Source organism: Pelophylax lessonae (genome assembly GCF_965119305.1).
Source record: "Pelophylax lessonae genome assembly, chromosome: 4".
Classification (NCBI taxonomy): domain Eukaryota; kingdom Metazoa; phylum Chordata; class Amphibia; order Anura; family Ranidae; genus Pelophylax; species Pelophylax lessonae.
The window spans coordinates 178,787,984-178,932,162 of NC_138771.1; the positions used below are offsets into that span (position 1 = coordinate 178,787,984).

Consider the following 144,179-nt stretch of genomic DNA (forward strand, 5'->3'; position numbering starts at 1 on the left):
CCCCCCAGGCGCTATATTTAAATAAATGTTTCATTTTTATTGTTTTACTTTAAGCATTACTAAATTACTGCTCATTTAATAATTATATTTTTTATATACTTTTTTCATTGATACATTTCCCCCAGAGCAGTACCCAGAACCCCATAGCAACCGTATGCCCAATTACTTGCATATAAGCCTTCAAAATGGGCACTTTTGATTTTTCCAGTTTGGGTCCCATAAAATTCAATGGGGTTCATTGTTTGGTTCCAAACTTTCACGATGTTCGAAAGTTCTGGTGCGAGCCGAACCGGGGGAGTGTTCAGTCCATCTCTCTCCCCTAGACAGTAATGAGCATTCAACCTATTTAACCCAAGGAGGGACTTCTGTTTGCAGTATTTACATATGATAACTACATGCATTGGTGCATTGAGGAACCACTTATTCTGAATGGCACCCCAACAAACTTTGCAAACAGACATGAATTGCAGTGTAGTGCATTGTGTGGCAATGCACTAATGTGTGTTGTGGTGAACTGCCAGAAATGGTACAGGCATCTCTTTTGGATTGTTAGGTAGCTCGTTCACATAAATGAGCTGCCCTAATGCAACACACATTAACAAATGCCAATGGAGTGAATGGGACCTCAAACCTCCTATACTGTTTACTGTTACCAAAAAAGTTTTTCTTTAAAGACATCAGCTATAGCATTGTATGTCTTGTGGTGCATTTAGCCTACAGTGTAATATTTGCAGTATCTCTTGCACATACAGTACAAAACCAGCAAAGTCACCTATATAGTGATCAATTTAGTAAAAAAATTCTAGTTGTCAGAATCCCAATGATTCAAATATCAGGCTTTGCCACACAAGAACACTTACCGTTGGCACAGTGATTATTGTAGGCCTAGGAATGTGAGTGTGGATGGAGACAAAGTCAGTTTCCGGTTTAGATCCTAAGGTATCATTGCTATCTGACAATTTGGATTGGCCGGACAATGGAGCTCTAATGCTGCCATTTTTTATGCCATTTCTTTCTGAAAAACAACAGCCAATAATGTCCCCCTCTGGGATAGGATCTGCCCTTGTGCTGTGCCCACATGATACAGGTCCACATGGCTGCTTGAGAATAACAGAAGAAGCATCAGACCTGTGTGCATCAAGTGTGTTGGTGCCAGGTTGCTCAAATGGCACAGTCTCCCTTTCATGCCCAAAGCAGGTAAGAAGCCCTGAACATGGAAAAGCATGCATTTTGTTTGCAGGATACCGTATCTTCACCTAAGGTTCTCTGGACGTTTTGCAGCACACTGAACACCTGATGGAAGTAACAGGTGTCACCATTGCATCCTCTGCTTCAAACAACAAAACCTCTTTTTTCTTTGCTTACATCCAAAAATTCCAATCCCAAAAGTCAAGGAAGAATTTTGAAAAAAGACCATGAAGTATTGATATCCTGAGCCAGATCTAGTGACTTTCTATAATCCCCCGGGATCCTGAGACATAAAGTTTCTTTGTTATCCTTCATTCATTTGCGCCAACCAAAAGACTTTAAACAGTGAAACCAGTGAGGTAACCAAACAGAAATATACTGAACATTCCCTTCATCGTGCTCCAAGCTTTTAGCAGCTAGTAAAACATCCAGCAAAACAGTTCCACTGCTATCTAAAATTACAATTGTAGCTCAGGAAAAACATGCCTGCGTTGCATATGGAGTTACCTCGCTCCAGTAGGAATAGGCACTGTAGCCTGATCGTTCAAGCCATACTAGTATCCAAGCATGTATCAGTGACATCATAACAAAAGAATAACCTTCTCCTGTTTCTTCCTTTAAATATTTATGAAGAAAAATATATTTAAAATGATGTTGGTAATGAAGATCAAGATTGCACGTTTAAGATCTGTCATGGTCTTTAATAATTAACCCCTTAACTGCAGGGCATGCATCAGGTTGCAGTGCATAGTGCTCTGTGTATCAGTAAAAGTATTGGTGTTTTGAAGTGATATGAACTTTCACTGAATCAGAAAATGTACTTCATAGTCCTCTTTCTATACAGAAATGCATTAATTATTATCAATAATTTTAAGGCTTAAATAAATGTCTTAAAGCTGAAGTTTAATTTGCTTATATGTTGCTTTCCCTGGTTCTTCCTTCCTCCTCCTCCTCAGTAATGCTAATAGCAAAAAAAAAAAAAACTTTTTGATTTCATGATATATCATATTTTAAACCTGGTGATGTAAACCGTATCCTTAAAAAAAAAAAAGCAAGACAATGGCATTATGTGCTAGCATGCATTGCATACAGCACAATATGAAAACTCTTACCTTAGAACAAAGCCCTCCAGCGGCATGCTGTCACCACTGACGGGGCTTCCATCTTCAACCAGTCTTCCTTCCGTGTTCCGTCTGATTGGCCGAACCGCAATGACATCACTCTCACACATGCCCGCAGGAGTCACAGCTGCGGCACACAGCTCTGAAGGGACAGCACGGGTATGCTGTCCCTTCAGAGCGCATACGCCGGTGATGTCACCAGCTACATGCAGCGTGAATATCTCCTAAACAGTGCAAGTTTAGGAGATATTCACTGTGAGCTGTATTATAGGCTTACTTGTAGGTACAAATCAAGAAGAAGACTTTACTACCACTTTAATTTAGATTTTCCAATTCAATCCCATGTCGTAGGAGTGGTATGGGTATTAACCACACATTTATATTTCTACACAGCATTGTGTTGATTTATACTTGGTGAATAACTTAATAAATCAAAGATTGCTAATCTATTATTTGCTATTCACTATTAATTTCTAATAATTAATTTCCCACATTCCAAATAATAATTGTTGTATTGTGTATTATTATTATTATTTTTATATATAATTGCAATTTACATATATAAACATCCTAACGGGAAGTAGTTAAACCACTGGCACAGTTTATCAGCTAGCGATAGGCTTTCATGTGAAAAAGATCACTTTCACAGTGCTGGAAGACACCCGTCCCCCACCCACGGCCACTGCACATGGTGGTTTTCCTGTTCTTCTGGGGAGCCCTGAGCCATGACAAGTGGTCAGGATTGCTTCCCGCAGGGGAGATGGAGGAACACCCATTGCTCGATCTTTTCTGTAACGAAAAATGTCGAAAGTGACCCTGATGTCTCCATAAAGCATACCTGCCCAAAGCTATGACAAGTGGTCTTGTTTGCCCCCTGAAAAAGTTGAGTGGAGGGCTAAAAACTAAAATGAAAAACAACAGTTTAAAAAAGTATTAACGCTACAAAAACAAGTACTCACATACTGTACAACTGACCTCAAACCATTAAAGTTTCCGGGTAAAATGATTAGTTTGGCTTGCCTGGTATTTTAAAAAGATTTTGCAAATATTTGATAACCAATTACCTGAGTAAAATCTCATCTTGCTCACCACTGTAAAATGTTCATGTAGTCATAAGTTACGGTACATCTGACCATTTTAAAAGAAATGTATTATTTGCATAAAGTAGGCATCGGTAGCTGGGGGTTTACTCTGCCCCAGGCCCATTCAAACAGGGGACCAGCAAAAGGTCATGCCAATGGAGACTAGAAAAGAGAGATGTCAGAACAATTTTGCTGTAGAATATAGAAAAGTGAGTTCCCATGTGATTTAGACATGTATAGCCAACAGCAGCTTGGATTCTTGGAGAATTAACTGTGTCAACAAATAAAATTGCAGGTATCGAGCTTTGTCTTTTTAGAAATTAGAATGTAGTCATCTGTTCAGGTTAGTCTGCAGCAGTGAAAAAAGATTTACACTGTCAAGCTTTACATCGATTCCATACATACAAAAATAACATCATAGTCATATTAATGCTGGGATTTGTCCAAAATAAAATGTTATTCCATTAAACATTGCAAGTTGCCTAGTTAAGTTTACAGATGAGAGATTTATTTAGGTATTTTGATCCAGTTTTCCCAACAAATCATTAACCTTTGATATTTTATCTGCATATAAATGAAGGAAATCTATTGTGTTTTTATAATGTCTGTTGGTCTCAAGCCAATAATAGAGCATCATCAGATATCCTGTCCTGTCCGAAGCATTTCACTTCCCAGGCCTTCTATCATGCTGATTTATCACAACAGGAAGGTCACACTGTTCCATTATCATAATATATTTCACATTGCTACAGGATTGTCATGTATGTATTTTATAATTTAAACTACTACTTATACATCAACTACATTTGTGTGATTATAAAACAAATCTCATTTGTAAATTGTTTAAAGATGGTCTCTTGTTTGTCAACTTGTCTATCTTTGCATCTGGCTCTGCACCAAGTGACTTTATTTTCTATGCCCCACATCTGGTCACACATATGACTAATCCAGGAGCCTATGGTCCATTTTTTTATACATATATTTATATATGTTATGTATTTATTTACAGTATATACACTGCTCAAAAAAATTAAAGAACACTTTAAAGACACATCAGATCGCAATGGGGAAAAATATCATGCTGGATATTTACACTTATATGGATTGGGTAATGTGTTAGAAAGGGAAGGATGCCACATTTTTTAATGGAAATGAAAATTATCAACCTACAGAGGGCTGAATTCAAAGACACCCTGAAAATCAAGGTGAAAAAATAATGCAGCAGGCTATTCAATTTTACTGAAATTTCATTGCAGCAACTCAAAATGGTACTCAGTAGTTTGTATGACCCCCACATGCTTGTATGCATGCCTGACAATCTGGGGGCATGCTCATTTTGAAACAATGGTGTCCTGGGGTATTTCCTCCCAGATCTAGACCAGGGCATCACTGAACTCCTGAACAGACTGAGGTGCAACCTGGTGGTGTCATATAGACCAAAACATAATGTCCCAGAGATGTTCTATTGGATTTAGGTTAGGCAAGCGTGAGGGCCACTCAATGGTATCAATTTCTTCATCCTCCAGGAACTGGCTGCATACTATCGTCACATGAGGCCGGGCATTGTCGTGCACCAAGAGAAACCAGGACCCACTGCACCAGCATGGGGTCTGACAATGGGTCCAAAGATTTCATCCTAACACCTAATGGCAGGTGCTATTTGTCTAGCCTGTTGAGGTCTGTGCATCCCTCCATGGATATGCCTTCTCAGACCATCACTGACCCACTACCAAATCGGTCATGCTGAACAATGTTACAGGCACTATAACTTTCTCCACGGCTTCTCCAGACCTTTTCACATCTGTCACATGTGCTCAGGGTGAACCTGCTCTCATCTGTGAAAAGCACAGGGCGCCAGTGGCAGACCTTCTAATTCTGTTGTTCAATGGCAAATGCCAATCAAGATCCACAGTGTTGGGCAGTGAGCACAGGGTCCACTAGAGGATGTTGGACCCTCAGGCCACCCTCATGAAGTGTGTTTCTGATTGTTTGGTCAGTGATATTCACACCAGTGGCCTGCTGGAGGTCATTTTGTAGGGCTCTTGCAGTGCTTATCCTTTTCCTCCTTGCCCAAAGGAGCAGATACTGGTCCTAATGATGGGTTAAGGACCTTCTTTGACCGTGTCCAGCTCTCCTAGAATAACTGTCTGTCTCCTGGAATCTCCTCCATGCTCTTGAGACTGTGGTAGGAGACACAGCAAGCCTTCTGGCAATGGCATGTATTCATGTACCATCCTGGAGGAGTTGGACTGCCTGTGCAACCTCTATAGGGTCCAGTTATCGTCTCATGCTACCGGTAGTAACACTGACCCTAGCCAAATGCAAAACTAGTGGAAAAACAGTCAGAAAAGATGAGTAGGGGAAAAAAATGTCAGTGGCCTCCACCTGTAAAACCATTCTGTTTTGGAGGTCGTCTCATTGTTGCCCATCTAGTGCCCCTGTTGTTATTTTCATTAACAACAAAGTAGCTGAAACTGATCAACAAATCCCTCTTCTACTTAACTGACCAGAGCAATATCAAAGGACTTTATTTGACTTGATGCTATACTCGGATTAAAAAGTGTTCCTTTAATTTTTTTAAATATATTTGTAGCTCGATGGGAGGCAGTTTGGTTCAAGGTGAATAAAGGGAGAAAATTAAATCTGCCAGTGGATCACCAATCCACAATTAAATTCATTTGTAACAGCTATACATGTGTTATTTATGAGGAGATTTCACTGGACTGCTTAGTTTATCAAATAAATAAATTATGCTTCTGAATTGCAGAGAGTCTTCTGATTCTCCCCCCCCCCCCCACCACCCCTTCCCCTTTTCCCCAACAGTTCCTTTACCCCAGTTCTAGTGCTGAATTTACCCAAAAGTGTCCAATGGTCGGACATGGAAAGAAAATGAACCTACTGACCAGTGGCAACCCGTCCATTAGGGGCGCAGGGGCACCGCCCCCCCTTCCATGCATCCGGCCTCCTAATCTACATGCAGGGCGCCGGATGCATGGATTCCAATGGGTTTTTTTTTAAGCATGTGATTAGAGCCAGGGGCTCTAATAGGCTTAAAAAAAATGTTGGGCTTGGGGCGCAGAACACTACGCCCTGAGCCCACCCAGTTGTATGACAATGAATATTCGGTATTATCACACTGATTCTCCTCCCAGCCAATCAGGAAGTGGGTTGTGAGACCCCTTTCCTGATTAGCTGAAAAGAGAAGTGATTTTACTGGCTATTGGCCAGGAAGAGGGAGGAGAGTTCACGGCCGGCCGGAGGAGAAGCTCAGCCATCCAGGAAGGAGGAGGTAAGAATGCTGGCTGTCCGGCAGGGACGGGGAGGGTGGATTTGCCTGCCAGCTGGCCATCCCGCGGGGGGGGGGGGTGGGTGGGTTTTGCCTCCCCCCCAAATTATCATGCACCAGCCACCACTGCTACTGACTTGGCATTTCTTTAACTTGATGCCTTCATCATTACTGACTTCTAAATCCCTTAAATTGAATACAAGTTGCTATCACCTCACCAATAGTGGCCACTGTAAATTGTAAACCATTGCCTTGTCTTTTTTTATATATCCCACTGTCTATGAACACCTTTATTTCTGAACCACCATAACTTAGCTGCTGTAAGCTGTAAACTTACATCTAAAGTTTTCTCTGCCAACAATTTACTGCTGACTCTGATTCATAGCAATACATTTTATACTGTGAATTTTTAAAACACAAGTTTATTTAGTCTGTACACACAGCTAAAATATATCCAAAAGAAACGACTTGAAGGGGAAAGTTTGTTTTGCTGTGTACATTAGGCGTAGATGAGCTCTATTCTGCAGCCATGACTCTCACGTACATGCGTGGGAGTGACGTCATCGCAGCTCAGGCATTCAGATGGCCGGAGCCCGCAAAACCTGGAAGGACGACTAGGTGAATATAGAAGCCCTGACAGGGGTGACAGCGCTACGCTGGAGGGCTTCGTTTTCAGGTAAATCTCTCATAGTGCTAGTACATGGTGCATACTTGCAAGGGGAATATTTTTATTGTCTTTTTTGTAAAGTTTACTTCTGCTTTAAGGCTGCCAAAATAAGATGATGAATAGAGAAAAAGAAGAGGTTTGGTAGCTAATGAAGGATATTACAAGGAAGCAGAAAGAAATGGTTTGATAAAAAAGAGATCACAAAGCCGATAAGTAGTGGAATTGTGCAAGAGGGGCGGGGTAGGAGTCCTTAAAGCAGAAGTTTCCCTTTTGGGTGGAGTTCCGCTTTAAGTGTCAGGGTCGATCTGCTATCACATGTTCTGCAATAACTGTGAAACTGCAGAAAAAAAACAAGCCAATTGTGTGACCAACAATGACATTTTTGTTTGTGTGGAGAATTCCCACAGGTGCCCGAGTTACAAGGAAGCAATATTTTAGAGTTTTAGGCAGTTTAGAAATCTTATTTGGCCTGCTGAACAGTAAGGAGGGGTTATTTTTAAGATCTATAAAATACATATTGGCTTTTATAGCAATTATGTATGTGAGGCTGGCCATACATCATACATTTTTTTTGTACAATTTTCCTTTAGATTTACCAAAATCATATAATATGAGGCCAAACCTAAACACATTCAATTGGTATGCAATCAGGCAGGCCCTTGCACTACATTAGTGAAGATACTGTAAATCCTAAGGAAATTGAATAAGAAAATTGTATAATATATGACCAGCTTTATAACAGCATTTTCATAAATGTACTTTCCCTTTAAATGAAACCAGTCAGCAGTGTAACAACACATTACAGAAGATAAAAAAATGTCTTCAAAGATAATACAGCATTTTAGCTCACTTGCTTAGAATCATTAGCGTCAATCTGCTCATTAACTGGATCTGTCCACCCATGAAATACTACACATTACAGTGCATTTTGCAGATGAAAACAGACCTTTCCCAGTTGGAATAAAATACTGAAATACAGACTGTTGCTTTCTATTAGAATTAAGTCCCAGAAACTGTGCTTAAGCATGCAGTATAATTTATTCCTGGGACAACCTCAGCAGAAATGAATGCCTAGCAGACAGCAGAAAATGGGAATTAGACATGAATCATACCCAGGGCTTACATTATCATAGTAGTCAGTAACCCTGAAAAAGCTACATGCACATAGTTGCATTTACCCATGCGGTGTAAACACACTGCATATTTCTGGTGCCCAGAACGTCCCGGTGCTGCATATAGCTGCCCATATACATGCACAGGTGAATGGGTGTAAGCCGCTGTACACAGCCATGCTCTGCTATTAGCATAAAGTAGCACGTACACAGGGATGCAATGTCCCAAACGCAGGTGATGTGCATTTAGGACATTACATAGGTGTGCATGCACTACTTTAAAGCGGTAGTATGCCCCACTTTTTAATTTTTACCTACAGGTAAGCCTATTATAAGGCTTACCTGTAGGTAAAATGAATATCTCCTAAACCTGCACGGTTTAGGAAATATTCACCCTGCAAGCGGCGAGCGGCGCCCATGCTCTGAAGGTCCAGCGTATCTTGCCGAACCTTCAGAGCTCCTTGCCGGAAAGTGAACTCCCGCGGTTCTGGCCACTCAGAGCGCTGGACCCCGCCATACCCGGAAGAGACGCCGAGAGAACATGTCAGCTCCCTCAGCGGTGTCCGGGCGACCGTGTGGGGGCTTCGTTCTGAGGTAAGTATTTCATAATATGCTAGTATGCAATGCCATTGCCCTGCAGGTTTTTTTTTCTATACAGTGGATACAATTACTTTAACCACTTCAATACCGTGCACTTTCACCCCCTTCCTGCCAGGCCAAGTTTTAGCTTTCAGCACTTTCATGCCATGCTGTACACAAACAAAATTTTTATCATTGTTTTGAGACAGATAGAGCTTTCTTTTGATGGTATTTAATCATCAATGTTTTTTTATTTTTTATTTATTACTAAAAAAAAAGATTGAACATTTTGAAAAAAAAAAGTTTTTCTTAGTTTCCGTTTTAAAATTTTGTAAAAAAGTAATTTTCCTCCTTCACTGATGTGCGCTGATGAGGCCGCACTGACATACACTGATAGGTTGCACTAATATGCAGCACTGATGGCCACTGATAGGCATCACTGATATGCAGCACTCATAGGCAGCACTGATGAGGAGGCACTGATGGGCACTGACCGGCATCACTCATGGGCAGTGACAGGCATCACTGATGGGCACCTGAAGGGCAGCACTAATAGGGCTGCTCTGATAATCTATGCAGATGTTCCCACTGAGGAATACTGTTTATAGGCTGTCAGTGTGAGGAGAGGAATGCCGATAACCGGTGTAACGTTAGAAAACCCTACCTCATGAGAATTCCATACACTCGTCACTTCCTGTTTACATACATCATTGAACAGCTGAGCAGCATAGCAGTGCGCATGCCCACAGCTCCGGAAGGTAGGGAATTCTGACGGGGTAGTGTTATGCAACGTTACACCGCATCAGCTGTTGCCGCGGTAACATTAAAACAGCTCTGCTGCAACATGAAATCATCTCCGCTCCTACCCCTGTCACTTCCCTGATCTCGGCTACTAAATGTAAAAGCGGCGGGTGTATGAAAATATAAATCACAGAGATCTCGGCTCTGTGATTTATATTTTCATAGACCCGCCGCCGCTTTTACATTTAGTAGCCGAGTTCAGGGAAGTGACAGGGGTAGGAGCGGAGATGATTTCATGTTGCAGCGGCAACAGCTGATGCGGTGTAACGTTTCAAAACACTACCCATGAAAATTCCCTACCCTCCGGAGCTCTGAGCATGCGCACAAGTAAGCTGCTCAGCTGTTCAATGACGTAGGTGCACCGGAAGTGACGAGGGTAGGGAATTTTCACAGGTATGGTTTTTTCACGGAACACCGGCATTTCCTATTTACACTGTGATCAGCTGTGATTGGACACAGCTGATCACATGGTAAAGAGCCTAGGTCATAGGCTCTTTACCGTGATCGGTGATGCGCTGTGTCCAAGGGACATGTCGCACCATCAATTGCGGCACTGCACACCCCCGCCCGTTCTGAAGGACATCATATCACATGAAGTCAGAAAGGTAAAGCCACTGCCCAGCTATCATTCTGCTATAGGCCAGGCGGGAATATGTTAAGCTGATAGTGGAGCATGACTGCATACAGCTGCCTTCACCCATCCATGTCTATGGGAAGGTGTACACAGCTCCAGGACATCCTGGGCAACAGAAATACGCAACATATTCAATGTCATCATATCATTGGTAGAATAACCGGCATACCTTTACATGTTCATGCTGCAAGTCTGTCTTTATCTTACTTTAAAGCAATATCTTAAGGAAATAATATATTACACATACTGTAATTCTAAGCATATACAGTTTTGTGTAAAACGAAGTTCATCCCATGGAGACTGTCAACTTTTTCAACATATTTGAACAGGCAAAACTTGGATCTTTATTCAACAAATGAATAATAAATAAATTGAAGCAGAAAATGGGAATTAGACATGAATCATACCCAGGGAACAACACAAGAAAAATTAGCCTTTGAAAAAAAAAAAAAAGGAATGGATATAAAGGTGTATTGAAGAAAAAGTATGTACGCCCTTGGCATCAAACGCTGATATTGCCCCCTTTAGCAGAAATTACTTCTTGTAGGAATTTTGTATAGCTGCCCACCAGTCTATGACATTGATTCAGTGACATTTGTGACCGATCTTTACTAAGTTGTAGATACTTAATCACAGATACATTATACTATGCTAAATCAGTCTGGGTATTTGTTGTTCAAATGCATCTCGTAAACAAGTTTGGAAAAAAAAAACCGTTAGAACTCTGTGCAGGCTGCCAGCCCATTACCTTTTCTCCTTTAGCTGCAAGGGGTTGCAAGAGGTTTGTGGGTTTCCATGCAGAAACTGTCAAAATCCCCCTACAAATTTCAATAGGAATCATATCAGAGCGTTAACTAGGGCAGTGCAAAACCCTTTATTTCTTCTTTCTGAGACATTCCTTAGTGAATTTGCCAGTGTTCTTTGGATCATAATTGTGTTGACTCATTTTTGGTAAAATCTCAACTTTTGAACAGATGACCTCACATTCTTATCAGGCACACTGTGATATTATACAGAATATATAGTTGTATTGATTGCTTTATTTCTGTGAGCCCTAAAGCAGCAAAGCAACTCCAAACTTTAACATTTCCACCACTATGCTTCACAGTTGTTTTGAGTTTTTTTCTCCTGAAATACTGTACCATATTCAGTTTGCAGCAAACTTGTCTATTTGTTACTGTAATTAAACAACCCTATCTTTGGTCAGTCTTCAGCACATTGTTGCAGAAGGCCTGATTTTTGCCTTTATGTTTAATGGCAAACTGTAATCTTGCTCTAATGTTCTTTTTGGGCATGGCAAATTTTTTTTTTCTAACACAACTCTGCAGGTTGAATAGGAGCAATCTTTTTCTGATTGTAGATGCATGCACTTTGGCCCCAACTGTTGCAGGAATTTCCTGAACAATTGTAAGGATTTTTGGATACTTCTTTTGGGAGCAAAAGGTCAGCTCTTGGGTTAAATTTTCTGGGCCAGCCAGTCCTGGTCAAATTAGCAGTTGTTCGAAATCTATGCCACCTGTAGGTTATCTTCCTTACACTGGAATGATTGATTTAAAAGAGATATACAGTATAGGGTTTTTTTAGGAAACATACTTACCTTGGTGGATGCAGCTTTGGTGCTGAGAACCACTTCTAACACTGGGAACCAAGCGATCAAACACAGCTGATGGAACGTCAGTCAGCAGCTCTCCCCACACTCACTGGAGCGCTGGACTGTAGAGGGGGCGGGAGGCTGAGCTGGGTGATTGTCCAGGTATGTGGGCAGATCCAAACTTCATTATCACCATCTTGCCCAAGCCTGAACCAGCCTGTAATGTCACCTGACAGCGGGCTTCAGCCCGCTGACTGCTAAAAACAGTTCACAGGAGTGCAGAACGAATGGCACTCCTGTGATCCACAGAAGAAGTACAGCCAAGCGAGTTTTGGCTGTACTTCTCCTTTGAAGTCTTTTTACAATCTTTTTAAATTTCTTTCCAGACTCATAGGAACCTACAACTTTCCTTCTGAGGGGGTTAGAGAGCTCTATTGATCTTGACATGATGACACCTCACATGCCAATTGGAATAAGAGAGCTCCAGACCCTAGATGCCTGAGGGTATAATAAGACAGATTTGTCTGCATACCCTCTAAGGAGGTTATAATCAATGGCACCTAACCTGGAACACCAGATTCTAATTTCATGAATCTGAAGTGGTGGTAACTGTAGGGGTGTACTTACTTTTCTATATGACAAAACTGCATTTTTTGCCTGCTCAGATACTGTATGTTCAGAAGGTAAATTATTTCCAATAATCATATTCACTACTTCAAATGACTTTAGATACTAATGCCATCGTGCTGAAATTATTCCCCAACAGCCACCAACCTGATTCAATCTTTAGGGCTGGTTTGAATTGAATTAATGACTAAGGCAAAGTAACTTAATTTCTTTGTAAGAACACGTTGACAGCCATATAATGTTCATTATTGTAATTCAATACCTACTTAGGAAGCCTCCTAAGTAACTTACAATGGCATCAGTTCTGCTGAGATCACACATGTTCCCACACATTCAAATAGAATTTCTGATACTGATATTTAAGGATGATGATGATGATGATGATGATGATGATGATGATGATGATACTTATTATTATAAAAGGTCAATATTAATGATATGAAGTACACATATAATTGTCAGTGTGTTATTTCTGGTACCTTTTATTAACTATCATTTTTTTTTTAACATTGATTTATCCAAAGTTCATTAAATGTATAATTTACCTTTACATATTAAAATGGGAAGAAAATGTAATTGTGTTGCCCAAGGCAACCAAGATTTCAGCTGTCGTTTCTTGTGAAGGTTAGAATATGAAATCCTAAAGCACCTCCATTTTCCATTCCTCTGTTAAACAGCAGCTCCACCTTTAAATAATGTAGACGATTTCACAGATCTGTCCTTTGAGTTTGTGCAGTATATTTTGGAGCTAGTTCCTTAATAAGCTGAACATAATCTGTTTTCTCTATGCAGGCTATGCATGTCTCTCCCCAGTTATCCAATATCTTCTTCAACTCTGCAACCCTCAATTTAGCCAAGTCCACAGAATTTAGATCAATCTTCTTCTCTGTGTCACAAAACACATGCACAAAGAAAATACATATGAGAAAGAGGTACACAGCTATATAAGTCCAATATATTTAATTGAGCATTAAAAAAAAAAAACCTCTTTTGATTGGTCTCAAGATAGGTAGCTGTACTACAGTTATTACATAGTATATGCAAAAGGTTTAGGCAGGTGTGAAGAAATGTTGTAAGAATGCTTTCAAAAACATATATTTTAACTGTATATTTTTTTGAAAATTTACAAAATGCAGTAAGCAAACCGAAGAAAAATTAAATACATTTTTGGTGTGACTACCCTTTGGCTTCAAACCAGCATCAATTCTTACAGATGCACAAGGTCAGGGATTTTGTAGAATTGTAATCAGGTGTATGATTAACAAATTATACCAAACAAGTGCTAACGCTCATCAATTTCATATGTAGGGCCCCTTTCACACTTGCGGACTGTTCAGATCCGCCTGTCAATTTTTCAGGCGGATCGGAACAGATGCCCCAGGTATCTCTACGGAGAAATGTCCACTGACATCCGATCCAATTCTGTCTGTCAAATCTGGACGGATGGAAACCCTATTTTCCATCCGTCTGACAGATCGGATCGGATTAGAACAGACAGGCGGTCCATTGTCATCCGATTCCCCCATAGATGACAGTGGGGATCTGACACCTCTGTCTCCGCCCACAAAGCAGAGACGGAGCTGTCATCCACCTGCTCAGCGGGGATTGGCGGATCGATCTCCGCTGAGAAAAACAGAGTCTGTCAGTGGAACGGAAATGTGTGAAAGGGGTCTTAGTCATTAACTGAAACAGAAACAGCTGTGTAGGAGGCTTAAAACTGGGTGAGGAAGAACCAAAATCTGCTACAAGGGGGAGGTTGTAGAAGACCGTTTTTTGCAAAGGTCACACACCATGGTAGGACTGAGCACAGCAACAAGACACAATATAGTTATACTGAATCATCAAGGTCTCTCCCAGGAATAGGTTTCAAAGCAGACTGTGGTTTTAAGATGTGCAGTTCAAGCTCTTTTGAAGAAGCACAAAGAAAGTGGCAACGTTGAGGACCATACACTCAGTGGTAGGCCAAGGAAACCTAATGCAGCAGATGAAAGACACATCATGCTTACTTCCCTTCAACATCAGAAGATGCCCAACAGTGCCATCAGCACAGAACTGGAAGAAACAACCAGTAGGACCCAGGTACACCCATCTAAGTCAGTCCACAGAAATCAGGCCAGAAATGGTCTTCATGGAAGAATTACGGCCATACCTTCGATGTGGAAACAAGGCTAAGTGAATCAACTATGAATGCAAAAATAGGAAATCTAGATCCACTGCTTATATGTTTTAAACAGACGGAAAAAATATGGAGTAAGCTGCCTTACTATTACAAAAACTGTCACTAATGCTGGGGGTTATTATTATTACTAGGGATGATCGAACGGTTCGGGTCGACCATCGGTTCGGCGCGAACATTGGGTGTTCGAGGTTCGGCCGAATTTAGAACTTTTTGCCCAAAAAGTTCGGAATTCGGCAACCAGAACCGACCAAACTGCAATGCTTCAGGAAATGGGCTTTAAAAGCCCGTGATTGGACCAGAACCATTAGTAAAAGCCAATTGAGGGGGCAGAAGAATGCTAGGAATGTGATTGGAGTGACTAGGGGGTCCCTAGACCAATCATTAGTGAATACGCCCCCCAGTATATAAGATAGCCCCTGCCATATTCCTAGCATTGTTATACAGGACATGGAAGAGAATGGAAGCAGTTCTGTTAATTTTACTTAAAAAGTGTCATTTAGCTATTTTTAGTGTGCGGAAAGGGATATCTAGTGTAGTTAGAGTGCTCCTTTTACACTTTAGTTAGCTTCAAAAATTTAGTTTCTGTAGGGAAAGTGTTAAGTGTAAGGGGACCGTAGTGTAGTGTAGGGTTAACTGACAGTGACTGCTATGGAAGGGTGACAAAACCCTTCCATAGCAGGGTGACCGCTATAGAGAAATGATCATTTCTCTGAGTTGCTTCGGCACAGGCATATGGCTTCTCACCAACCAAGCATTTTTTATGCTGCAGGGGTTGCCACTGCCAGTGCTTTTTTGAGGACATGTTTGATGTCAGACATGACATCTGAACATGTGTATAGGGGGTATATATACACATATATGTCTGTATATATACCCCTAGACATATATAGGTGTGATAGTAGCAGAAATATATGCTTGCGCTAATGAAATCATTTACAGTAATATATTTCTGCTACTATCACACCTATATATGGCTAGGTGTCTATATACATATAATGAGTTTGTATATATACCCCCTATACACATGTTCAGATGTTTTGCCTGCCTCAAAAGAACCCAAAAAAATGCCAAAAAAACGCTAGCGTCAAAAAAAAAATGCCCAGGTGTGTTTTTTCTGGCATTTTTTGGGGGTTTTTGGAGGCAGGCAAAACATCAGAACTTGTGCACAGTACCACTATACACAAGTTCAGATGTTTTTCCTGACTGCAAAGAACCCAAAAAAATGCCTGCTATTAAACCGGCAAGGTGTGAAAACCGAGAAGCCATACTCCTGTGCTGAAAGTGTTCTAATACAAACGATCTTTTTTTTTTATGGTTCTGGACATGCTACAGAGCTGAAACTTCACATGTACACTCAAAATAAAAAAATCTCTTTTTTTTTTATTTTTTTTTTTTTCAATAATTGGCTTTTTTATCAAAAATGACAATTTTAAAGAACTTTTTTTGTGTGATTTTGTGTCTGGGGGGTCTAAAAGGTGTACCTGTGAAGTTTCAGCTCTGTAACATGTCCAGAACCAGAAAAAAAAGATCATATAGGTGTAAAAGGAGGGTCCCACATCCCTGTTCTACTGAAAAATTATCTTTTTTTTTTCATGGTTCTGGACATGCTACAGAGCTGAAACTTCACATGTACACTTTTTAGACCCCCAGATACTAAATCCAAACTCAAAATCAAAAAATCTCTCTCTTTTTTTTTTAATTTTTTCAATAATTGGCTTTTTTATCAAAAATGACAATTTTTAAGAACTTTTTTTGTGTGATTAGTAGTTAATGGGGCATGACCCAGAACCCTAGGCACTTTTTAGGGGCATTTATTGGGTTTTAGGGCTTAAAAATTGTGTTTTTTGATTACCGAAGTTCGGGTCCCATTGATTTCAATGGGGTTCTGAAATCCGGGCCGAACTTTCGGGAAGTTCGGATGTTCTGGCCGAACCGAACTTTTCAAAACTTCGATCATCCTTAATTAAAACTACAATCCATACGGGGGGGGGGTCATTATTGTGTAAACTGGCATCAATGCTGGAAATTTTAATTGTAGAAACTAGCACTGATGCAGCCGGGAAGGGGGGGGGGGTATTATTGTTGCTACTAACATCAATGCTGGGGTTTACTTTTGTGTACATTTTTTGCATACTTTTTTTAGCATAAAATTACATTAATTTATTTTATATCACTTTTACATTTCTTAATATTTTTGTTATAGTATATAATACAGACTTGTAGATCAGTTTTAAACAGACGGAAAAAATATGGAGTAAGCTGCCTTACTATTACAAAAACTGTCACTAATGCTGGGGGTTATTATTATTACTAGGGATGATCGAACTGTTCGGGTCGACCATCGGTTCGGCGCGAACATTGGGTGTTCGAGGTTCGGCCGAATTTAGAACTTTTTGCCCAAAAAGTTCGGAATTCGGCAACCAGAACCGACCAAACTGCAATGCTTCAGGAAATGGGCTTTAAAAGCCCGTAATTGGACCAGAACCATTAGTAAAAGCCAATTGAGGGGGCAGAAGAATGCTAGGAATGTGATTGGAGTGACTAGGGGGTCCCTAGACCAATCATTAGTGAATACGCCCCCCAGTATATAAGATAGCCCCTGCCATATTCCTAGCATTGTTATACAGGACATGGAAGAGAATGGAAGCAGTTCTGTTAATTTTACTTAAAAAGTGTCATTTAGCTATTTTTAGTGTGCGGAAAGGGATATCTAGTGTAGTTAGAGTGCTCCTTTTACACTTTAGTTAGCTTCAAAAATTTAGTTTCTGTAGGGAAAGTGTTAAGTGTAAGGGGACCGTAGTGTAGTGTAGGGTTAACTGACAGTGACTGCTATGGAAGGGTGACAAAACCCTTCCATAGCAGGGTGACCGCTATAGAGAAATGATCATTTCTCTGAGTTGCTTCGGCACAGGCATATGGCTTCTCACCAACCAAGCATTTTTTATGCTGCAGGGGTTGCCACTGCCAGTGCTTTTTTGAGGACATGTTTGATGTCAGACATGACATCTGAACATGTGTATAGGGGGTATATATACACATATATGTCTGTATATATACCCCTAGACATATATAGGTGTGATAGTAGCAGAAATATATGCTTGCGCTAATGAAATCATTTACAGTAATATATTTCTGCTACTATCACACCTATATATGGCTAGGTGTCTATATACATATAATGAGTTTGTATATATACCCCCTATACACATGTTCAGATGTTTTGCCTGCCTCAAAAGAACCCAAAAAAATGCCAAAAAAACGCTAGCGTCAAAAAAAAAATGCCCAGGTGTGTTTTTTCTGGCATTTTTTGGGGGTTTTTGGAGGCAGGCAAAACATCAGAACTTGTGCACAGTACCACTATACACAAGTTCAGATGTTTTTCCTGACTGCAAAGAACCCAAAAAAATGCCTGCTATTAAACCGGCAAGGTGTGAAAACCGAGAAGCCATACTCCTGTGCTGAAAGTGTTCTAATACAAACAATCTTTTTTTTTATGGTTCTGGACATGCTACAGAGCTGAAACTTCAATTAAAAACTTTAATTTTTTCAATAATTGGCTTTTTTATCAAAAATGACAATTTTTAAGAACTTTTTTTGTGTGATTAGTAGTTAATGGGGCATGACCCAGAACCCTAGGCACTTTTTAGGGGCATTTATTGGGTTTTAGGGCTTAAAAATTGTGTTTTTTGATTACCGAAGTTCGGGTCCCATTGATTTCAATGGGGTTCTGAAATCCGGGCCGAACTTTCGGGAAGTTCGGATGTTCTGGCCGAACCGAACTTTTCAAAACTTCGATCATCCTTAATTAAAACTACAATCCATACGGGGGGGGGGGTCATTATTGTGTAAACTGGCATCAATGCTGGAAATTTTAATTGTAGAAACTAGCACTGATGCAGCCGGGAAGGGGGGGGGGGGGGTATTATTGTTGCTACTAACATCAATGCTGGGGTTTACTTTTGTGTACATTTTTTGCATACTTTTTTTAGCATAAAATTACATTAATTTATTTTATATCACTTTTACATTTCTTAATATTTTTGTTATAGTATATAATACAGACTTGTAGATCAGTTGCTAGAGTATGCTTAGTATGCTTGTGGGACCTCTCTGCCTCTGCCTAAAGCAGACCTTGCACCAAAAATGTAAGGTCTTGTTTTTTTATCGTGCCCCCCCCCCCCCCATGCCAAAAAGCTTAATTTTTTTTTTTAAATGTAGGGAAAAGCATTTATGACATCAGGCTGTTCTTTATTATCCTGGTCACACAGTAGGCAATGTTATTGCTTTCAACTACAGTAATCTGTCACATAAAATGTATTTTTTTTTTGTTTTGGTTAAACTTACCAAAAATAGGAAGAAACTAAATGAAATATGCCTGTTCACTGGCAGGGCAGTACATTTTTGGCCACACTCAACATGATGTAGTGTGTTTTACGTGCTGCTATTTTCTTCTCCCACTGCTCCATTCTGTTCCACCCACAATAAAATTGGCCATGGTCCACATAGGTTGTCCCCGGATTTTAGTTTGAAAATCTGGTCACCTACATCTAAGGAGTGACCTTATGATATGACATAACAGGTACAATAACGTTTTTACTTATCCAATACATACCATATTTCAGCTCGCAGATCTGAATGTCTATCTTCCTCAGTCTCTCACAGATTTTGGATACTGGTACATGAGCACTCATAGGACGAGTAACTTCACTTAGAATTTTTGTAGCTGCATCACTTGTGGCTCCTAAATAGTAACACTAATAAAAACAAGGTTTTATATTAATCTTGTGAGATGTCAATATTGACATACGTAAACACAGTAAAACTCATTTGTTTTTTTAACAGGAAAACTAGTACGTTTAAAGGGCATGCTGTTGTAAGTAAGGGAAGCATGTAAAGAAAGTCAGCATTTTAAATTGGTTGTAAACCTCAGACATGGGTATATGTAAGGGATTTCAAATACTTTAAACACTATTTTGCCTAACACAGTGAGTTAAATGTATATTTGAAGGAAAGCTTAATTTCTGTCAACAACAACAAAAACCTATTGAGTATATATAATTGCTACACAAGCCAGATTACCTGTTTCAATCTCCAGTCAGCTACAATATCTAAGGGTCCTTTCACACGGCCGCTCTGTGTGAAAGGTCCGCTGCGGGACTTTTTTTTTTTTTTCCACGGAGCGGATGACATTTCTGTCATCCGCTCCGTGTGCCCGCATATCATCCTATCCGTTTGCGGATGATATGCGGACATAATGTAAGTATATGGCACTGCGGATGTCAGCGGATGACACCGCTGACAAACGATTTTCCTTCCTTTCCGTTTTTTACACGGAAGAAAAAATGGGGTTCTGTTCCATTCGTAAAAACGGAACAGAACTGAAAGGAGGAAAATCGGATGTCAGCGCCGCGGATGGTATTCCGCTGACATCCGCAGTGCCATTCACTTACATTATGTCCGCAAATCATCCGCAAACGGATGGGATGATTTGCGGACACACGGAGCGGCCGTGTGAAAGGACCCTAAAATTGCCAAATATTTAACTTTTTTCTTACTGAAACCATGAAATCAAAGTTATTTTCCCAGACATATGCACAGTGATAGGCCAACAGTGAGGTTTGGGAAAGGGGGCAAAACCTGACACAAAGCGGCTATTATTTGCATGTTGCAGATTTTTGTTCTTGGGGTCCCCATAAAGAAAAGGAATCTTGCTTTGAGATGACCGTATTCATCATAGGAGGTCATAAGAGGTGTCAAGCTCAGTGACCGAGGCATCAGACTGACAAATAGCAGAAGCATGTATGGTGACTGTGAGCAGAAAAGATCAACATCGGAACCACATGGCACCACATTGTCACAGTTGGTATGACTTTAAATTGTTATACTGTTTCCTCAAACTTCATTCAAAAAGGAATGTGGATACAGATCTCCTGAAATTCATGGCCTACAAAAAAAATATTAAACACTTTAAAATAATGGTTGAAACTGGCATTTACTGTAGGTTGTTGGAGCATGAGTCTACTAATCTTAGCTTACCTTTTCCTCCATATAAAGTGTCCTATCATTTGAATAATTTTGTAAATGTCCTGAATGAGTTTAGATGTATAGGTCTTCTATTAAGAAAAACAAATGGAGGAAGGTGATCATTTTGATCAAAGAAATTCTGCCAAGATAGGAAAGTATAACTTTGGACCATGTTATGAATTCTTTTTGCATGTGCTTAAATGCAGGGGATATGTTTTAGGCATAAAGACAGTTTGTGTTCTTAGGGATTATAACTTTAAAATATTTTATAATTATTTCATTTTTGACATTTGACATTATTTCTCTCACTTGCAGGCAAACTTCAGCCCTGGCCTCTATTCAGCCACATTCCTGACCTGGAACAATCATGGACTCACCTTCTTTAAACAACTAATGAACTCAAAAATTCCCAAAAATGTTATCTTTTCCAGAGCTAACACAAAAGATTTGAGCTATTTCCCAAAACATCTACACATTCCTTCAAGCTAAATCAAACATCACGCGATTCATTTCAAAACTTTCACACGACACGCTATGAACACCTAATGTCTCACAGAAAGCAGTCTCGTAACATTAATATTAATAATTAATAATATTTATAATATTAATATTTCTCATAGATAACCCAGATCATTCCAAATGCACCAACATCTTGTCAAAATGGCTAACATACTCTTCGTTGTTACGACTAATAGGCAAAAAAGGCTAGGGAAGCTGGGCACTGCAATGGGGAACATGTGAAATAAATCATTAGGTGAAAGAAAAAAATTTCATAATAATCCATCATTCACCAGCCCCTTGACCATGTCCCTTATGACAAAACGCACCAGGAGGAACCTAGCACAGATGCCATCGTGTCACTTGGCTGAATGGTGCAGGTTTACATGCTTTTCTCCATCATTGTGCTTGAGGTATTGTTAAGTTATTATACTATAGATTTCCTTTCTTTTTTTCTTTCTAATGGATATTATCTGACCAAATATGGCTGAGGCTTTTATTGCATTGATGCATCTGGAGATATCTCCGAGTACCCTGGAAATATTTTAAGTGCAATTAGACCTTCAAAGTTTAGGGGTCTATTTATCTGGTAAGCGGCTGTTTTGTGGTGGTGAAATACTGAAGCTTGCTACTTAGGTGCACTCACAGATTATTATGGACATTTTGTCACATCACTTAATGATGCGTTTCACAAAATTTGATTTGCATTTGTGAATGATTTGTTGTTTCTGATTTTCATTGTTCTCAAAGTGGTTATTTATGCACTATTGATACACTAGTGTTTCACTTATCATGAGGTATTTATTGATTTACTAAAGGGACAGTGCAACTTTTGTTGCCTTTATGTTTTGTCAGTAATTTGTATTTAAATATTGTGTGAGTGCAGCTGTCTAACGTTCTACACTTGATAATTGCACTAAGTGACAATTTTTGATGATCTTTTATTGGGGAGCATGTACCAATACAGCGGGAAGAAGGAGTATTTCCATGCAGTTTGAGGGCAACAATTAAACAGTGAAAATACACAAAAATTTTATTTTTTTTTAAAAAACATGCTCAATGGATGCCTTAAAGCTGAAGGTTAATCAACTTATATTTGCCTTCTTTGGTTCATCCCACCCTCTTTCAATAAAACACATGACATTTTTAAATAAAACCTTTCCATTTTTAATACATGCATTATTTTGGACCCAGTGATGTCATCACTTGGCTTCTGCACTTCTCTATACAATGTAGCCAAATCATGGCTGGTGGGAGAGACTTTATACAGCTTCCTGAACACAGCAGACTGACTAGATAACAGCCACATTTCATGCTGAGCATTGATGATTGAATGAACTAATCCAATGAATGACAAGGACCAACTAAGGACAGTAAGGCTGGGGAGGAGGGAGTTAAAGGAGACATAGCTTCTTTTTGGTTATGCTTCTCTTCTGGGTCACAAGAGTGCACTTATTTCTGCACTCCTGTGACCAGGATTCAGCTGACAGCAGGGTAAAGCCTGCTGTCGGCTGATGACACAGAGCCAGTCCCAACTCTGCAAGAATCCCAACTTTAATGCTGAGAGCCTTAGCCAGCTGCCCCTGCCTTTGTTTTCTATGGCTGTCCCTGATCTCACTGCTACAAAACTGTAAAGCTACTAGCCAATTTCTATCAAGCTTTCATTTGGCATTAAAGTGGTTGTAAACCTGGAAAGTCAAAGGCTCAGTTCACATGTAGGCGTTTTGGGGCGTTTTTGGGGAGTTTTTCTGCTCTAGGATCAGCTCTCAAAACGCCCAACAAGACAAATCCTATTCATTTCAATGGCCCCTGTTCACATCTGAGCGTTTTGACGCTGTGAGCAAAATGCCCAACGCTCAAAAAAGTACATGAGATTCTTTTTGGGCAGATTACAGGCGTTTTCCATTGGTCTCTATTCAATCTAAAAACGCCTGCACAAAAAACGCCTGTAAAAACGCCTGTAAATCGCGGTAAAAATCTTGGTAAAAATCGCGGTAAAATGGCGGTAAAAAAACACGCGAAAACGCTACGCTCAGGTGTGAATGTAGCCAAATACAAATAGAACACTAAAATCTAATAAAGAACGAGGGCACAATTACTTTGTGCATAGTATGGCAGGTAGAAGAACAGCCTGTCATCTGTAATTCTCCCCCATCTCCTGATTAAAAAAACCCGACACCATGGAAAAAATGGTGGCGCCAAACCCCTTCTTCCATGATTGACAGCCTGTGTAATGAGACACATGCCTGAGCCTGTGTGAAGAGGGCATGTCTGCTGCTGCTCTGTACGTCACTGTGAGATGTGACTGAGATCGGAGCCGAGTTTACTTTATTTTTCCTCTCTCCTCAACTCTGGAGATCCAGGTGAAAAGCTCACTGAGTCAGCAGAGCATACAGATAGAGAGACATCAGAGAGGGTGAGACATCAGCGAGAGACATGAGAGAGAGTAAGAAAGACATCAGAGAATACACAGAGAGAGTAATTCAGAGGGAGAGATATCAGAAAGAGAGAGAGACATGAGAGAGAGAGAGGGTGAGAGAGACACATCAGAGAATATACAAAGAGAGAGAGATCAGAGAGAGAGAGAGACATCAGAGAGAGAGAAAGTGAGAGAGACACATCAGAGAATACAGAAAGAGAGACATCAAAGAATACACGCAGAGAGAGAGACACATTAGAGAATACAGAGAGAGACTCTGTAATTAGTTTGGGGGGGATAGTGTGATGTTATATCCCCACCCCCCAAACATTGGTGCTTTGCCATGCCCACAGATCAGCAGATTTCTGAGTGCTACAACTGAATGAAGATGAGAGGTACACACAATGTAAATTAGGTAAACTGTGCAAAAGAATGGTGTTTTGGGTGTACAACCACTTTAAGAGACCACAGCTGATATAGCAGCATTAAACTAACCAGCAACGGAACATTTTTAATGAGTTAGAACTGAATGAAATTTGCTAGAGAAAAAGAATATAGGCAGGTGTAGCAGCCCTGCTCTGGCCTGGCTAGATGTAGTGTACTATGGCTGAGCAGAGATTTATTTGTAATTGAATTATAAATATTTTTCCAACCCAGCCAATCCCTGGGAAGCTAGCTCTGAAGGTATGGCTGGGGAGAGGGTAAATATTAGTAAGGATTTGGCCAGAGTCTCTATCTTCATAAATGCTTCCTCTAGGTAGAGGCCTGTGTATGAGAAGCTGCTATTTTTGCTAGGCCTCAGCCTGTGTTATGAGCTTGGGGCTTGAAGAAGAGACACATTTAGAAGCAGGACTAGAGAAGAAGTTCCTCACTGAAAAATGTTACAGGGTAGCTGGGCAGAAACTGCTGCTTGAACATTGTGAGAAAGGCCTATAGCTCCAGGTATTGTGGAACTTTCTGACTGAGGGTTAGCTACCATATGGAGCTACAGTGAGACTGTGACTACTCTCACATAGTCACAATTTATTTGGCTCTCCCCCTCATTATCAGTCTTTGTTTGTGACTACTAAAGGGTATGTTTCTGGCAGATTTTCAGGAAGTTGTCCACAGGGTGTTTTTCTTTTTGGTGCCTTGGGTGTTCTGCACCCTAAATTCCTGCATTTTGTCTGTGTTCTGAAAGAAACAAAAAAAGACCCTTGGACTGGAGCTCTAGTTTATCAGTAAGCTACTGGGGCAAGTAACATGGTGGGTAGCCTCTGGATAGGTAAGGGGGCCCCAGTTAATTTCCAGTGCTCCTTTGGGGGACATAGCTACACAGGTGTTTTTCCACATGAATTAAGAGACCAGATATGGTACAGAGAAGTGTAAATTTGGCCAGAAGCCAGACAATTTTAATAGTAAGGCTAGGCATAAATTTACTGGACACAAAGAGCACAGGTTGGGGCTTTATGACAAGAATCAAGATACTGCAGAGGATACAGGAGTGTAAAATTGACCAGTAGCAAGACAGTTTTAATCAGGAATGATAGGCCAAAATGTAATAAAGACAAGGAGAGGAGTACCAGCAGGTATTTTACTACAAGAATTAAGAGACTGCAGATAATTTTGCAATGTAAAACTGGTAGCAGGACAATTATAAATAGCAAAGCTAGGCCCAAATTTACTGGATACAAAAAGAACAGGGTAATCAGTTTTTTCAAAGGGGAAGATTCAGAGCAAAAAAAAAAAAATCAGACATGAGCTAAAAGTGACCTCTGACCTGAAATCAATCACAAAAACACCAGAGACAAAAAATTCAAAATATAAGAATGAAAAAAAAAACAGGCCGCAAACAGGTGGTTTTCCAAACAGCAACCAATCAATCTGTCTTGTTCAGTTTGACAGCTTTCCCTATGCTGCTTGCAAGTTGCTTCCAATTAAATAGAACCATGGCTGCTCTGCTCCCCCTCCCTTTTAAAGCGAGGGGCTGTCTTAATCAAAAGCCCCCTTTCTTGCCCCTTTTAGGCCCTGTGGTCATAGTTCAAAGGCCATGTGGCAGTGCATTATGTTTTTGTTTTTTTTAAAAGGAAACTGAACATAAGCAGTGCATTTGGTTTTTGAATTGAGAGCTATAAGATTGGCACCAAAATTATTAAAAAAAAAATTAATATTATGTTAGGAAAATTATTATTCCTATTTTAACAGTGAATGATGCACAGTCACATAAAATTGTATAATTGTAAGTTGGTTTATAATACATAGTTTTAGTTGAATAAATTATGAGGTGTAGACACTGGCATTCAGAAAGGAAAATAGTTTAGTTGCTGCCTGCTTTCTGTATCTTTGCAAAATGGAACAAAAGTTTGCATATTCCACTACACATCAATGTGCTTTGGATATGTTTGTCACTTTGCCAAGTACACTTCGAAGAAAAGCTTTGCTGATAGATTTGGCCACAGAAAAAAACATGTTGATTCTTACCAGGCGGTTTTCTTTTCCTGTAGCATCTCTGCATGTGTTGATTAATTCTTTCTCTATAGCAGTCGGAGTAAATTCAAATTTCTTTTCTAATAAAGACTGGTAAAAGCTCTGCAGAAACTCCTTACAGACTAAAGAAGGGAGAAAAGAAACATGTTTAAATCAAAATGACATAATTTGTAGGACAGTCTCATAGACTTAAAGTTCTTTTGCAATTTTTAATTATTTTATAATTTTTACCATCAGAATGTTTCACCAATGCACAGCACAGCAGACAAAATATTAAAAAAAAAAAAAGTTAGGGAAAAATGTTCTTTAAGGCATTTCCCCACTGGCCTGTGTACAGCCTATCTGGTCTAATACTCCCCATTTCACTGACTTTGACTGTGAAACCTTGCTCATAGCTGCAGTCTTTCTTCCAAGTGTCCCTGCCAGGTCATATTTATCTTGCAGCCCTATTCATTCCTATGACAAAAGCTGTACCACGCATGACCTCGGCACCAGCACCAGGCCCGGCTACGCAGTAAAGATTGCTGGTATGGGATAGAAGAAAATATTGCACCAGGTTAATTGCACACAAGGCATCGAGACATGTCTTAAAGGACATCTTCTACCAAAGATAAAATTGTCCTTTAAGTTTTATCTAAACCATTTTTTTTTTTTTTGGATAGGGTAGTGTCAGGTTTTGATTTGACGGAGAAATTCACTCTCTCTATTTGCCCTGTCTGCAATTCTCACCAGGAGGAAGTGATAGTAAATTCAAAATGTTACAGCTGCCACTGAAGTTTGGGTTTTAGTAAAAACTAGAAATTGTAATCCTTCACGGTCTTCTTTTATTTTCAAACTTGTTGTGGTAAGATTTTTACTTATGGGAGACATTACAAATTGGTCCTGTTATTTCTATTGAAGTTATTATTTTGCAGCAGACAAAGCTGACTGAGTGATTCTGGCAGCACCTGGAAGGCATTACACAAAGGGGTCGACTTACTAAGACTGGAGAGTGCAAAATCTTGTGCAGTTCTCCAAAGAAACCAATCAGCTTCGTTTTTTTTTTTTTTTAAAGCTTAAATTGAAGAAGCCGAAGTTAGAAGCTGATTGGCTACCATGCACAGCTGCACCAGATTTTGCACTCTCTAGCTTTAGTAAATTAACCCCAAATTCTGTATCCCAGAGATAACACAAAGTGGTCACATGGATTTTTTTTATCTGACATATAAAACTACTGGGTCTCATTTTTAAATACAGAAGCATAGGCAATGTGGGCTTCTTTCATAAAGTGCTCATCACAAAGAGAATGCTATACATCAATCCATCATCTATAAATCTTCAAGATAGTATGCTATTTTTGTTATGGGTTATTAAACTTCTTTCTTTGAACTGTTATTTGAATAATCCTGGTGGTGTTACCTGTAATGACCAATCAAATAATTTTTCAGCCAAAGAGAGTAGATCAGAGTTTATTATGGACATTTAATTTTACAAATGAATAGTTAAAAGGGATCAAAGTCTTTACCAAGTAACCATAAACCTGTTTAACTTCTATAGTTGGGAAGATACTGGAGAGTTTATTAAATGACCACATAGATGAGATCTTGCTGGAAAACAATATTTTAAGCAACAAACAGCATGGATTCATGAAACACAGAAGTTTTCAAACAACCTGATTTCTTTTTATGAGGAGGTAAGTAAAACTATGGACATGTGGATGTGGTTTATTTGAATTTTGCAAAAGCGTTTGACACAGTTCCCCACACACGGCTAATGTGTAAGGTAAAGTCTACTGGCTTGGAAAGATCTAGTGGCTATTTACTGGCTCAATACAGTCTGCCATCTGGTAAGCCTAATCGCATGCAGTGGTGATTGGAACACTGCAGTGGAGGACAGCACGTGTTTATTTATTTATCACATGGGTTATTCTCTTTCACTAATTTGGGACTATACCTTAACACCAGGACTTTACTTATTCTCTTATGCATATATCATTTTTTATTATTTTTTATTTTGGATACATTGATTTGTACCACTGTCACGTTTTAGCGCAGCTTTTCTGTTTTTTTGGAAAGATCAATTTGAAAATGGATAGAAACTGGCTAAAAGACCGAATTTAGAGAGTAGTGGTTAATGATTCTTACTCTGAATGGTCTAAGGTTATTAGTGGTGTACCCCAAGGTTCAGTGTTGGGACCCTTACTTTTTATTATATTTATAAATGATATAGGATCTGGGATTAAATATACCATTTCAGTCTTTGCAGATGACACCAAGCTATGAAGTGGAATAACGTTCTTACAGGATGTCTTCAACTTACAAGCCGACCTCAATGCACTGTTTTTGTTTTGTTTTTTGAAAATTCTTTTTATTGAAATTTTAATGGTAAAGTTGCATTCGTGAACATTCAAGTTCAAGCACTACAATACAACAGCACCAACGAACAATGCAGCTCCCAAGCCAAAACTGTGACAAGGTTTATAGAAAGAAATAAATGAAGAGTACATATAGAGCACATTACAAAGTCAAATCACATCCCCTCAGGAATAACCTTAGCAAATGAGCAAAATGCTCATCAAGGCCCACAGCATCTTGTTTACCATAGAAACCTGTAATCTTTAGACTATGAATCTGAAGCTGTATTAAACCGCCCAGACCTTTTCAAATTTAGAAGGCACCCCTCTACCGGCATATGTGGCCTTGTACAGTGGTAAGGAATTATTTATTAATGCCTTCCAGGCCATAATGGTAGGAGCCACCGGTTTTTTCCATGACAAAATAATTATTTTAAGTGCATAGTACAATAACAAGGTAAGTACAGTGCCGATCACCTTTTTTGGATGCCAATGGATCTATCAGTCCCAGCAAACAAACTGCTACAGCGGGTCTAATGGTAATTGTTGTGATCGACTGAACACAATTCATAACCTCCGCCCAAAATTGTTAAATGAGTGCGCAGTGCCAAAAATGTGCATAAAATCCACCCCAGGGGCAGCACATCTCCAACAATTCGAGGAGTGTGTTGGAAAACGTGTGAGTTTACGGAGCTGGTACTTGCGTTTGAGCACCTCAAATGTTAATAGTACCCTATTTCCAACTACTGAGCCCACCGATTTGATCCCATATCTCGTCATATGGCATATGCGGAGACACCACATTATCTTGGATTTCAGCTCTCCTCTTAATGCACTGTTTAATTTGGCAACTAGGTGGCAAATGAGGTTTAATGATGATAAATATAAAAGGTATGCACTTGGGGACTAAGAATATGCATGTATCATACATAATAGGGGGAGTACAACTGGGGGAATCTATGGTGGAGAAGGATCTGGAGACTTTGGTAGATCATAAGCCTAATAATAGCATGGAATGCCAAGCTGCAGTTTCCAAAGCGATCAAAATCCTTTCTTGTATTAAGAGAGGCATGGACTACAGAGAGTGAGAGATATATAATTGTGCCCCTGTAAAAATCATTAGTAAGACCTCATCTGGAATATGCAGTTCGGTTTTGGGCACCAGTTCTCAAAAAGGATATTTGGAAGCTGGAGAAAGTGCAGAGAAGAGCAACCAAACTGATAAGAGGCATGCAGGAGCTCAGCTTTGAGGAAAGATTAGAGGAATTGAATTTATTCTCTCTTGAGAAGAGGAGATTAAGGGGGGGTATAATCAACATGTACAAATACTTAAGGGGTACACATAGTGAACTTGGTGTTGAGTTATTCACTTTAAGGCCATCAAAGCCGACAAGGGGGCACTCTTTTTTGCTTCTAGAAGAAAAGGGATTTTCATCTCCATGTTACTGTGAAGAAAGGTTTCTTCACAGTAAGAGCTGTGAAAATGTGGAATAGACTCACTTAAGAGCTGGTCCTGGCCAGCTCAGTAGATTGCTTTAAAAAAGGCCTGGATTCTTTCCTAAATGTACATATTATAACTGGATACTAACATTTATGGGTAAGGTTGATCCAAGGAATATCTGATTGCCTCTTGGGGGATCGGGAAGGAATTTTTTGCCCTGCTGTAGCAAATTCAATCACTCTTTGCTGGGGTTTTTTGAGTTCCTCTGGATCACCTTTGGGCAAAGGATTGTGTATATGGGATTATATGATATTTATTTTTATTTTTTTCATTGGTTGATTTAGATGGACTTGTGTCTTTTTTAAACCTGACTAACTATGTAGCTATGTAATAGTTATATACTTTTAAGTGGTACTCTTTAAATACTGTTTTTTTCTGGTTTTGGGTAAAGTAAGCAAGGGTTAGGATCCCTGTCAAGCTTTTACAGCTCTCCTTGTACATGTTGGGTAGGGGCATGGCTTTGGCTCTCTGTTCCTCTCGCCTCTTTGTGTGGTGCTGGGAACTGAGTAGGGCAGGATTGCTGGAAGGGCAGTATAAGTTCTCAAAAATGTGTTTTTAATATCAATTTAACATTTGACCAGATTTGGTGAATAAGGTTTTTAGAAGAAAAATGTATCATATGAGATGCTCTTTGAACACTGCACAAAAGCAAATGTCATATTTACAAAACCCTAAAGTACAGTACTTCCCTGTGATAGGAAAAGATGTTTCCTTTGTAGTGACTTTATAGAGAGTTCAGAAAGTCATTATTTTAGGACTGTAGAATGCAGCGCTGTAATACATCTGTGTGACATTAATGTCAGCCTTCTTGTGTTTCGTTGCCAGTAATAATTAAGTGCCTGCCAATATTACAGTGATGTTATAAGTATCTGTAATGTGCTGTACATCACTGGATCTAAGCAGATCCAACCAGTCCTTCTGGTGAAGAAAATGAATGCATGCAGTTAATACTGGTTTGAAAAGAACAAGTCATCTCTTTACAGGCCTTATAATATATCTGTCAACACAGATAGGTGGAGGTTGCCATTTCTGACCTCCCTATGGAAATGATAACTGTAAGACTATTTTGCTGTCCCACTGTTTGCTGTGCTTTCTGAGTCACTAACTTGCTAGAGTAGGCACATTTAGCAAATAAAAGGAAAAATCAAGTCTTTATCTGTATATTTGTTCCTGGTCATCAACTTAAAGCGGAGTTCCAGCCTAAAAATAAACTTTGCAGCATCAGTTAGCTTAAAAAAACCCTGAAAAAGAATTGGATGATTAATATTTTTTTTGTTGTTTCACTTACCTTGTTTTTAATGAAAATAAACGTACCTTCCTTCCTCTTCCTCCTTGTATGGCCGCGGCCCCTGACGTCACTTCTTCCTTTGCATTGTGCCCTGAGAGATAAGCGTCATCAATCCCAGGATGCAATAGGAACGGCCGGCCGCTACTCTGAGTGCCGATCGCAATCTACAGCACATGCGCGAGATTGCAATCGGCATTCTGGGTAGCCCAGAACCAGGAAGAGGGACACAGCGGGGGACACCCCGGCTTTAGATGCCCACACCGGAGATAGCCGCGCTCTGCAATCAATTTTAAAAGGTAAGTATTTATCTTTATTCAGTAAATGTAATGTACTGTAATGTGGGGTTAGTGTTAGGGTAATTGGGGATAGCTTCGGATTAGGGGGGTATTTTTAACTAACAAAAATTGTATGTGGCCGGAACTCCGCTTTAATATATTGAAGCCAAAGGGTCTCAATAAGACAGATAACAACACAACATTTTAGGAGAGGTCAGCAACTAAACCCCCCATGGCAGATTTCCTTTATCGTAATACTGAACACACACTGTTTGATTTACATGGTCCCTTCTCTTTCTGTATGTGGATAATGGCACTGTAATTATTTTAATAAAAAAAAAACCCAACCAAGTGCCTTTTTCCTAATCAATATACAGCTGTTACATGACCCAGTTCTTTCCCAGCCTGTCTGCAAGGAGACATGAGCAGGAGGAGCTTCTAGCCTTTAGAATACAGAATTAAAAAAATAATTTATATTAAACAGTTTAAATTATCATACAAATAAATATTTGAAATCAAATCTTTATTATTTTTTGTCAGTAACATGATGTGATCAGATTTCTGCCAGTCACAGGCTGTGTCACGCCCTTCCAGAGTGTATCTTAGAATAAGAGGGAGGAAACACAGAGAAGAAATCAAAATACACCAGAGCCACAGAACACTAGGCACTACAATCTCTTACAGTAAAACTGTGGCCAGTTTTATTTATCTGTGGTGTTGGAATACAGAATTGCATTTTGTGCAACAACTACTGTACATCAGTATTTAGTATTATAACCAGTATATGACAGTGTTTATAAGTTTGTAGCTTCTCTATAGTATTTCTCGGCTTCTTTTCTCTGTAATAAAGTTAATTTTTCCTGTGTCTGCAAACAAAAAGTTCAGTCCTTCTACCTATTTAATCTGCCATTAACCACTTAAGCCCCGGAGGATTTGGCTGCTAAAGGACCAGGGGTTTTTTTGCGATTTTTTACTGCGTGACTTTAACGGACAATTGCGCGGTCATGCGACGCTGTACCTAAACGAATTTGACGTCCTTTTTTTCCCACAAACAGAGCTTTCTTTTGGTGGTATTTGATCACCTGTGCGATTTTTTGATCACGCGCTATAAACAAAAAAAGAGCGTAAATTTTGCAAAAATAACAATATTTTTCACATTTTTTTATATGAAATTCCCCAAAAAAAAAAGTAAAAATCAAAATTTTTTAACATTTTTCGGCCAATTTGTTTTATGCTACCTATGTTTGGTAAAAAAAATCGCAAAAAGCGTATTTTGATTGGTTTGCGCAAAAGTTATCGCGTTTACTAACAAAGAGAAAGATTTTTGTCATTTTTGGTGTTTTTTTTTTTAACGCGTAATGGCGGCGATCTGCGATTTTTTTTTCGGTACTGCGACATTGCGGCGGACAGATCGGACCCTTGACTGACATTTTTGACACTTTTGGGGTTACCAGTGACATTACTGCAGTAATCAGTGCTATACATATGCACTGTTACTGCAAAAATGACACTGGCAGGGAAGGGGTTAACTTTATTGGACAGGGAGGGGTTAAGTGTGTCCTAAGGGCGTGCTTTCTACTGTGTAGGGACATTCCTATTGGTGTAAAAGCAAAGATCAACCGTTCTACATAGTAGAACGGTCAGATCTTCACTTTTACACAGGGAGAACTGACAGGCAGCTTGTTTACACAAGCTGCTCTGTCTTTCTCCCTTCACAGGAGCGATCGCAGTGTGACTGGCGGACATCGAGTCCGCCGGTCACACGCACTGACTTGCCTGTGAACGAGCCGCGGCGGGCGCGCGCCTCGGCGGGCGCGCGCCTCGGCGGGCGCGCGCCCGCCCGCGATAGGCTCACTAGTCAGTGACAGGCGAGTGACGTACCGATACGTCACTCTGCCTGGCCGGGGCTGACCGCCGCAGTATATAGTCGTGCGGCGGTCGGCAACCGGTTAAACAGATCTCACAGGTGCCTGATTCACAGTTGCCCATCTGAAAGTAATAATCCATGAAGATGATCCGCACAACCTATATTGCTCTAAAATCTTGCTTTTATTCAGGAAACCACCGTGTAAAGTCAGTTGACGCGTTTCAGCCTACATGACTGTAATCATAACTTTTTCCTGTCTGCAGTTAAGCAACAAAGCCCATGTGGACTGTGCACTGTCTGTTCTATAGGGTTATCTACACAATTTCTAAGATGTGGACAGTCAAATATTTATATGTTTTTAACATGCAGTAAATACATTTTTAAACAAGCAATCACTGAGCTCTGCAGCTACATGCACTATGGAGCAATTCATCCTGAAAGTTCACAAGCGAAGCAGTAAATTATTTTAACCTTATAAGGACCAGAAGGTTTACCCCCTTAATGACCAGGCCATTTTTTGAGATACGGCACTGCGTTACTTTAACTGACAATTGCGCGGTCGTGCGACGATGCACCCAAAGAAAATGTATGTCTTTTTTTCCCACAAATAGAGCTTTTTTTAGGTGGTATTTTTTTCCAAACTTCTTTTTATTACAAATTTGTGTTGTTACAAAACAAAGCCTTTGGGGCATACCCCGGCTTGAATCATACATAGCAACACTTACTTATAACTCTAAAATGTACATCCACTGAATACACCTGAGGTTATAACAGCTAAACCTCAACACAAGGTGCATCTTGCTCAATCTTCCTTTATCAGGAAAAATAAATGCAATTGTTAAATTTAAGGAGCTTTATTTTCCCCTCCAATCCACCGCTACATGACCCTACTGGGTCTTAGTGCCCTGGCGTTATTTTGTAGACATCACACCCCCGGGTGTCCCACCTTCTGTCTAGGTGCCCCATGCTGGACCCTCGGCTGGTCGGGATGTCAGTAGAGCTGAGTCAACTAACCCATATGTTCCTGATCATTGTAATGTTCTGGTACCTCTGGTACCCTTTATTCCACTTTCCATTCATGTATGCGTCCCACCATTCTCTTTTTGTAGGTGCGCATACACCTTTAAGACCGATGCTGTCATCACTGAGCGCCGCAGAGCGGCTATTTCAACCGCCGGCGTTCTCACTCACATGTTCGTTCAACCTGCCTTGGAGCTCATATGCTTACAAGCGTGTCTCGCTGTGGAACCTCGCTACGATCCCTGTATCTCGCTACCAGGATCACTTCCTCAGAACCGAACCTCGCTACTGATCCCTGTATCTCGCTACCGGATCACTTCCTCATCACCGGACCTTCTACTGCTATACTATAGTGATAAGTACCCCGCAGGGGAAACCTCCATAACTTACACTACTACTATTTGCATTAAGGACTGTTACTACCTATCCATACTATCCTATCATCTGCACTATCATATAGATTGCTAGCTCTTGAGACTATTACCATCTATCATCTGAACTGCTGCACAGATTGCTAGCTCTCCTGTCTACTACTATCTATCCTTGCACTGGGTTAGTCTATCCTGTATTTGTCATCTGCTGTCCTCACCACCTACTAACATACTCGATACTAACCTATCTGCATTCCTAAATACCATCTTGAACTCTCCTGTACAAACCTATCAAGTGCTTACCATCCTTGTCACTGTTCACACCTGTCCCTTCAGCACATCACCTTCATACTATCATATACATCCTATCACTCCAGGAACATCTCATTGAGTGTGTATATATCTGTATGTTGAAGCTGACAGGCCCACGGTGATGAGTCCTGGAGAGTTGGATCTGGTATTCAACATATCTCTGCATGACTACTGAGTGGAGATTTTGCAGCTGCAAATCCAGCCTATATACAAAAACGCAGGAGCGTTACAATCATCCAATGTTGAATCTGAGTCTGTCCACAGATGCCAGACTTTTTTCGTATTTCTTGGGGCAACCCCTGGATATACATGTAGCTTTGTATAATGGTCCTATTGAATTGACAATAGTCGGAGGTCGGAGGGAGTTCTGATTTCCAGTTAAGGACAATCGCCTTTCTAGCATAGAATACGAGGATACTCATCAAAGTACGTGTCGCTCTAGCAAACGCCAACGAATCCACAAGCCCAAGAAGACAAACGCTAATTGTCAAGGGAATTGTCATGGTAGTCAAATTTGATATGAATTGAGTCACCTCCTGCAAATAGGGGCTAATCTGAGGGCATTCCGAGAAAATGTGGGAAAAATCAGAAGATTCACAAGAGCATCTCCAACAGGAGGCCGAGACACTAGGATAGATACGTTGCAGCCTCTGTGAAGTATAGTATATCCTATGTAATATTTTTAATTGGATTAGTATATATCTAGTTGCTGTCAGTAACTGGAATGGGTAGTCCCACATGTCCTCCCAGTCCTCTCCGTCCAGCCCCTGCTCCTCCACACTCCATACCTCAGGCAGTCCATCCAGTCCGGCTTGAATAGAGGGTAATAAGGCTTTAAATATTGTGGATGGTGTTTTTTTATAGCTTCATCCCTTAGGAGGGTTTCAAGGCTATCCTGTTCTAGACTGGTCATAGGGGTTTTGACCTGCACTTGGTAGGCATGACAGATTTTCAGGAACCTGCAAAACAAAGTTGAAATTTGTTCTTGAGACTGTTGAATGTAGCTAATGTGTTCCCTTTGCAAACATCCACTAGAGTTTTAATTCCCTTTGTGGCCCACATGTTGGGTCTGGCAGGGACTGAAATTCCGGTAAATGTGGGTTAAAGCATAGTGGGGTATCAGGCGACCAGCGGGCCTCCCTCAGGCCCCATGTAGCTATTGTGAGATTACAAACTTTTACTACTGTCCTCATAGCTGGGGTCAAAGGAGGGTACGAAGCTGTAAACCCTCTACAGAGGGCATTACGGAGAGTCTCATTTGACCCTATGTGTGCTGCCTCCAAGACCACAGAGGAATTAGTGTTGTCTGAGATGAGCCAGTTGTGGGCATGCACAAGCATGGCTGCTAGATAATATGTATAGAAGTTGGGCAAGCTAGTCCTCCATTCCTCCTAAGTCTACTCAGGATTTTTTGACTAAATCTGGCAGGGCGTGATGATTATAGAAAAAGTAGTTATTAGGGAGTCTATTTGTTGGAAGAAAGATTTCGGGATCCAGATTGGGGAATGTCTTGGGGAATGTCAGTTTGGGGAATGTCAGTTTGGGGAATGTCTTTAGCAAATTGATTTTCTCTATGAGCGATAACAGGAGATGGGACCATGCCTTTAGCCGTTGCCTGCACCATTGTACTTTGGGGTATAGATTAAGTTCATTGAACTCCTGGACATCTGAGGAGATATAAATTCCCAAATATTTAATGGTGTATGTCAATTTTAGTGGTGAGTTGGGGTTCCACAGAGCCACTGCCCTGACATCTATTCGTAAAACTGGGGATTTGTCCCAATTAGTGTGTAATCCTGAGAGGGTTGCAAAACGCTCCAAAATCCCCAGTGACTAGGGTCTATTAAGAAGAGGAATAAGTCATCTGCATAAAGTGCAAGTTTTTCTACTATGAAGCCTACTTGAATCCCGACCACCCCCGGCAATCTCCGCACTGCCCCTGCCAACGGCTCTATAGCTAGTGCGAACAGTGCAGGAGATAATGGACAACCCTGCCTCGTCTCTTTTTTTACCGAGAAGGGAGGTGAGAGCCTTCCATTTAGTTTGATGCATGCCGAGGGATTCCTGTATAGTAAATTAATCCACTACCTAAACACCAGACCAAACCCAAAAACCTCCAGAATCTTCATCATATAGTTCCAACGCACGGTATCAAAAGCTTTTTCTATAGCGAGAGACACAAGGACTCTCAAAGCATATTTGTCCGGTGGAAGCTGAAGGTGCGTAAGGACCCGTCGTATATTAACATCCGTCGATTTACCGGGCATAAACCCCATTTGGTCTATATTAATTAATGATGGCAGTACCCTCATTATCCTAGTGGCAAGTATTTTGGTTAGGATCTTGAGATCATAATTTAGTAAGGATATGGGTCAGTACGAAGAACAGCTAGTCAAGTCTCTTCCCTGCTTAGGCAGTAGTACTATGTGTGCTTGGTACATGCTGGGAGCTTTTCCGCATCCAGGCAATAGGCAAACAGCTGCTGCAGCCTAGGAACCAGCAAGTCACAGTAGGTCTTATACCACTCCCCGGGTAAACCATCAGGCCCCAGGGATTTGTTGTAAGGAAAGGTGTTATTTGCAGTTTCGATCTCCAGAGGGGTCTGTGGTTTTTCCAAATCCTCCCGGTCCCCAACGGAGAGTGCAGGGAGGCCTAGGTCCCCAAGTTCCTCCAGCCGAGGTCCACCCGCAACCAGAGACTGGTCATCTTATAATGCACTGTAGAACAGGTAAAATTCTTTCAATTCTTTCAATATTCCCTCCGGGTCCGTGCCAGATTCCCCGGCGGAGGACTGAATCTTGGGCATTACAGTCTGGTATGCTTGCTCTGCCACAAGATTAGTAATTTCCCATTTTTATCCCCTGCATCAAACAATTTTGACCGGAGCTGTGTATTATCTAGATGCACCAGGAAAGTATAATAGAGTTTTAGCTTCCTTCTAATCCATGCCAGAGTAGAGTAATTATCGGCACTTGGGTCTGAGGTGAATGCCCCTGCAGCCTCCAATTCATCATGTCCCAGTTGAGCCGCACAGGAAGCTGCATCAGACCAGTCTGCCTTAATAGGGGAGACATATTCTTGCCGGGAGAAGACCATGCATGCCTCCAACACCGTACCAAGAGGGGCGGACAGTTCAGTGATGGCCCAATACTGAGACAACCTAGGTGACACAATTTCCTGGACTTTAACATTATGGACCCAATGTGATGCCAACCTACAGCATCCTGGCTCGTGGCTGACATCCAGGGCCACACGCAACTCCAGTGGAGAGCGATCCGAGAGGTCAGCTGGGAGATAGTAAGCTGCACGAACATAAGAAAGGACCGTCCCGCCCCAAACATCAGGTCAATACGAGAGACCGATCTGTGGATGGACGAAACATGTGAAAATGTCCTCTCACCCGGATGCTTCCACCGCCATATCTCCTGGAGACCAAAGGTATCCGCCCAAGTGGCAAGATCCGGGTGCGCTCCCCTAAGGGGATTAGAGGTATCTAAATTTCCATCCAATATGGCGTGGAACTCCCCACCAAGAATTTGTTTATGAAACTGGAGAGGGGCAAGCTTAGTGAATATAGTATATAGGATATTGGAGTCAAAGGGGGGAGGGATGTACACATTGACAAATGCCCACCGCAGTACATACATCTAGTAATAAAATAACATATCTGCCCTCAGGGTCCGTAATAACTTGTTCAACTACATAGGTAAATGTTTTGTTCAGCAGGATGGCTACCCCCCTTGCATAAGAGGAGTAGGTGGCATGGAAGCCTTGTTTAACTCATGCCCTCCTGAGTGCCAGAACTTTACTGCCCATCAGATGGGTCTCTTGTAAAAACATCACATGATGTTTAGGAGATTGCAGGAACTTAAACAATAATGACCTCTTCACTTTGCTGTTTAAACCTCTTATATTACAAGAGAGTAGTTTTAAGTCAGTACCCATGGCAGACTTTGGTCAATAGTTAGAGAGGCATAATTGCATAATATACTACACATATTCACATAGATGTTACAGTAGTTACCTGCATAATCACCAAGGCACATTCTACAGTGGTCCCCTGGAGGGAAAGGAAGTTCTAAAGATCGGTAGACATCGTGGATCCTGAGCAGATGCACAAACAAAATAAGCAACATAAACTGTACAAACCGTACATAAAACACCCTACTGGCTAGCATTACCCCAACAACTGGCTAGGCAGTTTTCACCCTAAACTTGTAGAAATGGTCATCTACTGGGCTACAGAGTTCCGGGATTGGCCCAGGTTAAGTCTGTACTGGAACAGTAGACTGAGAGTTGAGTGGGCAAGAGACATGCATTCTAAAGAGTCTCTGGAAAGTTGGCAGTCCCCAGAACCGTCTTATAAGGACAACTGGTCAACTTATTAAGTGTTCGACCAGTCCCAAGGGTGTCAACTGATGTGAGCTCCAGAAAACCATTGGTCCGGTTTGTGAAACATACAGTAATCATTGTCAGGTGTAAGATTAGTGGCCGTGCACAAAGACTCATCCATGAGGTCAATTTTTGGTGACATTTGATCACCTCTGCGTTTTTTATTTTTTGCGCTATAAACAAAAAAGGAGCGACAATTCTGAAAAAAAAAAGCAATATTTTTTACATTCTGCTATAAAACATATCCAATAAAAAAAAAAAAATAATCTATGTTTTTCATCAATTTAGGCCAATATGTATTCTGCCACAAATTTTTGGTAAAAAAAAATCCCAATAAGTGTATATTGATTGGTTTGCGCAAAAGTTATCACGTCTACAAACTAGGGGATAGATTTATGTCATTTTTATTTATTTTATTATTGTTTTTACTTGTAATGGCGGTGATCAGTGGGATTGCAACATTGCAGGGGACAGATCGGACACCTAACTGACACTTTTGAAGAGACCGGTGACATTACTACAGTAATCAGTGCTAACTGTTACTGTATTAATGACACTGGCAGGGAAGGTGTTAACACCAGGGGCGATCAAGGGGTTATTTGTGCTCCTAAGGAGTGCTTTCTAACTGTGTGGGGGGATGGACTCACTAGATGAACATAGAGATCCGTGTTCCTAAATAGTAACAACACAGAATCCCTGTGTTCATCTGTGACAGAACGGCGGTCTGCCTAGTTTACATAGGCAGACCTCTGTTCTGTCTCTATGGGAAGCGATCGCGGGTGGCCAGCGGACATTATGGCTTCCCTTCTGGCACATGCGCCCCCACTATCTATTACACGAAGCGACGTACAGGTACGTCGTTTCGTGTAATAGAGCGGACCTGCCACAGTAAAACTAAGGCGGCTGGTTGGCAAGTGATTAAAGAGACACTGTCACCTTGCCCATTAAGGACAAAGAGAGTTTCTCAGTACAGGCAAACCCCTGATAATCACCTTCTTGCCCCTGTAGCAGCAGGTGACAATACCCGGTGCTTACAGGTATAGAGGACCTTGTGACCTCTTCACCTGTGACATTTCTTGGTTCTAGCATCCAATTGCTGGGCCCAAGCACTGACACAAGACTTTGGAAGTGACGTTAGTAATTCTCTTAGCATACAACACCAGGTGACACTATGGATTTTAGTGCCAGCTGCTTTGGAGCAGCAGATTTGAGAGAACGCTGTCAAGGTGAACATAGGGTTTTTGAAGGGTAGGCTCTTTACAAAGACATTTTCACTTTTCCACGAATGTCAGTGGCACTGCAGCACCCTTAAGTCAGTTCTCGGGACTCTGCTCTGTACTCTCTTGCACCTGTTCTGTGTTAACATTAGAAATGAGAAGACTTTTAACTCACTGCTGAGTGAGTAGCGAACAGAGTACTGAGGAAATTAAAGTGAAAGTGTTTCTGCTATACACTGAGGATCAATTACTCCACAGTGCCCACAGCCACAGAGATCATGGGGAACTTGTTTTAAAGCATATTTACTACTTGCTAAGAACATGTTAATATCTGAATGTCCATAGCCCAGCTTCAGTTCTACTTTAAGATTGGTGAAATGATGACTGTTTTATCATTAAATGTCTTTCTCGACGGTCATGGAGGGAGGAGCCTGCTAGTGGCGCCAACTCCGACGGCCTGCTCGCTTTCCGGATCGCCGCCCAGAGGGATGAGTGAGGAAACACTCGTTCCCCCGGCCTGAATGCCCGCCTAGCCGGATCCCGCTGCCTCCCCTCGCTCACCCGACGGCCCGCCCCGGTCCTAGCCGTGGATCCAGCTTGAAGCTTGAAGGAAGGAGGACGGACTCCCCGTGTCCCTCGTACCCGACCGAGATCAGCTGTCTCCTGGAAAAGCGGCCGCCGATTGCTGCAGTTGCAGCCGACTCGGGGAAAACCGGCGTCCAGGAGAGAAGGACCTGATCGGTTTGGACACCGCTAAGTGGCTAGTACTGGAGGGATCCAGTCTGGAGAGACCCAGTAGCATTGGAGACCATAATCACCCCCTCCATACCACAGCATAAGGAACTCCACAGAACAGCCGAAGGGGACTGGTGAGAGGGGAAACCCCCCAGAATTTTCTTATGTTTGATCTCAATACCAGCTTTTCCTGAAAGCACTGTCATATTATCATCCATGAGTGTATAGCTTAAGAGCTAACAGGACTGTTTTGAAAAATGTGCGGGATTCTGCTTACTTAAGTGAGAGGGGAAACCCCCCAGAATTGTCTTACCTTTGATCTCAATACCAGCCCTTCCTGAAAGAACTGTCATATTATCATCCATGATTGTACAGCTTAAGAGATAGCGGGACTGGTTTGAAAAATGTGCGGGACTCTGCTTACTTAGGTGAGAGGGGAAACCCCCCAGAATTTTCTTACGTTTGATCTCAATACCAGTCTTTCCTGAAAGCACTGTCCTATTATCATCCATGAGTGTACAGCTTAAGAGCTAGCGGGACTGTTTTGAAAAATGTGCGGGACTCTGCTTACTTAAGTGAGATGGGAAACCTCCCAGAATTTTCTTACGTTTGATCTCAATACTAGCCTTTCCTGAAAGCACTGTCATATTATCATCCATGAGTGTATAGCTTAAGAGCTAGTGGGACTGTTTTGAAATATGTGCGGGACTCTGCTTACTTAGGTGAGAGGGGAAACCCCCCAGAATTTTCTTACGTTTGATCTCAATACCAGCCCTTCCTGAAAGCACTGTCATATTATCATCCATGAGTGTACAGCTTAAGAGATAGCGGGACTGTTTTGAAAAATGTGCGGGACTCTGCTTACTTAAGTGAGAGGGGAAACCCCCCAGAATTTTCTTACGTTTGATCTCAATACCAGCCTTCCCTGAAAGCACTGTAATATTATCACCCATGAGTGTACAGCTTAAGAGCTAGTGGGACTGTTTTGAAAAATGTGTGGGACTCTGCTTACTTAATTTGCTGAATAATACCTAGTTCATACTGACAGTTTGGAGGCAGGGAGAGGAGGACCATATGCCGAAAATGGGAAAAGAAATGAAAATCCACCTATTTTTGCTGAACACTTTTAATCCCTTCCCCGTGGTCAGTTAAGCGGGAACAGAACTAAAAAAATGCTTTATTACAGAGGATGGTGATAAAAGGAGGGAATCCCGAAATATTACCTGATCCCCTGGTTTATATACAAGTGGCTACAGTCACATAGAGCTGGAACTATCTGTAATTGCTATACCGGTTTTGGTGGACTGTTAGGGCACTGGCTGGGTGCCTCGGAGGAGAGCAGGGGTCCACAGTTAAAAATCGTCGGGCCTTGTATTGAGGGTGGAAGACCCGGCTTGGATAGCCTCATATCCCACTCTGGAGAGGGTGGGGGAGACATAAGAGGAGGATATACTATGGGTTCATTCCCTAGAGCCTAATCCGAAATGAAAAATAAACCGGCAAAAGAAGTAGCAGGGAAACCTGCAAAAATTACAGCAAGCCCTGGAACAATTAAAAGGTACATGACATCTGAGGGAAAAGGGCAAAATACACAGCCAGAGAAACAACCGGTCGTTAGACCCAAACAAAATACAGAGGGAACTAAGAAAATCAAGAATCAAAAGCATATAGGAGTAAGTGGAGAAGAAAGTCTAGAAGTGTCAAGAGAAAGTACTCTAACAATAGGAGATGGAGACATGAATAGAGAAGATGAATTAAGTGAAAAAGATTATCCACCATCAAAATCAGAAATGCGGGAAATGTTTGCTAGCCTTGAAAGATCCATCAAAGCTGAGATGGCTACCTTACACGTTGACTTTGGGCATATCTTGGGTAGAGTAGAAGAAACAGAAGAGAAGGTGGAGTCCTATGGAAAAGAGTTAAAAAACCTAAAAGATCAAATGAGGAAAATGAAAATGGAGCAGAGAAATATGTTATACAAAATCGATGATCAGGAGAACAGAAATCGAAGAAAAAAAATCTGAGAATAAGAGGATTACCAGAGAAAGGGTCGACAGAAAATTTAGGAGAAACTCTGGAAAAGTTATTTAACCCTTTACTGGGAAAGACGATCACAGACAAAATTGAATTTGAAAGAATACATAGGTTGCGTAAACCAACTAATTTACCAAAAGAGAAAACAAGAGACGTGATTGCAAGATTCCATAAGTACGAGACAAGGGCCCAGATCTGGGAGAAAATGAGAGACAGACCTGAATTAAAATATGATGGAGAGGATATTCAGATTTTCCCAGACCTTGCAAAAGAAACGATTAACAGAAAACGCATTCTTAGACCAATGGTAGACGCACTAAAGAAAAATGATATACAGTACTTCTGGAATTATCCAGTAGGTTTAGGAGTGAGAAGAGATGGGAGGACAGTACTACTTAGATACCCAGAAGAAACCCAAGATTTCTGTGAAGCAGTAAACATACCATTTATAGACATTCCAGGCTGGACAAATCAGGAGTCTCCAGAAGAGGAAATAGATGAAGGAGAGTCGGCCCAGTGGAAACAGAAGAAAAAGTCGAAAGCAAAAGAATCAAGAGGATTTGGAGGGACTGAGGGGACCTGGAGGGATTGAGGGGAGAGGGGGGATGGCTGGCGGGAGTGGGGAAGAAGGGGAGGAGCAAGTAAGAATATAAAATGGGCAGCCCTACGGAAATCAACAGGCCGTCACCATCAGACCCAATATCAGGGAAGATGGGAGGGAATGGCGACCACTGGCAGAGTTCGACCTCGGCCACAAGTCGATTGGAAAGGGAGGAAGGAGAATCGACGACCCTGATGGAGGGACCGGGATTAGCTATGCCCCCACAAGGGAAAGAGAGGGAGGGGAGGAAAAGAGGGGTGGGGGAAATGAAGGGGGGGAAGGGGGGAGGGGGGGAGGGTAGGGGTGGGAGGAGGAAAGGGAAGGAAAGAGGGAAAAAGATGTCAAAAGATCCAATTGTCTCCTATAAGAAAGTACAAGAATTAAGAGAATATAGAAGGAAAGAGAAATTAAAAGGCTCAATGCTCTCCTATAGGGATCCTCTGGATTTGTCTAATAGTTTACCTGGTCACCTTAGAATCAGATGGGTGACAGGGGAAAAAATAATGAAGATTAAGAAATAATGGTTGTAGTTAATATACTATCATATAATGTCCGAGGTTTAAACTCTCCAGAAAAAAGGAAAACATTTTTAAAAGAAATCAGTTATTTGAAGGCAGATTTGACATTCTTACAAGAGACTCATTTATCCCACACATCCAATATTAGGCTATACTCTCAGAGCCTAAAATAGATACTACATCAAAAACCGTACGGAATAATAGAGTACAGGCAAAGAAAATAAAGGGAAAATTATTTACAAATCAATTGGCAGATATCTGGAGAATCCTTCATCCTAAAGATAGAGATTTTACATGTTATTCAAGTGTACATGGAACATACTCGAGATTAGATTACATTCTAATCGAACACAGATGGATTGAAAAAAAATAAATAAATAAATAAAAAAATGTCTTTCTCAAAGATTCATCTCTTCAGCAAGTTATCCAGGAACAAAATGCATTGGAAGGAGAAGGTGATGCAGGCTATAGACCGATGACTTAATTGTGCTCTTGTCAAATTCCGAGAGCGCGGTTGTTAAAGTGTAACTCCACTTTTGTTGAGAAAAAAAACATTCCCCTCTGGGTGATCTCTGTACATTGCAGGGATTTTATCAAACGTTGTTCCAGATTCCTACCTTTTGTTATTCTGAAGAAATTACTGTTTGTTCCTCTGTGCTCCGGTGCTGAGTGGGTCGAATGGGAGTGGCGTCATAATTATCATTCAGCTGCGGCAGCTGCAGAGCACTAATGAGAAAAGCTTCTGGGCCTTCTTCCCTTTTGATGTGTTCCCATTGGGAGTATCTCACCAAAAATGCCATTTTTGTTGCAGGGGATGCCAGGAATTTGACTCTCAGGCAGACTTCTGGGAAAATCGGTGACCCAATAACACAAGCAAGAAATTATGTTTTTGGGGTGTGTTCAGTACACATTTTATGTACAGAAGACGTCCAGGTAGCCATATTGCATTGCATTTACAGAAAAATACAACGGCTGCAGATTGAAAAGGAAAGGTCATTTTTAATAATATTCAGTTACAATATGATTTGTGTTTCAATTGTATATGCTTAATTGTTTTTTTCTTTATTTGCTATTTTTTCTCCCACGAAAGTGGAGTTACCCTTTAACCATTTCCTTTTCATATATTTTCATACGTGCCCAATTTTTCAAAAACATCAAAGTTATAGCCCTTAAAGCATTATTAAAGGCAATTTCTTATTTTGATAATAATAACAACACATAATGATACATATAAATAAATAAATAAAAAAAATATATATATACATATACACATATATATATACACACACACACACACACACTGTGGCAGGGCGTTGCACTGCCAGGGTCTAGGAGGTTGTGACCTGAAATTATCAACCGGACAGGTTGAAGGGCTTCAGGGGGTTTGCTTAATGCAGAGGAAACAAGCTTTTAGAAGCTTTTAGGTTTCCTCATATTTTTCTAAATTCCATTAGGGGACCTGGAGCCTGGAGATTTCACAGTGATCTGGGAGGGAAGAAATCCCCAATCCTGGGACCAGGGTTTAGGATTAGCGAGGACACTGATGGTGCAGGTGTGTCTGGGTCTTTTAGTGACAGGACCAAGGTTTTGGGCTCTGCTCCGGCAGACAGGAGGTCTGGCCAAGGAGTCAAGAAGGGTCCACGTGGGGAGTCAGTGCAGCACGAGGCTGCTATCTGTGTGCACTCTGTTGGTAAGCTAACCGTCTGTAGGAGAGAGACGAGGGCCTGAAGTGTAAGGCCAGAGCAGCAGTGCTGCAAGTGAGAGCCAAAAAGGGCTAAATGACGTTTATGTTGATGAGCAAAGGAATGCTGAAAACCCCTACGAGGAAATCTCAAGTTTTGTTTACTGAACTTTCTTTTAATAAAATGGGCAAACCTAGCCCTTAAAAAGTAGAAACAGTGAGTGGCGGTGTCCTTAAAGCTCTACATTTGTTGAGAGTTCCTACAATTGGTGGAGGAATGCATTGGGCACAATCTGAGATCCCTGCAATAAAGTAAGTTTATCTATTATATGAACTGTGTTTTGGTGCATGAGACTGCACAATCTGTGTGTGCAGATGAGGAGAACCTGCAAGAGCAGAGCAATTTGCTTTAAGGAGACCGTGCTCTAATTTTCTTTTGCTGGACTGTGAAAAAATATTGTGGAGTGACTGTGAAGATGGGGCGGTGAAAGCTCCAGAAAGAAGCAAGGATGGCTGAAATGAGAGACAGAGCTCTGTGGCTGGAGGGGTTGTTACCGCCTGAACGAGCCCCAAACACGCCTGAACAGAGTTTGCCAAGGCTGTTGCTCCTGTTGTCCCTAGCAACACTAGTACAAATAGACCAGTTATAGAGATGCAGTGTTCTTAGCTGGAAAGAGGATGCAGTGTAGAAAGCCCGGACAAGACAATGAGGGAAGAGCGCTGTTTGCGGTGCAGTGAGTGGGAGCACGCAGTCTCCAAGTACCCTTTGTCCCAGCCTCTAGTGCAAAGCCGCCTAGCAAAACCAAAGGTCTGCATCTGTGTTTAGGAAGCCTGCTCGGAGTGCCAGGAGTGAGCAACAGGTCTACCGGAAGTTTGAGAGGAGTGCAGTTGCCCATAGCAATGCCTGAGATGTCAGGTCTGTGGATCGCAAGACAAAGGGATTGCCTGCAGAGGATTGTGGCAAGTTTAAAGCAACACCGCTTCATGGAGAAGTCTACATGTTTGGGAGAGCCAGCAAAGTGCAGCTGAGAGAGTGCCATCTCCCTTAGAAACAGGAGAAAGTCGCCAAGTACCATTCCTGGAATGTGGTCAACTTGGGCACGGCATTTTTTCTCTTGTCCCACGTTATGGAATACTGCTGGAGATAATGTTGCTGGGCAAAAGTCATTGTCTGCAAGCCTGGATTCCTGTGCAAATATGTTTGTAGTAACCTCTAGCAACAAGGAGGAGTTTCCTGTTGTGTCTGCAGAGGTTGCTAAGCAGTTGGAGATGCCTGCTGTAATTTCATCCCGTGGCAACCAGAGGTAATTGGCCAGGGAAATTGCAGCAGAAGACTGGTTCATGAGATGTCGTACTCAAATGAAGATGGTGATCCCTACTACTGCGGTGGGTAAGACTGTCTTTAATGAAATGATGGCTGGAACTGCTGATTTCATGTTGAAAAAGACTGGTTAAGAGACTGCCCGTGATGATGTGCGAGTGACCCCAGTTAGTAGGACCACTGAATGTGCCCTTGAGAGTGACTTTTCCCTGTGCAGTGCCCTTGTCAGTAGGGAGGCAGCGGTTAAAGTCAAGCCTGCACCTGTGTGTAGTTCTCAAGAGGGAAATAGTGAAGTATTTAATGTATGCCAGTCTCAAGTTGGTAGTGGGCTAGGAGAGCCTGCAAGAGGTACAAAATGCTGTCCATGTTGATAATAGTAAATGTACTGCTGTTGGGAAAACCCTAGGTTCTTGCCGAACAAAAGCTGTAATCAAAAATGGGCTGTTGACAATAGCAACTAATGGTAAGACAGCACAGGGAACCTCCACGGAACTCCATATATTGGAGCTGGAGGTTGCCATGGACAATTGTGATGTCACTCTGGTGGAGTGTCAAAGTGACGTTCTCACTGGTAATGATCTGGAGCAGTTCACTAATGCTGAGCCAGGGAAGTTGGGAATGAGTCCAGCACCTGGCAATGCTCTGGTAGAGCACCAGGCTGTGGTAACCTCCAGCTGGGAGGAGGTTCTGTTAACCTTTGCAACTTCTCAAGTCTAAGCAAGGGAGTCTCTCTGCATTTCCAGTGTCAGGGAAGTCCCCAGGAAGGACTTGGGTCTGGTTCATAACAAAAGTATTAAATAAGATGCTTGAACTTTGGGATGTACAGCCAATCTATACTGGGGTGTCTCCTCCACAGTCTGATGGTTTGGTACTGCGGAGTACCACTAGGTGGAGCACTGAGTAGCAGGATGTACAGCACCAAGAGAGTCCAGACAGTGTTTATTTCTGAATGTATTACTTTTGTTAAAAGTTGCCTGGGTATGCTGCCGGATTGCTTCCTGAAGATATGGTATATAGGAGAGGCTTTGGTGAAATGAAAAATGTGTCCAAGGTTTCACCTTCTAACAGCCAGGTAGAAAGCATTTCTGCTGCTACGGTCCAGGGTGGTGCTGGTCAGTTGTCGGTAACGGGCGCATATACTGCACCAGTGGCCAAATCCCATGAGCTGGAAGGGCCAAGTGTGGGCCAGAAAACAGCAGAGATCCTGACCAGGGCTCTGACGGATGTGATTAAAGAGACTGGGGACACCAGTTCAACAATAGATGTATGTGACCAACCAGATAGGTTCCCTGAAACAAGGGAATGGATAAGAACTGTGGTAAAAGCTGTATGTGGATTAGACGAGAGCTCGCCTGTTCAAGTTTTGGATAGAAATCCAGGTAATATTAGAAAAGGTCAGGTGGCAGGACAGCTGCCTGCTGAGTGGGAGACACCAGATGTGGCATCTCATGAGGTTCCCGTTGGTTATAGCCGCTCTCCATTGTGTGTACCCTGTGCAGACTCTGCCCCAACAAATGCTGGGAAAAGGGGAGTTGAGGGCATTTGCAACGTTGAGAGGTGAAATGTTGATCTGAATATGTTTGTTCATGATGAACCAATTAATGTGTTATTGGTACATGATATTGTGGTGTCCAAAGGTACAGGTAAACCTGGGAAACAATTATTGACTGAGTCAGGTACCAGAAATATGTGGGGTGGTCCCCTTATGAACACCATAGAAATAGGCTCCCTACAGACTCAGGACAGTAAGAGGGTGCCCGTACATAGAATGCAGACAGGGACTAACGTAACCCAAATAAAAGTGCCCCCACTTGTGGCAAAAAAGGTGTTTTAAAAAGTGACCTCTTTAGAGGTAAAGAGAAAAGCCAGTCCCCTAGTGGCAAGGTAATTAGTGTGGTCCCAAAGAAAAGGTGTCGCTTTTGGAAGCACACCCATAAAAAGTAATGGGGAATGTCACCTGGTAAGACTGGGTTTGGTCCTTGGGGGTGATGGCTGGCACAGAGGTGCCAATTGGAAGAGGTTAGGGTGGTGTGTTACACCCCCTCCGGGGTAAAAACAGGGGGGAGGATATGTGGCAGAGCGTTGCCCTGCCATGGTCTAGGAGGTTGTGACCCAGAATTCTCAACCGGACAGGTTGAGGGGGTCCAGAGGGTTTGCTTAATGCCGAGGAAACTTGCTTTTGAGTTTCTTCATTGTTTTCTAAAGTCCAGTTGGGGACCTGGAGCCTGGAGATTTCACAGTGATCTGGGTGGGAGGAAATCTCCAATCTTGGGACCACTGGCTCTTTTAGTGACAGGACCAAGGTTCTGGGCTCCGCCCTGGTAGACAGGAGGTCTGGCCCAGGAGTCAGGAGGGCTCCACGTGGAAGTCAGTGTGGCACTAGGCTGCTATCTGTGTGCACCCCGTTGGTGAGCTAACCTAACTGTCTGTAGGAGACAGACAAGGGCCTGAAGTGTAAGGCCAGAGCAGCAGTGCTGCAAGTGAGAGCCGAACAGGGCTGAATGACGTTTATGTTGATGAGTAAAGGAATGCTGAAAACCCCTGTGAGGGAATCTCAAGTTTTGTTTACTGAACTTTCTTTTAACAAAAATGTGCAAACCTAGCCCTTAAAAAGGGTCCTTTAAAGCTCTACATTTGATGCGAGTCCCTACAACACACACATATATACAGCCCTCAAAATTTCCACTCTCCTGCTCGCATTTGGCGAGTGGAAATAGGTTGAGGGCGAGTACAAAGGGGGTGCTGAAAGCAGATGAGCACTCAGCTCTCCAGCAGCCTGAATGACAGAAGTGATGCTGCCGTCACTCCTGTCATTCCGAACAGCACAGTGCAGGCTCAGATGGCTGCTGAAAGGAGGATTCCCCCCCCCCCCCCACCTCCAGTTTCAGGGCTCCTCCGCCTACTCCCTGGGTCTGACGTAGGCTGCTTGGTGTGTGGGTGGTTGGGATGAGGAAGTGGCCAGGTTCTGAGATCCAGCCCGCCTGCTCACCCGCCCGCATGCCCAAACCACCCACCCATCCGGCCACCCACCTATCTGCACTCCTGGAAGTGGGAGATGTGAGCTTACCAGGAGCGAGTGTGAGCTGAGGTAAGCGCAACTGACCATACTTGATTTCATTGCTCCTGCTCCCTGACACACACCATAGCACTAGAGGAATGGGACTGGAGCAGGCTGGAATTGAGGAAGGGGTTAACATTGCCGTGTCCACCATGCAGGTGGGGGATTGGGAGGGGTCAGTGGCAGTGACTGTTAACCCCCCCCCCCCCATCCCCCACATACATTGGTCTTAATGGCAGTGAATGTTAACCCGCCCCCTACATTGAGTGTCATAGGAGGGATTCAATTTCAATGCTACTGACCACCAATGTGGGGGAGGAGGTTAATACCTGTGTTAGCAGTTAATAATGCGTCCACTGACATCCATGCTGGGAGTTATCACTGCGTCATCTGATACCAGTGTTTGGGGTTATGGCGTCCACTGACATCAGTGCTGGGATTAATAATGCATCCTCTAATACCCGTGAGGGGGGTTATTATGGGGTCCATTGGCACCAATGCTAGGGGTTATTAATGTGTCCCTTGATACCTGTGTTGGGAGTAATTTGTGTGTCCTCTGATATCTGTGTTGAGGGTTATAAATGCATCCACTGACACCCATGCTGGGGATTATTATTGCGTCTTCTGATACTTGTGTTGGGGGTTATTAATGTGTCCTCTCATACCTGTGTTGGGGGTTATTAATGTCCCCTATGATACCTGTGTTGGGGGTTATTAATGCCTCCTCTGATACCTTTGTTGGAGGTTATTAATGTGACCTGATACTGGTGTTGGGGGGTTATCAATGCATCCACTAACATTAGTGCTAGGATTTATTAACGCGTCCTCTGATACCTGTGTTGGGGGGGTTTCATGTGTTCTCTGACACATATGTTGTGGATTATTATAGTGTCCACTGACTTCAATGCTGGGGGTTACTAATGCTTCCCCTGATACCTGTGAGGGGGGTTACTATGGCGTCCACTGGCACCAATGCTGGGGGTTATTAGTGCCTCCACGGAAATCAATGCTGGGGGTTATTAATGTGTCCTCAGATACCTGTGTTGGGGTTATTTATGTGTCCTCTGATAACTGTAATGGATGTGATTAATGCGTCCAATGACACCAGTGCTGGGGGTTATTAATGTGTCTTCTGATACCTGTGCTGGGGGGTTATTAATGTGTCCTCTGATACCTGTGCTGGGGAGTTATTAATGCAGTCACTGACATCAGTGCTAGGGGTAATGCGTCTTTTGATACCTGTGTTAGGGGTTATTGATGTGTCCTCTGATACATGTGTTGTGGATTATTATGGCGTCCACTGACATCAATGCTTTGGGGTTATTATTGCATCTGCTGACATCAATGCTGGGGATTATTAATGCGTCCACTGACATCAATGCTGGGGGGTTAACGTGTCCTCTGATACCTGTGTTGGGGGTTATTAGTATGTCCACTGGCACGAATGCTGGGAGGTATTAGGGCATTTAGGGGCAGGGATGAGTAGATGTTGAGTGGGGTAACTAGTAGTGAGTAACTCTTAACATCAGGACTTGAAATTTTGAGCCCTGTATATACAGTATCTTACAAAAGTGAGTACACCCCTCACATTTTTGTAAATATTTTTATATCTTTTCATGTGACAACACTGAAGACATGACACTTTGCTACAATGTAATGTAGTGTGTATACAGCTTGTATTACAGTGTAAATTTGCTGTCCCCTCAAAATAACTCAACACACAGCGATAAATGTCTAAACCGCTAGCAACAAAAGTGAGTACACCCCCTAAGTTAAAATGTCTGAATTGGGCCCAAAGTGTCAATATTTTGTGTAGCCACCATTTTCCAGTACTGCCTTAACCCTCTTGGGCATGGAGTTCACCAGAGCTTCACAGGTTGCTACTGGAGTCCTCTTCAACTCCTCCATGATGACATCACGGACCTGGTGGATGTTAGAGACCTTGTGCTCCGAACTTCCACGACAGGGACCGTATTCTATCTGAAGCCCGGAGACGGGAGGAGTTGCAGTTTGAAAACAGCAAGATAATGTTGTTTCCTGATTTCTCCGTGGAGACGCAGAAAAAACGCAGGTCCTTTAATGAAGTACGTAAACTCCAGAGGGCCAAGGGCCTGAAGTATGGCATGATGTACCCGAGCCGCCTGTGTGTGGATTATAAGGGATCCGTCCTTTTCTTCAACTCAGCGGGGGAGGCTGCGGACTGGTTGGAATCTATTTGATCTCTATTCGTGGGCCTGCTCTCTCGGACTGTCTGAGGTCTCCGGTTTCTGGTGAATTGTCCTGCTGTACCCCCTAATTGATGCTCCTGCTTAATAACTGCCTGGCTGTTGAGTCAATACAGGGGGGGCTTTTTTCGTTCTTGCACCTTCTGCCCTGCTCTGGAGTTCCCTGGACTGCCCTGGATTAGATCCTCTGCTTCTGTCCCTGGGGCTGTGGAGTGGCCTGCAGCTCATCGGAGCTCTGTTTACTACACGTCGTTGAACTTGCCCCTTTTTTTGAGTTTGGTACACTCTTTCACTTGTTTGTCCCTTTTTGATTTTGCTTTCTCTCCCTTCACTTTTTTTGGGACTGACGGCCTCTTTTTAGGGCTATCTTCTGTGGACGTGGGTATTGCCGGCTGCTGTTCTATGTTGCAGCCATGCCTTTAATTTTTGTACTGGGTTTTGGGATCAGGCTGGATACCCTGTTGTGTTTTTTCTTTTTTCAGTTTTGGGTATTACAGCAGGGGTGTTTTTGTTCTTGGCTCCAGGCTCCATCTAGTGGTCGCTTTTTGCATCGCTTATGTGTATATATTGCTGGATGTGTGGATGGGGTTGGGTGATCGGGTTGGCCCTTGGGCTGTGCCTGGTCTTCCGGCTCCCTCCTTATATCTACCCTTCTGCTGTTCTATGGCTGATTTAAGATTATGTCCTGGAATATGCGGGGTCTTAATGATAAGGTGAAACGCACAGCAGTATTTCGGTATATTAAAACTGTTCAACCTCATGTTATCCTCCTCCAGGAGACGCATTTGGATGGGGGCAGGGTGCTCGCTTTGAAGCGGCCTTGGATCCAAAGGATCTTCAACGCCACGTACTCCACTTATGCCCGTGGGGTATCTATTTTGCTTGGTAAGAATGCACCCTGCTCGGTTCAAAAGGTAATTACGGATCCTGGCGGACGATATGTCATTGTTCTCTTGGACATACATCACCAACAGGTGGTACTGGTGAGTGTCTACTTGCCTCCTCCGTTTCACTCTCAGCTTCTAGTGGATCTCCTAGTGATCCTGGCCCCTTACATGCACCTTCCCCTTCTGTGGGATTTTAATGCTATCCTGGATGGCGGACTGGACTCCTCTAACCGGGAAGACTGTTGGCCCCCGAACTCGTGTCCTGGTCTTCCGCGGCTCAACTTACTGAGTTGTGGTGCTGGAAAAATCCTGGGGTGCGGGGCTACTCCTGTTGGTCCGGGGTGCACAGGACAGCGTCCAGGATAGATCTGGCCTTTGCTAATGTGTCTTGCCTTTCATTGGTACAGGATGCCACCTACTTGGCGGGCGGCCTCTCTGATCATAATCCGCTGCTGCTGACTTTACGGGTGGGGGTTGTCGGGGGTAGGGGTGCGTGACGCCTATCGCCTGGCTGGCTGCAGACGGAGAAGGTGGTGCAACTGGTGGAGCCCTATATGCCCGCATATTGGGAGGATAATGCCTCTTCCACAGCTGGGGTGGTCCTGTGGGATGCTTTTAAAGCTGTCATGCGGGGTCATTACATCTCTGCGATTAAGGCGTCCCGTAGGGAGGCTAATGCTGCCAGAGAGGCTGTTCTGCTGGAGGTCCGTAGGTTGGAGGAAGAATACTCGGCTGCTCCGGGGCCGGCTGCCTATGCGGCCCTGGAGGAGGCCAGGAGGCGTCTGGCCTTGCTGGATACTGACTTTGCGCATGCCAACTTAAAACATAGAGCGGAGTTACTTTTTGAGAAGGGAGACAAAAATGGTAAGCTGCTGGCTTTTCTGGTGGCGGACCAGAGGACTTCGGTAAGTGTTCCCTGTATTACGTCTAGTACTGGGGAGCTGGTTAGGGATCCGGGGGAAATTTCTCAGGTCTTTATGGATTACTATGCTGACACCTATTCACCCCTGCCTGCGTATGACCTGGAGGAACTGGAGCGCCTTTTGTCTGGGTTGCCGGTGCCAGTCTTGGAGGGTGGGGATTGTGCTTGGTTAGACAATGACATCACACTGAAGGAAATTGAGAAGGCCATTCTGTCCTTCCTCTCCAATAAATCCCCGGGCCCTGACGGTTTCCCGGTGGAATGGTATAGGCAGTATTCGGATTCATTGGCTCCCAGGCTCCAGGCCTTAGATGCTGCGTGTTTTGATGAGGGGGCCCTGCTGGGTTCCATGCTCGAGGCGTATGTTGTCCTCCTTCCTAAGTTGGGTAAGGACCACACCCTGTGTTCCTCCTACCGCCCCATTGCGCTGCTCAATGTGGATCTCAAGATCCTCACGAAGGTCTTGCCTACTAGACTGGCAGTAGTTTTGCCCTCCCTGGTAGATATTGATCAGACCGGTTTTATGCCGGGCAAGTCCACGGACACCAACCTACGCCGCTTGTTTACACATTTACAGGTGTCGCATGCTTCTGTAGGCACTAGAGTGGTGGTGTCCCTGGACATAGCCAAGGCCTTCGACACGGTGGATTGGGTGTACATGGGGCTGGTGCTGCGGTGCATGGGGTTTGGTCCTAAGTTTTGCAAGTGGATTTCACTCTTGTACTCTTACCCTCGTATGGCGTTGAAAATTGGGTTGTCCCTGTCCCCCTTTTTTGCGGTAGGTAGGGGGACCAGACAGGGCTGTCCTCTTTCGCCCTTCCTGTTCTCCCTGATGATAGAACCCTTGGCTATTGCGCTGCGCGCGTCTCCAGCGGTAAGTGCGCTGGAAGTGGGCTCCATTAGGGAGTGTCTGGCGCTCTATGCGGATGATATGCTATTATTCTTGAAGGATCCCAATGCATCCCTAGGTGCGGTGTTTACTATCCTAGATACTTTTGCCAGATTCTCCGGCCTTAAGGTTAATTGGGATACATCTACCATGCTCCCTATAGATCCGAGTGCTATTGCTGCGGCTGATGGTTCATTGCCATTGAAATGGGTTACTGAGTTCACCTACCTGGGAGTCAAGGTGTCGGTGAGGGTGGCGGACTACCTTGCTCTTAATCTTCTCCCGTTGCTGGATGTCTTTAAACGCAGGGCGGAGGTGTGGCGTGACCTACCTTTGTCGGTTTTGGGGCGCATTAATCTAGTAAAGATGAAACTTCTCCCTGTCTTTCTGTATTTCCTTAGGAACTCTCCGGTGTGGGTCCCCCGTTCGTTTTTCCGCCGGGTTCATGGCCTGATAGGTTCCTTTATCTGGGGTAACTCCCCTCCTCGGATTGGTATGCAGGTGTTGCAGGAGCCCTGGGGTCAGGGGGGTTTGGCCTTGCCTGATCTTTATAAATATTTTCTGGCTGGGCAAGGAGTGGTGGCACGTCGCTGGCTTTGTGGGGACGATGGGGATTCTGCCACGGTGCTGGAGGCGGCTGTTTTGGGTTCCTATGAGAGCCTTCGTCTTCTTTTACATCGCGGGTCCAAGGCTCACTTTAGGCTAACGGGAACGATGCGCTCCACCATCAAAGCCTGGGACCATATGCGGGCGCTGGTGGAGCCTGGAGCGACTGGTGTGTCCCCGGCCTCCCCACTGTGGTGGAATCCTAAGTTTCCTAATTTTGCCTCGATTCCTGATCCTGCTATCTGGGCGACTAGAGGGGTAAAGTTGCTGGGAGATATTATCTCCGGTAGTGAACTTTGCACCTTTGATGCCCTGAAGGCACGTTATAATCTACCAAATCAATATCTTTTTCGCTATCTTCAGCTCCGTCATGCATTTCTGGCACAGTTCGGTTCCTCCCGTGTGGAGATTAAAGCTTCGACGCTGGAAACGGTTTTGCAGGCGGCGGATATGCGGAAACCCCTCTCGGAGTTGTATAAAGAACTGTTTGTTACCACTCCGTTAGCGGTGCGCAGGTGTAGGGAACGCTGGGTGGAGGAAGTGCCTGACCTGGATGGTGATGACTGGGATGATATGTGGAGCTCCCCCTTCGCTTACTTAGTCTCTGCAAGGGAACCTGTTGTCAATTGTTTTGTTCTAGTGCTGCCCTGCGTGGCATTGTGTTGTATCTGTCTGTTTGTTTTGTGAAAACTTTAATAAATACAAATTTTCAAAAAAAAAAGAGACCTTGTGCTCCTCCACCTTCCATTTGAGGATGCCCCACAGATGCTCAATAGGGTTTAGGTCTGGAGACATGCTTGGCCAGTCCAGCACTTTTACCCCCAGCTTCTTTAGCAAGGCAGTGGTCATCTTGGAGGTGTGTTGGGGGTCGTCAGCATGTTGGAATACTGCCCTACAGCCCAGTCTCCAAAGGGAGGGGATCATGCTCTGCTTCAGTCACAGTACATGTTGGCATTCATGGTTCCCTCAATGAACTTTAGCTCCCCAGTGTCGGCAGCACTCATGCAGCCCCAGGACCATGACACTCCCACCACCATGCTTGACTCTAGGCAAGACACACTTGTCTTTGTACTCCCCACCTGGTTGCCGCCACACACGCTTGACACCATCTGAACCAAAAAAGTTTATCTTGGTCTCATCAGACCACAGGATATGGTTCCAGTAATCCATGTTCTTAGTCTGCTTGTCTTCAGCAAACAGTTTGCGGGCTTTCTTTTGCATCATCTTTAGAAGAGGCATCCTTCTGGGATGACAGCCATGCACACCAACTTGATGCAGTGTGCATCAAATAAAGCTGGTCAGCAGAGGGAAGCATGAAGTGCTCTAGAATTTCCTGGTAAAGGGCTGTACTGACTTTGGACTTGATAAAACACAGTGGGTCAACACCAGCACATTAACTGGCTCCCCAAATAATCGCTGACCTGTGAAAACTTCACATTGGACCTCATGCAACTTGGATTCTGTGCCTCTCCACTCTTCCTCCAGACTCTGGGACCCTGATTTTCAAATGAAATCCAAAATTTTCCACAGTGCGTGATAATTTGGGGAGACATGACACCTACTGGTGTTGGTCCACTGTGTTTTATCAAGTCCAAAGTCAGCGCAGCCCTCTACCAGGAAATTCTAGAGCACTTCATGCTTCCCTCTGCTGACCAGCTTTATGGAGATGCTCATCTCATTTTCCAGCAAGACTTGGCACCTGCCCACACTGCCAAAAGTACCAATACCTGGTTTAATGATCATGGTATCACTGTGCTTAACTGGCCAGAAAACTCATCTGACCTAAACCCCATAGAGAATCTGTAGGGTATTATCAAGAGGAAGATGAGACACCAGACCAAACAATGCAGATGAGCTGAAGGCCGCTATCAAAGTAACCTGGGCTTCCAAACCACAGGCTGATCGCATCCATGCCACGCCGCATTGGATGAAGTAATTCATGCAAAAGGAGCCCAACCAAGTAGTGAGTGTATACTATACAGTACATGGACATACTTTTCAATAAGCCAAAATTTCTATTGGTCTCATATAATTTTCTGAGATACTGAATTTTGGGTTTTCATTAGCTGTAAGTCATGTTCATCAAAATTAAAAAGAAAAAAAAATGCTTGAAATATATCACTGTGCGCAATGCATCTATATAAAATAGGAGTTTCACTTTTTGAATTAAGTTATTCAAAAAATAACTTTTTGATCATTTTGAGATGCACCTGTATATTACATTGGTTTATTCCATCCATGTGATCCCTGACAAATTGGGTCCTATGCATCTCTAAAATGTTGCACTTTGTCTATTGAGACGTGATCATTCTTCAATAAAACTTTTGGCTGGTATTGATTGAGCCATGGTGCGCTGGCAAAGATCTACATTGACCTGCAATGTCTCCAGTTGTTGCTTCAGCACCTATTCCTTCCAAGCCTTATCCAGTAACATGTGCAATGAAATATGGAAATTATTCTGGTACAGAACAATGACACAAAAGCTTAGAAAGAAGCAAACAAGGGTTTTGAAAAATATTAGGATACTGACCTTTTGGCTGCTCCCTCTGCTAGAGCAAGGTTGTGTATGAAAATCCTCAGGCTACATTCACACTACTGTACTCGATTGCATTTAGAGCACATCTACGCATGTTAAAGCGGAGTTCCGGCTTATTTTGAAACTTTAGTGATTCCTGGAGTGCTCACTATGCTGATTAACAATTGGGCATTTTCAATTTTTTTCAGGGGTCCCTTACTTTTTTCAGGGCATTTTTTATTGTACTTCCTCCTTCTCCCCCCTCGGTGGCCGCGGCCACCGACATCACTTCCGCCTTTGCATTGCATCCTGGGAGCTGTTTGTCATCACTCCCAGGAGTCTGGAATCAGGAAGAACTCCCAGAACACTCCCTGGAATCAGGAAGAAGCACACAGCAGATTACACTGTGGCTTCAGATGCCCACATCCAAGATGGCCACGCCCAGACAGCATTTTTAAAAGTAAGATTTTGACTAAAATCCGATACTGTACACCTTGTAAGTATGAGAATAACGGTTCTGTAAAGGGCGATGGATTAGTATTATAGAGATATTTTTAGTTAAAAAAGGTATTTGAGGCCGGAACTCTGCTTTAAAACATGATAAATGCACTTGAGTTGACATCAGGATTTAAAAGCATTGGGCTGATAAGTGGGTTTTTTGTTAACAGAAACCAAAATGTTTTTTTTTTTTTTTCCTTAACCTGCATTGCAGTGCTCTGTGACACATTGCAACATGTTGCAAATAAATGCAGTGTTCCAGTTGCAAACAGCACAATGATTTGTGTGAATGAAAACCAGAAAACATTGGATTTCATCTTGGTATTAGGCCTCATGCTCACCGGATGTTTTTATAGCTGTGGCGTCGGACCTTTTTTTTTTGCAGCCAGTAAACTCCCCAGTATGTTATCTTATGTGTCCATGCACACATAGGCTGTTATCAGCAGATTTTGTCAGGGGCATTTTCTGGCTGGAAAAAAAACCCAGAACTAGTGGGTTTTGAGGAGTTTTTCAGCCGTAAAAACGCTCTAACTCTGATAAAAGCTGAAAAACGCTGCTGTTCAGCTTTTATCATGGTTTTTGAGCCATAAGCTTTTGTGGGAGTATAGTTTTGCTAGAAAAAAAAAGCTAAGAGACGCTGAAAAACTAAAGGCCCGTACACACGTACCGATTGTCGGCCGTAAATATTCGGCCAACGTCTGATCGGCCGATTGTCGGCTTGTTAGTATGATGCTTCCGACAACCAACTGCGACTTTTCGGCCGAACAAAATCTGCTGTGCAGGCTTTAAAATTTTTGTAGGCCAACAAAGAACGGCCGATTGTTCCTCAGTCAGTACAGATTTCGGCCGACAAAAAGCAGATGAGCAAGACTGGGCATGCTCAGAAAAGAAAAAACACACGGAAAGTTAACCATCACATGACATCACTTCTGCAGTCGGTTGTTGTTGGCCGACAAAATTCGTGTGCAGTCCTTAGCACTTTTCAACCGACAGGACAGCACCGGACAAAAGACGGCCGATCGTTCGGCCGACAATCGGTACGTGTGTACGGGGCTTCAGTCTACAGCTACAGATTTCTACCGACGTTTTGATAACATCCAGTGTGCATGGGCCATTAGAGTTCTCTGACTTTTTGTTGGTTCAAAACTCGCATTAGCTTTATGAGCCACAGAACAGTCTGTAAAATCATTCAGCTAAAATGGGTAAGAGCCAAAAAAATTGTAATAGTCCACAAAACCTGCTGTTTATCATATTTACTTATCTTGTATGCATTTACAGTTCTCAGTCATTGTTCTTTGATATGCGCTGTCAAAGGCTCAATGGAAATAGCAGAAACCAATATCACAACTAGGTTTCTGTGTTGCACCATTTCTGGTTCTCATTTCCACAATAGAAGCAGCTACAGTCATAGACACATCCCATATCCTGTCCCAGCAATGCTCTTCCAAGGTCTTTCATTTGTGTGTAAACACAGAATCAGAAATGATGCAGAAAAATATGTGCAGCATGAGCACATGACATTCTGTATAAAACAATATGCAGGTTGTGATGAATGTTGCAGACATTTGTGTCGAGCCTTTGTAAGGGAATCACAAAGGGATTAAAGTAGAACTATAGACAACATTTTTTTTTTTGTTTTACATTTTGGTTAAGAGTAAGGGAGTGTTATAACCCCTGTCAGATTTTGTTTCACCATCTGTGTTCCATCTTGGAGATTTTCGTTTTACTTCCTGTCCCAAAGCCAAACAGGAAGTGGGAGGAAATTCCTGCAAATTACCCACAAGGTCACCAGAACTAGTGTCCCAATTGGAAGAATTCCCCTCTATTACCTTTGTGGGGACAATCCAAAATTTGGGATTTTCTTTACTTTCAAAGAGAATGGTAAAACGGGACAAATCAAGATGGTGATTCTCCTTAATGGGGCAAAGGCAGCAATAAAAAAAAAACTGACAAATGTTCTAATTCCTCCCCACTATATCAAAAACTAAAAAAAAAAAAAAAGCTTTGCCTTTGGCCAAATACAATATAGAGAAATTTAGTATAGACAGTGTTCTGTTACTATCAATGGAGTAGAAGTAATTTAAAAGAAAACCTGTGATGAGACAATGTGGAGGTTTCCAGCACCGCATTCAAATCGCACTGCCCTTGCGATCTGTGGCAGGTGTCGGTTCAATATTGACCTCCCTGGCGGTCTGATTATGTCCAGATTTCTGTGCTAAAAGCGGTACATTCTTTTGCATGGAAATCTGTTTTACATTTTAAACTCACCTTCCCCTCCGATCCCCCGCCGTCCTCCCACTGTGTGCTTGGCCGATGCTGGCACCTGTCTTCCGGTTCCCTTCCCTGCGAGCGTTGCGACGCAGGGGGTGGAAACGGCGGCAATTTAAAAAATGTAAATACACTAAATGACAGGATCACAACTTTGTATCATAACGGATTAAACTGTATCATGCCATTTAACCACAGGATTTCACCTGGTGACTTTTCCAGTGCTTTTCCAGTTCTTTGTGCCTGGAAAATTGCGTCCAAAAAGCATTCTTTTTGTGCAAAAGCGCTTTTAGACGAACTAGAAAACAGCGACAGCGAAACTGAGTTACTTGAAAAACTGAGCGATTCGTGGGAAAATTCATCATCAGGTACGGAAAGTGATGACAGCGACGATTCTGATGTCTCTTTCTGGCACAGAGCTCCATTGGAAATTGTGAAGAATCATTTGATATACTTCCCAAATTCCACAAGCTCTGTGCCAGAAAGACATCAGAATTGTCGCTGTCGTCACTTTCTGTACGTGATGACGAATTTTCACACGAATCGCTATAGCTCAGTTCTTCAAGTAACGTTTCGCTGTCGCTGTTTTCCAGTTTGTATAAAAGCGCATTTGCGCAAAAAGAACGCTTTTTGGATGCCATGGTCGTTCAAAATTTTTCAGGTACAAAGCACAGGCAGGGCACTGGAAAAGTCACCAGGTGAAATCCTGTGGTGAAATGGCATGATACAGTGTGATCCGTTAGGATCACAGCTTTGTATCATGTCATTTGTGTATTTACACTTTTGAATTTGCCGCCGCCGTCGCAACACTCGCAGGGAAGGGAACTGGAAGGCAAGTGCTGGCAATCGGCCATTCTGGGGTAATCCCAAGTGTGGCTCGGGGTTACTGCTTTTGGTACTGAAAATTAACCCCCGAGCCACAATCGAGAATACCGCCAGGGGGGGGTTAAAGCTCCAAATGCAGGTCACAAATGCAGTCCATTTGCCCTGCACTGGATCGCATAGAACAGAATGACCACACAAGCTAGTTGCATTCCGGTGCCAAAGTTTGTGCATGCAAAATGAATAGGCTCAAATTGCACCACACTGAATTGGATATAAATTAAACAGGAATGCAGTGCAGTTCCTGTGTGATTCATATACGGCTCATGTAACGCTTCCAGGTAAACTATTGTTTGCTGTCAGATTCAAATCTCAATCTTAGTGCAGTATTGCCATCTACTGGGCAGTTGTGGTACAGCTGAGCTTTATTTATTTTTTTTATATTAATTCTAGACTCTGCTGCGCTTTCTAGACAAAGTGTAAAATACCCTCAAAATAGTGTTCTTCGTTATATTTACCCCTCACATATACCCAACATGCACATAATTAAAGCTCAACTAAACTTTCAGTTTACTACATTGCTCAGAAAAATTAAAGGAACACTTTTTAATCAGAATACAGCATCAAGTCAATAAAACTCCTGGGATATTGATCTGGTCAATTAAGTAGCAGAGGGGGCTGTTAATCAGTTTCAACTGCTTGGGTGTTTATGAAATTAACAGGTACACTAGATGTGGTAGGCAACAATTTGGCCATCAACTGTAAAACCATTCTTGTTTTGGAGGTGGTCTATGACATTTTTCCTACTTGTCTTTTCTGACATTTGCATAGGGTCAGTGTCACTACTGGTAACATGAGGAGATACCTGGACCCTATAGAGGTTGTACAGGCAGTCCAACTCCTCCAGGATGGCACATCAATACCTGCCATTGCCAGAAGGTTTGCTCCCAGCACAGTCTCAAGTGCATGGAGGAGATTCCAGGAGACAGGCAGTTACTCTAGGAGAGCTGTAGTGAGCCATAGAAGGTCCTTAACCCATTAGCAGGACAGATCTGCTTTTTGGGCAAGGAAGAACAGGATAAGCACTGCCAGAGCACTACAAAATGACCTCCAGCAGGCCACTGGTGTGAATATCTTTGATCAATCAGAAAACAGACTTCATGAGGGTGGCCAGAGAGCCCAACGTCTTCTAGTGGGCCCTGTGCTCACTGCCCGGCCCTGTGGAGTTCAATTGTCATTTGCCATTGAACACCAGAATTGGCAGGTCCGCCAACTGCGCCCTGTGCTTTTCACAGATGAGAGCAGGTTCACCCCGAGCACAAGTGACAGACATGAAAGGGTCTGGAGAAGCCATGGAGAATGTTATAATACCTGTAACATCGTTCAGCATGACCGGTTTGGTGGTGTGTCAGTGATGGTCTGGGGAGGCATATCCATGGACGCACCGACCTCTACAGGCTAGACAATGGAACCCTGACTGCCAATAGGTATGGGGATGAAATACTTGGACCCATTGTCAGACCCTACACTGGTGCACGACAATACCCGGCCTCATGTGGCGAGAGTATGCAGCCAATTCCTGGAGGATGAAGGAACTGATACCAATGAATGGCTCCCACGTTCGCCTGGCCTGAATCCAATAGAACACCTCTAGGACATTATGTTTTGGTCCATCCATCCGAATACCCCAGGACACCACCTGTCGTCTCATTAGAAGCATTGCCCAGCCCTTGTCAGGCACGCAAACAAACACGTGGGGGCCATACAAACTACTGAGTACCAGTTTGAGTTGCTGCAATGAAGTTTCAGCAAAATGGACTAGCCTGCTGCATTATTTTTTCACTTTAATTTTTGGGGTGTCTTTGAATTCAGCCCTCTGTAGGTTGATAATTTTCATCAAACAATGTGGCCTCCTTTTGTTACTAACACATTAGGGCCCTTTCACACGGGCGTTCTGCATGTCCGTATATCATCCTATTTTTTTGCGGATGATATACGGACATAATGTATGTCAATGGCATTGCGGATGTGAACGAATGACACCGCTGACATCCGATTTTCATCCTTTCAGTTCTGTTCCGTTTTTTGGAACGGAACAGAACCCTATTTTTCTTCCGTGTAAAAAACGGAACGGAAGCAAAATCGGATGTCAGCGGTGTCATCCGCTGACATCCGCAATGCCCATAGACTTACATTATGTCCTTATATCATCCGCAAATGGATGGGATATGCGGACATGCGGAGCAGATGACACAAATGTCATCCGCTTTTGTGTCATCCGCTCCGTGAAAAAAATAAAAAAAAGCGCCGGTGCGGATCGCAATGCGGTCCGCTCCGTGTGAAAGAGCCCTTACCCAGTCCATATTAGTATAGATATCCAGCATGATATTTTTCCCAGTTGAGATCTGATGTGTTTTCAAAGTGTTCCCTTAATTTTTTTTGAGCTGTGTACATTCCAGGTGCATCAAAACAAAAGCTGTACAAAGTCTTAGTTATTTTCTTTTTACAGCCCGGGTGTAAAAGTCTATCCTCTGAGGGCAATGCTAAAGAGAGAACTAGAGAACCGGTAACTAGATCTTTAGATGAAGAGAACTACCCTGGCTTCATGTGGTGGGGGGGGGGGGGATTAGTAATCTCTCTGTAAGCCCTCGTTCACTTTGAAATAGTGCAACTTCATCTAAAACTTGCACAATTTCAAAGCCGCATTTCAGTCTGACTATGGGGACGACTTGAAAACACATATGTGCAGGTTCATGCATGTCTATTGAAGTCGCCAAAAGTAGTGCAGGCGAAATCAGTGTAGCACAGCAAAGTTGGCATTGCACCGACAGACAGTGCCACTGCCGGCAATAGGCTGCGATTTGACCTGTCAAATTGCGCCGATGTGAACGGGGGCTAAAAGGTCCAACGTACCCCTTACGAAGTCAGAGCTAAAATTCTCCAGTCAGCAGACTTTATAGACATAAAAAAACAAATCGGATTTTCTTCTAAAGAATACAAAACGAAGACTTTCAACACATTTTGTTTTGATGCATCTGGATTGTATTTACATTATTTGAAATGAAAGATCATGTGGGCGTTAAAAAAATAGTAACAGTATTTTATGTTTAGTATTTGTTAAAACAATAAAAGCAAACAATAAATTCCAACACTCTCAAAAAGCAAACAGCAGAGGACAATTGTTTAGTTATCACTGTTTTTATTTTAATCATCCCATGGCATAACAGGGCAAAAACATAAAAAGTCAGCAAGCATTACATAGAAGCAATAACTATTGGGACAGTTTTAGATGTTTGCAGATACTTTCCCGTTTCCTTATGGATCTAATTTGCCTCCTAGTGTATAGCGATTGGAGGTTTAACTGGCCATGCAGGGTCTGCATAAGTGTGTACCATGAAAATACACATTTTTTTTGGGGGGGGCTAAAGTTGGCATACTAAAAAAAACAAGATCAACAATATTACAATTTAACCACTTCCCATCATCATACATAGGAAATAGTAATTCCACCATCATTGCCATTTTTAGATTAAGCAATGGGCTTCTTATACAAGTAATCCCAGAACCTATACAGCTGTCTGATCTCTTATACAGGAAAAAATATTGCGTTTGTGTGCACTAAAATTGAAATGTATTTCTTTCTGAAAATCTGCACTTGACAAAATCAGCAAATATCGTGCAACATAAACATTGCAGCAACTAAGATTTTATTCTCCGGGGCCTCTGCTTAAAAAATGTATAGAATGTTTGGGGGTTCTATGTAATTTTCTAGTTAAAAAAAAATAAAAATAAAAATGCAGATTTTTACATGCATGAGAGAAATGTCAGAATTTTAAAACGACAAACACAAGGGCGCACCGGCCTTTAAAAGGTTTACTTAAAATGAAAGGTATAAAAATACAAACGAGTTCTTGATAAAAGCATATAAAACAAGGTATTTAGTCCTCAGCATCAAGATCCAAGGGTATGCCGTCCCCTGAAGCTGTATAGGCTAATGGGCCATACACACTATACAATTGTCTTTAGATTATTTCCTTAAAGGCCCGTACACACGTGCAGATTGTCGGCAGAAAAGATTCGGCCGACGACCGATCGGCCGATTTTCGGCTTGTTAGTATGATGCTTCCGACAGCCGACAGCGCACTTTCGGCCGAACAGAATCTGTTGTGCAGGCATTAAAATTTTTGTATGCCGACACCAGAACGGCCGATTGTTCGCCAGTCAGTACAGAATTCGGCCAACAAACAGCCGATTTGCAAGACTGGGCATGCTCAGAAAAGAAAAAACACACGGAAAGTTAACCATCACATGACATCACTTCTGCAGTCGGCTGTTGTTGGCCGACAAAATTCGTGTGCAGTCTTTTGCACTTTTCAGCAGACACGACAAAAGACGGCCGATCGTTCGGCCGACGATCGGTACGTGTGTACGGGCCTTTAGATTTACCAAAACCATATAATATGAGGTCAAATCTAAACACCTTTAATTTGTATGCAATTAGGCAGGCCCTTATACTACAAAGTTGAAGGTAAATCTAAAGGGAATCTATCAATAAAAGTTGTACAGTGTGTATCCACTTACGCATTTCGAGGCATTAGCCTCTTCCTTTAGATCCTAAATGGCATGTATGCCTTGAAACGCGTAAATTATACAGCTTCAGGGGATGGCATACCCTTGGATCTTGATGCTGAGGACTATATATCTTGTTTGATATGCTTTTATCAAGAACTCATTTGAGTATTTTTATACCTTTCATTTTAAATAAACCTTTTAAAAGGATAATGCACTTGGCCGGTGCGCCCTTGTGTTTGTCATTTTCAGTGATCCCAGACTACCCTGGTCTTGTAAGGGGCTGCAAGGCCAAAGTTATCCAGTGTTGCCGCGTCGATAGTTCTCAACAACTACAAGTTTGTGACTGAGGTGGATAGAGAATTGCACCACTCAGAGCGCAGGGGACAGGTGCTTTGCACCACCGTTTTATTTGTTAAATGTCAGAATTGGCCTGGACTGGAGGTGGTTAAACAGTGGGAGGTCATATTGGGGAAGACATTCAGTGACTTGAAGAAGCATCAGAATCTAATTAGTAGGGATGCACCGAAATTTCAGCCACTGAAATTATCGGCCGAAAATGGGCCAATCCCATTTCGGCCGATAATGGGTTAAAAATGCCGAAATTAATGGCCGTCGTGAGGAAGGGAGGAGGGCGCAGCGCAGGTTTAAAAAGTCCCGCCGCCTCTCAATGATGTCCCTACTACTATGATCTGTTCATGAATGAAGTGACACACCGGGCGGGAGGGCGGGCGAGCGGCCGCTAATACGGTAGCTGTAACTATGTGAGCCTTCACTTCCCTGTCAGCGGGGGGACGATGAGCATGAATGAACTGACCTGACACCGGGCGGGGGGAGCGGCCGCTAATAGCTATAATTATGTGAGCCTTCACTTCCCTGTCAGGCATGTATCTCCTCTGACAGGGAAGTGAAGCGCTCACATAGTTATAGCTATTAGCGGCCGCTCCCCCCGCCCGGTTTCAGGTCAGTTCATTCATGCTCATCGTTCCCCGCTGACAGGGAAGTGAAGTGAAGCTCACATAGTTACAGCTACCGTATTAGCGGCCGCTCGTCCACCCTCCCGCCCGGTGTGTCACTTCATTCATACACAGATCGTAGTAGTAGTGACATCACCGGGAGGCGGGCGGCCGGCCAGAGGCACGTCTTTTGAATGAAGGGCACTGGAGGAGCACTCAGCAGAGTGACACTACAGTAAGGAGATTGAATTGTTGGGATGGGGAGGGACGCTGAGGCAGAGGGGGGTGTACTGCCGAGGGGGACGCTAAGGCAGTTGGGGGGGGGGGTAGCTGAGGCAGCTTACCAATGGTATTAGTATTATGCAGCATGAGGGGGTTAATGTATTGTCACTGATGCATTAGTGACCGACCAGTGGCAGTTAATTAACCCCTTACTGCTGCATTAGTGCAACCAGTGTCAGTGCAACCAGTGTTAATTAACACTGATACTGGTTGCACTAATGCAGCACAAAGGGGTTAATTAACTGCCACTGGTCGGTCTCTAATAGATGAGTGACCAGCAGTGACAATACATTAACCCCCTCATGCTGCATAATACAAATACCATTGGTAATTAAATTAACCACTTGCCAACCCATCACAGTACATATACTGTGACAGGGTGGCAGCGACAGGTGTACGTCGCTGCCTGTTTTTGGTGTATGCCCCTCTTCGATCTATTTTAAAAGTATTTGGGGGAAAAAGTCATTTTCGGTTTTCGGCCAAGGGCATCCTGCATTTTCGGTCCAAAATTTTCATTTCGGTGCATCCCTACTTAGCATAGTGGAATCTAAAGCCTTAGATCAACAGTCCATAGTCAGATTTATAAACTGAGGACTTACCCCAATGGCAAAAAAGCACAACAGAGCAATACAAATTAATGCAAATGCCTTGCTCTGAGCACATAAAACAAACTACCCATTACTATAGGATTGTCTGACAATTCTGCACAATGTTAAATTGCTCTTTCAATGACTCTAAGTACCCAACACATAGGAAAGAGCTGTAGCTGAGTGGTTTAAACCTTGTGCAAATATAAAAAGTGACCAATATATGTGCAGGATCTGATGTTTTCTTATGGTTTGTGCCCCTTGGGGTGTGTACACAAGAAGAAGATACTGAAAATCGAATTTCTGTAAAATGAACGCAAAATGTTTCAGAAATTTATTAATGTTAACTCCTTCTTATTGGTTACATGTGCTGTTTTCTGTTCCGTTTGTTCTATTTCACCTTAAAGAGGTTGTAAACCGAAAAAATAATTTTTTTTTTCTTTCCATCCTGAAAGAGAAACACATAATGAGCTAGTATGCATCGCATACTAGCTCATTATCAAATACTTACCTTAGAACGAGCCCCCCGCCGTGCCGCTCGCTTACCTCTATGACGGGCGACATGTCCAGTCGCCCGTCTTCCGGCCATCTGATTGGCCGGAGCTGCGGTGACGTCACTCCCGCGCACGCGCGCAGGAGCCGACAGCCACGGCACGGGGCTCTGAAGGAACGGCACGAGCGGCCGTTCCTTCAGAGCGCATGCGCCAGTGACGTCACTGGCTGCATGTAAAGGTAAATATCTCCTAAACGGTACAAGTTTAGGAGATATTTACAGTACCTATAGGTAAGCCTTACCATAGGCTTACCTATAGGGAAAAGTGTCAGAGGAGGGTTTACTTCCTCTTTAACCTCCACCACAAGGTTTTACCCCCTTCAGGACCAGGGAATTTCTGGCTATTTGGCACTGGTACTTTAACTGGTAATTGCGCAGTCATGCAACACTGTTCCCCCTAAAAAAAAATAATAATTCTTAGTTTCTGATATAAAATTTTGCAAATAATCTTTCCTCATAAAATTTAGGCCAAAATATATTCTGCTACATTTCTTTGATTAAAAAAATAACACAAATCGTTGTATATTATTTAGTCTGAGTGAAAGTTATAGCATCTACAAACTGGTATATAAAGTTGAACAATCGTGATGTACTACGGTAACAGTCAATCTTATTTCTTGAAGCCCTAAACGCCAGAACACTACAATTACCATCAAATGACCCCTTTATGGAAAGTAGACAGTTCAAAGTTTTTAGTAAGAGGTATGGTGAGTTTTTTGAAGTTGTAATTTTTTTGCCACAATTTTGTTTGAAAATTAAGAATTTAAATAGTTTTTTTTTCACTTTTTTACTTTCACCAGTGCTGTACAGCATCATCATATGACTGGTGTAGTGGGGATCAGGGACACTGACTTGTGACATTATGTAAAAAAGAAATTATGAATTCATTTTTTAAACTATATTTTTAAAGAGATATTAAAAATGATTTGAATTTATCTTCTGTTCATTTGATAAAAAATAAATTAACGCGATTTCCAAAAGCTTTCTTAAAGAGGAATTTTACAGATAGAATGTTCTAGCAAGGAACAAACATTCCACATTAACCACTTTAGCCCCGGAGGATTTTGCTGCTCAATGACCAGGCCACTTTTTTCAACTTGGCACTGCGTGACTTTAACTGACAATTGCGCGGTCCTGCAACGCCGTACCCAAACAAAATTTACATCCTTTTGTCCTACAAACAGAGCTTTCTTTTGGTGGTATTTCATCACCTCTGCACTTTTTTTTTTTTTTGCGATATTAATTAAAAAAAAAGAGGGAAATTTTTGCGAAAAACTTACATTCTCTAATTTGACCGTTAAAAAGTATCCAATATATTCAATTTTTGTCATATATTTAGGCCAAAATGTATTTAGCTACATGTCTGACAAAAAAATTCTCAATGAGCGTATTTTTATCCACTTTAAGACCGGAAGATTTTACCCCCTTCCTGACCAGGCCATATTTTGCGATTCGGCACTGCGTTATTTTAACAGACAATTGCGCAGTTGTGCGATGCTGTACCCAAACAAAATTTATGTCCTTTTTTTCACAAAAAATAGAGCTTTCTTTTGGTGGTATTTGATCACCTGTGCGATTTTTATTTTTGCCATATAAACAATAAAAGTGCGACAATTTTGAAAAAAAAATAAAAATAGTCTAAAAAAAAAAAAAAAAATTAAAAATCAAAATGTTTTAACATTTTAGGCCAATTTGTTTTCTGCTACATATTTTTAGTAAAAAAAAAAAGTGCCAAAAATGTCAGGGGCCTGATCTGTCCGCCGCAATGTCGAAGTCCCGCAAAAAAACGTGTTTACTAACTACGGGAAAGATTTATGTCATTTTCATTTTATTTTTACTAGTAATGGCGGCAATCTGCGTTTTTTTGCGGGACTTCGACATTGCGGCGGACAGATCGGACCCCTAACTGACATTTTTGACACTTTTGGGGGGACCAGTGACATTACTACAGGAATAAGTGCTAAAAATATGCATTGTTACTGTAATAATGACACTGGCAGGGAAGGGGTTAACACTGTTGGTGATCAAAGGGTTAAATGTATGCCCCATGCTTACTGACGTGTGTGGGGGGAGGGGGTTCTGTGACAGACAGAGATCGCAGGTTCAGTTATGCCGAATCCTGTGATCTCTCCCTGTCTGTCAGAGAAGATCCGCCTGCTTTGTTTACATAAGCAGGCGGATCGTCTCACACTTTCCCCAACGATTAGGGAAGAGGGATGGTGATCGCCGTCTCTCCTCCTCCGGCCCGACTTTTGCTGTGTCTAAACACAGCGGGAGCGCCGCCGAGATCATTAGGAGTCCAGCAACGTAGGTCTACGTTGCTGGACCCAGGGGAGCCGACCTGCTGCAGTAGTATTACTGTGAGCGGTTGGCAAGTGGTTAATAATGATGCTACCAAAATAACTGTGTGTGCTAAATTGCCTCCAGTATTGCTCCTATTTCTTCTTGCTGGAGGCTGCCATTTTGCTGAAGCCCAGAGCCCATGAACAGCAGTAAATCCTGACACGGAACTAAACCCATCGATTACAACGGTTTCAAAAAAGTTACATTCCTGGAATGCCGGGATTGCTGTCACATTCGTTTGTGTTCTCAACCACAAACTGTCAAACTATCAAATGTCTGGTGTCATAACTGATCACATGTACAGTACCATGGCAGGTACAGATCAAACAGAAGCAGCTTCCTTAACTGTAAAGTATAGGAGGGTTTAATTATTCTTTCTGACTTTCAGCAGATCGGCCTTTACAGACATGGCAATGTCTAAAAATAGAGAGCAATTGGGCATGTGCAGAGCAGGGTGAGACCGTGTATTACTGGATTTTTAACAGTATAGGCAAATATTTAATGATTGGTTTTATTTATTTTTATATTTTTTCAGTCTCTCTATTCCTATGGAACTCCCTACCCCGAGCTGTCTGATTATCTCCTACTCTATTAGCTTTTGGACGATCCCTGAAAATCCTTCTCTTTAGAGAAGCCTATCCTACCCACACCTAACACCTGTACTTCCATTTTCTCAGCCCATCCCCCACAGCTATTACCTTTTACATCACTTGACCCTCCCTCCTAGATTGTAAGCTCTAATGAGCAGGGCCCTCTTGCATTGAATTGTAATGGAACTGTACTTTCTGCCTCATGTTGTAAAGTGCTGTGCAAACTGTTGGTGCTATATAAATCCTGTATAATAATAATATAATAATAATAACACCCAGCCTAATAAGGAGCACAGGCCGCAGGCCGAGCACTAGTAGGACATGGCTGGAAGAGGTGAAAGGTCAGCTGAGGTGGGGGAGGGGACATTGTAGAAGTGTGGTGTCACCGGGGAAGCCCAGAGAAGTGTACACGAGGCAGTCCGGGGACACTAGGTAGGTATATAACAGCCCAGCGGAGGTAGGTGTCGGTGAGCTGTACATATACACACATGGGAAGCACCGCACTCCATGCAGGCAGAGCCCCCTCACCTTCACACTCCGCCGCAGAAGCTCGTGTCACCGGGAGGACACACACCACACCGACTAGGAGCCAACCTACTACTTGCCTCATCTTCATCCTCCTATCTACCCGGTGTACACTCACCGCTCCGCCCCCTTTCCCTGATGTCATATTCAATGGACAGGTTCAAGGACCGCCCCCCTCCGTTCAGCCAGCCTCCACATTGGTTGAATAGGGGAGCCAGAGCGAGCGAAGTGATACCGCATCTGCTCTCTCATTGGCTGGAGGCTCTCACCATACTGACACTGTATTGGCTGTATGAGAATTCTCTGTGCCAAACACCGGTATGGCGGCGATCGGTGTGCACTTGGGGTGCACGTGTGCGTGTGTGGCCGTGTATAAGGTAAGGGGCCTTACAGAGCGGGTGTGGATTGGTTAACGCTGGCACGTGGTCTGGAGCGTATAGGGGGCCGATGTTCATTGTGGTGCTGGGCCAACCATATACACATATAGTCTATGGAGGGTCAGAGACAGACACAGTATGAGCAGTACTGTATACATGAATGTATAACCCATAGTTATATCTATAACCTCTCATTCATTGCTGACGTGTGTGCTTTCTGCCCCTTCAGGCTTAACCACTTGCCTACTGGCCACTTTTACGCCCAGGCCAATTTCCAGCTTTCAATGTTGTCACACTTTGAATGGCAATTGCTCAGTCATGCTACACTGTACCCAAATTATACTTTTATCGTTTTTTTTTCACACAAATGGAGCTTTCTTTTGATGGTATTTAGACACCACAGGGTTTTTAATTTTTTTTGATAAACAAAAAAAAGTTTTTCTTGAGTGGGCACTGGTAGGCTGCGCTGATGAGGTGACACTGGTAGGCTGCGCTAATGAGGAGGCACTGGTAGGCTGCGCTGATGAGGTGACACTGGTAGGCTGCGCTAATGAGGAGGCACTGGTAGGCTGCGCTAATGAGGAGGCACTGGTAGGCTGCGCTGATGAGGTGACACTGGTAGGCTGTGCTGATGAGGAGGCACTGGTAGGCTGTGCTGATGAGGAGGCACTGGTAGGCTGTGCTGATGAGGAGGCACTGGTAGGCTGTGCTGATGAGGAGGCACTGGTAGGCTGCGCTAATGAGGAGGCACTGGTAGGCTGCGCTAATGAGGAGGCACTGGTAGGCTGCGCTAATGAGGAGGCACTGGTAGGCTGCGCTGATGAGGCACTGGTAGGCTGCGCTGATGAGGCACTGGTAGGCTGCGCTAATGAGGAGGCACTGGTAGGCTGTGCTGATGAGGAGGCACTGGTAGGCTGCGCTGATGAGGAGGCACTGGTAGGCTGCGCTAATGAGGAGGCACTGGTAGGCTGCGCTGATGAGGAGGCACTGGTAGGCTGCGCTAATGAGGAGGCACTGGTAGGCTGCGCTGATGAGGAGGCACTGGTAGGCTGCGCTGATGAGGTGACACTGGTAGGCTGCGCTGATGAGGCGACACTGGTAGGCTGCGCTGATGAGGAGGCACTGGTAGGCTGCGCTAATGAGGAGGCACTGGTAGGCTGCGCTGATGAGGGGGCACTGGTAGGCTGCGCTGATGAGGAGGCACTGGTAGGCTGCGCTAATGAGGAGGCACTGGTAGGCTGCGCTGATGAGGAGGCACTGGTAGGCTGCGCTGATGAGGAGGCACTGGTAGGCTGCGCTGATGAGGAGGCACTGGTAGGCTGCGCTGATGAGGAGGCACTGGTAGGCTGCGCTGATGAGGGGGCACTGGTAGGCTGCGCTGATGAGGGGGCACTGGTAGGCTGCGCTGATGAGGGGGCACTGGTAGGCTGCGCTGATGAGGGGGCACTGGTAGGCTGCGCTGATGAGGAGGCACTGGTAGGCTGCGCGGATGAAAGGGGGCACTGGTAGGCTGCGCGGATGAAAGGGGGCACTGATAGGCTGCGCGGATGAGGGGGGGCACTGATAGGCTGCGCGGATGCGGGGGGGCACTGATAGGCTGCGCGGATGAGGGGGGCACTGATAGGCTGCACGGATGAGGGGGGGGCACAGATAGGCTGCACGGATGAGGGGGGGGGCCTGATTTTTCCACTGCAGCCCTTATTCCTCCTGAGGTTACCTGTGGGGTTTTTCTTTTTATGTCAAACAATTCTTCTGGCAGTTGTGGATCTTGGTATACCTGATCTTAGTTTGGTATCAATTGTTATTATTGTCTGTGTAAAATAGTCAATGAGTTTGTTAGCACTTGCATGGATGCACTAAGCAGGCTAGATGCTGAACCATGGGGAGCAGAAAAGAACTTTCAAAAGAACTGCGCAATAAGGTAATGGAAGTTTTATAAAGATTGAAAAAGATAGCAAAGGCCTTAAATTTGCCATTTTTTTTTTTTGTGTTGTGTTGTCATCGTGTTGTGAGGATACAACTGCTTTAAGTGACTATCATTTTAAAAATCAAATTTTGTAAAAAGCAGCCTGCATAAATAAACCTTTAAAGCTCAACTACAGGAAAAGTAAAAGTCCCTTGCTGTGGGGCTGAGCTCGCACTGCAAGGGTTAATTGTTTGTCTAGGGGACAGTAAGTGCCGGTCACACATATGCAATGTCAGACATCGCATGTGATTCGGAGCGCACTACTCTGCAAATCGCATGCAATGTCTGTGCGTTGTGATTTCAGCTATACAGATTGTATGGCTGAATTTGCATCGCATTTGGACCAAATTTACACAGAACCCTTTTTTTGGTCTGCACCAGAATCGGATCGCATGGGTGTTCACATCTATGCGGTCCGATTCATGTCCGAATTGACAGTTCAGTTTGCATATCGCATTGGGATCTGCGGGTGTCATTAACTTTGTATTGACACTCCCAGCGATTCGCATATGGCAGTGTGAATTGCCTGTGAGTCGAGTGTGATGCGGGAACCCGTAGTGGATTTGCAGGGTTCCTGCATCGCATATGTGTGAACCAAGTACTTAAAGCACTTTTAGCTGATCCTCCGCTCCCCTGGCAGTGGACTGTCCCTCTGGGTTTTCACGTCCATTGTGAGGCATATCATCAGTCTTGATAACATCAATTGACCTTAGGCCACCAACGTTCAGGGGAGAAGAGGCTACCAGGACCAGCCTATCAAGGAAGAGAAACCTGTGGGAGTGGAGAATCGGGTAGGATAAACTGCTTTGCCAAGTCTCCTATATCTAAATAAGCATTTAACCCACGCAGTGCGGGCACAGCCCCAATGTAAATGAGGACTTTGATTTTTCTTCAGTTAAGTCTTAATACCTCTCTCTCTGACTGGCACTGAGTCCTCATTAGGAGCTACATCCTCTAGGAGAATCTTCAGTATCTGACACTGCTGTCCCTTACATTACTTCTGGTCACCAGTTTTTTCCCTCATAACAGACCCATGTTTTTCTGTCTTTTTCCAGGATGGTCGTGCTGATGTGGTCGCCAATGATGCTGGTGACAGAGTGACACCTGCCGTTGTTGGTTTCTTGGAAAATGAAGTGGTAAGGCAGTTCTGTATTTGTAGCCTAATGTTTGGCACAGGTTCAGCTGGTAACCAGCTAAGATTAGCTTATTCTTTCTCCATTTTATCTTTTCAGCTTGTTGGCTTGGCAGCAAAACAGAGCAGAGTGAGAAATGCAGCAAATACTATTGTGAAAGTGAAACAAATATTGGGGAGGAGGTATGTTGCAAATTCTTCTTTCAGTTGAGGTGGGCGATTTTAGAGTAGAAGCTGGACATTGCAGTCTAGGAGCCTATTGCCATATGAAAGAATATGACTCTTCAAGATAAAGAGCCTCAGTATGTTCTGTGCCAGCTGTATTTTTACTTAGTGATTGTAAAACAACCCATTCAGTTTAAGATAGAAATGAAAGGCAAAAAAAAAAAAAAAAAACATTTGTGTATAGATATTAAAACATATTTATGTTTTTTATTTTTTTTTAAATAAGTGATCACATTCCCTCTGTTCTCAGTTGCATAAAAGCTGGGGGGGGGGGGCAACAGTACACTGATTTTCCCAGTGAAAGGCTGTGTGTGAGGGTGTCAGGACGTGTCTGATCATTTGAGGAAAGCAGGTTGAGTACCCAGCACAGCTAGAGAACTCACTACAGTGTGTTCTCCTGCCTAGTGTGGTCAGTTTTTAATAGGAAAACAGAGGGACTGGCAGGAACACCAGGGATTCCAAACAAAGGAAGCAATACAAAGAGAACAGGATACTTTTTCTTACAAGTACATGGTACAGCAGGTACATATTAGGAATATGAAATGTTGGGGATCTAATTTCGGCAGGGACTGTCTGAATTTCGATCTGTGTGTGGCCCTCCCTGTTTGACAGAAATAGATCATTAGAATGATTTCTGTTCAATAGACAAGCTGGAAATTTTTTTTGATCAATGTATTCTTACATCAGTGGGATTCACTTCACAGAACATAATGTCCTGGTGGATCGGGGGGGGGGGGGGATTCCACCATCCACCTCGCTTGTGTGGATGGAGGAATCTGTTCATTTTTTTTTTTCCATTTAGCCTTCTAACTGAAAGGGGAAAAAAACATCTATGCCCAGGTTCAGAGACGTTGGCTGCATAGCTGCTGGCTTTGTAGAGCTCTGGCTCTTTGATTGTAGGTACATACAGCTATTTTTGGAATGGAAAGTTAAACCTGAAGTCCAGATATAATTTACATTACTCTGGCCTGCACCAGTGTTTGTATGCATATTGCATACCCAAGGGGCTGCTGATGTAGCTTACAATAGCTGTAGTAGTTGATGCTATTACAGTGATCGCTGCTATCTTCTGGGTCCTGTGCTGAGCAGTTTCACCAATGAACACTGACCCCAGGGGGTCAGCGCTGCTGCCAATCATAGACCACCTTGTATTGTTTTTTCACTGAATACAAGGTGTTCTCTGATCCAACTAGTAGGAGACATCCCCAATCCTCCTTTCCACCTCGCGTTCAGCCAGAGAAAACCTTGTATGCATTGGAAAAAAAATAAAATGGCGTTCTTTGGTGGAGCTGCTGAGTGAGCGACTCCCTGTAGTGAGTATACAGAGGGGAAGCCACTTGGCACAGAATCTGGAAGATAGTGGCCGTCTCTGTAGAAGTGCTAACTACTACAGTGATTGTCCACTTCCCCAGTGGCCCCTAGGGTAGGAAATGTGCATGCTTACATTGTGTCAAGCTGCAGCAATGTAAGTATGCAATACAGATCAATTCAGGAGTTCAGCTTTATATAAACTAAGATCGGTTGTTTGAGTTTCTCTACTTTTTATATCCTCTAACTTCTTTTATTTCTTTTTGCATCCCAGCTTCAGAGACCCCCAGGCTCAAAAGCACATCTCTGAAAGCAAATGTTCAGTAAGTTAACATTATTGTTTTTCCAGCCTGGTCAGTTCAAGTTTGGATGTCTTGTGTAACCCTTTTTAGGGGGGCATTTGCGCATGGTCAAGGTTATTATTATTATACAGGATTTATATAGCGCCGACAGTTTACGCAGTGCTTTACAACATGAGGGCAGACAGTACAGCTACAATACAATTTGATACAGGAGGAATCGGAGGGCCCTGCCCGTCACAGCTTACAATCTAAGAGGAAGGGTCAAGTGATACAAACCGTAATAAGTATGGGGGATGAGCTGATGGAGAAAATAAAAGTACAGTTGTTGGATGGAGGCAGGATAGGCTTCTCTGAAGAGAAGGTTTTTAAGGATTGCCTAAAAGTGGACAGTGTAGGAGACAGTTGGACAGATTTGCGTAGGAAGTTCCATAGGATGGGAGAGGCTCAGGAAAAGTCTTAAAGGTGGGCAGGGGAGGAGGTGACAAGGGAACTGGAGAGCAGGAGGTCTTGGGAGAAACAAAGACAACGATTTGGTTGGTATTTTGAGACTAGGTTAGTGATGTAGTTGGGGACGAGTTGTGGATGGCTTTGTAGGTTGTTAGTATTTTGAATTTTTTTTTTTGGGTGAGCAGAAGCCAGTGGAGGGATTGGCCTCTAGAGAGGAGTAGCAGACACTGAATGGTTGGTAAGGTGGATGAGTCTGGCGGCAGCATTCGTGATGGCCTGAAGGGAGGATAGCCTATGTAAAGATAAGCTAATGAGAAGGGAGTTGCAGTAGATGAGGCGAGAGATGGCCAGGGAGTGAATTAGGAGCTTTCTGGTGTCATTGGTAAGGAAGGGACGTATTTTGGAGATATTGCGTAGGTTAAGGCAGCAAGCTTTGGATAGTGATTGGATGTGGGGCTTAAAGGATAGTTCAGAATAACACCTAGCACCTCGGTATGTGGAGACGGTTTGATAGTTGTGCCATCGATCTTGACAGAGAAGTCAGGGGAAGGGGCACGTGGGGGAGGAAATATTATGAACTTGGTTTTAAATAGATTGAGTTTGAGATTATCATTTTTTTCAGTACACGGAGAGTCTCTGATCGGGAACAAGCATGTGCATATCTTGTATCCACACACTTCTCTAGTTGCCTCCTTTTTCAGGCTCAGTGATACTCCTACTTCTTCGAGGTATACTGATGTTCATGTAATTAGAATAATAGTATTAGTTAAAAACAAAGCTATATTAGTGATTACAAACTCCAGCAATTTGCATTTTGTTTTAATGGGAATGATGCAGTGTTATTTAAATTTAAGTATGTATTTGATGTGCTTCCAGATAGTTGATAAAGCAGGAAAACCAAGGTATGAAATAGATACAGGAGAAACTGTGAAACTGGTAAGCCCAGAAGATGCTGCTAAACTCGTCTTCAGTAAAATGAAAGGTAATTCAGACATAGTTCTCAATGCTCTGTTAGTTCTACTTTTGTACAACACTGGCTTGAATGTTTTGGTTTTTTTTTTTTTTTTTGCTTCTTCTTAGAGACCGCCCAATCAGCTTTGGGATCAGATGTCAATGATGTGGTTATCACTGTTCCTTTTGATTTTGGCTCCAGTCAGAAAAAGTCTCTTGGGTAAGTGCAGAACCAAGATACAGTAAAGCCCCGTACACACGTACCGATTGTCGGCCGCAAATATTCGGCCGACGATTGATCGGCCGATTGTAGGCTTGTTAGTATGATGCTTCCGACAGCGCATTTTCGGCCGAACAGAATCTGTCGTGCAGGCATTAAAATTTTTGTTGGCCAACACCAGAACGGCCGATTGTTCTCCAGTCAGTACAGATTTCGGCCGACAGACAGCCGATTAGCAAGACTGGGCATGCTCAGAAAAGAAAAAAGACAAGGAAAGTTAACCATCACATGACATCACTTCTGCAGTCGGCTGTTGTTGGCCGACAAAATTCGTGTGCAGTCTTTTGCAGTTTTCAACAGACACGACAGCCCTGGACAAAAGATGGCCGATCGTTCGGCCGACGATCGGTACGCGTGTACGAGGCTTTAGTTGTGTTTGTGCTTAAAAGGGAGACTGAAGAAGAACATCTAATGAAAATATTTATAAGTGAAAAATATCTTCAATAAAACAGTTTGGCAGAACAATCAGTAGATCCAAAGATCTAGATAGACGCAACAAGTGGGATGGGGCAGTATGATTTTCAGTGTCCTCAATGGACAAGTTTTTATTTTGTATATTATACAACAGCAAATTCATATATCATAGAAAAAAAAAAGACGGCTACATGTACAGCAACTATTACACTCCCTAAGCCTGGGGTCACTTCTACCTAGGATGTTAATCCAGAAAAGAAATGAAAGTTTAGGCTGTCACACTCGACTTGTTTCGTGGTTGCTTGCTTCTTCAGGAGAAAAGTTTGAGGGAGCAGAATACTCTGACAAAAAAAATATATCTATACAGTATACATATATTCTAGATTGTAAGCTATAACGAGCAGGGCCCTCTAATTCCTCCTATATTTAATTAAATTGTCTTCCCTCCTATTGTAAAGCACTGTGCAAACTGTTGGCGCTATATAAATCCTGTATAATAATAATACGTGTGTATGTGTGTGTAAATCATCACAATATCAGTTATAATGTTTAGAATCATTACACTCATGTACAAATTTAAGGCATAACTCGCTGGGTGAGCATGGGAACAAAATAAATCGGGGCCATTTTGATTCTGTAAATATAACTAAAGAATTGTATATCAATGGTTTAGATGATATTTATAAATATAAATCAAGAGAAAATATCTGACTACAAGATACATACCAAAATAATGATAATAATAGAGCTAAAACACAACTTCTCCACTATGGTGGTGGAATAGGTGGATCTCAGCTGGACGTCACAGGATAAAGGCGGTATGTTAGATCTTAAAGCCCCAAAGAGGGAGAAAGGCCCTTATTTTGGATTTTGCATGCATTTGTATCTTGGTGTGTGTGTGGTGTATCTATATATAAACAAAATGTAAACAAGGTCCAATAAAATACTCATCCTGCATATACATCATAGAGACCAAAATGGAATCCTAGGTAGAAGTGTCCCAAGGTTTTGGGGGTGTAGTAGCTGTTAGAAAGGATATCATTGCTGTACATGTAGTCATTTTTATGTATGATGTATGAATTTGTTCTTGTATAATATAAGAAATAAAAACTTTGTGATTCTAAACCTCTTTGTAATGTCCATTTAAGGTACCAATAAAATCCTACTGCCCCACCCCCCTTGTTGCTTCTATCCAAGATAATTAAAGATGTTGGTACCTATATATTATATTTTTCTGAGCAATAATTTTTAGAGATATAAATAGTCGAAGTCAAGGTATGAGTTTTGCTTACCCCTTTCTACCTCCCAATTCTCCATAAAGAACTTGGGGGGGGGGGGGGGGGGGGGATCAAGCTGGATGCACAACTCCTAGTGGCTGTAATGGGAGCTTTTAAGAACCCCCCCCCCCCCCCCCCCAAAAAAAAAGGCCATAATGTGTTAAATGGTGTACCTAAACAAACAAGTCAATGTTTATTTTCCTTTCCCTTCAGCCCTATGCATGCTCTTTTTCTGTGCTGTCTTTTCCAGCAAATTTAATGTCATGCCTCCGGCTCCTATTATTCTTCTACTATACATGCGTATGCGGCATTACATTCATCTGCTTATAAAAAAACAGACCTCAAAGAGTGTTTTTTTACCAACAAATGAGTGTAATATTGTACGCTGCATACATGAGATGACGTGCGTAACGTCATGCACTTTATTGCACGCTTGAAAGACGAAGTTAGAAAACCTCTCTGAATGCACTGTTGACATTGCCTTTCCAGGTATCTCTGCAGCCAAGACTGTCATTAGGGTCTTCAGGGAAACCACAAGAAATAGACAGAAAAACAAAGTGTGTGTGTGTGTGTGTGTTGTTTGGTTTCTTTAAAAAAAAAAAAAAAATAAAGTTAGATAATTTCCCATCAGCATGCAGAGATGTACGTTGATGTAAATTTTTGTGAAAATGGGAAGGGTCCACTTTAAGCTGACAATTTTAGCTTGGGTGAATGTATAGCTATCTATTCACTTGATTTTATGGATTTCTCTCTACTTTTTTTTTTTTTTTTTTTTTTTTTTCTTACAGGGAGGCAGCAGCAGCTGCTGGATTCAATATTTTGCGTATGGTTCATGAACCATCCGCTGCTCTCTTAGCATATGGTATTGGGCAGGAAGAACCTACTGGTAAAAGGTATGTCAGTCTACTATTCAAAGTGCTTTGCATTCCATACTTTTTCTTTTCCTTCTGTTTAGCCTTACCCACAATCTTTTGTCCCTTCAAAACCCCCTTCTCCAGATTTATTTTCTTTTGTATCTAACTTTTTAATTCAAATAAGAGACCTTACTAAAGAGGTCAATTTCTCAAAGTATAAATGCCTTGAGAAGGGGACATGTTTTCAGAATACATCAGAAAAGTTACTTTACGGTCTATACCTCTGATTTAAGCTACCAGAAAGAGTCTTGCCTTCTTCAGAAGTTTTCTGATGTCTCTGCGGTAGTGGGTGTATCAGGGATGGAAAAGAGACTTCGAGTATAGGACTGTGGTGAACTTTGTCACATGGTGTGAAGATAATCATCTGTATATACATTTGACTGACTAAGGCAAAGGGGCTGATTGTGGATTTGAGAAGGAGGAAGGCATCGGTGACCCCCGTCCCTATCGGTTTGAGGAGTGGATGTAATAGAGAATTACAAGTATCTGGGGGTGCATATAGATAATAAGCTGGACTGGTGCAAGAACACTGTGTGCTCTATGGGAATGACCAGAGGTGACTAAGGTATTTTTAACATCTGTAGGAGGATGCTGAAGATGTTTTATGAGTCTATTTACCAGCGCTCTCCTGCATCTGGTTGCATGCTGGGGAAGCAGGATTAGGGTAGCCAACGCCAACAGACTCCATAAACTATCATATTTATTGGCGTATAACACGCACCTTAATTTTATGAGGGAAGTTTCAGGAAAAAAACTTAAATTATACATAAACAGCTTTGAAGCAATATAAGGCTCAGTGAGCATCTGTAGCCTCACCAGTGCCCACCGTTGCAGCCTGATCTGTGCCCACCGTTGCAGTCTGATCTGTGCCCATCACTGCAGACTGATCTGTGCCCACCACTGCAACCTTGCCATTGCCTATCATTGCAGCCTGATCTGTGCCGGATTACACAGAGGGATGTCTTGTTTACTGGGCGCTCGCAGTCACACACAGTCCCTCCTCCTTGGCCGGCTCTTATGATAGACAGAGCACTGGTCCAATGTTGGAACATGTGTGTGTACATAGTAGATCCTGGCTTCGTGTAATGCGGTGGCTCTCATCCCACCCCCTTCCCCTCCGAGGCAGTCAGGCACAATATTGGCGTATAACACGCACACACGATTTTCCCTCTATTTTCAGGGGGGAAAAGTGCGTGTTATACGCCAATAAATACGGTAATTTGCAAGGCCAGTGATGTTGTTGGATTGGAGTCTTTTACAGCAGTGTTGGAAAGGAGAACATTGTCCAAGCTACATTCAATTTTGGACAACTCCTTCCAACCACTCCATAATACGCTGGTCAGTCTGAGGAGTACCTTCAGCGATACATTGTTACAACCACAATGCCCCACAGACGACACCGGAAGGAATTTTTGCCTGTGGTCATCAAATTTATATAATTTATAAAATACATAAAGATATAATATCTCTGTGATGAGTGCTGGATGACCACAGGCAAACCATTCTGGGTTGTGATCCAGATTTTTATGTAGTTTTTATATTATGTTGGTGTAATGATTTTTGGGTAATATTGGAGAAAGTGATGTAATTTGCATGTTGGTTGTTTTTTCTGTTATTTTTTCAGTCAGTGTTTATTCTATGTAGTATTTTAGTAGGTTGATTACAGTACAGTATTGATTTTGTTTTATGTGGTATTAATTGCTATTATTAGTCAATTTATTGTTGTGATCTTTGTATTGTGTGTGTTGAATGATATTGTTTTATAGTAAATAAAGTATTAAAGTATCAGAATCTTTAGAATAAGATGATCTGTTAAAGTGGTTGTAAAGGCAGAAGGTTTTTTCTTAATGCATGCTATGCATTAAGATAAAACGTTTTCTGTGTGCTGCAGCCCCCCTAAATCTTACCTGAGCCCCCTCTCGATCCAGTGATATCCACTAATGCCTCGGATGTCTAGGACTCTCCCTCCTAAATTGTCTGAGACAAAACAGTGGCACCATTTGCTCTCGCTGCTGTCAATCAAACTCAGACAATGAGGAGGGGGGGGGGGCGAAATGCAGCTCTGTGTCTGAATGGATACACAGGGCCTCGGCTCGGATGCCCCCATATCAAGCTGCTTGCTGTGGGGGCACTCAACAGGAGGGAGAGGCCAGGACCTTCAGCCAGGGACCAAAGAAGAGGAATATTGAGGTAAGTATAACATGTTTGTTATTTTAATAGCGAAGAGAACGAGACTTTACAATCACTTTAAGGTGTCTTAAGGTCACGCTGATTGTTTAAAGAAGTATAAGCTGTTCACTTGGCAAAGTGAATTTTCACTTAGGTTAGTGAATGAGGTGGGGTCTGTGCAGACCTCAGTCATCCAATAATGTGCATGCAAAAATCCTGAGTTTTAATTTTCCTTGCAAGTTCTTGGGTGTTCTATGCAAAGTTAACTTTTACCACATTCACTAAGCTAAATTCCATGCAAAAGTGAACATGTACTAATCCCTTAGTAAATAATTCCCATTAAGTTATATTACATTTCCTAACACATTTCAAATTATTTTGTTATTGGTTGCAGCAATGTATTGGTGTACAAATTAGGAGGGACGTCATTATCTGTCACGGTGATTGAAGTGAACAGCGGAATATATCGAGTTCTAGCAACAAAGACTTATGACAACATTGGAGGAGTATGTTTCACAGAAGCTCTCGCTCAATATCTGGCATCTGAATTTCAGAGGTATGGCTTGTTAAAATCCCTTTAGATTTGTAGGGGGGACATTAAAAAATATATATATATTACTCACATACAGAAAGACTTAAGTTTTTTATAACCACTTAAAGACTGCCTCATAGCAGTTTTACTGCTACAGGGCGGATGTTGTGCAGAATCACATGTGTGTGTGTATATATACATGATTCTGCATTTCCTCCTGCAGGGGATTCATGCATGCCACCGGCGGGCTGCTACTGCTGTGATTATTCACAGCAGAAGCCAATCTGCAGGTGCTGGGCAATGGATGGTCTGCTGGCACCCGCCTATTATCTGTAAAACACACAGAACTGATATCTGCCTATGTAAACAAGGCAGATCCCTGTTCTGACAGGGGAAGGGATAGATTTTGTGTTCCTGCAAAGCAGAAAACAAAATCCATCTCTTCCCTTAGTAAAAGCTTCTAACACAGTACACAAAAACACTGGCTAGGCACACAGTTAACTCTTTGATCAACCTAAATGTTTTAACCCTTTCCCAGCCAGTGTCATTAGTACAGTGACAGTGCATATTTTTAGCACTGATCCCTGTATATTACTGTCACTGGTTCCCGCAAAGTGTCGGTGTCCATTTGTCCCCGCCACAATATCACAGTCCCGCTATAAGTCGCTGAACACCGCCATGACTAGTATAAAGAAAAAAAATTCCATAAATATACCATAGTTTGTAGACGCTATAACGTTTGCGTAAACCAATCAATATACGCTTATTGTTTTTTTTTTTTTTTTTTACCAAAAACATGTAGCAAAATACATATTGGCCTAACTTTTTTATGAAATGTGATTTTTTTTTTTTTTTTTTTTTTTTTTTTTTTTGGATAGGTTTTAGAGCAGAAAGTAAAAAATATTGTTTTTCCTTCAAAATTGTCGGTGTTTTTTTGTTTATACCGCAACAAATAAAGAACAGATTAAAACAAACAAATTCTCCTGAGATGTGGCAGTGGTGAATCTCCATGGCTACAGGTATATGCACAGACTTTGCTGCCCTCCCAGGGTCAGGGGAAACCCAATGGAAACACTGTAAAAAGAACAAAAAGAGGGCGCACCAACCTTACGCATTGCCCAAGTGGTGTTTTGATGAAAAAAGGGAAAGGAAATAAGGGAAAGGAAATATACTCACAAACACAAAAGTCTTAAAAGCGTATCCAGTCAACAATGGACACAAAGCAACCAGGTCACTGGGACAATGTCCAGCACGCCGGAGGACCTTTCAAATGGCTGACGCGTTTCGAGGGGAGATTCTCTTCTTCCTCAGAGCCAGTCTGCAGTCGTGAACAAATACCACCAAAAGTAGGCTCTATTTGTGTAAAAAAAAAAAAATTACATACATTTTTTAGGTACATTGTTGCGTGACCACGCAACTGCCAATTAAAATAACGCAGTGCCATATCACAAAAAATGGCCTGATCGTGAAGGGGGGTAAATCTTCTAGGGGTCAAGTGGTTAAGTTCACATGAGTTAGAGTCACCTTCAGCCTTCTACCTTGCCTCGAATAGTTAAGTCTCAATGACTTTACACAGATGCAGTGTTTCCTGATTAGTATGGAAAGCATGACCTCAGTGAAAGAATTAAGAGGAAATTTTACAAAGCCAGCAAATTTCTGTAATCCTGACACTAGTGAAGTCGGATGGTCAGACGTGTGCTTGAAGCCATGATGCAGGAAGAAACGTACTTAAAAAGTGAAGTAATGGAAAATGAAGATGTTTGTTTTTGAGTTTCCCCAGCTAGATGCTAAGCAAACTTTTTCTGTAGGGAAAAATACAAATGTAATTTATCAGTGTTTATATGATCATCCCCAGATTCAGGAAGAATTCCGTAAGATAAGCTCCAGTTGGAAGACTTATGACTCGTGGTATTTAGTAATAACTGAAAAAGTAGGTTGTTTGTACTTGCAAGGCCCTTCAATCTGCTAAGGCCCTTACACTTTGCAAGATGAAACTATATCCTATTTTTTGTAGTAAGCGTTAGTTATATATTTGCAGACATAGCTTGACTTTCCTCAATTTTGCCTTATTTTGTAAAACTTTTTTTTTTTTTTGTACAGGTCATACAAACATGATATTAAAGGAAATGCTCGAGCAATGATGAAACTTATGAACAGTGCTGATACAGCTAAACACTCTCTATCGACTTTAGGAAGCTCTAATTGTTTTGTGGATTCATTATATGATGGCATTGATTTTGATTGCAATGTTTCCAGGTAAGATGATGTTTTCCTATCCTTTTTATAGTCTGTCATGGGGTTCTTTTATATTTATAAGAATATTGTCCATTTGTACTTTTGGAAATAGAAATGTATTGGTGGAAAATGGCATTCGCAAAGTTATTGATGTTGGTAGTAGTGGGTACTGAAAGATTTCAGCGCTCTTATTAGAACAGGTATAGCTAGTTTAAAGCAGGTCACACACGGTAAGGTATGAACTGGCAATTATTTTCTGCAAGCCAGCCTAAGGCAGAGATCTTCTTTCAGCTTTGGAGATTGCTGCCCACCTGCAGTCACTGCAAATAACACTAAAATAATTTAAATACTTTGCTTTGCTAACCCTGTACAGCTTGACGTGTGTTAAATATATAGCAGTGTAAAAAAAAAAATGTAAAATCAAAACATTCTGAGCGGACAAGGTGGAGAGCGTGACTTCTCCACCTTGTAGAATCGGTGGACCCATTGCACAGCATTCTTTGAACAGCTCCCATGCTGAGTGGCCAACCTCCTGTGTTTTAGAATGCAGCAGGTCAGCTGCTCAGCATAGAACTTGGAAGCTAGTGGAGATTACTGGAGTAGTGGTGTCTACTTCAATGATTTCCAGCTTCTGGGGGCATTGGCCAGCTATAGTATATACATAGTTACATTGGTCCTAGCTAGAATGTCAAAATATACCATTCATGGAATAACTGGAATGTTTGCCTAAAAAGGTTTAAAATAGGTAGAGATACTTTATATATGTATAGCTTTACAGCATATTGGCTGCCTAATTCATTTTTAAAAGAACTATTTTATCCAGTGGGGTATTGCTTAAAATATAATTGAAATGTTATTTTTTTTGCGCCATGTTTGAACAGCGTTCACTAGACGTGAATATACAGTTATTGGCATTTGTAGAGAATTGTGATAACCTCATGAACTACAACTTCTGTTCATTATTCACAGTAGGTACAAACAATGCTAAATCCATGTTGCATAGAGGTTCCTATATTTGTAATTTGGTCAGCTAAATCAGCATTATTTTTTATTTAACAATGGAAAAAGAAACTTTTATTCACAATTTCCTGACACCTTGTTTTTGTTGCCTTTTAGGGCTCGTTTTGAGCTTATCTGTTCTTCTCTGTTCAATCAGTGCATGGACCCAATCAAAAGGCTTTTGGAAGAGGTTGAATTTAAAGCTACTGATGTGAATCAGGTAGAATTCCATTTATTTTATTCAGTTTCCTTGCATTCTTTCTCATTTTAGATTAAGGCCTCGTTCATACCATACATGCAGAAAAACAGATGTAAGGAAAAATGCACAGATTTCACTTGCAGAGACATTAGTTTACATCACTTTTCATGCACATTTCAGCGAGCTTCTATGCACATTGACATAAGTTTTTCTCTATCGTTCATTGACGGACACAGCTCCTGATCTTCTTAACAATTGGGTTATACTGCCCCCTACAGGACTAGGCAGAAAAAAAAGCTTGACTACGCCTATGGGCAGTCCGAGGGGGTATACTTCCACTATCAGCTATAGGCGCTATAGCTTTTTTTTTCTGCCTAGTCAGGAGTAAGGATCTAGTTCCTTGCTGGGATCTTGGTCCTGGCTATTTTTTCCTTTTTAGTGTATTTTTCTATTTTTTTTTCTGTGAGAATCTACAATCAACTGCTGGACTGGGCGACGGGGTGGATATTTTTTAAAATCTGGTGGTCACCCCCAGGCTGGCCTGCGAGTTAAACGTAGTATCACGAGGTCACATATGACTAGGTCTCGGCCTGGTCGCAGCGTTCCTCCTGCCCACCCTGTTCCTGGTATGTTAAGTAGCTGCCCCTAGAGGGTTTTGGGGTGGATGTGGGCCCCTCCCTGGGACAGTCGGAACCCAGAGTTCTCCTCCTTCCCATGTTGCGTCCCCCCCCCTCTCTCGGTGGTCCCTCATCTGCCTTGCCCCCCTCCTCATGGGGTGGCCATACTACTCTTCAGGTCGGTCTGGGGTGCTTAGATGGGGGTGGCGGGGGGGGGGTGCGACTGGACGATCGACTTTTAGGAGGAGGCTGTACCTGGTGGGGGCTCCTGCCAGGGCCCCCCTTCCTCCTGGTGTCATTTTTGGGGGTCTTGGAACTTCTCCTGGGCCCCGGGAGCCACGTGGTTCCGCCATTTTTGCGTAGCCTCGGCGGACATTTTCTAGTGGTTTTTCATTGCTAATAGCAGCGGCCATGACTGTGAAGCATATATGGGTGGTGATTTCAGTGGTGGGAAGCCCTCCTTATCCCCTGGTGCTGACTCCGGGATTTTTCTCTTCCTGATCCCCGCATGAGTGTGCAGATAGCCTGGTGCTGCGGTGCCTGATCGGTGAGTGGAGAGTCTGGTGGTGTCCTATCCCTCTCTGCTATAGGATTGGTTGGTGCTCTGTGCCTGGTGACCTGTGGTGCTGCCAGCGCAGTGGGCGTGTCCCTAGCAGTGTTTTTACACTTTTTTTTTTTTTTTGTGGGCCCCCCTTTTTCACTCCTGGAGTCCATGGAGCACATTTCCCCACCTGATTCCCTCTCAGAGGCTGCCGGTTCCCAACAATCCCTTACTGCACTGACGGCGGTCCTGGAGTCTTTGGTGTCCAAGGTGGATTTGGTCCTGGGGAAACAGGCTAGCAAAAACGTTCCCCGCCTTCAACTGCCTCATCAAACTCATCAGATCCTGAATCTGATTCAGCCGCTGTGGACGCGAGTCCCCCTGCTGGGTCTGTGTTCACACACCCTGATTTCTCAGATAGTGAGGATGATTCCTCTGCTTCTTTAGCTGCGCATGAAATGGGCGCTGGTGGATGCACTGATTGTATCTGTGCGTAAAATGGAGGTTGCGGCTGATGCTGCATTGGAGGCATTGGTTCCTTTTGGCACCCACAAGCCCTCCAGAGCGGCAAGGGTGTTTCCCCTTTCCCGCTTACTTTGACCAAATTGTCGCTAAACAGTGGGGTTGTCCAAAACGCCCCCTTGTGGTCCCTAAGCGTTTTGCAATGCGGTACCCTTATGAGGACTCCCTGCTTAAGAAGTGGATTGTCCAACCTGTGGTGGACTCTCTGGATTCTAGGTTAAACAAGGCAACCATGATTCCGGTTGAAGTGTCCCTGGCCTTTAAGGACCCAACAGACAGAAAAGTGGAAACTGTGGCCCGCAATATGTACACTGTGGCTGGTTCGGCACTTAGGCTGGTTTTTACTATTGCCCTGGTGTTGCAAGCTCTGGCCGAGTGGGCCAAGATTTTACGCTGAGACCTGGAGGGGGAACAGCTTCCCCCCTGCCTTTGCTGAGTTGGTCCAGGGGCTGCAGTTTGCCTGTGATGCCTCTTTGGATGCGGCTCCTCTGATTGCAAGGCTGTCTGTCTCAGCAGTGGTCCTTAGGCATGTTATTTGGCTTAAATGCTGGTCTGTGGACCAGACGTATAAGAAGGCCTCATCTGATCTCCCCTTCCTAGGGGATCGCCTGTTTGGAGCTTCCCTGGATGACATCATTAAGGGTCTACCAGTGGGGAAGAGTACCTTTCTTCCGCAGGCTAGTAAGGGCAAGGAGCCCTGTCATATATGTGGTCCATCCTTCTCGGCTCATAAAAAGTTTTTTTCGTCCCTCAGGGTCTCAAGACAGGGGATCAAAATCCTTCAGGGCCTCCTCCAGAGGATCCAAACGAACCTGGTCTGGCAAGCCAAGAGCGGGCTTCTCCAGACCTGCGGACAAGGCTCCTTCAGCATGAGGGGGTGACCTCACACGTATGTGGGGTGGGGGATGTCTTCGCTGGTTTCTGGACTCGTGGACCTCCCTGGTACAGGACAAGTGGGTCCACAAAGTCATACAGTCCGGCTACAATATCAAGTTTTGTTCTTACCCTCCGGAAAGGTTTTTTTCTCTCCAACTTGCGCCTGTGGGGCAGTGCAAGACTTGCTGAGCCAAGGGATGATTGTCCCGTTTCCGACTTCGGAACATTTTCAGGGGTTTTATTCAAACTTGTTTACAGTCCCCAGGAGGGAGGGCAAGGTGTGTCCAATTGTGGACCTCAAGGCATTAAACTGCTTTGTGCAGGTGCAGAAGTTCCGAATGGAGTCCATTCGCATGGTAGTGGTATCCCTGCATCAGTGGAATCTTCTTGCTTCTGTCGACATCAAGGACGCTTCCTCTGCTTTACCGTGGGATAGGGGCATTATCAGTTTGTGGCGTTACCCTTTGGTCTCGCCTCCACTCCTCGGATCTTCACAAAAGTGTTGGCCCCAGTGCTGGTATTATTGCGTCAGCGGGGGATCGCGGTACTGGGGTACCTGGACGATCTTCTGCTGCGAGTGGAGTCTCTGACTGCTCTGGTGGACAGCTTGAAGATTACTCTGCAAACTCTGAGGGAGTTTGGTTGGATTCTGAACCTTCTGCTGCAAAGCTGGACTATCTGGGTCTGAATCTGGACTTGGCCTTACCCAGAGTATTCCTTCCTCTAGAAAAACTCCAGAAACTGCAGGAAGCAATTCAACTTCTGTTGTCCAGCAGATGGTCATCCCTTCGGACTTGCATGCGGGTGCTGGGCCTGATGGTTTCTGCCTTCGAGGCGGTTCCATTTGCACAGTTCCACACAAGAGCTCTGCAAAGAGATTCTGCTCAAATGGGACAAGAATCCACAGTCTATAGACAATCTGATCTGACTGAGCCAGGCTACGAGAGGGTCCCTGATCTGGTGGCTTCATTCCCCGGCACTTCACCAGGGCAAATCCTTTCTCCCCCTGTACTGGACGGTGGTCATCACGGATGCCAGCCTGTCCAGGTGAGGAGGCATCCTCAGAAAAGGTTCTGCTCAGGGGGTCTGGACACTGGAAGAGTCCAGACTGTCAATCAATGTACTGGAGCTCTGAGCGATTAGACTTTGTCTGGATTATTGGACGGATCGTCTTCAGGGGTGTCCGGTGCGAATTCAATTGGAAAATGCCACGGCTGGGGCCTTTGTCAATCACCAAGGGAGCACAAGAAGTGTCCTAGCCACTCGGGAAGTAACAAGCATTCTAAGGTGGGCAGAACATTTCGTTCCAGCCATCTCTGCTGTACACATTCCGGGGGTGGAAAATTGGCAGGCAGATTACCTCAATTGACAGGCGTTGGACCAGGGGGAATGGTCACTTCATCCGGAGGGGTTTCATCAGTTGTGCCTCCAGTGGGGTACTCCCGAGGTGGACCTGTTGGCCTCTCATCCCAACAGGAAGGTGCAGAGGTTTGTGGCACGGTCTCGGGACCCTCTGTCGGACGCCACAGACGCGCTGGTGCCCCTGTGGGGTCAGTATCGTCTGATTTATGCCTTTTCCCCCCTCTCAAGCTTTTGCCAAGACTTCTGCGAAGGATCAAGGCAGAAGGGATTCCGGTCATCTTTGTGGCTCTAGACTGGCCTCGCTGGTCTGGTCGCCAATGTTCCTTGGAGACTCCTCCCAGGGAAGATCTGCTGTCCCACGGGTCAGTCTTCCATCCTGCTTTACAGTCGCTGGCTTTAACGGTTTGGCTGTTGAAAGGCAGGTGCTGAAAAATAGGTTTGTCTTATTCAGTGATTGCTATGATGTTAAAAGCTAGAAAATTTACCTCTAGGAAGATCTGCCATCGTACACGGAAGTCGTACATTGTGTGGTGTGAGTCTCTTGGGGCTTCTCCTCGCTCCTTTTCGGTGGCTCGGATCTTGGCCTTCTTTAAACAGGGGGGTTGAGCAGCGGCTGACCTTGAGTACGATCGAGTGCCGGGTCTCAGCCTTGGCGGTCTTCTTTCAATGACCATTGGCCACCCTTTCCTTGGTGCGTACTTTTATCCATGGAGTTCGACACTTGGTTCCTACGGTGCGGTCTCCATTGCCGCCTTGGGACCTCAATTTGGTGCTTTCAGTCCTCCAGAAACCTCCTTTGCAAATCTTAGGGAGGTTCCCCTGCTTACGTTATGCAAGAAGGTGGCCTTTTTTTGATGGCAATCACTTCTGCCCGCAGGGTGTCGGAGCTGGCAGCGCTATCTTGTTCACCTTACTTGGTGGTTCAGAGTTAAGGTGTTTCTTCACCCCTGTCCGTCGTTCCTTCCAAAGGTTGTCTCTGATTTTCATTTGAATGATACATTGTGGTGCCTTCCCTGTGTCCCAGGCCAAATCCTCAGGAAATTGCCTTGCATTCCTTTGATGTGGTTCGGGAAATTAGGGTGTACCTGGCAGCTACGGCGTCTTTTAGGAAGTCAGATTCACTATTTGTGCACACGGATGGACCTCGGAAGGGGTTGTCCACTATTGTTGTGACCATTTCCAGATAGATCAGACTGACGGTGTTTCAAGCCTATTCAACTAAGGGGCAGGTTCCTCGTTTCAGTGTTCTGGTGCACTCTACTAGGGTGCTTAGTTCCTCCTGGGCCTTCCATCATCAGGCGTCAGTGATGCAGGTTTGCAAGGCGGCTACCTGGTCGTCTGTGCTCACCTTTACAAAGTGGATGTATTGGCATCTGCGAATGCTTCTTTTGGGCGCAAAGTTTTGCTGGCTGCTGTTTAGATGGTATAGTCAAGCTTTTTTTCTGCCTAGTGTCCTACTCCTGTAGGGGGCAATATAACCCAATGGTTAAGAAGATCAGGAGCTGTGTCCGTCAATGAACATCAGAAGTGTGAGACAAAAATCCTTTTTTCTTTTTTTTTATTTCATACAGACTGGCATTCCATCCCATATCATCAGAGACCCCTCATACGTGCCCCCTTATCAGTGATCCCTACATCAGAGACACCCTCATCAGTTCTCCCTTCATCATAGACTTCTCATCTGAGCCTCCATATCAGTGACCTCCTTCATCAGAACCCCCCCCACATCAGTTTTCCCCTCGTCTGTTCCCTGCCATTAGTGTCCCCCTCGTCTGTTCCCCCACCATCAGTGCACACTCATATTTTACCTCAGCAACAGTGTCCTCTCTTCTTTCCTCTGCCATCAGTGCCCAGCACCATCCCCCCTTCCACCATCACAGACCCAATTGGCAGTATTATCCGAGCCGAGATCAGACAGGAGGGAAGGTAGGCGGGCAGTACAGATACGAAGCGCTGCTCTGCTTTCTCTCCCAATTCCCTGTCACACAGGCTCAGCGCAGAGCGGTGCTGCCAGTTTTGTCTGCGTTCTAGTGCGGAGCTGTGAGGAAAACCGCAGACATGCTGCACAGCTTTGCAGCAGACCTCTCGCCTGTGATTTGGCGTGAACGAGGCTTCTAGAAAGCAATTTTTTTTTTTGTGTGTCTTGCAGAGACCTGCGGATTTCTTGTTCAGAAAAACACAGGTCTCCGCAGATGGTGTGAACGAGCCCTTAATGAATTTAAACCTTAAGGCCCCTTTAACACATCCGGTCCGTTCAGTCACGTCAAAATGTATCCGTTTTTTCATCCGTTTTTTTTTTTACATCCCCTACCAATGCAAAAACGGACCGTTTGTCCGTTTTACATCCGTTTTTCGTCCGATCCATTTTATTGACTGATGAAAAATAGGGCATTCATCCGTTCCAAAAAACGGGCATTGACGGAAGCGGATGAAAATGGATGTTAACGGATGATCATCCGTTGTCATCCGTTTTTACATAGAGATGCACTGATGTCCGTTTTTTCATCCGTCAATGGATGGATGAAAAACGGACAAACGGATCGTATGTGTAAAAGGGGCCTTAATTTCCCTTCAAGTCAAATTTGTATATCCAATATTTCACTGCAAGGATATTTAATACTATATCCCCCTCCCCCTGCCAAGTGCTCCTATAGCAAGCTACTTGCTCTGGGGGCACCCCTGAGCCAGCACACAGAGTATAACTTGGCCCTACTCCCTCCTCACTGTCTGTATTTGACAGCAGTAGATGCCAATGGCTCCCACTGTTGCTTCTCTTTCCAGTGAGGAGAGAGAGGGAGACACTGCTCTTGTGCACATTGCTGGATCGAGATAGGGCTTGGGTAAGTATTTGGGGGGGCTAAGGTCAGAGCTGCTTGGAGAAGGTTTTTTTTCTTAATGATTAGAATTCATTAGGGTAAAAATCCTTGTACCTTTAGAACCACTTTAAGCATACTGTGCTTGATTTGAGGTCAGGCCAGCTCCCTCCCACCTCCCAAGTCAGTGCAAAACTATTCATGTGACATGGGGAGGGGGAACTACAGGAGGTAAAGTTGAGATTTTTCATAACAGAGAGTGCTCCTCACTCTGCAGGATACATACAAATATGCTCTTGGGTCTGTAGCTACTAAAGTAGCTCAATCAAATTTAAATCAAGCACAGGTTGAAATTAAAATATTACTAATTTAAAATGTATCTAAAAATGATTTGGTTATAATTTCATGTTCCGGCTGTTTTTGATGTAAATTGATTTCACATTCTTGAGGCCTTAATTCTACAGTTCTATGTGACTCTTTAATGTGATCTTCTAGTTTACCTATGTTGAACAAAGCCCCACTGCTTATGCTCCTTCCTTTTGCTACCATAGAAGGTGGCAAACAAGTGAACCTGTAGAGCACAGGTGTCAAACACAAGGCCCGCGGGCCGAATGTGGCCCTCCGGGCCATTTCATGTGACCCTTGCAGCTGCAGTCTCTGCCCCCACCTTGTCTCAGTAGTCGGCATCAGAGAGGACAGAACTCCTCTGCCAGATCCATTGCTTCTCTGTGCAGCTGCAGAAAGGCTCGTCTTTTTTCCCCCCGCCCCCTTCTCAGCAGTCTACAGCATAGAGGACAGAACTCCTACAGATCCTGCACCTCTCTCAGCCGCAACGCCACCTTGTCTCTGCCTCCCCTGGTCTCAGCGTTCAGCAGCAGACTCTGGAAGCTGACCTCTCCAGCCCTCCTCCAGACCCTGTACTTTCTTCTTTCCAGATCCACCGGCATCTTCTTCCTGGCAGCAGCACCAGGTAAGGGGGTGCATTGTGATGTAAGGAAGGGTGGGTGACTCTTGGCTTCTGATGGTGGGGGGCTCTTGACATCTCATGTAAGGGTCCGTAGGGTGCTCTGGACATCTAATCTTACAGATATAACCGGCCCTTTGAGGGCAACCATAATGCTGATGTGGCCCATGAGGAAATTGAGTTTGACACTCCTGCTGTAGAGCATTGCATTTTTCCCTATTTAGTCTAGATTTCCTTCTTGTTCTTTTAGGTAGTACTATGTGGAGGATCTGCTCGCATGCCAAAATTGCAGCAATTAATTAAGGACTTATTTCCAGAGGTGGAGTTGTTGAACAGCATACCTCCTGATGAGGTCATTCCCATTGGAGCTGCCATAGAAGCTGGAATTTTGGTTGGTAAAGACGATCTATCTACAGATCTGGACTCCATTACAATTGAGTGCTGTGCCAGCGATATACTTGTGAAGGTGTGTGTGGTTTTACTGCTGTATTTGTAGCAAAAGAATGAAGTTCTTTATTGACTCAAACCAGTTTCCTTTGTAGCAGTAAATGCAAAAATTCTGCATGGTGCCTAAATACTGTTTCACTGCCTATTAACCCTTTTGCTGCAAGAGCCGTTTTTGTGTTTTTTGCTCACATCTTTAAAAAAAATAATTTTAGGCCTAAAGATTGCATAAACCCCCAAAACATTATGTATTTTCTGAAAGCAGACACCTTAAAGAATAAAATAGTGGTAGTTTCTTTTTTTATGTTGCATTATATTAGTGCAAAAGAAAGAACCGCAAAATTTCAGTAAATAATAAACTAAAGTAAATTTTGGGGCACAAAAATGCGGTAAATTACACAATTATTTAGTGAAGTATAAAAGATGAGACTGCAAAATATAAAAGCTGAGTAAAAAGATGTCCCACATGTTAAACCTTAAATTTGGGTGTGCCCGTGAAATGGCGATAAACGTCAGTACCCTATATTTTCCATAGGCGACGCTTTAAAAGCCTTCTATAGGTCATCAGTTTAGTGTTACGGAGGAGGGCTGGTGCTAGAAATATTGCTCTCACTCTGGCGTGTGCGGTGATATAGAACATGTATTGCACTTGACGTTTTTGTGTGTAGGCACCCCCGACACGTGCGGTTACATTTGTGTGAGAGTGGGGGCCTCCTTTTTTTTTTTTTTTTTTTGGGGTGGGGGGGTTTATGTGCTTAGGTGTAACTTGAGTTTCTTTAATGAGACATCCGGGGTCTAAAATACACTGGTTTTCTCTCCTGTTCTCCAATGAATCTAATGCAGTTCAACTTGACCTGCAAAATATTCTTTGCTGAGCTGGCCAAGGAAACTGACTGGGGGACCTGAAAGTGATGTTTTACACATCGCTTCTGGATCAGCAAGAAGGAGAGGCCCTCAACCCCGTGGCACCCTATATGCCAATCCTGGGCATAGATGAACAAGTGAAACCTGGGATACAGGGTGGGGTGGGGGGTGCCCATTAACGGGGGTGTGTGAAAGCAATCTGGCACCAGACTGCTTCCATCTGACAGCCGGATGTTAACTTGTCAGTTATATACACACTCCTGGTGGCCACAGCCACTGGGAGTGTGTGTGAAAAAAACCCTGCTGTCCGGTCCTGGCAGCAAAAGTGTTAATGTGCACCAGAAGGTTTAACATTTATTATTATTATTATTTTTATTTTTTTTTCTGTATCTGAACCGAAGATGTCTGTTAAATATAAATTAATCTTGCCTAATGCTAATAAAGTACAGGGGCCTGCCTATTTACAGAAGCTGGGGCAATTGCATTTTGTAGGGCAAATAATTTTGGAATTAAGTAATCTTCTTTTTTTTTTTTTTTTTTTTTTTTTTTTTCTTTTGCTAGCAGTAGGTAATTTTACTGAGCTGTATTATGTCTAGCACAACTTAAATTCAAGAAAAAGTTAGGTCTAATTAAAACCAAATGTTTTATTACTCTGATGCAGTCAGTAATGTATGCATAGGCCCATTTTTTGTGTTAGCGCTGTAGCCCTATATCATACTGTCCCATGTTTTGAAATGCTGTATGACTCAAGAAGCACAGATTTCCATTTGCCCATAACTTATTTCATGAACAATAAAAATATTCTTTCTGAAAAAAAAAAAAAAAAAAATAATAGAACCTGAACAAATCTGAGTTATGTGCTAAGATCAATTAATACCCTGAACAAAATGAGTACAATCATTGTTAAATTGTATAAAATACAAAATAAATTAGATGTCCTTCCTTAGTGTGTACAAGCAAAAAACAGACCTGAAGGGGAAAAAGCAAGCGATTAATATATAAATTTCAAAGTACATGCAATAAATAAAATATATAGGCATAGAAAACTCCCTGCCAAGTGTAATACATTTTTATAATGTATTCTTTTAGCTTTGATAGCTACAATAGCTGCAGGTAGAATTCAGCATCAACTGAAAATTGTTTGTGTAACTGGCCTAGGAGAAACCACACAGGGGGTATACATCAAATGCTTACACAGATAACATGCAGAGTCTGGGAAGTGTGCCATTTTTTGTCTTTAAAAGAAAATGAAATATTTATGTACTTCTAACATGCTGGCTGTCTTATATCCATTTACAAGGTAACTGCCATTCCTTATTTGTTGTTTGTTTGGTGGAAGCTTCAAGCTCATATTTAATTCATACTGAAGGTGGCTGCATTATTTTTACGTGATCTGGCTGGCTGGATTAAAAAATGGCGGTATGTCTGTGGAAACCAGACATTTCTCTTGACATTCCATAACTGACCTTGGGTTTTTTTATGTTTGAGATTTCTTTGTCTGATCAGTGTTTGTTTATATGCTAGCTATAGGGATTTTGTTTTTTACCTCTCCATTTAAAGTGGTTTTAAAGTCACATCTATTATATACTTTTATCCACTCTGTTTTAGAAACCAAAATAAGTACAGTGTGTTTGTGATTTTCTTTCTTTCTTTTTTTTTTTTTTCTTTCTTTAATTCTAATGCTAAATACCTTCTTTGCCCAGCGCTGCTGTGCAGTCATGTGTCCTTCCTCTGCTTTCCTTCCTTATCTAAGGGAGTACAGTGGGAGGATTTGAGATTCCCTTTTGATGCATGCAAGCTAGCAGAGGGAAGACACGTGATCACACAGCAGCACTGGGCAAAGAAGGTATTTAGCATTATATAAAAAAAAACACACACACACTACTTAATATTCCTAAAACAGAGGGGATGAAAGTATATAATAGATGTGACTTTACAACCACTTTACTAAGGGGAAGGAGCAGCAGCAGCAGAATACGCAATCAAGGAAGGGAGGGACAGGGAGGAGATCGGCTTCACACAGACCACAGACTATTGAAATGAAGGGGAGAGGCAGAGATGCGGAATACACAGGATGATGGAGAGACGTAAATTGAGTATACCATCATGGATCTGCATCCATGATTAGTGTGGTCAGTTTACAGAGGGGAACATAAGAACGGGCATGGTCAACCAGGTATTATATTACATAGATAGAGACAAATTACACTGTGAAAGCACTATGTTCTTTAGGGTTGCAACCACTTTAAATGGATGTTTGGTCAATCCAATTGTGTATGTTCATGAAGAGATTAGTGGTTGAATTGTGCCAGCATGTTTTACTGTGATCAGATGTCTCTGTGTAGGTTTAGGTACAGTTTTTAAATCCACAATAGGGTACCTGGTAAAGTGCATCCAATAGGAGCTCTAGTCTAAATTGCCCTTTTCAACTCTTGTTGTATACTTTTAATAGGTCAGTGACTTGGAACCGAAGCCACTGTATTGTCATAATAGCCAGAAAAGTTTTCAAGAGAAGAGTTTTGTAGTGGCCTCCTCCCCTATTTTCTCTCTTTTCATGTTCTTTTTTTACAGTTTTGCATTACAGTTGAGTGGCTAATATTCAGAACTAGGCAGGCAGAACCATTTCTTGTCTGTCCTTGTTCTAGTTTGAAAACTTTAATTCAGGGGAGGTGTGCCGCATCTCTATTTATCCTACTAATAGTTATAGCATGCTGAGTAGAGGTGGTTCTATGTACTTTTTATTTCTTTCAATTTATTTTTCTGAAGTTGCCCTAATTCCCACACTGGTAATTCTCCTGACCATGCTATTCCAATGTCTTTCTGTTCATTGAATCACTGACCTGGAACAACTATACAGATCTGGTGCTCTGATTTTATGATCTGCATGCCTATTTTGAGTCCCTGTTCCTGAAAGTACTGAAGACAGAGCTAGACAGGCAACTTGCATTTTGAGGTCTGGAATGACAGCCTCCGTGGTCCTCCCAGGTATCAATAAAAATCATGTCCCTTCATACTTTGGGACTATAGAGAATGGTTGTAGCCACCCTCAAACAGGAAGTCAGATCACAGCATGAATTTGGAGATTTGGAGGAGGCTGAGAGCAAATGAAGCCACTTTTCTGAGTTAAGATTACATACTTGCATAGATTTTTTTTTTTTTTAAAGTGGTTGTAAAGGCTCCAAGGTTTTTTACCTTCATGCATTCTACGCATGAAGGTAAAAACCTTCTGTGTGCAGCAGCCCACCTAATACCTGAGCTCCATCGCGATCCAGTGATAAGCACGAGAGCCTCGGTTTTCCATTTAGGCCCCTTTCTCACTTGTGCGATTTTACAGTGAGTTTGCCGCGATTTTGACTGGGCTAGAAGCAATGCCTTTGTCTTTGGACCTCAAAACGCATTAAAATCGGGCCAAAGTAGTGCAGGGACTACTTTGAAGTTGCTGCAACTTTAAGTTGTGCATATATGAATGGGTATCCTTGGAAAACATGGCGAACGACATGTCGTGCAACTCTGATGTGCAAAGTTGCATGACAAGTTGCACAAGTGTGAAAGAGGCCTTAATATCACTTTAAACCAGAGTTTAGTGTCACTTTAAAGAATGACACTTCCTGACCACATCATTTGGCCTTCAAGAGTGAAGACTAATACTTTTTGCTTTCAGTTATGACGGATGACAAGTCATTCTGCTTCCTACTGTGGTGCACTGCTGTATACCTTGAGCAGCTGATCACCAGGCCCCAGTGCTGTCACTTTGAGGTGGGAGAGAGCCCAAGTCCAATGCAAAGAGATGGTTTGTTTTTGTAATTACATGGGATTACTCTTTATTCCAGCAGGTAAACCACGGAAAAGGGAAAGTAGTGTCTGAGGCTGGATTTTAAAGTAACCGGTTTCTTTGAACTAAACGGGCAAAGCACTAGCTTACTTTGAGCAATGTTTAGTGTCCCATTTGAAGAGCTAAATTTAACACCCTAATTTGGCCTTGCACTCTCAGGCTTATTTTTTGACCATTCACTGTATGAGATTTGAGATACTACTTCTATCTGAAAATACTGATGCAAAGAGCTGTGCAGTATTTATATAGACCATATTGTATGTCTTTACAGGAAGCTGATGAGTCCGGAGCTGAGAAGTTCACTGTATTGCTGCCTTCAGGAACGCCGCTTCCAGCTCGTAGGCAGCATGTACTACAAGCATCTGGAAGCATCACCTCTGTGTGTTTAGAGTTGTACGAGTCTGTTCCTAAATCAAATATATCAGACAGCAGTAAATTTGCACAAGTAAGTAAATAAATGCAGCGTCTAGCACAATACAAAGACATGAAGGATGTCCCTTCTCTGGTTACAGTTACTAGTATATGAAAATTCTATTATTTAATTAGGTAATTTTAGCTCCAAACGGCTGAGGACTATTTGTCCATTGAGTGCTTGCTGAGATGGGTAAGATGGAAATTGTATCTGTGTGTTTAGGATGTTATCATTGGATCATTTTGTTTACTTCTGCATGATCCAAATGTTTGCAGACATGATTAGAAAAAATACTTGAAAGTAGTTATCGTTGTGGTACTTTGTCCTCTTGCCAACCATATGTGCGGCAACAAGGAGGGTGTACCTTTATACATATGCATTTATGGTGACTCCGATTTCTATACTAGATTGTTAAGTTATGTTTTCAGTAGAGCTTGACGAAGTATGTTAAAGTAGCTATACCCCTACAATATGTAGCTAGACAAAAAATGTTTGTTTTTCTTTCACAGATTGTACTTAAAGATTTGCAAAAGAAAGAAAATGGAGTTCATGATATAGTCACTGTACTCACAATGAAGAGGTAATGTTTCATTCCTGTGTTTCTCTGCAGATCAGAATTTTACAAAATGTCACTCTTTTTCACATCCTTTTGTTTAAAAAAAAAAAAGTGTTGTTGTGATACCGGAACCAGAGACAGGGAGATGTACAGTTTGGTCCATACATATTTGGACACAGGCACAGTTTTCAAACCTTTTGGCTCTGTATACCACCATAATTAAATTAAAATGAAACAATTCAAATGAATTTGAAGTGCAGACTTTAAGCTTTAATTCAAGGGGTTCAACATAAATATCAAGTACGCCTTTTAGGAACGGCAACCATTTTTATACACCCCCCCCCCCCTCCCATTTTCAGGGGCTCAAGTGTAAATGGACAAACAAATATAATCATAAATAAATGTTCATTTTTAATATTTTGTTGAGAATCCTTTACTTGCGATGACTGTCTGAAGTCTAAAATAGGGATCCACCGATTATCTGCAAGGCCGATATATCGAGGGCCGATATTGACTTTTGCCGATATATCTGTATCTGCCCCGGAACTGGCCGATATTGCCGATTTTCCAAATATTGCTCATGTAAGGGTAAAATGATGTCACATAGCATAATTCCGCTTACAAATAATATTGAATATGCCACTCACATATGTACAAATTAAAGATATAAGAAATTCCACATTAGCAGATCTGCTTGCAGATCGGTATCTCTCACCCACTTGCCGTAAATGGTACCCGGGTGATACCGCTCCGTTCGGCATCCACTCAATACTGCTCTGTCTCTCCCCCGCTTCATCTCCCACCCATCCGATACCGATCCGTCTCTCACCAACTTGCCATAAGTGACACCCGGATGATACCGCTCCGTTCGGCATCCACTAAATACTGCTCTGTATCTCACCCGCTTCATCTAAAACCCAGCCACCCGATACCGATCCGTCTCTCACCCACTTGCCATAAGTGACAGCCGGATGACACCGCTCCGTTCGGCATCCACTAAATACTGCTCTGTATCTCACCCACTCCATCTCCCACCCACCCGATACCGATCCGTCTCTCACCCACTTGCCGTAAGTGACACCCGGGTGATACCGCTCAGTCCAGCATACGATGATGATCTCGGGCGTGACCATGCATGTGACCTCCGAGATCGTATGCTGGACGGAGCGGTATCACCCGGGTGTCACTTACGGCAAGTGGGTGAGAGACGGATCGGTATCGGGTGGGTGGGAGATGAAGCGGGGGAGAGACGGGGCAGTATTGAGTGGATGCCGAACGGAGCGGTATCACCTGGGAACCATTTACGGCAAGTGGGGGAGAGATACTGATCTGCCAGCAGATCTGCTAATGTGGAATTTCTTATATCTTTAATTTGTACATATGTGAGTGGCATATTCAATATTATTTGTAAGCGGAATTATGCTTTGTGACATTAGTTTACCCTTACATGAGCATCACCACCTTATGGTTGGAGGAGGAGAAGACTAGTCTCGGACCCTGACATAGGATGTACAAAATATCGTCCCGTATCGGCCGATATGCGATGGCCAAAATATCGGTATCTGCAACGGAAAACTGATATCGGTCGATCCCTAGTCTAAAACCCATGAACATTACCAAAGACTGGGTTTCCTGCTTTCTGGTGTTTTGCCAGACTCTAACTGCAGCTGTCTTCAGTTGTTCTTGAGTTGTGAATCAGGGCTGACAGTATATCTCTAAACACTGCAGAATTTATCCGGCTGCTTTTGTTTTCTGTCACATCATCAATAAACACCAATGACCCAGTGCCACTGGAAGCCATGCATGCCTATGCTATTACACTGCCTATGCCATTACACTGCCTCCGCCATGTTTACAGATGACATTGTGTGCTTTGGATCATGAGCTGTTCCAAGCTTCCTTCCAACTTTTTTCTTCCCGTCATTCTGGTACAGATTATTCTTAGTTTCATTCGTCCAAAGAACGCTTTTCCAGAACTGGTCTGGCTTTTTTTAGATGTTTTTGGCAAAGTCTAATCTGGCTTTTCTATTCTTCAGGCTTATGAATGGTTTGCACATTGTGGTGAACCCTCTGTATTTGCTCTTGTGAAGTCTTCTCTTGATTGTAGACTTTAACATTGATACTCCCGCCTCCTGGAGAGTGTCTTTCCACTTGTCTGGATGTTGTAAATGGGTTTTTCTTTACCGTAGAGAGGATCCTGCGATCATCCACCACTGTTGTTTTCTGTGGAAGTCCAGGCCTTTTTATGTTGCGAAGCTCACCAGTGCTTTGTTCTTACCTCAGAATGTACCACACTGTTGATTTAGCTATTCCTAATGTTGCTGCTATCACTCTGATGGATTTGTTTAGTTTTTGAAGCCTTACAGTGGCCTGTTTCACTTGCATGGACAGCTCCTTTGAACGCATGATGTAGGTTCACAGCAATAGATTCCAAATTCAAATACCACACTTAGAATCAACTCCAGACCTTTTACTTGCTTAATTTATGAAGAAATATCGAAAGAGTAGCCCACTCCTGGCCATGAAACAGCTGTTGATTCAAATGTTTAATTACTTTTGGTCCCTTGAAAAAGGGGGATGGATATTCGTAAGAGCTGTAAACCCTTCCTCCGATGTGGATGTACATATCCTCAAATGTAACCTGGGTGTGCACTTTCAGCCCTTATCCTTTACATAACTATAGCTTGAATATGTTCTGGTAAATACCTGGGGGAAAAAAAAATAAAATTGTGCCTGTGTCCAAATATATATGGCCCCAACTGTATATACATTTTTTTTTTTTTTTTTAACCTTCTTATATGACAGTTGAATGATCTGGTCAGTCTTAAAGTGAACCTGACATGGTTAAAAAGTGCTTGCAAGTAACTATGTAAGTCTTCTTGGTGGAGCCATTGACATTTAGCCCAGCCCTCTCCCACTGCTAAGGCACACCCTCTCATTTAACTCCAAAAGTACCAGAACTTATGTGAGCAGTAGAGTCTAGGTCATTTGGCATTTGAATGACAAGGGTGGGGCTCAGTGTCAAGATGGAGCAAGACTTACTATTAACTTGAGCAGAAGTTAAGGTATTTTTAGGCACCACAAGGTACCTGTCCTTTTATTACTATTGTAATAGTATTGCAGCCCAGGTCAAGTTCGCTTTTAAATTAAATACTCCACTCCACAATTTGCACCCAACAAATTAAGGCATCGGGCTTGGTGATAGGTTGCTTAGGCACCAACCCCACACCTGTCAAAATTATTTGCTTGGTTGGCTGGAGCAGAGGGCACAGAAGGGGGGATTAAGGGTCTAAAAGACGCCTGAGGTCTCCATATTGAGTAACTATCACCTGCCCAATGCTATCACATACGGGTGCATTTAAAAAGTAGAATATTATCAAAAAGTTTTTTTTTTTTTTTTTTTTTTTTTTTTTTTAGTAATTCAATTTAAAAAGTGAAATTCATATTATATTATATAGATTCATTACACACAGAGTGATATATTTCAATCTTTTCTTTCTTTTAATTTTGATGATTATGGCTTACAGCTAGTGAAAACCCAAAATTCAATACCTCAGAAAATTAGAATATTACATTTTTAGTACAGAAATGTTGGCCTACTGGAAAGTATGTCAGTGTACATTATAGTATGCACTCTATACTTGGTTGGGGCTCCTTTTGCATGAATTACTGCATCAATGCAGCGTGCCATGGAGGCAGCAGCGCTTGTGGCATTGCTGAGGTGTTATGGAAGCCCAGGTTGTTTTAATAGCGGCCTTCAGCTCATGTGAATTTTTGGGTCTGGTGTCTCTTTTCTTCCTCTTGGCAATACCCCACATATTCTCTATGGAGTTTAGGTCAGGCGAGTTTGCTGGCCAATCAAGCACAGTGATACCATGACCATTAAACCAGGTATTTAGTACTTTTGACAGTGGGCAGGTGCCAAGTCCTGTTGGAAATTGAAATCAGCATCTTCATAAATCTGGTCAGCAGAGGGAAGCATGAAGTGCTCTAGAATTTCCTAGTAGAGGGCTGCGCTAACTTTGGACTTGATAAAACACAGTGAACCAACACCAGAAGATGACATGATTCCCCAAATCATCACTGACTGTGGAAACTTCACACTGGACCTCATGGTCCCAGAGTCTGGAGGAAGAGTGGAGAGGCACAAAATCCAAGTGACATGAGGTCCAACGTGAAGATTCCACAGTCTGTGCTGCCTTTTTTATTCTACATGGCCTCTGCTTTCTGAAATTATATCACATTTGGGACTTTAACCACTTGCCGACCGCTCACTGAGCGGTTACTGTGGCAAAGTGGCTTGTTATTGTCCAGCGACGTAGACCTACGTCGCTGGACTCCTCCCATTCTCGGCGGGGAAAAAAAGGACGTAAATTTTGTTTGGGTACGGCGTTGCATGACCGTGCAATTGTCAGTTAAAGTCGCTCAGTGCCAAGTTGCAAAAAGTGGCCTGGACATGATGCAGGAAAATCCTCCGGTCCTAAAGTGGTTAAGTAAGTTCTAGCTATAAATGCAGATAAAAGAAAAAAAAAAAAGTGCTTCAGGGGAAAGTGGGTGGGGAACTAATGCAATGAGCAGATAAGCCTAAAGAAAAAAGGAGACCCGCCAAGCACAAGTTATGGAAAAAGTATACACAATAGTTTATATTTTTCTTATTTCCCCCCTGCTTTTTAAATACTGTGTAGCTGTGAATAGCTCTAAGAGCTCACTCTCCTATATCAGGTATTTTGATGAGGTGTCTTTTATTCTGTTATCTAACTTCAAGTTTGAGGGCAAACAGAGCTGTGAGGAAGCAAAGGGAAAATAGTCAGGATAGGGTCCAGTAACTATATAGTTTTAGCAATGCTAGAACCTGCTCTAATCGCACAAATGTCACTAGCAAATGAACAGATTGAATTATTGTTGCATATCTTTACTTGTATGGTGCCACACATTTGTAAGGCGCAGTGGGTGTACTTCTGCACAAAAAAAAGTGTTTGTCTGTTTTTCATTTTCTGGTCACTGTTTGAAGTCTTTTTATAAAAAAATAAACGAATCACGAACATTTAACCAACTGTCACATATTCTCTCTGTATTTTAGCTTATACATATCCTGGGATCATCCACTTTATCTAGTGGCAACACTGCGGTATTTTCCTAAAATACTCAATATTAGGAAAATATTGCATTATAGTCTCTAGATGTAGCTATCAAAGGAAAAAGATTATTAGGCAAAATACGGTGAGAATTGGAGATGGCTGGGCAAATGTCTGTGATAGTTGCCAAGCAAATTGAATAATTAGACCCCCTAAGTGTAGTGGTTTTTCTAAGTACCAAGATGCCAAAGTAGACCCTCTACACCCAACTCAAACTGAAAAAAGCATTGCAATGTGATTGCAAGATTGTTAATTGCAGTTTCTTTGGTGTGTTTACTCTGGATGGAAAACCATCTTTTTAAAAACATGCCATCCAGCTTTTACTTCCTGTTTCAGTGCCGGCCCAGCAATTAAATCTTGCCGGATCTTGCTCATTCACTGTATCGCATACAGGAACATCTCGTACATTGATGGCAATTTCGCCTTAGGAGATCACTAGATCTAGTTATGTGCTGTACAAAAAAAAACGTAAAAAAAACAAATGTGCATGCGGTGTATGAGATCTATTTCATTTTGCTATTGTACATAGCAAACCAAGATGGATCTAGTATAGCACATGTAAAATATTCCTGGGAAGGGGCTGCTGACGTGGGTGTGCTTTTCCAGAGGGCAGTTGTAAGGCCCCTGCCACATCACCAGTGCCACACCAGATCAGGAAGTGTCCGAACAAAAAAGTTTAACAAAAAGCGCTTTTAGGCTCCAAATAACTTAATATTGTTGGGGTTGTGAATGAATTGATGCAGTCACCATGGATTTTTGTGGTTGAGGGCTGTCTTGTTGTCTTCTGAAAATCTGTGCGATTTTATAGATGTTGAACATATGGATGCTTCAGGAGAATAATGTGCTGTTTTATCATAATCGTCTAATATCGCAACATTGCTAGTATTAAGGTGGCTGTAAACTCTTACATATACCAAGTGAAGTGAGTGGCCTCAGGTGATACAAAAATATTAAACAAATCCTCTTACATATGTTGTACCTGTTTATCGCCAGCTGTCTTTCCCCTACTTCCATTCCAAGTGCAGGATCTCTCAGCTCTGATAAGCAGGGGGCGGAGAGCTGAAGTTACATCAGTGAGGAGAGCTGATTGGAGGGAAGGGACACACCCCCCTTCACACAGAAACAGAGCCGAGGGTCTCAATTGGCTGGAGATCCCTCCCCAATCAACTTTTTTCTCCTGGTGTCAGAAAAACTTATCAGAAGTGACTCATTCTGATAGCAGAGGAATGAAGCAGCAGACAGAAATGACACTTAGTGCTCTGGATTGAGATGAGTACACACTATAGAGGGATATTCTTTATTCGTAGTTCACGTCTGAGGTTTATAACCACATTAACCGCTTACTACCCGCCAGCCGTCAAATGACGGCGGAGCGGTGCACCTATTATCCTGGGACGCTGTCATATGACGGCGCACCAGAACAGGCTCTCTCGCGCGCCCCCAGGGGCGCGCGGAGCGGCGATCGTGACCGCGCTGTGTTGATAAGACACGACCCGATCTCGGTAAAGAGTCAATGACATGACTCTTTACCCATGTGATCGGCTGTGTCCAATCACAGCCGGTCACATGTAAATGAGGAAGTGCCGTTATTCGGCTCTCCTCGGCTCACACTGTCAGTGTGTGAGGCGAGGAGAGCCGATCAGCGGCTCCTCCTCATTGGGGACACAGAGAAATGTAATCAGGGCATTGATCACCAGTGCCCTGATTACACAAGAGGGAAATAAACTGCCATAACTGCCCAATATCAGTGCCCACAGTGCCCGCCATCAGTGCCCATAGAGCTGCCAGTCAGTGCCCATCAGTGCCTGCTCATCTAGGCACTGATGAGCACTGACTGGCAGCACTATGGGCACTGAGTGTGGGCACTGATGGTGCTGCTTATCAGTGCCGCCCGTCAGTGCTCATCAGTGCCACCTCTCAGTGCTCATCAGTGCGGCATATTAGTACCTCCTCATCAGTGCCCATAAGTGCCACCTCATCAGTTCCCATAAGTGCAGCCTATCAGTGCCGCCTCGTCAGCGCACATCAGTGAAGGAGAAAAATTTATTTATTTTCAACATTTACTCACAGAAAATAAGAAAAACTTTTTTTTTTTTTTCAAAATTTTCTGACTTTTTTCATTTTTTTTGTAAGAAATAAAACCCAGAGATGATTAAATACCACCAAAAGAAAGCTCTATTTGTGTGAATAAAAATGATAAAATTTCATATGGGTACAGTGTAGCATGACCGTGCAATTGTCATTCAAAGTGTGAGAGCGCTGAAAGTTGAAAATTGGCCTGGGCAGGAAGGGGGTAAAAGTGCACTGTAGGCAAGTGGTTAAAGAATAAATGCACTTCCCATTAAAAAGTTTCATATGCCCCCCTGATGGAAAAAAAATAATATATGTGAATTCTGATTTGAATAACCTCTCGCTCCCCTGGCTTGTGAAAAATCAGGCAGCATTTACAATTTCTAGGAGCTGGGTATCTGCCATATCTGGCATGCCCCTGCTGCACAGCAGTACTTGGGTTGTTGGCCCCTCAGAGGGTGTAAACACTGTGCAGCCTCACTAATGCCAGGGCACTGAGACCTCACACAAGCCTAAATTAAGTCTGTGTTCACATGTATTGGTATGACTAGAACATATGGAACTACATGAGTATTTTGATGATGCAGATACGTTTTTTTTTTTATTTCCCATCAGTTTCTTTTTTTTCTTTTTTCCAGAGATGGATCATTACATGTAACTTGCACTGACAAAGACACTGGAAGATTTGAGATGATCACTGTAGAAGAGTCATCCTAATGATTCTTAACCATCTATCATTCCACAAAAAGAACCAGATGATTGGGAAGATGCCATAAACATCACAAGTGCACACCAGGAAAGCTTGCAGTGAACAGTGCATCCGTGTTGCTTGTTTTTCTTGCAAATGCTGCATCAATCTCTGAAAATCATGTGGTCATAACTTTTAATGGAAAAGTAAATGGGTTTCTGCTGGCCCTTTAAGCGTCTGGAAATATTTCAGTATTCATGTTGTAGGTGTTGCAAATGCCCTAAAGCACATACCTTCATATGGAAGTAGTAACATAAAAATAATTTGACCTGGTTTTTGAATATTTTTAAACCCTTCTACAAGGCATGAGAGTTATATCATCCGTAAAATGATCTGGGCTGTTGCACATAAACTATTCTTTTTTTCAGTCATCTTCAGATCTGACCCTTTTACAAACACCGTGGGGTTGATTTACTTAAGGCAAATATACTGTGCACTGCAAGTGCAGTTGCTCTAGATCTGAGGGGGAGCTCTGCTGATTTCTATCATCCACGTGCAAGCACAAATGCTTTTTTTTTTTATTTTCCTTGCATGGTATTGGGTACTCTTTGCAAAGGGAAGCTTTACCTCATTTACTAAGCTCTGGAGCAAGTGCACTTGTAGTGCACAGTATATTTGCCTTTAGTAAATCAACTCCATTGGCTCTAAGACTTATGGAGGGCAAGTTATAGTCTTACATTTTTCTATTATTGGAGACCTTTTTGTGTTTGTTAGTATCCTAAAACCTGACTAATCAACATTTTAAGTTGCTGTTGCCTTTCTATTTTTGTAAAGAAGAACCTTTAGTTTAGATTACACAAAGTTGTTATGTGCTTTATTTAAACTGTATCCAGTAAAAGCCAACATATACCAAATATATATAATTTGGCTTTTTTTTTTTAATGGTTTCCTTGATGTCTGCTGTTTATTCATATTGTATTTTAGTTTAACATTGCATTTTTTTAAAAACCTCTAATGGGATTTTCTCTATCGCTCATTGACAGACGTAGTCCTCGGTGATACAGCACCTTCGGGTTATGTTGCCTCCACAGGAGTAGGACTAGACAGGAAATTAAAATGCTCTGGCCACACCTTAGGGGCAGTCCCAGAGGGTATATCCTCTCTCTCTCTGCCTCAGCAAATCAGTTTTTTTCTGTCTAGTCAGGAGTAAGGACCTAGATACCTTGCTGGGATCTTCGGTCCTGGCAGGAATTTTTTCTTAGAAAAGATTTTTTAGACAGCTTTTTTTTTTTTTCTCCAGTGTTCCTGTGAGATCTTCAAGCAAGAAAGCTGAACTGGGCGATGGGCGGGATGTTGAGATCCAGTGGTCACCCCAGTTCAGCCTACGAGCGCGTGCAGGCCATAGCTCCGCGCTGGGTCGGCCGCGACATAGTCCCACTGGACGGGGACTGACCCTGCGAGTTAAACGTCTCGCTGAAACGCCAAGGACCATGAGTCACGGCGTCCGTATTGGTCGACAGCCCTCCAACTTCGGTGGAGAGGGGTACTGTCAGGAGTTGGCGCCCGCCTGGTTCCGGTATGGTGAGTAGTATGTTCCCCTTTTCCCCCTGTCGGGTCTTGTGGTGAACGCGGGCCCCTCTCTGTAATGGTAAGGATGGGTTCCCCTCTATCCTATAACAGGTCACAGATCCTCCTAATTGAGTGTGATTTTTGTGTACAAAGCCAGCAGGCTTGGTTTGGGAGCTGACAATCTAATTACAAAGTATGTTTATATGATTGTAATATGTGGCAGCACTAGAAGCTTACTGTGTTACTAAAAGTATCCTACCTGTCAGAAGTCACAGGACAGGGATGCGGCTTGCCAGGTCATTCCTCCAGCTAAAGCAGGTCTCCCGACGGCCATGCGGTTCCGCCAGGGTTTGGTACCGCCGGTCAAGCTGATCTCCATGAGAGAGAGGTTTTGCGATGCCTAGTTACACCAGGACGCCGCTATGCTGTACAAACCGCCGTAGATCGCACGAGGCCGCCATTTTGGCGTAGCCTCGTGTCTGCAGCATGGGGGCGGCCATGTTTGAGGTGACTCCAACACCTCGTGGAGCTAGGGGAGGCGCCGGAAGGCGTGCAGAGGGGCGGAGCCGCCTCCTTTCTTCCTGGGCAGCCAGCCAAAAGACTTCCTGTTTGTGGACACAGCGCTGTAACCTGTTGCAGTGAACTCTGAGCATCAAGTGGTGAGCCTGGGGGTCTCTCTCTCTCTCTCTCTCTCTCTCTCTCTCTCTCTCTCTCTCTCTCTCTCTCTCTCTCTCTCTCTCTTTCTCTCTCTCTCTCTTTCTCTCTCTCTCTCTTTCTCTCTTTCTCTCTTTCTCTCTTTCTCTCTTTCTCTCTTTCTCTCTTTCTCTCTCTCTTTCTCTCTCTCTTTCTCTCTCTCTTTCTCTCTCTCTTTCTCTCTCTCTCTCTCCTTTTGTGGCGCTGGGGGTCTGGAAAAAAAAAAAAAGATTTTTATTTAAGTTGGATTGAAGTTTCCGGGTAGTTAGTGGAATAATCATGGACCCTGCCACACAAGTACCCCCACCGGTTTCCCTCGAGGGGGCCTCGGGACCCGCCGGTGCACAGAGCATAAATGCATTTACAGCAGTTTTGGAGTCTATGGTGGCTTGGGTGGAGGCGGCCTGTCAGGGACGGGAGGTAAAGAAAGCGACCCCCGCCTACCCCTATAATATCTGACACCTCTGACTCAGATTCAGAGATGGTCACTGCAGCTGCAGGTCCCTCTGCAAGGGCTGTTATCTCAGGTAAAGCTCCCTCAGACAGTGAGGAGGACGTGCATTCTTCCGCCATAATTCAGGAAGAAGCATTGGTGGACGCACTAGTTGTGGCGGTGCGGGAAACCTTAAGACTTGAGGTTTTACCGGCAGAGGCAACTGAAACAGAGATTCCTTTTGGTACGAACAAGCCCATCAAAACGGTGAAGGTTTTTCCTGTACCCAAGTGTTTTGGTAATAAAATTAAAGGAGAATGGGAGCATTCTAAACGTACCTTTACTATCTCCAAGCGTATTGCTAGACGCTATCCGTTTGAGGAATCCCTCATTAAGAAATGGACGGTACCACCAGTGGCGGATCCACCTATTTCCAGGCTGAATAAAGCCACGGTTATCCCAGTGGAGGACACTTCGTCCTTTAAGGATCCGGTGGATAGGAAGATGGAAGCAGAGTCCCGCACTATCTTCTCCCTGATAGGGTCAGCATTTAGACCAGTAATTGTTATTGGTCTAGTTTCCCAGACACTTACGGAATGGGCGAGATTGGTACGCCAAGACCTTAGGGGAAAAGATATTCCCCAGGAAACATCTGATTTGATGGAACAGATGATACAAGGGCTACAGTTTATCTGTGACGCAGCCTTGGATACTACTCCCCTATTAGGGCATGCATCTATGTCAGCGGTAATCCTCAGACGTGTGCTGTGGTTAAAATGCTGGTCAGCTGACCTAGGTTCCAAAAAGACCTTGACGAATCTCCCTTTTCAGGGGAATCGCCTATTTGGGGCCACCCTAGATGAAATCATTAAAGATGCCACTGGGGGCAAGAGCACTTTCTTGCCACAGGCTGCTAAAGCTAAGGGACCTCGCAACAAGCTAGGACCTTTCTTTACCGCCCATAAAGGGTTCGCACGCCCGGCTGGAACAAGCGGGAAAGGCAAGACTCCTCCAGGAGGGTTCAAGAAAGGCTGGTCGGACAAACAGAGGACCGACTCAGCCAAACCCGAAGCAAAGGATTACACAGCCTGAAGGTGCGCCCCCACCCGGTTCGAGGGTGGGGGGACGTTTTCACCGGTATTCAGGACATTAGATCGAGCATCGACTACTACTACCGGTGCGATTCTTCCCTTCCAACATTTAAGTGCTACAGGGAGCGGTAGTCACCATTCCCTGAACAGATCTTTTTCTTTACCTTTTCCTAAGATTAGTCTCAATTCCCCACAGGAATCGGATCTGGTTGACCAGACAGACCAAGAAGCCTCTAGCCGGGTGACTTCGGTCCCTGAGATTCAACCAGGAGAGATCACCGTTCCTGATAGGAATCAGGTGTCGGATAAATGTGTGGGAACAGAGAACGACCAGACTTTCTCATATGGTCGGGGCCAGATAGCTCTAGGGACGCCTGGTGCAGATCCCGTCAGTGCCAGTGGTCCTAGAAATTCTAGGCTGGCCTCGCCAAGCCGGCCTGGCCGACTTGGACTTGCTAGCCGCGGACGTTCCGTGGGAACTGCGTCTCAGGGAGTATCTGCGGTCTCGAGGACCAATCTACCATTGTGCTTTACAGTCGCTGGTTTTAATGGCCTGGCCATTGAGACCCAAGTACTGAAGGACAGAGGGTTGTCAGCTTCAGTCATTCCTACCCTTATTAAAGCAAGGAAAGCGACTTCCAGCAGAGTCTATTATCACACATGGAAGACTTATATCGCGTGGTGCGAATCTTTAGGATTTCCTCCACGTACCTATTCGGTGACTCGAATATTGGCCTTTTTGCAGAAAGGGGTTGAGCAGAAGCTAGCCTTGAGCACCATCAAGGGTCAAGTTTCAGCATTAGCAATCTTCTTTCAGAAACCTTTAGCTACCAAGTCCTTGGTGCGGAATTTCATCCAGGGGGTGCGGCACCTGGCTCCACCAGTCCGCGCGCCCTTACCGCCCTGGGATCTTAATTTGGTTTTGTCGGTTCTACAGAAACCTCCTTTTGAAAACATCAGGGAGATTCCCTTGCTTACTTTATCCCAGAAGGTGGCCTTCTTGGTGGCTATCACTTCTGCACGCAGGGTGTCAGAACTCGCTGCTTCATCATGCCAGTCCCCATACTTAGTGATTCATAGGGATAAGGTAGTACTTCATCCTAAGCCATCCTTTCTTCCAAAGGTAGTTTCAGATTTTCATCTGAATGAAGATATTGTACTACCTTCCTTGTGTCCTCAGCCCAAGCATCATCAGGAACATGCGTTGCATTCCTTGGATGTGGTTCGGGCAATCAGGGTATACCTGAAGGTTACGGAATCATTCCGTAAGACGGATTCACTTTTTTTGATCACGGATGGCCCCAGAAAGGGGTTGCCTGCATCTGCCGTGACTATTGCCAAATGGATTAGACAGACGGTGGTACAGGCTTATTCTATTAAGGGTCAGAGTCCTCCGTTCCCTGTTAGGGCGCACTCCACTCGAGCGCTCAGTACTTCCTGGGCCTTTCGCCATCAGGCGTCAGTGGTCCAGGTATGTAAGGCGGCCACCTGGTCGTCGGTACATACCTTTACAAAATTTTATAAAATTGATGTGATGGCATCGGCGGATGCCTCATTTGGCCGCAAGGTTTTGCAGGCCGCTATTTGAGGAGACCGGTGGTCTACCTCGAGGGTTTTTTCTGTTTGAAAATGTTTTTGTTGAGTCTCATAATTAAGGATGAGCATTGTAAACTTCTAGTTGGCACCGGTTGGGCCTTCTAGATTTGGATTTGATTTCCATTTTCCCACCCCTCATTTGTGATACTGCTCTGGGACTTCCCGAAGGTGCTGTATCACCGAGGACTACGTCTGTCAATGAGCGATAGAGAAAAATGGATTTTTGTAAAATCTTACCGTAAAATCCTTTTCTCTTAGCTCATTGACAGACGTAGTACCCGCCCCTCTGTTTTTTGAGTTGGGTTGGGTTAAATTCTCTAAAGACTGCTTTTGTGACATAACTGATTTGCTGAGGCAGAGAGAGAGAGGATATACCCTCTGGGACTGCCCCTAAGGTGTGGCCAGAGCATTTTAATTTCCTGTCTAGTCCTCCTGTGGAGGCAACATAACCCGAAGGTGCTGTATCACCGAGGACTACGTCTGTCAATGAGCTAAGAGAAAAGGATTTTACGGTAAGATTTTACAAAAATCCATTTTTGTTAGCAACCACAAGAAGAAATGTACAAAAATTATCTTAAAGTGAAAAAATGGTTTCTTTATAATAGGTTAAAAAAATTTCCTTCAGAAAGTGGAAGGTTAAAAAAAAAAGAAAAACACAATGTATCATACATTTATTTTAGTTTACACTGCCTGTGGCACATTGCATTGTACACTCTCTTGCCATTTGTAAGATGTGGAGCCAAGGGGGCAGAATAATGCAACTTCATCGCACATGTCTGGGAGGTGCATCATCGCTGATCGCCAGATATTCGAACGAGGAACATGAGGACTGTTTAAGAAGATTACTGGCAATTGAGCAGCAAGGGAAAGTGCAGAGATGCTCGGACAAGACAAGCTCGGAGATACATTTTGTCTTAAGTAAGCCATAGATTATACAATTTTCTTTCCTTCCACCACGGGTGAAAAAAAAGAAAATTGCTCGATTCCCCCGTTAACACAGTCAGTGTTGAATGGGGGGAATACCTCCTGCAGCGCTATTGTGTTCTGCAGGCGTGGGGGGGGGGCGGTCCCTGCCGGGAGAACACAATGATCATTGCTGGCTGCCATAGCAGCGCAGCAGTGATCGCATGGAAAAAGCCTGAAAGGCTGGTTGTATTGAAGTCGATTGATGGATTGCCTTGAGTACAACCAGCCTGCCCCCAGATGGATCAAGTTTTGGCCAGTCCCTGCTGAACCAACCAAGATTCAATCCTTCTATGGCCGGCTTTATCTTTGTACAGTCAACTTTAAATTTACCAAAACTTTGTAATATGAGGAACTATCCAATCAGACAGGCCCTTGCACTACATAGTAATAGCTGTATTTATACTGAGATGAAATTACACACAGAGGGACTCTTTTTTTTACTAATTAGGTGATTTCTGAAGGCAATTGGTTCCACTAGATTTTAGTTAGGTGTGTGCGCATGAAATGGACTGAATACAAATGCACGCCATACTTTCTCTATCGCTCATTGACAGACGTAGTCTTCTTGATTCTCAAGAGCTGGGTTATGTTGTCTCCGCAGGAGTAGGACTAGGCAGAAAGACAAAACGTTCTGGCTCCACCTTAGGGGCAGTCCCTGAGGGTATATCCTCCCTCTCTCTGCTACAGGGAATCACTTTTTACCGCAAAATGTTAAAGGTAAAGGAACTCGTCAAAAACGAGGGCCTTCTTTTTCTGCTCACAAGAGGTTTTTTCGTCCCACGGGTGAAAAAATTAAGTCCTCCAAAGCTCCTTCAGGAGGCTTCAGGGGACGTTGGTCGGGCAAGCAAAAGCCCGCCCCCTCCAGACCTGAAGATAAATCGTCCAAAGCCTGAAGGTGCGCCCCCACCCATAACTGGGGTGGGGGGACGTCTTCGTCGGTTCCCGGATCCATGGCTTTCCAGAATCCCGGACAAGTGGGTTTGCGAAGTCATAAGGTCAGGGTACAAGATCGAGTTTCGATCTCTCCCACCGGCGCGATTCTTCCCTTCCAATATTCGACTATCCCCGGATCGTTTAGAAGATCTGCGGAGAGCAGTCACGGATTTGCTACAACAAGGAGTGGTAGTCCACGTTCCTTGGACAGAACGTTTTCAGGGGTTTTATTCAAACCTATTTACAATACCCAGGAAAGAGGGCAAAGTGCGTCCAATTCTGGACTTAAGGGCACTCAATTCTTTTGTCAACATAAGAAAATTCAGAATGGAGTCCATTCGCACAGTAGCAGCCTTCCTGCATCCAGGGGATGTCCTAGCGTCCATAGACATCAAGGACGCCTATCTTCACATTCCCATTTTCGCAGGACATCAGCGGTTTCTACGCTTTTCCGTAGAAAAGAACCACTATCAGTTTGTGGCGTTACCTTTCGGTCTCGCCACGGCTCCTCGGGTCTTCACGAAGGTGTTGGCCCCAATGTTGGCACTACTGCGCCAAAGAGGCATATCGATTCTTGGTTACCTAGACGATCTTCTTCTGCTTCATGCAGAGTCTCCTCAGACCCTGCTACGAAACATAGAAATTATTATAATTTCTTTACAGGAATTCGGGTGGCTGGTGAACCAGCAAAAGTCATTTCTGGTTCCCACCCAGAGGCTCGAATATCTGGGTCTAATTCTAGACACAGTCAGGTCAAGAGTTTTTCTTCCGGTAGGGAAACTCCGGAAGATTCAATCAGCAGTCCAGTTGTTACTATCCAACAGCTGGTCTTCTCTTCGAACTTGCATGAGGGTTCTGGGATTGATGGTGGCTTCCTTCGAAGCAGTCCCATTTGCCCAGTCCCATACCCGAATTCTTCAGCAAGAGATTCTTCTCAGATGGAATTGGAATCCGGAATCCCTGGACAATCAGATCCGATTGAGCAAACAGACCAGAGAGTCTCTGGTCTGGTGGCTTCGGTCTCCGATGCTCAGCCAGGGAAAGTCATTTCTGCCAATATATTGGACAATAGTGACCACGGATGCCAGTCTATCCGGATGGGGAGGAATCTCGGTCAGTTATCTGTCCAGGGACTTTGGTCCCTGGAAGAATCCAGGTTGCCGATAAATGTATTGGAACTGAGAGCGATCAAACTTTGTCTGATTCACTGGACCGAGCAGCTCCAGGGCAGCCCGGTTCGGATCCAGTCGGACAATGCCACGGCCGTGGCTTATGTCAATCACCAGGGGGGCACCAAGAGTGTCCGAGCGGCCAAAGAAGTGGCTTGCATTCTTCGCTGGGCGGAACGATTTGTTCCAGCTATCTCTGCGGTGTTCATTCCGGGGGTGGAGAATTGGCAGGCAGATTATCTCAGCCGTCAGACTCTGGATCAGGGGGAATGGTCCCTCCATCCAGAAGTTTTCCACCAGTTGTGCCTACGGTGGGGCACCCCGGATGTGGATCTGTTGGCATCACGATTCAACAGGAAAGTACAGAGATTCGTGGCTCGCTCCCGCGATCCTCTAGCAGAGACCGCAGACGCATTGATCGCCCCGTGGGGGCAATACCAGCTAATGTATGCCTTCCCTCCTCTCGGGTTACTGCCAAGACTTCTTCGCAGGATAGAGGAGGAAGGAATTCCAGTAATCCTGGTAGCTCCGGACTGGCCTCGTCGAGCTTGGTACGCCGACGTGGTCAGACTGGTGGCGGACGTCCCGTGGAGACTTCCTCTCAGGGAGGACCTACTGTCTCAGGGACCGATCTTCCATCCTGCTTTACGATCGCTGGCTTTAACGGCCTGGCTATTGAAACCCAGGTGCTGAAGGACAAAGGTTTGTCAGCTTCAGTTATTCCTACTCTAGTTGAAGCAAGGAAAGCGACTTCCAGAAAGACTTATCATCGTACATGGAAGTCCTACATTGCATGGTGTGAACCTCTGGGGTTCCGTCCACGGACTTATTCGTTAGCCGAATATTAGCTTTTCTGCAACAAGGGGTTGAGCAGAAACTGGCCTTGAGCACTATCAAGGGTCAGGTCTCAGCATTAGCTATCTTCTTTCAGAAACCTTTGGCTACTCATTCCTTGGTGCGGAATTTCATCCAGGGGGTGCGACATCTGGCTCCGCCAGTGCGCGTGCCGTTACCACCCTGGGATCTTAATTTAGTATTGTCGGTTCTTCAGAAACCTCCCTTTGAAGATATTAGGGAGATTCCTCTACCTACGTTGTCCCAGAAGGTGGCCTTCTTGGTGGCTATCACTTCTGCACGCAGGGTGTCAGAACTGGCCGCTTTATCTTGTCGTTCCCCATATCTGGTGGTTCATAGCGATAAGGTGGTTCTTCGTCCGAATCCATCCTTCCTACCAAAAGTGGTTTCAGAATTTCATCTGAATGAAGAAATTGTATTACCTTCCCTGTGTCCTAAGCCCAGTCATCCTCGGGAGTTTGCTTTACACTCCTTGGATGTGGTCCGGGCGATCAGGGTATACTTGAAAACGACAGACTCGTTTCGCGAGACGGATTCACTTTTTGTGATCCCGGATGGACCCAAAAAGGGGTTGCCTGCATCTGCCGCGACCATTTCCAAATGGATCAGACAGACGGTGGTACAGGCTTATTCTATTAAGGGTCGGGAGCCCCCGTTCCCTGTTAAGGCGCACTCCACTCGGGCACTTAGTGCGTCATGGGCCTTTCGCCATCAGGCGTCAGTGGTCCAGGTGTGCAAGGCGGCTACCTGGTCGTCGGTGCATACCTTTTACAAAACATTATAAAGTTGATGTAATGGCATCGTCTGATGCCTCGTTTGGCCGCAAGGTTTGCAGGCCTCCATTTGAGGAGACCAGTGGTCTACCTCGAGGGTTTTTTTCCGTTGGAAATTTTCATTTGAGTCTCATTCTTTGTTTATAATGAGCCTTTAAAACTTCTAGTTTGGCACCGGTTGAGCCTTCTAGATTGGATTTTGATTTTTGTCAATCCCACCCCTCATTTGTGGCACTGCTTCTGGATGTCCCAGCTCTTGAGAATCAAGAAGACTTATGCCCCATACACACGTGCAGATTATCTGCAGACTTTTGTCTGCAGACTTACCAAAACCATATAATATGAGGTAAAACCTAAACACTTTCAATTTGTATGCAATCCGGCAGGCCCTTGCACTACATAGAAAAGGTAAGTCTGCAGACAAAAGTCTGCAGATAATCTGCACGTGTGTATGGGGCATAAGTCTGTCAATGAGCGATAGAGAAAAATGGATTTTTGTAAGATCTTACCGTAAAATCCTTTTCTCTTAAGCTCATTGACAGACGTAGTACCCGCCCCTCTATCATTGAGTTGGGTTGGGTTAAATTCTCTGTTACTGCTTTAGAACAGAACTGATTCCCTGTAGCAGAGAGAGGGAGGATATACCCTCAGGGACTGCCCCTAAGGTGGAGCCAGAACGTTTTGTCTTTCTGCCTAGTCCTACTCCTGCGGAGACAACATAACCCAGCTCTTGAGAATCAAGAAGACTACGTCTGTCAATGAGCTTAAGAGAAAAGGATTTTACGGTAAGATCTTACAAAAATCCATTTTTTCAGATATTTATTGGTAAAGAAAATTGAAAACCATTTATCATTTTCCTTTCACTTCACAATTATGTTCCACTTTGTGTTGGTCTATCACATACAATCCCAATAAAATACATTTATGTTTTTGGTTGTAACATGACAAAATCTAGAAAATTTAAAGGGGTATGAATACTTTTTCAAGGCAATGTAAGTAGCAGACACTCTCAGGTTGACTGTGGCTGCAAATTAACCACTTTAAGACCAGCTGCTGCAGATATATTGTGGCAGGCTGTACAGTTAGGGGTCCGATCTGTCCGCTGCAATGTCGCAGTCCCGCTAAAAATCGCAGATCGCCACCATTACTAGTAAAAAATAAAAATGACAAATCTTTTCCCTAGTTTATAGACACGATAACCTTTGCGCAAACCAATCAAAATACACTTATTGGGATTTTTTTTACCAAAAATATGTATGTAGCATAATACAAATTGGCCTAAAATGATGAAAAAAATTTAGATTTTTAATTTTTTTTATTGGGAATGTTAAATAGCAGAAAGTGAAAAATACTGCTTTTTTTTTCAAAATTGTTGCTCTTTTTTTTTGTTTATAGCGCATGATCAAAATACCACCAAAAGACAGCCCTGTTGGTGGGGAAAAAAAGGACTTCAATTTGGGTACCGTGCAGTTGTCAGTTAAAGTAACGCAGTACTGAATCGCAAAAAATGGCCTGGTCATTAAAGGGGAAAATTCTTCCGTTCCAGAAGTGGTTAATATTTTTTATAAACTTCCTATTTCAAAGCAAAATAAAGCGTTAAGAACATCTCTGCAACACATACACATTTCTCTAAGTTTTGTTTTTTAAACCCTTTCACTCAGTGGCGGTTTTAGGCACGGGCGAACGGGGCAGCCGCCCGGAGCGGCATTTTTTCATACCACGGTGGGGGGCGGCATGCCCGGGCCGCGGACCGGTACCGATCCGTGGATCAAATGGTACCGGACCGCCCGAGCCCCGTTCGCCCATGCCTAAAATCGCCGCCGCCGAGCCGAGGAGCAGAGCATTGCTCCCCCCGAGCCCGCCCATTGTGTGACAATAGCGAATGAAAATTCGCTATTGTCACACTGATCCTCCTCCTGGCCAATCAGGGAGCGGGTCCTCCCGCTTCCTGATTGGCCGAAAGGCAAACCCCACGCCATTGGCCGAGGAGGAGGCGCCGCGGGAGGACTGAAGAGAAGGGAAGAGAAGTGACTATGAGGTAAGTGCACGGACGGGTCGGGGGGGAACGCTGGCGCTCTGCATTGAAAAGTGGCACTCTGGCATGCCATCTCTACATTGAAAGGGGGCAATGCTGTGGCGCTCTGCATTAAAGGGGGCATTGCTGTGGCGTTCTGCATTAAAGGGGGCATTGCTGTGGCACTCTGCATTAAAGGGGGCAATGCTGTGGCGTTCTGCATTAAAGGGGGCATTGCTGTGGCGCTCTGCATTAAAGGGGGCATTTCTGTGGCGCTCTGCATTAAAGGGGGCATTTCTGTGGCGTTCTGCATTAAAGGGGGCAATGCTGTGGCGTTCTGCATTAAAGGGGGCATTGCTGTGGCGCTCTGCATTAAAGGGGGCATTGCTGTGGCGCTCTGCATTAAAGGGGGCAATGCTGTGGCGTTCTGCATTAAAGGGGGCATTGCTGTGGCGCTCTGCATTAAAGGGGGCATTGCTGTGGCGTTCTGCATTAAAGGGGGCATTGCTGTGGCGCTCTGCATTAAAGGGGGCATTGCTGTGGCGTTCTGCATTAAAGGGGGCAATGCTGTGGCGTTCTGCATTAAAGGGGGCATTGCTGTGGCGCTCTGCATTAAAGGGGGCATTGCTGTGGCGCTCTGCATTAAAGGGGGCAATGCTGTGGCGCTCTGCATGAAAGGGGGCAATGCTGTGGCACTCTGCACTGAAAGGGGGCAATGCTGTGGCACTCTGCATTTATTGGGGGCAACAATGCTGTGGCACTCTGCATTTATTGGGGGCATTGCTGTGGCACTCTGCATTTATTGGGGGCAATGCCGTGGCACTCTGCATTTATTGGGGGCAACAATGCCGTGGCACTCTGCATTTATTGTTATGTTGTCATGTTATTTTTTTTTTGGGGGGGGGGGGGGCGCCGGGAGGGAGTCTTGCCCGGGGAGCAATTTAATGTAGAACCGCCACTGCTTTCACTGATACCAGCATAATTATTATGAAGGTGGCAGTCCAGGCATGTAAAACTCCTGAAAACCAAAGCTTTGCTTACTTTTTTCTCCAAACTGATGACTTTCTTGCTAAAGAAAGAATTTGGAATGGCTGAGCAGCACTGCGTTTGACTCGATTCTGTTCTAGGGGCAGGCTGGGAAGTTCCCATCCCACTGCCAGGATACAGCACTATATACTGCATGTAGTTGGGACTACCTCCTCTAATAGAATAGTTCATTTGGAGCCGTTTGGACAAAATAACCAATTTCAATTTCACTAAAACATGAAGATCCGCTTTACGTTGGGGTTACTTACATTATCGTTGCCCCCTGAAAAGTGACCTGCTGTGGATGATTTTTTTTAGAAATAATGCTCAAAATTTTTTAACATTGTAGGCCAATTTGTTTTCTGCTACATATTTTTGGTAAAAAAAATCGCAATAAGCGTATTTTGATTGGTTATTGCGTTTACTAAGGGAAAGATTTGCCATTTTTATTGTTTTTCTTTTTAACAAGTAATTGCGGCGATCTGCGATTTTTTTTTTTTTTTTTTTTGGGGGGATTTCGGCGAACAGATCGGACCCTTGACTGACCTTTTGGACACTTTTGGGGGTACCAGTGACATTACTACAGTAATCAGTGCTATACATATGCACTGTTACTGTAAAAATGACACTGGCAGGGAAGGGGTTAACTTTATTAGAGATGCAGGGGTTAAATGTGTCCATAGGGGCGTGCTTCTAACTGTAAAGGGGTGTGGCTTTTCATGTAACCACAGAGACATATGATCCTATATAGCAGGATCGTATGATCTCTGCTGTTACACCATGGAGAATGACAGGCGGCTTTGTTTACATCAGCCGCCCACCTTTCTCCCTCTCCAGCGGGAGATCACGAGTGACCGGCGGACATCGGACCCGCCGATCACACGCGCGGGGATGCAGGGGAACGAGCGGGGGCGGGAGCGTGCCTCCGGTGGTGCGCGCTTGCCCCCTACAGGCTCCTGGGCTAGCGATGTAGTACTACGTCACTTGGCCCAGGAAGGGCTGACTGCCGCAGTAAATTTACTGTGGGCGGTCGGCAAGTGGTTAACTGCCATTGCAGATTAAAGTGGTTGTAAAGTCACTACTGAGAAATCCTGTAATTCCCCCCTCTTACAGGAAGATACAATGTTCAGTATCTGTTTTTAAAAAATTATTCCACAAAATACCTTTTCTCTTACGTCCTCTGACAGTCGCCGCCCCTCATATAGTCTTCACCAATGGGTATTGACCTCTTATCCACAGCAGTAAGCTAGGCAGAAGATTTTGTTAAAAACCCAAAATTTTGCATAGACACACCTACAGGGGCCTGTCCCTCTGGTCCAATACCCCTGGCTAGCCTCATTCCCAATTCAGTTTGTCTTTTGCCTAGATAGGAGTAGGCAGGCTTCCCTGTGCTGGGGCTACAGTCTCAGCAGAAAATAAAATGTAATAAAACAGAGAAAAAGGCTAAGTGTGTTTTTCTTTGCACTAATAGCTTTTTATTTGTTCCTGCGCTTAGTTAGTCAGACTTCGGAAGACTACAGCGTTTGCGGGGCTGGGAATTGGACTGGTTGTACTAGAGCCTTACGGAATCCCAGCCCGCCATCGAGCGTTTAGCAGGCTATGCGTACGCCCTGGCCTCGCAAACGACCTGTCCCTGTCCTCAGGGACAAAGCCCGCAAAGTGGCCACTTCGCTAGGATTTCTCAACTGCGGTACGCCGCGTGTTGCTAGAATCCTGTTTGGCTGACGGCACCACCACCACCCGGGGTGGGAGGCTTCCCGTTGCAGAGTGGCACCCACGAATTCACATGGATCGGTGAGTAACATGCTACCCCCTCTGTCTATACATTGTATGCCCGGGGGTGTGTGTGAGGGGCCTTCTCTCATGGGGATGGCAGTCTGTGTGATCCCCTCATGTCTGTCTGTGCGGTCCCTGTGTCTCCCTCACGGTCCCTGCTGGGGCGCTATTTGCGGTCATGCCGCACTGTGGGGGGTTTGCGGGGGTCCCTGAGTCCCTCGGGAGTGTTTTGTGTCACTTTAGGGGTACAGACATGGCGGTGGGGTCCGCTGCGGTGTAAAACACGCGGGGCCGCCATTTTGGGTGTGGGCATTCAGCAGCCATTTTCCCTAGTGTATCCTCGCCCTTTCAGGCGCCATCTTTAATGTGGGCAGTGTATGGTTAGGCGGCCATTTTTTCCGGAGCCTCCCCATAGAGTTACATGGGCAACCATTTTTCCTTAGTCAATTCCTGTTTTTGCCTCTAGCGGCGTGACATCTCTTCCTTTCTTCAGTCGGATCGAGCTGGAAGCTGGTATAGTACAGCTACACTGCTGGGGGGTTTTTCTATGCTGTTTTTTCTGGGTCATGCCTTACTGGCAGCTATGTTACCTTGTATTTAGCGGCACATGCTGGTCCTCTGTGCGGCACTTTTTGGCGGGGTCCGTCGCTGATGCTGATTTAAAGGGACCAGCGCCAGAAAAAATTTTAAGTAGGTTTTTTTGGAGTCCCAGGGCAGCATGTTTCCCCCAGCGCTGGTGGAGGGTTCATGTATGCCTGAATCTTCTGCGCTAAGCTCCCTTCCTTTTGCACTTGCGACTTTAGCATCTTAAGTGGCTCTGTTGATGTCTGAGCGGGCTTTTAGAAAAAGACCCAGACTGTCTCAGTCTATTTATCCTGAGCTAGATATGGTTGCCATGGACAGTGTACCACCTGAAGGGTCTCAGTCCTCTCGGTCGGTGGGGAGGTGGAGGGGGTTGACTCCCCTCCGGGTCGGCCATAGAACGCGCAGCAATGTCTGCGCTTATAGTTCTGTTGTGGATACACTGCATTTAAGGGATGAGCCCCACGCGCCGGGTAAGCGGTCCTCCTTTGGGACCCGCAGAACCCAGAAAGCGGCTCAGGTATTCCCTGTCCCGATGAGTTTCACGTAACGGTGAATGTACAATGGCGCAATTTTGTGGTACCTACGCGGTTTCAGTACCGTGGTCCCTTTGCGTCTCCGACGGATTCACACTGGACTGTGGCCCCTAAGGTGGACCACACAGTATCCGGTTTACACAAGGCCACTCTCATGCCCACGGAGGCTTATCCGGTGCTTAGAGACCCGGCGGATAGGCGGGTGGTATCTCTTGCCCGCCACTCCTGTATGGTGGCTGGTTTCTTGCTGACGCCCGTCTTCGCCTCAGTAATGGTCTCTCAGGCTGTGGTGGAGTGGACTAAGGTGCTCGGAAGCACCCTTGTGGCTGATTCCACCCCTCCTGCTACTTTGGAGATGATGGACCAAATTATTCAGGCGGTTTTTATACCCGTGTGATGCGGCCTTGGATGAGGCCCCTTTAGTCTTACGCTTTCGCCTTGTGTAGAGCTGGTCGACTGACCAGACTTCCAGGAAGACGGTGTCTGACGTCCCTTATCAGGGAATCGTTTTTTTTGGGGGACTCCCTGGACGAGTTGGTGAAGGGGGTCACTGGGGGTAAACGCACTTTGCTGCCCCATGTGTCCAAGGGTGAGTTTTTTCCGCGGTAAGCGGGCCCTTCCTTTAAACCTAACCAGGGGTCTTTTCGTGCCTTTAAGGCACATGACACCTTCAAGGCCTCTGGGCAGGCAAGTCTATAGCCGCCCACTCTGGCACGGCAACCCCGTACGCCATTTAGGACAGATGGGTCAGGGAACTCATTCGGTCGGGGTACAAGATCGAATTTGATCGCGCCCAGCAGACCGATTCTTTCCCTCAAATCCTCATTGACCCCAGATCGTTTTCACGATCTCCGACGGGCGGTTCAGGATCTCCTCACCCAGGGGGTGATCGTCCCGGTGTCACATCGGGACAGGTTTTCGGAGGGTTTTTTACTCAAATCTGTTCACGGTGCCCTAAAAGGAGGGCAAGGTGCGTCCGATTCTGGACGCACCTTCTTCTGGAAGTTTCTAGACCGCTTTGTGCGGGTTCAAGAATTCCGTATGGAATCCCTCTGATCGGTGGTGGCCTCTCTGAGCCCGGGAGATTCCTGGCTTTTAATCGACCTCAAGAATGCGTTTCTACACATCCTTGTATTCGAGGGTCATCAGAGGTGCCTCCGATTCGCAATCGCGGAGGAGCGATATCAGTTTGTGGCGTTACCTTTCGGTCTCGCTTCGGCTCCAAGGGTGTTTACCAAAGCTCCTGTTCTGGCCCTGTTGCGGGCGCAGGGGATCGCAATCCTTGGATATCTGGACGATCTCCTGTTAAGGTCGAGTTCCAGTTCAACTCTGTTGCGCGATCTGTCAACCACGGTTCAGACGCTCCAGGAGTTCGGGTGGGCCATCAACTTTCAGAAGTCGGCATTGTTCCCTTCTGTTCATCTCCCTTATTTGGGAATGGTCCTGGACTCCGCCCTTGCGAGAGTTTTTTCCTGCCGAAGGACATACTCCGGACTCTGCTGAATGAGGTCAGGTCCCTCAGGGACAACGAATCCTCATCACTCAGGACCTGCATGCGGTCCCTAGGTTTGATGGTGTCAGCCTTCGAGGCAATGCCGTTTGCACGGTTCCACACGCGATCTCTGCAAGCGGAGATCCTAGCCAGGTGGGACAGGCATCCTCAGTCCTTGGACAGGAGGATATCTTTGAGTCACCAGGTCAGAGCGGACCTTTTGTGGTGGCTCCAGTCTCTGGCTCTGACGGAAGGGAAGTCCTTCTGGCCGTTGTTATGGTAGGTGCTCACCACGGACGCCAGCCTGTCGGGCTGAGGTGGCGTTCTGGGCAAATTGTTTGCCCAGGGCACTTGGTTGGAGGAGGAATTCTCCCTACCGATACATGCCTTGAAACTGAGCACGATCAGACTCTGTTTGCTCCGTTGGTGGGATCGTCTTCAGGGCCACCCTGTGCGGGTGCAGGCGGACAACACCACTGCGGTGGCGTACATCACTCACCAAAGGGGCATCAGAAGTGCCCGGGCGGCCAAGGAAGTGACCGAGATTTTGCCTTGGGCCAAGACGCGGGTCTCGGCGCTTTCGGCAGTTCACATTCCGGGTATGGAACACTGGCAGGCCGACTATCGGAGTCACCAGACCCCGGACCAGGGGGAATGGCCTTGCACCCGGAGGTGTTTCAGATGCTGTGTGCGCGATGGCGCGCCTCCTCTAAACAACCAGGTGGGAAGGCTCGCGGCAAGCGCGCGTGATCCTCTGGCAGCCGCCTCGGACACGCTGGTGGTGCCTTGGAATCAAGCCTGATTTACACCTTCCCCCCGATCCAGTTGTTGTCACGGTTCCTTCGCAGGTTGGTCTCGGAACCGAGGTTGGTGGTCCTGGGGGCCCATACTGGCCGCGCCGGTCTTGATTCGCAGATGTCATGCAAATGGTCGTCGAGCCTTCCTGGCAGGTCCCCTTACGAGGCGACCTGTTGTCTCAGGGGCTGTTCTTCCATCCTACTTTACAATCGCTGGCCCTGTCGGCAGTCTGTTAAAAGCCAGATCTTGAGAGATCGGGGTCTCTCGTCGGAGATCACTCCTACCTTGCTTAGAGTTAGGAAGGCCTCGTCCGGTAAGATTTCTTATCGTACCTGGAAGGCTTGCTTCGCCTGGTGCAAATCGCAGGGTTTCCATCCTCACTACTTTTCTGTGGCAAGGGTGTTAGCCTTCCTGCAATCCAGTGTGGACCTAAGTCTTGCACTGTCCACTGTTGAGGGTCAGTTTTCTGCGCTGGCCATTCTTTCCAGCGCCCTTTGGCGTCAAGTTCCTTGATCCGCACCTTTATCAAGGGGTGCGTCATTTGGCCCCCCTCGGTGGTGCCCTTAATCCCTTGGGACTTGAATTTGGTTCTGTCCGTTTTGCAACGTCTTCCCTTTTGAGAACATCCCTGAGATTCCTCTGCTTGCACTGTCACGGAAAGTTGCCTTTCTGGGGACGATCACATCTGCTTGCAGTGTGTCGGAGTTGGCGGTCCTATCTTGCCGCTTCCCCCTACTTGGTGGTTCATAGGGATAAGGTGGTCTTGCGACCTCATCAATCCTTCTCTCTGAAGGTGGTGTCTGATGTCCGTCTTCATGAGGACATTGTTTTGCTTTTGCTGTGTGTGAATCCTACGCATCCTACGGAGTTTTTCCTTGCATTCCTTGGATGTTGTCAGGGTGATCAGGGTTACCTGTCGTCTACGGAATCCTTCAGAAAGTCTGATTCGCTTTTTTGTCCTTCCTGAGGGCCACGTAAGGGTATGGCTGCGTCTGCGGCAACCATTCCTGTCTGGTTCAGACGGACGATTTTACAGGCTTATTCGCCTGGGGATCGGGTTCCGGCCTTCCCTGTCACGGCGCACTCTTTTGAGCGAAGGGTGCGTTTTGGGCCTTTCGCCATCAGGCGTCGGTGTCCCGGATGTGCTGAGCGGTGACCTGGTCGTCCCTGCACACTTTTACAAAGTTTACAAACTTGATGTTTCGGCATCGCAAAGTTCTGGGTGCGGCAGTACTTTTGGGGAGACATGGCGTTTTTAGCCTTTCCCCTCCTGTGGGCGTTTTTTCCCCCTTGGTTATTTTACTTTCCTGGGGTGTTCGCTCCTGTTGAGCTTTCCTGTTACCCAGTAAGTTACCTTTTTGGTTCAGATAAGGTTCTTTTATCTGACCTGGGGTGCTTCGTTACCTTGAGACCTTGCGTTTCCCACCCCTCATGTCTACACTGCTTTGGGACATCCCATTGGTGAAGACTATATGAGGGGCGGCGACTGTCAGAGGACGTAAGAGAAAACGGAATTTTTGTAAAATCTTACCGTAAAATTACTTTCTCTGAGTCCTCTGACATTTGCCGCCCCCACCCCTCTTTTGGGGTTCATGGACTATCTACTGCTTGCTACCAAACTGAATTGGGAATCAGGCTAGCTGGGGGTATTGGACCAGAGGGACAGCCCCCTGTAGGTGTGTCTATGCAAAGTTTTTTGTGTTTTTAACAAAATCTTCTGCCTAGCTTACTCCTGTGGATAAGAGGTCAATACCCATTGGTGAATACTATATGAGGGGCGGCGATTGTCAGAGGACTCAGGAATTTTTACGGTAAGATTTTACAAAAATTCCAGCGCTGCTGGGCACTCATATGACCTGCCGGCGCTCTCCTTCCCCCGATCCAAGCATTACAGCAGGAGGGGCTGAGATTCCCCGCTGACGTCAGCTGGGAGGAGAGCAGTGGAAAGTTACATGGTTATGCCCAGCAGCGCTGTAAATAGGGTATTTTGTGGAATCATTTTTAAAAGATACTGCACATTATATCTTCCTGTAAGAAAGGGGATTCCAGGATTTCTCAGTAGTAATTTTACAGCTATAGCAGCGGGAAGGGAGGTGATAGATAACACACAAACTCCTGAGCTGACACGCAGGGAGAGAGGAGAGATTACGGGATGACGGAGGCACATAACCTGACCACTGTATTCCAGGATCAGCAGCCATGATAACCGTGGACAGCACAGTATAGAGAAGGACAAATGATACAGCACAAGCACTATGCTGTGTATCTGTTAAATTAGGATCTTTTTATTTATTTTTTTAGGGTTACAACCACATATGCTTCAATACTCTGCACTTTTACCTCCTTCCTTCCCAGGCCAATTTTCAGCTTGCAGTGCTGTCGCACTTTGAATGGCAATTGCACGATCCTGCAACACTGTGCCCCAATTAAATGTTATCATATTTTTGAGACAGAGATTTCTTTTGGTGGTATTTATTTACCGAGCTTTAAAAAAATTTCCTGAAAAAAAAAAAAGACTAAAAATTGTGAGAAAAAAAAGTTTGCACAGGTAATTTTTCTACTTAACTGATGTGCACTGATGAGATGGCACTGAGGAGGAGGCACTATGATGCAGCACTGAAGAGCGGTACTGATGAGCAGGCACTGACTGGCATCACTGCTGGGGCTGCACTGATAAAATCAGTGCCCTGATTATTTGTGCAGGTCTCCCCTTTGAGGAAATACTGCTGATCCTCTCCTTAACACGCTGTCAGTGTGAGGAGAGGAAAGCCAGTAACTGGCATTTCCTTGTTTACATGTGATTGGACACCTCGGGATCGGGGATGCGTTGTGACCCCGGGACACAACACGCCACCAATCACCACGCAAGTGCAGTGAGAGTGGGATGATGTCCTATGATGATGTCCCAGAACAAGAGAGCACCCGCCCCCTCGTCATTTGTCTGTTTGGCAGGTGGAAGGTGGTGCCTGTTTTTACTGACCCCAACCACAAGTGTAAACACCCTTACAAATAAATGTTAAAGCAGAACTAAAACAATTGATTTTAATGGTTTCGAACCAGGCATGTCAGGACTGATAACTCTGTTTCTTGTGCTCTCAACCAAACTGGCTGGTATCATAACTGATCACATGTGCACCACTATGGCAACTGCAGACCAAACGGAGGTTAAGATGGCAGCTTCCATGTCAGAAAAATATAGGAGAGTTTAGTTCCACTTTAAATAAAAAAGGGGCCCTTCTTTTGGGTGTTTTTGTCACTTCCTGTGTGACCTGAGGGAATCCAATTGGCTGGTCAGTGGAGGGGATCTTTTACGTGCCAACATTAGACTTGGGGTGTGAAGGCAACAAGACAGGAAGGGGTTACCATGTGGCACTAGACTAAAGCTGAGCTCACACCTGAGCATAGCAGGAACTCGCATTCCCATGTAAATTTTTTGCGTTATTTGGAGCTGTGCGGCTCCTCACATATAAGGCAGCTCATTCACGTGAATGGGCTATTCTAGGCGTAACAAACCCCAGAGAAGCTCAAAAACCTTTTTGGAGTATTTTTTTTCAATGCGCGTCTGCCTCTCGAGTAACATGTCTGCCATCCGCGCTTTGGGTGCCGTTAATTAATGGCACCGCAAACATGATGGATGTTCCCAAAACATGCATTTTCTGTGCGCTTTGATGCATTTTCTTAGAAATGCAAAGTGTGAGTGGAGCCTAACAGTCACTACAGCCAGTGGCGGCCGGTGTATTGAGGGCGCAGGGGCGCTGCCCCCTCATCCATGCGTCCGGCCCCCTAATCTGCATGCAGGGCACTGGACGCATGGAGCTTAATGTTTTTTTTTTTGTTTTTTTTTAAATCACCTGATTAGAGCCAGAGGCTCTAATCAGGTGATGCAAAGGGTGGAGCCGGGGCGCAGAGCAGTGCGGCCCGAGCCCACCCATTGTGTGACAATAGCGAATGAAAATTTGCTGCGTTGAAGGGGGCATGCACACATGCTGGTCTCTGCATTGATGGGGGCACGGCACGCTGGTCACTTCATTGATGGGGGCACGGCACGCTGGTCACTGCATTGATGGGGGCATGGCAAGCTGGTCACTGCATTGATGAGGGCACGGCAAGCTGGTCACTGCATTGAAGGGGGCATGGCAAGCTGGTCACTGCATTGATGGGGGCACGGCAAGCTGGTCACTGCATTGAAGGGGCATGCACGCACGCTGATCACTGCATTGATGGGGGCACGGCACGCTGGTCACTGCATTGATGGGGGGCATGCTTGTCACTGCATTGAATGGGGGCACGCTGTAGTAACTCTGCATTGAATGGGGGCACGCTGTAGTAACTCTGCATTGATGGGGGCACACTATACTTTGATTACTGAAGGCCCCTTTCACACTTTTGTGACCTGAAAGTCATGCAATTTTTTGCCGCAAAGCAATGCCTATTCGATTTTTTTCTGTTTGCGCCCCCCCCCCCCAAAAAAATTTTGAGCACCAGCCGCCACTGCTACAGACTGAAGCAGCCTAAGCAACTGACCTGGGTGGGGTGGGTGATGGGCTCATGGTGAGGTATATTAACCGGTTGCCGACCGCCGCAAGTACATATACTGTGGCAGTCAGCCCCGGCCAGGCAAAGTGACGTACCGGTACGTCACTAGCCTGTCACTGACTTGTGAGCCAATAGCGGGCGAGCGCGCGCCCGCCCGCTGAGGCGCGCGCCCGCCCCGGCTCGTTCCCTAACAAGTCAGTGCGTGTGACCGGCGGACCCGATGTCCGCCGGTCACTCGCGATCGTTCGCCAGGAAGGGAGAAAGGCAGGCGGCTAATGTAAACAAGCCGCCTGTCATTCTCCCCTGTGTAAAAATGGAGATCAGACGGTTCTATTATGTAGAACCGTTGATCTCTGTTTTTACAGTAGTAGCCATGTCCAATCACAGTTAGAAACACGCCCCTAGGACACACTTAACCCCCCCCCCTCTCTCCAATGCAGTTAACCCCTTCCCTGCCAGTGTCATTTTTGCAGTAACAGTGCATATGTATAGCACTGATTACTGCAGTAATGTCACTGGTAACCCCAAAAATGTCAGTCAAGGGTCCGATCTGTCCGCCGCAATGTCGCAGTCCCACAAAAAAAATTACGGATCGCCGCCGTTAAAAAAACCAAAAATGACAAAAATCTTTCCCTTTGTTAGTAAACGCGATAACTTTTGCGCAGACCAATCAAAATACGCTTTTTGTGATTTTTTTTTTACCAAACATATGTAGCATAAAACAAATTGGCCGAAAACGTTAAAAAATTTTGATTTTTACATTTTTTTGGGGAAATTTCATATAAAAAAAATATGAAAAATATTGTTATTTTTGCAAAATTGACGCTATTTTTTTGTTTATAGCGCATGATCAAAAAATCGCACAGGTGATCAAATACCACCAAAAGAAAGCTCTGTTTGTGGGAAAAAAAGGATGTCAAATTCGTTTAGGTACAGCGTTGCACGACCGCGCAATTGTCCGTTAAAGTCACGCAGTAAAAAAACGCAAAAAAAACCCTGGTCAGGAAGGGGGTAAAATCTTCCGGGGCTTAAGTGGTTAAACCACTGGCAGGATGGGAAAGTTACAGGTTCTGCTTGTGACTGGTTTTTAACCTCTTGCCGACTGCCCGTAGCACAGTTACTACTGGCGGGCGGCTTTCCCAGGGCACTGCAATGTACCTATGTTGCTGTAAACTTCCTGGTTTAGAGGCACACACGCCCCCTGCTGATTTGATCGGATACAGCACAGGTTTGTCAGTAGGTTGATTTTGGCTGTACACCTACTGATTGGCTGTGGCCAATCCCAGCACAGAGATCTTTGTGTTTGTAAACACAAAGCACAGATTCTGGTTGGATTTCTCCCTGCTATCAGTTACCATTCAGAACCGAAAGCAAGGAGGGACCCAGCCAGATCTGTAAGTAAAAGCAGCACACATACACTTGTTAAGCACAATTAACCCCTTGATTGCCCTCCTGATCACTCCTATCACCAAGCCAGTGTCATTTTTACAGTCTGCAGTATTATCACTGTATTAGTGTCACTAGTGACATCAGTGTCTGTTAGCACGAGATTGTACGCCACACTATCACAGTCAAACTTGATCACTTGATTTACCGGTATAGTGTCTGTATGGATCAGTATCTCGATCATGATCAGAACTATACTAGTGTCTCCAAAAACTCTTTTTTTTTTTTTGGTGTGGGGGGGGTCGGTTACCAAAGAAATGTAGCCAAATAAATTTAGCCTAATTTTGTGAAGAAATTTATTTTAATAAATGTTTTATTACAGAAAGTAGAAAATATATTTATATTTTTTTACATTTGTTTTTTTTTCATTACTATAATAAAAAATAAAAAAAACAGTGGTGGTCTCAGGTGTGAATGGGGTAAAGGTGTGTTGTATTTAGTGTTATCGCTCTCATACTGGTCACTGGAAGTTCAACATTGCACCTCATGGCAAAGAACTCTCTGAGGATCTGAAAAAAAAGAATTGTTGCTCTACATAAATATAGCCTAGGCTATAAGAAGATTGCCAAGGCCCTAAAACTGAGCTGCAGCATGGTGGCCAAGACCATACAGCCGTTTACCAGGACAGGTTCCGCTCAGAACAGGGCTCGCCATTGTCGACCAAAGAAGTTGAGTGCACATGCTCAGCGTCATATCCAGAGGTTGTCTTTGGGAAATAGACATATGAGTGCTGCCAGTATTGCTGCAGTGGTTGAATGGGTGGGGGTCAGCCTGTCAGTGCTCAGACCATCAGGCCTCTTCTAAAGATGATACACAAGAAAGCCTGCAAACAGTTTGCTGAAGACAAGCAAATTAAGGACATGGATTACTGGAACCATGTCCTGTGGTCTGATGAGACGATGAGACCAAGATAAACTTATTTGGTTCAGATGGTGTCAAACGTGTGTGGCGACAACCAGGTGAGGAGTACAAAGACAAGTGTGTCTTGCCTACAGTCAAGCATGGTGGTGGGAATGTCATGGTCTGGGACTGCATGAGTGCTGCTGGCACTGGGAAGCTACAATTCATTGAGGGAACCATGAATGCCAACGTGTACTGTGACATATTGAAGCAGAGCATGATCCCCTCCTTTCGGGGAGACTGGGCCGCAGGGTGGTATTCCAACATGATAACAAACACACCTCCAAGACGACCACTGCCTTGCTAAAGAAGCTGAGGGTAAAGGTGATGGACTGGCCAAGCATGTCTCCAGACCTAAACCCTATTGAGCATCCGAGGGGCATCTGCAAACGGAAGGTGGAGGAGCGCAAGGTCTCTAACATCCACTAGCTCCGTGATATCGTCATGGAGGGGTGGAAGAGGACTCCAGTGGTAACCTTTGAAGCTCTGGGGAACTCCATGCCCAAGAGGGTTAAGGCAGTGCTGGCAAATAATGGTGGTCACGCAAAATTTTTACACTTTGGGCCCAATTTGGACATTTTTACTTAGGGGTGTACTCACTTAGTTGCCAGCGATTTAGACATTAATGGCTGTGTGTTGAGTTATTTTGAGGGGACAGCAAATTTACACTGTTATACAAGCTGTACACTCACTAGTTTACATTGTAGCAAAGTGTCATTTCTTCAGTGTTGTCACATGAAAAGATATAATAAAATACAGTGCCTTGCGAAAGTATTCGCCCCCCTTGAACTTTGCGACCTTTTGCCACATTTCAGGCTTCAAACAAAGATATAAAACTGTAATTTTTTGTGAAGAATCAACAAGTGGGACACAATCATGAAGTGGAACGAAATTTATTGGATATTTTAAACTTTGTTAACAAATAAAAAACTGAAAAATTGGGCGTGCAAAATTATTCAGCCCCTTTACTTTCAGTAAACTCTCTCCAGAAGTTCAGTGAGGATCTCTGAATGATCCAATGTTGACCCAAATGACTAATGATGATAAATAGAATCCACCTGTGTGTAATCAAGTCTCCGTATAAATGCACCTGCACTGTGATAGTCTCAGAGGTCCGTTTAAAGCGCAGAGAGCATCATGAAGAACAAGGAACACACCAGGCAGGTCCGAGATACTGTTGTGGAGAAGTTTAAAGCCGGATTTGGATACAAAAAGATTTCCCAAGCTTTAAACATCCCAAGGAGCACTGTGCAAGCGATAATATTGAAATAGAAGGAGTATCAGACCACTGCAAATCTACAAAGACCTGGCCGTCCCTCTAAACTTTCAGCTCATACAAGGAAAAGACTGCTCAGAGATGCAGCCAAGAGACCCATGATCACTCTGGATGAACTGCAGAGATCTACAGCTGAGGTGGGAGACTCTGTCCATGGGACAACAATCAGTCGTATACTGCACAAATCTGGCCTTTATGGAAGAGTGGCAAGAAGAAAGCAATTTCTTAAAGATATCCATAAAAAGTGTCGTTTAAAGTTTGCCACAAGCCACCTGGGAGACACACCAAACATGTGGAAGAAGGTGCTCTGGTCAGATGAAACCAAAATCAAACTTTTTGGCAACAATGCAAAACGTTATGTTTGGCATAAAAGCAACACAGCTCATCACCCTGAACACACCATCCCCACTGTCAAACGTGGTGGTGGCAGCATCATGGTTTGGGCCTGCTTTTCTTCAGCAGGGACAGGGAAGATGGTTAAAATTGACGGGAAGATGGATGGAGCCAAATACAGGACCATTCTGGAAGAAAACCTGATGGAGTCTGCAAAAGACCTGAGACTGGGATGGAGATTTGTCTTCCAACAAGACAATGATCCAAAACATAAAGCAAAATCTACAATGGAATGGTTCACAAATAAACATATCCAGGTGTTAGAATGGCCAAGTCAAAGTCCAGACCTGAGTCCAATCGAGAATCTGTGGAAAGAACTGAAAACTGCTGTTCACAAACGCTTTCCATCAAACCTCACTGAGCTCGAGCTGTTTTGCAAGGAGGAATGGGCAAAAATTTCAGTCTCTCAATGTGCAAAACTGATAGAGACATACCCCAAGCGACTTACAGCTGTAATTGCAGCAAAAGGTGGCGCTACAAAGTATTTACTTAAGGGGGCTGAATAATTTTGCACGCCCAATTTTTCAGTTTTTTATTTGTTAAAAAAGTTTGAAATATCCAATAAATTTCGTTCCACTTCATGATTGTGCCCCACTTGTTGTTGATTCTTCACAAAAAATTACAGTTTTATATCTTTATGTTTGAAGCCTGAAATGTGGCAAAAGGTCGAAAAGTTCAAGGGGGCCGAATACTTTCACAAGGCACTGTATAAACAAAAATGAGAGGGATGTACTCACTTTTGTGAGATACTGTACTTTCCTATCTATTTACTAATGCTAGCAGCATGGAGATTAAAAATAATAATGTTAACCACTTCCGGACCACCCACTGTGTATATATGTCACTACTTTGATGTTAAATACCAGGGTTATCCCAGTGTATTTTTAAACGGCGGGCAGTCTGCTTTACCATAAAAGTAGTCCCTGCTGCAAATTCGTCACGGGATCCCTTTTATGGGCTGCGGGAGAGACGATCCCGGTCGTTTCCGCCGCTTACCGGAGAAATTGGCAGCGGCAGAGACTATCCGATCCCGTGTACAGATGTGCAGGAAGTCGAGTGAGGGCAAGATGGCCCCCACTAGACTGTATGCCCTTAGAGGACCAGAGCAATGTCAAACTTCACTTCTGCCATCCAGCCTTAAAGGGCCCTTTTTTTTTTTTTTCTTGGAAAAATGTTTTTATTTATTTTTTATTGCTTGTAAATGTAAATGTGAGATCTGGGGTCTTTTTGATCTTTTTACTTAAAAGATGAACTTTTATTAATCAGCTAGACCCTGGATAAACCTCCAGGGTTTAGCTGAACTGACATCAAAACACAGTGAGAAAACAGATTGTATTAACACCGAATGATACTAATAAACGCAACGTAAATCTCTCAAATAGCTATATATTATCACTCAGGCTGAAGGGGAACCACGGGCTGGCCTATACCACCTGTATCCTAATGAGAGATATGGTAATCTAGATACCAGTAACGTGTCTCCTTTAAGAAGCAATAGCATAATAATGTCCTAATTGCAAGGCCTTGCTAAAGTCTTCACCGGCAGTTGGAGCTCATTATATGAACAGTTTCCAATACAACTCAGTGTATAGCAAGTAATGCAGAATAGTTGATTATAATCTTAAGTAATCTTATGGCTGATTCAATTGCAGAGTGTAGCTAGAACTGTAATAATTTCGGTCTGAACTCTAAACAGGTGCCCTCTCACCAAATCCTGATGTCCATCAATGAGGCTCCTGAGGGAAACAGGCAAGGGCGATCCTCCAAATTCTATGGCCTCGAGATGGCTGCGCTCTGCTGTCTCAGGGTGCCCCACCAACTCCACCCAATCAGCGATGCTGCAAGGATGTCTGCAATGCTGTGATGAACATTCCTTCTGCCAGGACTGAGCCTGCAGGCAGATACGGCTCCGTTTTTAACTTTTTATATATTTTTTAACAAATCCAATTATTGTTATAATGATAATATGATAAATACTCTAAGGATACAGGGACATATAGGGTAGAGGTCTCTTAGAGTGTTTGCACCTGTCTTAGATGCAAGGTTGATGATTAAATAGAGGAATAACCCCATTTTTGCCAGGCCCTCCTCCCCCCTGCAAGTATCCGTATTTTAGTATACTTTTTTTATTCATCATTTTATAAATGGTACATATTTTACCTTTTGATTTATACAGCCATATGCTTTTATTATTTTTTATAGACCAATAAGAGTCACATCCTGTTCTGTGTCATTTCTAATATATACGATGCTGACAGTTGTGCAAATATGGGAGGAACCATGGACTCCCATCAGCACGATCGAGTATTGTTTACTTCCGGCCATTTCCTGGGACTAGGAAGGAAGGGGCGGTCCTCTGGTGAGATACGTGGGCGCTCCCTCTCTCGATAGAGTGGCGGCGTCTTCCGTACTTATACAAAGAGGAAGCCACTGTCAATAGGATCCGGTCCGCTCATTCAATCCTAGAGCGGTGATAGGGCGGTCTCCAAACATGGGGCATCGTCATTTCCGCCCTATAGAGAGCGGAAGTGTACTCTGTAACCCTAGCAATGGAGGTCATCCAATGAGAGGATCCCGAGTTCCGGTCCAATCAGCAGATATGGCGGTATATTTAAGGGGCAACGTCTACGACCTACCTTCACATACCGCTGAAGAAGTCCCCGCCCATTGGGGGACGACACGCGTCCGGGGGGAAGGAGGAGCTTACAGGCGTTGCCCACTGCTGTCTGGAGATCCGGTGAGGTACCTACGGGACCCGTCGGCATGATTGTTTGGATGCGATTTCACCTTTTTATACAAGTAAGAGGCTGTCTTTTAATTTCATTTTGAATAAAGTTTATCAGTATCACGCTATGGGCTTGCCCGGTGTTTTTCCCTATTCCATGGTTTCAAGGGGAGTTGCTGGTTGAAGCCTATCTGTGAGCAGAACATAGTCCGCTCTGGGAACTTTGTGGTGTTGCTTCTGTTCAGTGTGAGGTCTCTTGGAGGTGAAGTACAAGAAGGAGTACATCCCATCCACCAAGGGGAGATCGCTATAAGAGTTTTTGAGTCATATGCTTATATCCAATAAGCCTAAGGTGAGAGGCCATTTCACTCGGTGGTGGATTTTAACACTTAGAGCACCTGTTGATCCTGCCAGAAAGTGTGTTCACTTCTCATCACGGGCTTTGTGCATGGACTCTGATTTTCTCCCTAATGATTTATGTTGTTATTAGTGTTTTTTTAGCGCTGCCTATTGTACCACACATTATTTACACAGGAATTGTATTTTGACCTGAGGAGTGCAGCTGCTTTTCGATTTGATATTGTCCTTCTGCGCCGATATTATTTTCTCTTATATTTTTGGCTATTCAATATACTTATATCTGGCTGCAGGTACTATGGAAATTTTTAGTTATATTGAAAAAAGGGAGATTAATTTGGGAGATATTTTTTCAAGCGCCCCAGTACCCAATGGGGAGGGGGATGTGTCCTCCGCTTTCAAAAAGCTAGGTTATGCGCTTGAGAAAAAGATTGAACTATGGTGGGATATCACTACATTTGAATACTATCTGCGCGAAAAGCTCATCCCTAGACGCCTCAGGTGGGATCTCCCACCTAATGACGGACTGTTAGACAGTGAGTCTATGGAGGAATGGAAAAACTTTTTTTCCAAGAAAGGTTTTGAGCTAATCGAATTTCTCCTTTTAAGGAAAAAGCGCAAATTAAAGACCATAGAATCCCAGATAAAAGAGTTACAAACCTCCCTAGAACCACATAAAGAAACTGAAGAGTTCGTCAGACTCTCAGGGATATTAAAGAACAGGTTGGTCAAATGGGACACAGAAACGCAAAACAAGAAAAAGAAAAAAAAAAAAAAATACAGTAGGGATTATGGAGATTTTCACGATAATAATATATATAGGTGGCAAAAGAACATTGATAATGGAGATATAGAGGTAGACGATGGTGGAGAAGGTTCACAAGACCCCCCCATTACCCCTGCACCAGGACAGAGAGAAGCCCCTAGTGAAGTATGGAGAGCCTCACCGGCCCCATATTATAACGGAGATTACCAACGAGGGCATCAAAATCGGGGTAAGAAGAGAGGAGGTAGAGGGGGTAGAGGAAAATCTAATACCCTAGGGAGAGGTGGTTATTCCGCCCCGCCAAATAATTATCCCGCCCCGTCGAATAACTATTACAATGAACAGTACTCCAATCCCCAGATAGATCGCCCACAAACCCCCAGGCATACCTCACAAGGAAATGGCCGGGGAAGAGGGGGCACGGCCTATTCTCAAAGAGGAGGCCAATCTAACCGGGGATTTCCCAATAAAGGGAACCATCCATCCTATGCCCAGGTAGCTACCTATAATAGGTTCGATCCCTTACAAAATAGTCAGTATGGGAATCCTTTTTTAGGGAATATGGGGGGACAAGAGAGGGGCCCCCCTCCTCCATTTCACAACCAGTCGGAGAACTGGTGGAGGGCACCGGGAGAGGGCATCCCCGGGGGAAAAGGAGGGAAAAGAAACAGAGAGGAAACCGAGGAGGCAGGAGGGTCCAGAGGAAAAAGATCCCGGTAGGGTCCGGCATCTTCAATCTAAGTGGTGTACATTTGGGAAAGGATGAATTGAAGACCCTTGATAAGGGGCTTAAGTTCGCACCGGTAAGAAATTTAAATAAATTTCAAACCTATGTGGGAATCCAGAAATTTATCCGTTCCCTCAATATCAAGAAATATTGTATGACCAACCCCATTATGAAGAATTCCTCTGACCCCCCTATAGGCTCCTCGTTTTCAACCAATCCCTCTGGAGTTCCACAGCACACCAATCTGAGGAACAAGTCAACCTTCAACCCCCAAAATAAAGGAAACAAATATGTAGATGTATTCAAACATATGGTGGTTAAGGATTTAGAGGACCTGAAAGTAAGGAAAGTGACTGACCCCCATTCTATCAAAGCCGGAATAAAAGCTCTTGAGGAGAACAAAGAGATTGTCATCAGGCCGGCAGACAAGGGAGGTGGCCTTGTAGTCCTCAGTAAGGAGTACTACAAAAAAGAAATGGCACGCCTACTTTCTGATCGTAGTACGTATAACATCTTACGACGCGATCCACTTCCGGAATTTAAGGGAGAACTAAACACCTTGGTTGAATCTGGTAAGAAGAAAGGAGTCCTAAATAAAAAGGAGTCTCTATATCTTGACCCCTTATATTGTCGGACCCCTATAATATACTTCTTGCCTAAAATACATAAGGACAAGGAACATCCACCCGGTAGACCCATCGTGAATGGGATAGAATCTGTGACGTCCAGATTAGGACAATTCATAGATGTATATTTGCAACCCTTGGTGGTGAAAACCAAGTCTTATTTAAAAGACACTAAACACATCTTACAGATTCTACACGAGTTCCCATGTACAGCTTCCACGATTTTGGTAACTGCGGACGTCAGTTCACTTTACACCATAATTGGACATGACGCCGCAGAAGCAGCTGTCAAATGGGCTTTTTCCCAGTCTGATTTACCCAGAAAGCTAAGAAGTTTCCTGTTGAGCAGCCTGTGGTTCTGTCTGACTAGGAATTATTTCTGGTACAATAGGACTTATTATCTACAAACCAGAGGTGTGGCAATGGGGGCACGTTTCGCTCCCAGTGTGGCCAACTTGTTTATGGCCCACTGGGAGGAAGAAGTGGTATTTAAAGACCGTCCCCCAGAGCTAACATGCTACAGAAGGTACATAGATGACATGTTCCTTATATGGGAAGGAGATATGGATGGTCTAAATAAATTCATGGACAGGTTAAATGACAACAACAAAAATATCACCTTAGCCTGGACCACTAGCAAAGAGAAGGTAGTATTCTTAGATCTAGTCATTTCGGTCACTGAAAACAAAATTACCACCTCTAATTTTTCTAAACCCACGGACCGGAATGCGTACATTCCACTGGACAGTTGCCATCACCGTACTTGGCTCTGCAATATTCCTAAAGGTCAGTTTATGCGCTTAAGGCGCAATTGCGCCTCCGACATAGATTTTGCATCACAGTCACAGGTTTACAGTGACAGATTTATGCAAAAAGGATACTGCAGAGATAAGCTCGAAAAGGATAGGTTGGCTGTCCAGGCTATTGATCGAGAATCACTTCTGTCAACTGCCCCTAGAGTAGTTAAACCCAAGAATGATGAGATTAGAATTATACTAGACTACAACATCCAGCACAAAAAAATCGAAAAAATATTTAATAAGCACTGGCCGATCCTCCAACAGGACAAAACCCTGGGAGCAATTATACCTGCTAGACCATTGTTTGTGTACAAGAAGGCACCTACTCTCAGGAATTATCTGGCCCCAGGGGTAGTAGACCCACCTACACAGATTAATAACAATCTGTTGCCATATTTATCTGGCTTTTATGCCTGTGGCAAATGCGTGGTGTGTAGAACAGCCAAAGGGAATTTAAAACGAAGGAAGGAGTTCATAGCAAATGCAACAGGTAGGAGCTATGTAATTAAAGATCTGATCACGTGCTCGACTACAGGCGTAGTATACATGTTAGAATGTGACTGCGGCCTGCAGTATGTAGGTAGGACATCAAGGGCCCTGCAAATTAGGGTTGCTGAACATGTCCGAAGCATTAAGAAAGGAAAAACACTCCATCATGTGACCCAACATTTCAAAAAATTCCATAATAAAGACCCTAGGAATTTGAAGTTTTGGGGTATAGAAAGAGTTCACAAACATTGGAGGGGGGGTAACCTGATCAGAAAGTTAAGTCAACGCGAGTCCTTTTGGATATACGAGACTAAAGTGGGGGTACCCCGAGGCCTGAACGTGGAGTTTGACCTCAATTGTTTTATTTCCGACCGATAATAATGTTTTATGTTTTGATTTTATATCTATTCACATATGTTTTTTAGGTCTTTTTTGTGATCCAGACAACAGTGGGACGTCTACGGCTCCGTTTTTAACTTTTTATATATTTTTTAACAAATCCAATTATTGTTATAATGATAATATGATAAATACTCTAAGGATACAGGGACATATAGGGTAGAGGTCTCTTAGAGTGTT

The 144,179-nt window shown here is 43.8% G+C and overlaps 2 protein-coding genes across 2 annotated transcripts; one reads left to right on the forward strand and one right to left on the reverse strand.

Annotated features, from left to right (window-relative positions):
- Positions 1-13,342: 13,342 nt before the first annotated feature.
- On the reverse strand, positions 13,343-72,939 carry CDNF (cerebral dopamine neurotrophic factor). Its single transcript, XM_082253210.1, has 4 exons — positions 72,838-72,939; positions 26,269-26,396; positions 19,480-19,621; positions 13,343-13,574 (listed from the first exon to the last, which is right to left on the reverse strand). Exons 1-4 carry the CDS (start codon positions 72,923-72,925, stop codon positions 13,396-13,398), a joined length of 537 nt encoding a protein of 178 aa, XP_082109336.1. The 5' UTR covers positions 72,926-72,939; the 3' UTR covers positions 13,343-13,395.
- Positions 72,940-73,043: 104 nt separating this feature from the next.
- Positions 73,044-110,547, forward strand: HSPA14 (heat shock protein family A (Hsp70) member 14). The gene is made up of 14 exons (XM_082253208.1): positions 73,044-73,211; positions 76,233-76,313; positions 76,410-76,492; positions 78,117-78,165; positions 79,468-79,573; positions 79,672-79,762; positions 82,302-82,406; positions 84,991-85,152; positions 87,229-87,384; positions 88,480-88,582; positions 96,507-96,722; positions 101,668-101,841; positions 102,318-102,388; positions 110,208-110,547. Exons 1-14 carry the CDS (start codon positions 73,155-73,157, stop codon positions 110,284-110,286), a joined length of 1,533 nt encoding a protein of 510 aa, XP_082109334.1. The 5' UTR covers positions 73,044-73,154; the 3' UTR covers positions 110,287-110,547.
- Positions 110,548-144,179: the final 33,632 nt, after the last annotated feature.

Bases quoted from the DNA above. Each gene is read 5' to 3' on its own strand.
- CDNF (XM_082253210.1), bottom strand. From the start codon at position 72,925: ATGAAGATGAGGCAAGTAGTAGGTTGGCTCCTAGTCGGTGTGGTGTGT. The intron at 19,622-26,268 runs GTAAGAATCAAC...TGTTTTTATTAG, and splicing joins CAGGAAAAGAAAACCGCCTG to TGTTACTATTTAGGAGCCAC. The intron at 13,575-19,479 runs GTATGTATTGGA...TTTGTGACACAG, and splicing joins GATCTGCGAGCTGAAATATG to AGAAGAAGATTGATCTAAAT.
- HSPA14 (XM_082253208.1), top strand. From the start codon at position 73,155: ATGGCGGCGATCGGTGTGCACTTGGGGTGCACGTGTGCGTGTGTGGCC. The intron at 73,212-76,232 runs GTAAGGGGCCTT...GTCTTTTTCCAG, and splicing joins CGTGTGTGGCCGTGTATAAG to GATGGTCGTGCTGATGTGGT. The intron at 79,574-79,671 runs GTAATTCAGACA...GCTTCTTCTTAG, and splicing joins CGTCTTCAGTAAAATGAAAG to AGACCGCCCAATCAGCTTTG.